Source organism: Mirounga angustirostris, unplaced genomic scaffold, assembly GCF_029215605.1.
Source record: "Mirounga angustirostris isolate CCGP_5_RB_7025 unplaced genomic scaffold, mMirAng1.0.hap1 SCAF_5, whole genome shotgun sequence".
Classification (NCBI taxonomy): Eukaryota; Metazoa; Chordata; class Mammalia; order Carnivora; family Phocidae; genus Mirounga; species Mirounga angustirostris.
This window is the reverse complement of record NW_026991713.1, coordinates 110,393,853-110,538,031: the sequence shown is the minus strand read 5'-3', so window position 1 is coordinate 110,538,031 and position 144,179 is coordinate 110,393,853. Positions and strand designations below refer to the sequence as shown.

Below are 144,179 nucleotides of genomic sequence, written 5' to 3'. Positions count from 1 at the left end.
TAAATATCTCATTTAGTATCTATGAATATGACCCATGAAGGGGAAAAGGTCTGTCATTAGGAAAAGACACAGGAGTAGGAATAGCCCATCTATTATGTGGCTAGCACTTGGGAACCCTGGACACCCAGTCCGCCAGCAGGGGGCAGGTGCACAGCGCCAGCGCCCCCCCTGAATGGGGGGGAGGGGTCTGTAAATTTACGTGAATTTACAGAAGAAACAAGAAAGAGGCAGGGCAGCGAACACAGAACACGGAAGTAGAGGCATTTTGCATTCATCTTCCAGGAAATGTCCGTGATTTCAGGGCCAGCCAAGACCCAGGCCTTTCCTGGAGGATGGGGTTTACTGGTTTCCAAGTGATTTAAAATATCGGACTTCAAATCCTTCATTGCCTTATTTAACGAATTGCTGAGTTCTTAGTTAACTGGTATTTGGAACAAATGGGGTGAATAAGAGTAACAGCAGGGCCAGCAGGGGTAAAAACTAACTACATGGAGCTGATAGAATCTTGAGGCATCACTGCGCTTGCTTGACGGGGCACGTGAAAGCAGGATGGATAGGGAGCAAGAAGTCTTTTAATCTTCCAAGCACTGTAATTTGATCTGGAGCTCAAAGTGGAGATGAGGGTCGAAACTCCCATCAGGTGGCAATTTCGGTGACTTTTCTTATCTAGCCGGTTTTGGATAGTTAGGTCACAATTCTCTGGCTCCCTCAAAAAGCAACACACCTAAAACTCAACACCCTTTATAAACTGTATGCCGTGCGTACGAGAACTGCCATTCTCAAAAAGCACAATACGAATGCCGTCATTTATTAAAATGTGTATTTATTCCAGAGCCTACTTTGTACGGGGCTGTGGCCTGATAATTATTAAATAATCTAGGTACTCGTTTTTAGACTAATCATTTCGACTCAGATTCTTCCATGACCTTGGCGACTGCATCTGTCTTAAGGGACCCAAATTATGCTTATCATAAAATAATTCCCCAAATATGCACACAATCCTTTAACACTCATAAAAGAAAACCCCATACTTAAATATGCAGACTAGAGGTTCATTTTTAAGCAGAAGTTTCAAATATACAAAAGAATCGGAAAAAAAAAGAAGAATCCTACATGGCAAATGCTTCTCACGTTTAGGATAACAAAGACCTATTTGGTGGGAAAAGGATGGGTTTAAATTCAGGCTGAGCAGTGTTGCCAGACAGAAGGTCCTGCAGGAGTGAAAACACTGTTACTTAGTTTATCAGTGACTGAAGTCAATGTGGGGAGCAGGGGGCCCTAGTGTTCTTTAAATCTCAGTTGATACAAATAATCTTCACTACTGAAACCCTTTCTAAACATTGAGAAGGAAAAAAAAAATGCGTGAAGGAAGGTTTGAAAACTAGGAGCATGATAAAATCAAGTTTGGCTAATCTGGGATCCAAAACATTTAATCTGGTCTGAGACAAAGCCAACTGATAAATTAATCAACAGTAAAAGTAGACAGTGACTAATTTTAACTACCAGAGGAAGTTGCGTTTAGCTGGTTTGGTTTGGTTTTTCTTTTTTGGTTGGAGGTAGACACATTTTAAAAAGCATTTCAGAGCAACTGGATCAAGTTGATGAATTATTACCTTTGCTTATAAGGTAGCTCTAGACACTGATCCATCATATCTGACCTAGTATAAAGAAGTTTAAGATTTCTCTTAGAATAATCCTGGTTTTTAGCTTTCACCTAACAAAAACATGTGCATAAGACACTGAACGATGGGCAGGACACACTTAGAAATTCTCCACATTGCAAGAAAACTAGAAATATGCCTGTAAGGATAAACAAGATCTTGGTCTTGTTTAAAAACAAAAAACAAAACAAAACAAAAACAAAAAAAATCAAGCCAAATCCTGCAGTTGAGACCTTACTATGAACGACAACAGATCTTCATTTATATAATTAACATGTAGTTTCTTATGCATCCCACTTAGTTTTTAATTTATGACAAGACACCGCTAAATTTCAGACAAAATATATATATATATATTTTTAAATCTTTACAATAAATCAAGATGTTGGAGCTTACACAGAGCACATTTTAGTTTATTTAGGTACTCGATTCCAGCTCGCTCAGATGCAAATAACCCTGGTAACAGTGTGTACGTAGTCTTCTCGTTGCTTTTTATCATTTTAAAGCAAATAATACATTTGACTGTATTTAAAGAGTCTGTGCAAATAATCCTTCAGAAGAAATATCCAAGATTCTGTTTGCAGAGGTCATTCTGTCTCTCGAAGGTGAGTCCGTGAGTTCGTTTTTCTTCAGATAAAGTGCTCCTGTCCAGCAGAACCCCAAGCTTTCCAGCGCCCATGAACTTCGGTTCGGGGTCAGCCCCCGTCATACGAACTCCAGCTTCCCGTGCCCACTGTACATGCCCCAGTGGACGAGCGAGAGGATCTTCTCGTTGCTGAGGTCCGCTTGTCTCATCTTGTCACAGGTCACACAGCAGTTCTCATGGCCGCTTACCGGCACCATGCACTCCAAGTCTAGCTTGGCTACCTGCCCCTTTTTGGAATGGTGTCCATGGAAGCTGTAGTGCAAACGGGACAGCATCTGCTGCCGCTGATCCTGCAGTCTCTTGTTCTCACTTCGGAGCATCCTCAAGGCCAACATGATCAGCAACACCAGAATCAGGCCGCCAGCGATGGGCACGGCGATCACGGCCGCCCGGAACCACAGCTCTTTGGAGGAAGTCAGCTCCTGCACTTTGGTGATGAGGTTCCTGCTGCCGTCGTGCTGATAGCGGTTTCCTTGTCCTAGAGCAACACAAACGCGTGAGCAGACTGCGGTAAGCCCTCCCCCCACAGGGGTTTATGATCATCTATCCATCTGCAACAAGGCCCCCCGTGAGAAAGCAGCTTGCGGTGAAATCAACAGTATTTACAAAATACATGTTGCCAAGCGATGCAAAAGATCAGCTTCCAAGAACAGTCCGTTTAGGGACTGTCGTTCCTGAATAGTAAGGGTCCTCTGGGTCTTCCGAATGTGGGAAAACCAGGCAAAACCTATTATGCAGACAGACATCTCATGCTCAGGCCGACATAAAAGCTACTCAATAGAGATGCATCTTTGCATCCAGCCATGCCTCTCCCTCTGGTGTCTCTAATTACATTAACAACAGAATCAATGGCAGACATACAAAGTCGTGGCTGCCAGCCGGCGTCCTGGTGAGAGGGGGCTTCTACCTACCTGAGGCCTCCCCCTTGGGAGGGGCGAGCACGTCATGCAGCCCTCGGTAATTGCACATATCTTCGTGACAGCATTCCAATGTGGGCATGGTGGTGCCGGAGTGGTTTCGGGCCTGTGTGGCTTGGCAGAGGTCTGCTGTGCTTGCGAGAGAATCCAGGCAGCCATGGGTGAGCGGGGAGTTTGTGTTCCGAGGATCGAGAAGCCTAGAGAAGCAGGCGCTCAGCTCTGACTTACACATATAGCCAGTTGCCACGCAGTGGGCACCATCACAGTAGCATCTGATTTCACCTGAAGACAATGGGAAATTGCGTCAAACGCCTTCCGAGACCAGATAAAGCCTCTACCTGGGCAACTGCTCAACCTCAGCATCAGAGGCTCTAACTTTTAGAATGGGCAGCTGAGTGCCGGCAACAGCAGCCCCGGGTCGACTTGGGAGAGCCCTCTGTGCAAGCTAGTGCTTAAATTTCAACCCAGTGAAATGTAATTTTAGACACGTATTAACCCCAACAGCAAAGAATCAAAGCTCAATGGCGATTTCTGAGAAGTTTAGCGAGTCATTCAAAATATTACTTCTGGATTTGAAGGAAAAGAATCATCACAAGAACTTCTCCTACCATCAGGTAAATTACACTGTTTATTCTAATCCTACGTGACCATACAACATAAAAATGCTAGGCTTTTTGATTTTGTCAGTATAAATATTTGATCGGAACTACTGAATTGTTTACTACCTTAAAGGGCTGTGCCAAGATTTAAGAGCTTTAGCTAACACCTTATAAAGTTATTAACTAGAAACACAACAATCTAGAAATTGCTCCGGTCAGGAGGTTTTAAAACTATGAAACTGGGCAGCTATTTGCAACCTCTCTAGAAAAGGCAAACTTTGCCTATAAAGATCTTTTCATGCAGAGGAGCTTTTAGTCAGTATATTGTAAAACAGGAACTAGGCAGTTTACAATTAGTGGTTTGCTTGCCAAAGTCAATTTCTTTCAGCCCAAATGGAAAGTCATAAAACTGGGGGTGGGAGGGGGGTGGGTGAGGAGGGGAGGCGGGTGTAAAACGGCAAAGCTAACTTCTCCTCCCCTTAACTCCCCAGTTTTACATGTAAATTCAACATGGGATCTAAAAGGGGAAACACTGAAACTGAAAATCCTCCGCTGGTTGAATGAAAAATCCTTAAGGAAACCTCAAATTTTTCTCCAGGAAGTGATTAAAAGTTTCCTTTATAAAACTTATTTGGGGAATTGCAAGTCGCTGGTAACATTTTGCTGCAATGCATGCTCTGAGGCTTTTAGCATCCATCTCTAATTGAAATGATCTGGGTCTCAGACCTATCACTAATACCATATCTGACCCCGTGGACTCTGGTCACTATCAGATACCACAACTAAAGCTACTGTAAACGGGACTGAGGCACACACCTCTTCCCAACTTCCCAATCAGAAGTTCTGCGTAGTTCCTGAAACCCCTGCTCTGAAATTAAACACCAGGGACTGTGGTTTTATAGACCTCTTCCTACCCTTTCCTTTCTTCTTCCTCCTCCTCTCAGTGAATGTGAACCCCTGAGTAAGGTGTCTCATTTAATTATCTGTCCCAATTCCAGGCCACTGTATGGTATGCTCGGTTTTCATCAGATGCTGCTAATGCTTTCATTCTAAAAAAACCTGCCAGCTAATCACAGATCTTTGGCAATCTGAGTTTAACCATCCAAAGCTGGAGGTCCCGCTCTAGCCTCAATCGGCGAGCTCCCTGTCCCTGTCGCGGTCTGGGCCGAAGTCCCTTCCCCAGAAAGACCTTCAAGTTGGAACCTACCTTTTTAGAGGTTCTCTCTCCTCTTTCCAAGCTTACTTGATTTTTTGCACAAAGCTCACCAGTCTAACGTGGTGATGAATACGTATCCCTAGCCTGACAAATCCCATAGACAGATTTAAAGTAGAAATAAAACAGATTCAAAGTCCATTTTGATCCTATTCGCCTCAGACTGAGCACAGAAAAAGAGCATTGAATGGAAAAGGAAAAAGAGTAAAATGTTTATGAGAGCCTATTTAAAATACTAGATTTTCAATGACCTAAAACAGTCTAATAAAATTTTGACAGGTAACTACGAAAGTTCTAACAACTTTTTTTTTTTAATTGGAGCCACATTTCAACAAGTTGAATGGACTTTTGTATTACTGTATTAAAACTATATTTCTGTCGTTTCATAAAGTTTCTTCCTGTGGCATGCAAAAGGCCCAGAAAGGGGACTGGTATTTGGAAACAGTGAACAATGCTCTTCTGTTTCCCCCCCTTTCTTGTTACTGTATGTAGTGATTAAACAAAAATGTCTGCTTTAGTCAAGATGGCTACAGGAGAGACTGCTGGCTTCTTTTAAAGCTTTTGAAGTCCGCAGCAGTCAGAAATCTCTGATCCCCTAATTATATCATTATCAGGCACATAGTTTCGGTATCTGTGACTTCATGTCAGCCTCAGTCCCTCCCTGTTCTGTCGGCCTTTGATAGGGCCAGGAGGCTCCCCTCTGCAGGCTACCAGGGCTGTTATTTAGGGTTAATTACACCCTTCCTTCCAAAATAAATAAATACTGTAGCACATCATCCTTGCTGGGCTAGCTTATCCTTTAACCTCATGCCTGCTACATGGCAATTAGAAAAAGGGAGGGGGAGTGCAAAAGCTAAATAACGCTTCCCACTTAAAAAAAAAAAAATTATCTGTTCACAGAACAGTAGGTAGAGTTCATCGCGGAGGAGGCGGGGGAATCCTTGAAATCTAGGAGTTTGGGTTATTCCGACCTAAAAGGCGAAAGCCTGCAGGAGGAAAAAAGAAACCGACCTTCTTCTTTTCTTTCTTTCTTTCTTTCTTTTTTTTTTTTTTGGTAGTAGTGTGTAAAGTCTGAGCTGAGTGGGAAATGGGACCGCTGACAGAGCCTATCCCTCCCAGCCTGAGAAGCCACGCAGCACATACTCCTGCACACGGAGACACACACTTGGGGCACCTACTCCCTCACAGGGAGGCACGCACACTCGCTGGCTCACAAACACACACGAAGGCACACGCGCGGACGGAGTCACACTTGGAGTCGCGCGGCGAAAGCCCGCACTCCAGCCCCGCGCAGCTGCGAGCAGGGTCCGCGGTTCGGCGCGGCCGCCTCCGCCCCGGCGCGCACGACGGCCCCGCTCCCCGGCTGCAAACGTTCAGAAGTTCGCCACGGACAGACTTACAAAAACATTTTGACAACCACTTGCCCCGAGGTCTGACTCCACCTCCACGCGCCGGCCCCGGGACACCCGAGGGGGCGGCCGCGAAGCCACCGCCGCGACTTCTAAGAACAGGCAACTTGTCGCGACCTGCGGGCTCCAGCGCGGGAGGAAACCTCGCCCGGCGCTAACAAAGCCTTGGCAGCCGCCTTCAAAGGCCCGCGGTGGCGCGGCCGCCCCGGGACCCCCGCGCGCCCCTCCCCGGAGAGCCCGGGGCCCGGCCGGCCGGCGGGAACCCACCTTTGGTGAGCAGCACGGCCATGGCGCAGAGTTCGAGCTGCAGCCAGATGAAGATGTAGCTGGAATGGCGATCCATTGACGCCCCCCACGGCCGCGGCGCCCCCGCCGGCTCCCGGAGCCGCGGCGCAACTGCAGCCTACGGCTCCCGGAGCGCGCAGTGCATGGGGGCTCCCCGGGGCGGCGGGCGCCGTCAGCGACCGGGCGAGGGGCCGGGCCGCGGCCGGAGCATGGAGCGCGGCTGGAGGGGCGCCGAGGAGCCCAGAGGACTTTCGCGGCCCGCCTCTGAGGCCACCGGGCTCCTTCGCCCCGTTCGGCGCCGCGGTCCCGGGTGGGCTACCGGCCTCGCTCCCCCTCAGCCGGGCCACTCCGCGAAGGCAGAAGATCCCCGAGCGCGCGCAGAGACCGCCGGCCGCGAGCTCCTGCCTGCGCCCGCCTCGGCCGACCCGGGTCCGCGCCGCCGTAAATAGCGCCCCGCGCCAGGAGCCGGCCGGACACCGCCCCGCCCCCGGCCCCGCCCCGGCAGCGCCAGCGCCGTCCGATTGGCCGTCAGGCTCCAGTCAATCATCTCCGCAGCCAGGAGGCGGGCCCAGAGGGGGGCCGGGAGGGACCTGCCCCGCGGCTCTTAGCGGCGCCGGCGTCTGGGGCCGCGGGCGGGGAGGCTGCTGTCTCCGGCGCTCCCCCTCGCGGAGGCCTGCGCGTCCGTGACCTGCGCGAGGCGCGGGTCGATCCCGGCCGCCGGGTCTCTGGCACTCGCCTCCGGGACCCTCACAACTCAGACTTGGGCCGGCGTTCCCAGCCCGTGGCTACTTTTTTGTTGCCCCCGAAACACGCGGCGGACCGAAGGGTCGCTTGCGGAAGCGTTCCCGGGCCACGCTGCGCGCTTTAGGAACCCCAGGGACAAGTGGCGGTCCCCCGGCGTGCGTCATCTGCCAAGGCGCCCCTGCCGAGCCCTTCCCGCTCGCGTGTGGCCTAGGAGGGGGTTCCGTCGGGAGCCCGGAAGGGGGGCGGCCGGGGGCTGGGGTCTGCTTTCAGCCTTCCCCCACCCCCGCCCGCCTCAGCGCATCCGCCTCCAGCCGCCCTCCCTGTGATCAATAAAGCCCAGACAGACAGACTGTTGATCAGTGGGAGCCGCTAAGTTCTCCTGGGTAGACAGGGGACGAGTAGCCGGCTAGAGACACTTAACGAAAATTAGCAAATCCAAAAGCACCCGGCGCCAGCGAGACGACACAGGCCGAGACTGACACTCAATTAACCACCCCCAAACAATCGCAGACAAACACACCGGCTGACCCTGATCAATATCAGACCCGCAGTGATCTCCTTTCTGAGATACTAATTCATTTATTAGAACTTGCAGGGCTGCCGACCCCCAACGTACCCAAAGGCAGTCCTGGAGGTTTTGCTGTTATTGTTTTTTGGGGTTTTTTTTGTTTTTTTTGGTTTTTTTTTGGAGGTAAAATTTAACTTAAAACTCTTACCTGAGGGACTGCTCTTGTATCCCTTCCTCCCATAACCTGAGACTAACAAAAGTCAGTTTGAGAAATTTCCTTTTAGGATCAGCCAACATTTCCCTACCTGATAAAATGTCAAGGGGTGGCAGGGAGAGAAAGAAAAGCATTTAATGCTAAGGTGGGAAATGTAAAGTCAAATGCTTTAGGACCATGGTACAGCAATGAGCTTTGAGGCTAAGAAAAAAACCCTATAAATTAAAGTTGAAAGTCCGCAGAGGACACAGGATATAGTTAATGAAATCGCCTTTAAAAAATGTTTATATGCAGAAAAAAGAAAATAATGTCATAAATTGATGCTCTGCCCATTACTTCACTAGATCAAAATTGCATCTAAAAGGATGGGAGAGCACACCCAGCAGACGTTTTAAGAGGAAGTTAAACTGGTTAGGGCACCAGGCAAAGAGCAGACTCTCTCAAGTGGTGGGCTGACCCTTGGTCCTGACGAGGACTTTGATTAGAACTTCCTGACATCTAATTCTTTGACAAGTTAACAGTTCTAAGGGGCTCCTGCAGACAATACTTCTCACGTAATGACACACTCTTTTTTAACTCTAGAGAGTCAATTATTAGCTAAAAGGAAACTTTTAGAGTATGTTCATTCACCTATCTCCAAGCGCCCACTATAGGCCAGACTCTGTCTGGGGCTGTAAAGATGTCAGGACCTAAACAGTAAATCACAAACAATGGAGTGGGACGATGATAGAGATTTATGTGCACAATGTTATGATGCATACAGAAAGAAGAGATAACTAGCCCAGGAAGGTATGGAAGTCTGGAAGATCTGCTGGAGGAAGCAGTGACATCCGGCATGACTCCTAAAGAACAAAGAGAATCGCCAAGAGACCATTACAAGCATAGAGGACCACAGGAAACTAGGTGGGACATTTATTGATTGTGTTGGGGGATGTGGGTGGTCAGTAGGGGATGGGGAGATGGAACTGCAAGCAATTCTTGGTTGCTGGAGCATAAAATGAGAAGCAAGGAGCAGGCAGAGATGCATCAGAAAATAATGATATTTACCTGTAATGCAGATAAATACTTGTTTAACGGAAGGCAGTCTAGGGGGGTGTATTGATGAAAGTTGTATTGCAGTAAACACTTTCTGAGTGCCCTCCCAGCCCACTTCAGAGGAACATCTGCTTTCTCTGGAGTGGGCACCAGCAGTCAGACTGGGGGCCTCAGCCTCTCTGCCCATAGGTAGTCACATGACCCTGGTTGGGCCAATGAAGTGCTCTCTTCTGGATGGTTGGCCAGAGATGCCGTCAATCTGTAAAGGTCAATTCACAGGTGCCGTTCAAATTCGGAGTCCACCTGTCTGCAAAGAGAGAGAAAAACGACAAAGGTATAAGTCCAAATGGATTTCCAGTCACTTGGTGTCACTTCGGGTCCTTCAGTTCCTTAAAATAAGGTTAACTCAGGCACCTTGATAAGTTCCCCTTTTTACTTAAGGTTCTTTTACTTTCAACCCAAAGGATCAGAACTATGATACTTGTATTTTATTGAATTAATTTTGATTTTTATCATTCCAGGGTGTAGTTTTTTGTTCCAAACACAATTCAGAATAAGAACTTACGATCCATTCTTCAGACAGTGATTTCAACTCTTTTGTTTTTATTATTAGTTTAATGGGCAGACTTTTTAAATGGCCAGAAATCAGTTTTAAGAGAAACAAGTCTGTACTTTGTCTAATGGTTTTGGAGCAGACATGGACTTTTTAACTAAGTGAATGAGAGTGTTTAAATCAATATGGAAAGTCAAAATTGGTTTATGGATAATATGTCAATTATGAGGCCATATTGATAGTTGAAAGAATAGGTAACAATTTTAATTTAAGACTCTAGGAAATTGATTCTGTACAGAATTTTACTTGCGTTTTGCACCTAATTCAGTTATTACTTTCCTACACATAGGTTGGTAAGTAGAAGAGAAAATAGTAAAAGCTAGTGTCTTTTGGAAATTTAAATTAAGAAAGGAAATCAATGACCAAAATTCTTTTTACTCTTATGAAGGAAATTCTGAATATATAAGCTAGAACCAGCTATGCGTACCTAAGAACAGAACGCTGATTCTAGGCCTAACAATCTGAAATAATTAAACATTATAATAGTTTAATATTATTACCTTCAAAGAGTATTCTAGATATGTTTTATCCTTGGACATATATGGATATATATTATATATATGTAACATATATAATCACAACACGCCACTATGACATATTTTTCTGGTTGCTCTACACCACAGAATAACTTTCTAAATTTTATTTTTTTTTATAAATAGCAAAAAAAAAGAGGTGGGTGGTTTATGTCCAACCCATTTTGTTAACAAAGATATAAATACCAATCTCTTCCTATTCAAATAATGCTGTTGTTTCCCAAAGTTATATGTGATCCCCATTTTCAGCAATGCCTCTCTCTTCACAATGCAGATGAAAAATAATTCTTGGTACATTTTGTTCAGAGAGAAACAGTTGTGTTCAAGTTCCTGGCTCGCATACAAGCAACTCTTACAGTCTAGGGATAGAATCTAACATTTCTGCCTGTTACACAAATCTTCTACCAACTAACAATCCACAGAGGTTAGGTAACACTTTGAATTCCCAGTAGCAGCTTTTTAAAAAAGTCATTTGTTCTCAGTAGAAGTTAGGAGTTCAGAACTGAAAATTTCTTTTCATTGGAATAAAGTCAAAGGTGAGAGATTAGTCCAGCCTAAAGGAATGGCTATCTAGTGAAGTGGGGTTTTTTTTTTGGGGGGGGGTTCTTTTTTTTCCAAAATGAACTGACTGCAGAGTCTGGGAGGTAGTGTGATAGGACCTAGAAAAAAGACTGAAGGTCACATTCCAAAATGCCCATCCTCCCACAGGTTAGCAAAAATGCTATGGGGTCTTACAAATAAACCCTGCAGTATCTGTTAGCTTGAGGTTTTCTTAAGAATTTTTAAAGCAGGAGCACCTGGGTGGCTCAGTCGTTAAGTGTCTGCCTTCGGCTCAGGTCATGATCCCAGGGTCCTGGGATCGAGCCCCACATCCTGCTCCGTGGGAAGCCTGTTTCTCCCTCTCCCATTCCCCCTGCTTGTGTTCCTTCTCTTGCTGTATCTCTCTCTGTCAAATAAATAAAATCTTGAAAGAAAAAAAAAAGAATTTTTAAAGCAACTTGGGGCACCTAGGTGGCTCAGTCGGGTTAAGCGTCCAACTCCTGATTTCAGCTCAGGTTGGGATCTCAGGGTTGTAGGATCAAGCCCCGGGACGGGCTCCACGCTCAGTGTGAAGTCTGCTTGGCATTCTCTCCCTCCTCTCCCTCTGCCCCTCCCACCCTCAAATAAATAAATACATCTTAAAAAAAAAAAGAATTTTTAAAGCAACTAAGTTTAGAATACAGAAAGAAATGTCCCTGGTTAAAGTACATTACTTTATGAATTTAACAACGAGTATTATTTATAATCCAATAGCATCAAATATATTCTGTATGATCCTTGACCATAAGCTATAGCCTTTGTTCTATTCAGTTATGTTGATGTAATTAAGCCAGTAGAACTTTTAGAAATTTTGCAATAACCTGCTAGTTTTGCCTACCTATGTCAAATAACCAGTTTGATTCCTTTTGTTCTTTTAACTAAAATGATAAATCAACCCTTTAAAGCAGAAAAATTAAACAAATCCCTACTTAAAGGAACGTCCTTGACCCAGAATGCTGTTCAGTAATGCAAGGAACAGTATTTTTGAGTTCTATCTCCTTAGCTGATGATACTTTGTTTGTGTTCTTTTGGATTAAAAAAAAATGTTCACATTCAAACCACTGAAATTCAGAAGCTTTGATATTTTCATTAGACAGCCAAACATTTAGACTCTAGCTTGAAATTGACTGAAACCATGCATCCTTTTCCACTGCCCAAAATCTGCCAGAGTTTTCTGCTGTTCTGCTTCTACCCACTCTTCTTCCTTGCTGGCCCCATAGTGACTTCTTATCCTAAAGCTTTTCTCGTCTAATACTGGATCTTCCAAACAAACCTGACAGAACAGAAGGAGGTCTTTCACGGTGGAACTTTGAAATTACTTATATTTGCCATTGCGTTTTTGTCAATGCCACTGTTTTTATTCTGTAATAATTTCTGAGGAAATAATTAGCTATACATTATTTGTCTTACCATTTACAAAATATCCAGATACACATTAAATCTGATGCATGGGTTCAACCCATAGAATGAAATGCCAGCCAAATGAACATATCTTCTAATATTGAGTGCATTACAGTGAAATGTATTCTATGGGCAGAGGTTTTGGAGAGAGCTACAGGGTTGCACTGAATGAGACCATCAGCGAACACAGTTCTTGTTCTTCTCCTTGATATTAAGGGAAGAACTTATAATGGGTTTGCCCCCACATTCAATAATCTTCCTTCGTTTCATTTGGCCACCTAACAAACAAGCTCCTATTCTGCTGTGAATTTGTTTAAAAACAAATCACTCTCCACTGTCCCATTCATAGTTTAATGTCATTTACCTATATTTTTAGCCTAGCATCTCAAAGACATCATTTAAAATATGCTCATTTGGGGCACCTGGCTGGCTCAGCTGGTGCAGCGTGCCACTCTTGGTCTCAGGGTTGTGAGTTCGAGCCCCACGTTGGGTGTAGAGATTACTTAAAAAATAAAATCTTTAAAAATAAATAAGATAAAATATACATATGTATAGTACACAGTTCAGTCAGGCTTGTTTAATTAAAAGAAAGAGAGATCCACTCAAGATTAGTTAATTTAGGAGGGGTTTCTTATACAGAGACAATAGGCTTATTGTAAGGATACAGCTAATCAGGACTCAATAAGCATTACTTATCTTGCTGGGAAGCCAGCCTCCTTGGAACTGGAAATGAGAAGATTGGGGTCTCTTGTCCTTAGGGTTGTCTCTTCTTCTCACCTCTCTCCCCGAGAGCTGGCATCCTGTCCTTAGCTCTGGATTTTGCTCTGACAGATCTTCTGCTTGCTTTTATCCAGTCATAAGCACCCTTTACATAGAGACCATGCTTAAGAGATGGTTTTGCCTTCCGTCCCTATGGCAGACCACCTCGGCCCTCTGGCTTCCCGATTGCCAATTCCTAAGCGAGTCTGACATGCAAGTTACACAGGCTGCTATTCAGCCTGTGGTCTGTTCAGCTAGGGTAGCGTTCCTGGCTGATCTAAACTGTGGCTGCTGGCCCTCATCACGGTTGCGGGCCAGGAAGGCCAGGAAGTGAGGGCAGGCCAGTAGCGTAAAGCATAATATAGATATGCTCTTACTATAGACATATAGGCTACACAGACCCAAAGTTTACCTCGCCTATGAAAAAGTATTACTGAGTTCCTTTAAATTATTAATTTAGTGTGAATTTCTCACTTGACTCTTTGCTGTCATCAAAAATAAACTTCAAGTGACCAGATGAAGACAGCCCATCTCTACAGACCAAAGAGTCAGAACCTTTCCAGAGCCAGGACAGCAGGCCCACTTGGCACTTTTGGATTATTTTTAATATACAACAATCTTGAATATCCTGTCTTTTTAGTTGACTACAGCAACGAAAAGAGCTTTTTTAAATGTTTTTTAAAAAGATTTTTTCTATTTATTTGAGAAAGAGGGCACAAGCCAGGGGAAGGGGCAGAGGAAGAGGGAGAAGCAGACTCCATGCTGAGTAAGGAGCCCGACGCGGGGCTCGATCCCAGGACCCCAAGATCATAACCTGAGCCAAAGGCAGACACTTAACCGACTGAGCAAAAAAAGCTTTTTTATCAATTTCCTGAGAAAGATGGGTATTTGGGATGAATAATTACCTAGCTTTCCCCAAACATGTAGTTTGGATGTTCAAGGCCAAGGTGCCTACATGTCTATGAGCAAATGACATTGCTTAGCAGTCTGTAATATGTGAACAAAATTCATCAACTTTCAACCAAAAAGCCAAAATAGTCACTTGCTTCCTTAGAGCTCCCCCACCCCCACTGCCCCGCGCCCTACCACTTAGCTATTCCTCATAAAATCACAGGAATATAAAAAGAGTTTTCTAAAGAAGCAGCATTGTTAACATCGTTATTCTACTTCCCTTTTCATTCTGGCTATTCAAAGAGATTATAAATAAAGACCAGAAAATACCTCTATTATGCTTTCTATTCCCTTTGATGCCTTTCACAGTGTCATCCAGAATCAATTTTCTTTTTTAAGGAATTAAGGTCAACAAAGGAATTCTGAATGGATACGCTTGAACTTTGTCGATGAGGAAACAACAATCCACGAGGGGATGAGTACTGAATTTGTATCCACGCTCCACCACTCGGCGTGTTGTCCCCAGCAAATCCATTGTCCCCTCGGTGCCCCTTTCCTCTCCCATAAAACAAGGACGATAGTGCTGGGTGGCCTGGCTGTCTCAGAGATTGCTAAGGGAGTAATACGAGATCAGCATGTTAATGGTGAACCCCTACAGAAACGTTAGATGATTTTCCTTAGAAACAGTGAGCTTATCCAAATCTGGTTTTGAATCATCCAAACAGATTTATGGTAGCTTCAGGACTCCTCAGCTGGGTTCAGGATTTTCTTCTCTCCAGAGCTGATCATTTGAAGCAGAAAGAAGGCCACTGCCAATCCAGTCTTGGCAGGGTGATGATATCTCTCTAAACACAGCATGAATCTTGCCAACACAGGTTAGCTCTCATGACGGGTGGGTAGTCCAAGAATCAGCAGAGACAAATTGGTTGGCTAACTTATCATTATGCAAGAAATGGAGCTGCTCACTAAAGGAAGAGCCAGAATTCCTGCCCCTAGTCTTCTGGGAAACCCCAGAAGTATCTCCTACCCTGTAAAGGACTCCTTTGAAAGGTCACCCATCTCCAATTCAATAGCATTTTTCAAAGAAGTGTCATGTTGCTTACTCACTATCAGAGAGAAGCATTTCCCAATAAAATCCTGATTGAACGTGGATGTATTTGCCATGAACTGTACTCATGAGCCATACTCTTTTTTATGGGTCATCAGTAGGATTACTGAAGAGGCTCCTTGCCCTCACAATGCTTATAATCCTGCCTTCCTTCTTTTAGGTGACTGCCTAATTTAACAAAGGTTTGTAGAAAGGGCAGGCAGGCAGGGGTGTGTGTGTGTGTGTGTGTGTGTGTGTGTGTGTGTGTGTGTGTGTGACATTCCTTTTCTCCTAATCCTTGAAGTCATCCTATGAAGACCTGCACAGTTTTTCTGGAAATAGGTGAGTTCTGGCCCCTGATTGATGCAGGTAATGCAGAGAAAAGAGCCTATGGTTTTATTTTTAATCTTTTTTTTTTGGTCAGGGGTAATGACCAAAGGGATAATATAGCCAAAGCTTCTTCCGGTCCCAAATCTTTTTGTTTCCAACTGCCAGCCGAAGTCCAGCAAGAGTCAGGAGATAAAGAGAGAAGGAGATGGGGGTGGGTGGTCGCCAAGAGGGAATCTTCCACTTTGACAGATCCAGGAAGCTTCGGTAAAGTTAACTCCAGGCTCCACACATTTTTACTGGATCCCGGCTTATGGGAATGGAAGCGGAGAGGTACCTGAACGTACTAGTTTAAGGATAAAATGAACGCAGAGGCAAGCCCCTTTAAGTTCCCGTTGAAAATAGAGCAGCAGCTCCACGTCAGGCCAATCAATGGGATATTAGTATAGATTCTAGGCAGCAACCGCCTACCCCCCAACTCCCAACCTCCGCCCCCACCCCCCACCCCCGGCAGGGAGAACGTCCGCAAAGAGAAGATGGAGAGAGGGAAGGGCGAGGCTGGGAGTGGCGGACAAAGGCGGACGGATGGGGCCCGAGAGCGAGAGAGCGAGGCGGAGAAACAATGAGACCGAGCGAGAGATCCCTCGGGGGAAAGCAAACGCTGCAGAGAGGCACCAATTATTATAATTGAAGGTAATGGTGCCGAGGCGCCAAGGAGCTCCGCTCTGTTTTACATCATTCGGCCCCGACCCAGACGCATCCGCACCCGCGCTCGGCTCCTCCCGCGCCGAGTCCACGCCCTCGGGGGGGCTTTCTGGGCCCCGCCCCGCCCGCGTGGCTCGGCCGCTCCCCCGCTGCGCCGCGCTCAAGTTCAGGTGCGCGCCGCCCGCCGCGCTCACCTGCCTGACTCACCTGCCCGGCTCGCCCCAGCGCTCCTCGGCCTCGCCCCGCCACCACCCTCACTTGTGACTAGTCCAGCGACACTGACTGGTCCCAGAGTAAAACAAGGGGGCAGACCCTTCTGGTGTGGACAGATCCATCCACAACACCCCCCCCCCCCCCCACGGCTAGAGTCGGTAGGAGCTAGAAACAACGCTGTCCTTGTGCCCTTGTGTGTCTGTTCAGGCTGCAGTTCTGTCTTACCCCTCCATCACAACTATCACCCCGTTCCCCTTCCCCCCTTAACTCGGGAACGTAAGTTGGGTCTTCAAAATAAGCCACGTGGGAAACAAAATAGATAAACGTAGGGGAAAGGACCAGTGTTTGATTTGGGCCAAATATCATTCCATCTCTCCAGACCTGTATTGTCACCGATCAGATGTGACCAGTAGAGTGATCTCTAAGATCATTTCCAGGTTCTGTGAAAGACAGTCTCAAAAATGAAATCCGGGTCGAAAAGAGCAAGTGACATTACCTTCTCTCTCAAGTCAAATAAAGTTACTACTTTTCAAGAAGGCCTTTTAAGAAGGCTTCAAAAAGCAGCCACATGACCAATCTATCCTTTAGGTTTGTTTCTTAAAAACAGATGTGAACAGTAACACAAGTATTTGACAGGGCGACTTGGTGCTCATACATGGAGTCCAGCTCAAAATGATGACCTGTTCTCCTGGGGACGGCACTGATTGGACCATCTGGGACTGGTGAGCTCAATGCAGAGTATAGCACCTGGAAAAGTCTTTGATGAAATAGAGCGATCAGGTAGGTAATGGCACTTAATACCACGTTTAACATTACAGGTGAAGGAAAGACTTTCAGTGATTAAAAAAAAAAAAAAAAAAAAGCCTTGCTTGTATAATTGCGGAGGGCACAACAAGGACCAGTGAGTACCAGCTACGCCAGCTAAAAGTTGTCAGGCAGAGTTAAAATAAGGAAGAACTTCCCGGCAATAATGCACCTGGAGGCCGAACAGGTGGCCCCGGGGGGAGAGGGGGTGCTGTGGCTCTCAAGCACTTAGGTGAAATCCAGGGATGGGTATGGGAAATAATTGTTGGAGCAGGTGACTCTTTCAAGTCCCTTTCAACACTGAGATGCTATAATTACAGCTACAGCTTCTAGTTATTATTTCCTTTAATATTCAAGACGACAGTGCTGTCATTTTCCAGTAGCAGGAAAAATGCCGGGCACTGGAACTCACCTAAGGAGTAAGGACCTACAAGTCAACGCAGGCCGCCCTGAGCTGTTCAAGACTGAAGGTGTCCAGCTGAGGGGATGCATGAGGGCTGAGGTCCAGCTGTAACTCTCAGAACCGGCCGTGTACCCTGGACCTGGCCATGATTGCCTGACAGGGGGGCCTCTTTCTAATTTACAAAATGACCCTATGATGGGCCAGCCACAGTCCTGTGACCCAGCCCTTCCAAACCTAGCAGGACTGGTTCACGGGCAGGAAATTCTAGCTGGTGCTGCAAAGGGCAGATGGCCCACCTGAAGACAGCTGATAAGAGGGGTCTTAATTCAAGTCTGGGAGCCATACAAGATCAAGGAGAAAATCTCAAAAGCATTTTAAACTGATACAGATTCTCCCAGCCGTCCTGCATATCACCAATAGGCATTCTATATCCCTTTCCTGACAAGTGTCTAAACAATGCCCCCTGCCCATCTTCTTTCAGTCAACAACTGGACAGATTTAACTTTCAATGGGAATAAAGCCGAATTCTTCTTGGCATGCCCTAACGACCTTCCTCCCGAGTTACTTCATCTCATATTATCATTCCTGAAGCCAAAAGGAGGTAGAAGAGGGAGAGAGAAAGAGGAAGAGAACCCACATAGGTCTCCTGTATTTTTCTTTAAGGTTTTATTTATTTATTCATTTAAGTACTCTTTACACCCAACATGGAGTTCGAACTCACGACTCGGAGATTAAGAGTTACACGCTCTTCCAGCTGAGCCAGCCAGGTGCCCCTCCTGTCTTTCCTCATGATGTAATTGTAGTTTATTTTGCCAGCTTTTGCTAACACATTGTTTTAAGTTCCTTGATAAGTACCCCTGGAGGTGTGCCTGGAACTGGACCCCAAAACCAGGAATAGAGTCACCATAACGCAGCCTAGTGTCTCTGTTGCTCTTCAAAGCCCTGTCCTCCCCCAAATCCTTCCTAAATGTCCTGCACCTCACAAGGTCCTGAAGCAAGAGTGGCAGCACTGGGAATAGGGCTTCTGCTCCAAATATCAGACTCCCTCTCTAAGCACACATTTGCATTCTTACACACATATCATTAAAGTTACTTAAAATAATGCATTCTTCTCTGGAGCAAAATTATGTTAAAAAAAAAAAAAAAGCCCCACCAGGCTAATCCTACTTCCCTAAGCCAACACTAGTGCATTCACATCTATTATCACTTTTATTTTTCAGAGAACATAATGCATTTGTCTTTGCAGCCTGGAGCTCCTCCTCTGCCGGGTGGACATCCTCGGCAGAAGGGAGCTGACCTGTGGCATGACTTTCTCGCCCTCATGTGGTGGGAGGGAACCAGCAGGGAAGCCGGCTGCCAGGATTTGCTGTTGGTACAAGTAGCAAGGTCATTACAGGGAAAATTTAAAGTCAATATTTTAATGACCGGGTCTCAAAGTCGGGCCGTGACATCAGGAAGAGGGCTGTGAGCCCTGTTGCCAGAATCTTCTTAGAACTTTGGACAATAAGGAACAAGCTTCTCTCTGTGCGTAAGGCCAGGAGAAGGTTCTGGTAGCAGGTCCAGGTATGCCGTGGAGTACAACAGTGACCATTGTTCTAAACAAAACACCCTTGCCTGAGAGTGTCTGTGTCACCCACCAGCAAGCCAGGACTCTTCCCAAGGAGGAGCTCATATTCTCAAAGGTTTATTTCTTGGTTTTTAGCATTTTTGAATGGAAATGTGTTAACTGAACAGAACCACCGCAGAGAATTACCCCTAATCCCTAAAGTCTAAATGTGTTCATTGTTTCTCCAAATCCACAGACTATTTGGGGCCAGTTTCAACTTTACAAAGCAAACAAACAGAAAACCTCCACACAGAGGAGTCAAACAAAGATCGCCTCCTTTCCTGATCCACATAACACCAAAAGATGGGCGACTGACATTCCCCCCAGAACCACGCACGGCAGTATTGTATGAAGCTCCTCTGGAACTCCGTTCCCCCCTCCTCCCGCCATGTGGCGTGAAAATCTGACTCTCATTCAGGTCAAGATCAAAGCCAAAATACTAACAGGATAATTCCGCCTCCAACTTCACATGAGTTGCCAGTCTAGACTGATCAAATTAATCAAACAGTTCCTCTGTGTGCTAAGAGCTAGGTGAGGCCATGTCAGCCACTTTTTAAATTAAATCATGGAAATAATCACTTCCGTCTCTGATTTTACAGCTGAGGAAACTGAGAGGAAGTGTGAGAGCTCTCCAGGGGTCACACCAGAGGCACTGACACTCTGCGCTCAGGGCGCTCACCTTCTGGCCCAGCGGGAAGGTGGGAAGGTGTGGTGGGCCATTGCATTCACTGGTAAACCACAGTTGGTCGGTTTCTCCTTGAACAAAGATATGGAAGGAAATTGTTAGTGTTCTGAGCTACGGGTTCCTTAGAAATAGGTTGGCAATATTATAAGGTAAAATTACCTCTTGACAAATGGAGTAATTTGAGGGAGAAAGAAAAAAGGAGGAGAGAGAGAGAGATTTTACTGCTGAGAACAAGGACAGTTGACGAGTGGATCGAATCCCTGCCACTCCCAAAGCTCTCCGGGTTCCGATGATCCCGAAGTCAGGATTGCTGGGAACGAGTTTTGGGGTCAGTCTTGGATGGCCGTCTTTGTTACAGGAAGCAACCTGCCCAGACAACTGTCAGTGAGTGTTTGCCCTGATGCCTGATTTTATCTGCGGGCTCCTTCTGCTCAGACTTTGGCCTTCCCCTGTGGAAATGAGCTATGGGAATTCCCTGCCCCTGACCCTCAGTGCTCATTAGGTGTAGAAGCAGAAACAACAAGGGATCACAGCCTTCACATCAACCAGAATGTTCACACCAATCAGGGAAGTGGCTTGCATGGAAGAGACACCTCAGGGCTCCTGAAATCCATACCCGACATCTGTTCTGAGGACAATGGATGGATGACCCACCAATCACAAAGAACCTGGAGAGAGAACGTCATCTTCCAGACCAAGACAAGGAAGGTAGCCTGACTTCCCCTGGAGTCCTGCTCTCTGGGCTAGAGGCGCCGGGGTCTAACCAAGCCCAGCTTCTTCACCTGATCTTTCTCCTCCATGCTGTACCCCCTTCTTCGAGTAGCAACTGCATGGTCTTTGTGATCTGGATGCAAGAGAGCAGTGGGACGGAGGACTGAGTCATCCTGACACCAATTCTTGGCCTGGTTTGTGGTCAGATCTCACTTGACCCCTTGGGGCTATAGAATCCTTGGCCACAGGATGAACCAACCTGAAAAATGTCTTCTCAAGTCCCTCCTGGCTCGAATTCTAAGCCTGCTTTGTACTGCCTGCTCATATTGTGGAGGATGAATAATAGGCTGTTAAAGGGGCCCTTGTTCTTGGTTTCTGCAGAGACTCCAAGCCCTCGTTCAGTGGTTCTCCAACTTGAGCAAGCGTCAGAATCATCTGGAAGGCTTGTTAAAACACATTAATGGGCTCCTCCCCCAGAGTGCCTGACTCAAGAGTTCTGAGGTGGGGCCTGAGAATTTGCATTTCTACTACGTTCCCAGGTGACGTTGATGCTGCTGATGGGAGACCACAGTTCGAGAACCCCTGACCTAGCGCCATCCGGGAGCATCGAGGACCCAGGCTCCAGAAGACACACTGACGTATGGCCCAGAGAGATAGACCTGCTCTGCCTGCACCAGGACAAGAGTTCACCCAAAGGTTTCGAGTCTTCTGTGTCCTTCATACTTTGCCAAGCTGGCCTTGAGTATACTCTTCCTGGTAATGGGAGCACTGTTTCTAACCAAGTAATTATTTCCTTGAAGTGCTAATTAGGTATCATCTTAATGCATGCAAAGGCATATTATTCAGAAAGCTGCTTTCTCGTGCTCCATTGTCATAATGCAATAGAACCCTTAGCTAGAAGCCCTTAGCTAGCTTCCCAACAGTCGAGTGCATCAGTGAGTGAATTTGCATTGCATTTCAGGCATCTGCGCTAGAAGTACCATGTAATTCTTCTGCCCAGCCCGATGTCCCAGAAAGGACTCCCTGGATAACATCAGCAGAAGGTGACTTCCAATGCTTAGCTCTCAGTTTTGATTTTTAAAGTCTCTGATTACGTTCTTGATTCCTTTCTGGCTTAAGTTAATGGAGTTAACAGCAAGTCCTTGGAGACTGTTGGCAGACCAGGAATATAAAGTGATGGCTGCAAGCAGTTAGAATGAGGCCACTCTCCTCTGTAGGCAGCCCGTCATCATCCACAATGATGAATTTCCCAAATAGCGTGATGGAAGTGGTATGTCGGGCTCGCCCTCCATCACCCCTTCTGGGAGCCCTGAGTGAGAAGAGTCTTTCCTCCTGAACACTCCAGTGCAGCTCTAGGGAATTTGGGCCTACTTTTTGGGATAAAGGAACAAAAAAAAATCACCGATCATGTTAAATGTTTCCACTGGAGGACAAATGGACTGTTACAGTGATTCAACTGCGCTTGTTTTATTGGGAAAGAGGAACTCTTGGAATTGAGCTTTTGTAAAAGAGATTAAAAACCTTGCTCATTTACCCTGAAAGCCTCAGCCCAGAGCAGAGTCCTGCACCCCTTGTCAGTGATGCTGAGAGGTGGGGCTGGGACACAGGGAGTAGATGCTGACCCATGGGGAGCCCCCAACCACCACAGCACTGAGTTGGGCTTTCTGGTCTTACAACCAAAACCTTGGCCAGAATCTACATATTGTCCAGGTTATATGATGTAAGAAATGATGCCAAAATATGCTCCCTGCCTAAATGCCTCGTCTACTCCCCTCCATTTCCTCACCTACCAAACAGAGGTCGTGATGGTAGTTCCTACCTCCTAGGAGTGTTGTGAGGATTAGCTAAAATGTCACCAAAGATACTGTTTTGTAAGCTGTGAAGATTAATGACTAGTATTCTAAGGGACCAATGTCTGAGTTTAGACCATGTACAGGAGAATGAGGATGAAGGAAGAACACCTGGGAAGACACTGTGTACAGACTTCTCCTCGTAATTATGCCCAAAGGCTGCCACAGCCACCTGAAGGGTCCAGCCGCCCGAACATGGTTCTATTGCTGGGACTCAGTTTGTTCCAGAGGCAACATTTTATTTTATCTTTTTTAAGGTTTATTTGAGAGAGAGAGAGAGAGAGAGAGCACAAGCAGGGGAGCACAGAGGGAGAGGGAGAAGGAGCCCGATGCGGGGCCTGATCCCAGGACCCTGGGATCATGACCTGAGCCGAAGGCAGCCCAACCAACTGAGCCACCCAGGCGCCCCTAGAGGCAACATTTTAATATTACTTGCTCTTGTTTTTGTTTGTTTGTTTTTTTTAAGTAATATCCATGCCAACCTGGGGCTTGAACTCATGACCCCAAGATGAAGAGTCACACGCTCTACCAAATGAGCAGCCAGGCACCCCTCGTTTTGCTTACTCTTTAAATTGAGATGCTCCAGACTCATTGCTCATGTTCCCTGGGTTGCTGACAAACAACATACAAATAATGCCAAATGTTGCCTGCAGGTGGGGTAGAAGGGTACTAGGCTGTAGGCCCCGCTCCTGCTGCAGGCCAATCTATCGGCACCTCAGTCCATCAGTACTGGAGAGCTGAGATGGGGGGCAGCAGGGTTGGAGAGTGATTTTCCCCAAGACATTTCTATCCCATCAGAGGAGGCCCACCAAACAAATGGTCTATTTGGCGAAACATATGGACACTTGCTGTCCTACCCAGAATCGACCTTTGAACACACGAGAAAATGAATAAACACAAAGGAGTTAGGTTATCACAAAGTTCATTTTCTTTTAAAGTAACAAAAGTCACAACGTGTGTGTTGAAGTCTGATACCCTCTCTGTTCCTCCCCCCTGCTACGGGCTCCTTGCTAATAACATTATGAGCTCAGGCTGGAATGTCAACTTGAACTTTAGCATTTGTGGCACAACCAACTATAACTCAGTTTAAGCACACTTGTTTTATCTGATTGAGTGTTCCCATTTACTATGCACTTCCTGAGGCCCTTAGGTTAAAACAACATGATCTAATGCAATGAAAACCAGCAAAAAAATATATTCTTTATTTCCAGTAGCACAAGGCCAACTGAATCTACCCAAGGCATACTTAAACAGTGTTAATCAGCCTAAAGACTAAATGGTTTTCTCTCCTTTCTTCATGGCCACGCGTTCAACTCACAAGCCCCTTTCTCCCCCCCCCCCCCCATCTTCTGATGGCATATAAACATATATAAATTTAGGAATAACCAAGTGCCTCTGGAAGCTAAAAGGTAGTGTTAATATTGAGTGCCGAAGGAGGGTCCGGAATCGTTTTGAGGCAGATTAGACCAAAGAGAAAGAAGTTCAGCCTTCAATAATTAATTCTAATTCTGTAACTCCTGCCAGGAGTGTGGGGTGTAAGAGCTTTATAAAATTCTTCAAGACATAAAACCAGAAAAGCGGCCAGGGAGAAGTTGGGACTTGATTTGAGGTTTAAAGCAAGGCTGGGACTTGATTGATACAAAGGAGAAAACAGGGCACGCCGGCAGACGGAGCCACCCAGGGAAGGCGGACGCACACAGCTGAGCACCGCATGTGCGCACTCAACAAACGTGAAGAGTTCACGTGCTGTGTGCCAGGAACCAGGCTGGATCTGGATGCCTCAGGGAGCACACGTATCTCCTGGAACTGAGATTCTCGAGAAGGGAGACAGACAACAAAAACCAGCCAAGTACCAGATGGTAGTAAGGGCTACGGAGAAGGACAGAGCAGGATGGGGAGACAGGGAGTCCTGAGTCGTACAGCTGGGCTTTAAAATCGAGTGACCAGGGATGCCTGAGTGGCTCAGTCAGTTAAGCGTCTGCCTTCGGCTCAGGTCATGATCCCAGGGTCCTGGGATCGAGTCCCACGTCGGGCTCCCTGCTCAGTGGGGAGCCTGCTTCTCCCTCTGCTTGCCGCTCCCCCTGCTTGTACTCTCTCTCTGACAAATAAATAAATAAAATCTTAAAAAATAATAAATAAATCTCAGGGTCATGAGATCAAGCCCCGTGTCAGGCTCCACGCTGAGTGGGAAGTCTGCTTGAGATTCTCTCTCTCCTTCTCCCTCTACCCCTCTCCACTCATGCTCTCTCTCTAAAAATAAAAAATCAAGTGACCAAGGGATGCCTCTCTGATAAAGTGATTGTCTTAGTAAGGCCTAGAGGAGTTTTCTGGGCAGAAGGTACAGTAAGTGGAAAGGCCCTGAGGTAGAATTACATGCAAATAGTGAAAGGGGAAACATCCTCCTAAGGGGATGAAAATTCATTCTTGGAGGCTGAAGAAAATCTTCATCTTTTAATGTGTAAAGCTCAGATACAGGGGCACCTGGCTGGTTCCGCTGGTAGAGCATGATACCCTTGATCTCAGGGTTATAAGTTTGAGTCCCATGCTGGGTGTAGAGATTACTTAAGAAAATAAAATCTTTAAAAGGAGTAAATAAATAAATAAATAAAAGGATAGATACAGAGACAGTAGGTAAACATACATATAGTGCAGGCACACTTCGGAGATATTGTGGGTTCAGTTCCAGACCAACCACAATAAAGCGAATATTTATCACAATAAAGTGAGTCAAATGAATTTTTTTGTTTCTCAGAGATTATAAAAGTTATGTTTATAGTATTCTGTGGTCTATGAAGTATACAATAGCATTGTGTCTAAAAAACAATGCACATGCCTTAATTTAAAAACAGTTTATTGCTGAAGAATGCTAACCATCATCTGAACTTTCAGGGAATCATTATCACAGATCATCATAACAAATATAATAACAATGCAACAGTTTACAATATTGGGAGAATTACCAAAATGTGACACAGAGACATGAAGTGAACAAATGCTGTTGGAAAAATGATACCATAGACTGGCTCAATGCAGGGTGGCCACAGACCTTCAATTTGTAAAAAAAAAAAAAAAAAAAAAAAAAAAAGCAATATCTGCAAAGCACAATAATACAAGGTATGCTGCTATATCCTTGGTATTAAAATTTCATGGGGTGAGGGTAGGGTCGATTAGGAAAAATGTCTCAAAAAGCATTTCCCTTTTGCCCCTGGTAGGGGCACTAATGAAAACAAGTTGAGATACACTGAGTTTGAAGAAGAGGAAAGGTGGCTAGAATGGAGGGAACAAGGGAAACAAGGGAGAGAAGGACAGAAAAATAATAGGAAGCAGTCTTCTAGGTGATTAGAAACCTGTTGGCTTTTACTCTAAGAAAATGAGAGTCATTGCAGACTTTTTACAGAGGAGTGAAGTGACTTACCTTGGCTTTAAAAAGAACCCTTCTGGGGCGCCTGGCTGGCTCAGTCGGCTAAGTGTCTGACTCTTGATTTTGGCTCAGGTCATGATCTCAGGGTCGTGGGATCCAGCCCCATGTCGGGGGGCTGAGAGTCTCTTTCTCCCTCTTCCTCTGCCCCTACCCAACCCTGCTCGCTCACTCTCTCTCTCTTTCTCTAAAAAACAATAAATAAATCTTGAAAAAAGGAAAGAAAAGAATCCTGGCCACTGTGTTGAAAACAGACCATAGCGAGACGAGTCGGAGGCTTATTGCTATGGCACACACAGGTAAGACACAGTGGCGCTTGGTCTAGGATGGTAGAGGTGGAGGTGTGAGGAGTAGTGGCTTCTGGATATATTCTGAGGAGAAGACTGACAGGATATGCATGTGTTGAATGTGGAGTGTGAAAGAAGAGCGAAGCAAGTGGAAGAACTGGAAGGAGAGAGTTGTCACTGTCTCAGAGGGGGGCCCGATAGGAGCTTGGGTTTGATATGTTAAGTCTGAGAGGTCTGATGTATATCCAGATACAGATGTTGAGTAGGGGATTGAATTTAGGAGTCTGGAGTTCTGCATTTATATCTCCAGGCTGGAGATATAAATATACGTGAGACATGGCAGTGATATTAAAAAGGGAGTGGGGAGGGGGGTGCCTGGCTGGCTCAGTCGGTCGGGTATGTGACACTTGGTCTCCAGGTTGTGATGTCGAGTCCCACACTGGGTATAGAGATTGCTTAAAAATAAAAAATCTTAAAAAAAAAAAAGGGAGGAGTGGGGAGGAACAAAGAGAACAATAGAGTAGGGGCGCCTGGGTGGCTCATTCGGTTAAGCTCTGCCTTCGGCTCAGGTCATGATCCTGGGATCCTGGGACCAAGCCCTGTGTCAGGCTCCCTGCTCAGCGGGGAGCCTGCTTCTCCCTCTCCCTTTGCCCGCCGCTCCCCCTGCTTGTGCTCTCTCTGTTAAATCAATCAATCAATCAAATCTTAAAAAAGAAAAAAGAACAATAGTGTAGACCAAGGAAAAAGTAATACCTTTATCCCCAGCTGCAGAGATAGTTTGGGGGGCCATTAGCCCCCCAGGTGTCAGGTGGAATCTCCAGAGCGATGGGCAGAAGCTAGAAGGGATGAAGCAAGATGGATGGCTTGTCCGGTTTCGTCCATGTCCCGTCCACCCTGGCCACTGTGCACGAGGAGAACGCACCTGCCCGGCACCCCCAGCCCCATGGCTGAGCTTTCACCCACCAACGTTTGCAGCAAGAGGGGCCCGTGCAGGGGAACTCATCACCCCCCAGAGCCAGGAAGAGCCAAGAGAGGCCCCCCTCCCTCATTCCACCACCCCAACTCCACCAGGGAGCACCCCGTGACCACTGAAGGGGTGCCTGTCCCAGAAGAAGCAGTATTCCTGCCAAATACCCAACTCCTCAGCAGAACAGCTAGAGGTAAGTTGCTGGAAAAGTCGGCTTTCTATAGAAAGGAACAAACACAAAGCGCTGAGTTCACAATAGTTCCCCAGAACATTCTATGCTTTTGGGTTATAAAAATGGCATTAGTTTTCACACTGACGTGCTAATTGCTTGAATGGTCACCTCACCAGTTGATGCAAACACATTAGTAGGAGAAGAAGGAGGGAGCTGAGTGGGCCGGAGAGCAGACAGGAGAGAGAGGGCTGTGGCAGGGGGCAGAGTACCCCCCAGCCTCCGCGTGCTCTGCCCCACAGCCTCCCTCTTACACTTCTGACCCTGTTCTGTGCATAGAGGGGTTCCATACGCAGAAGCCACACATGACTCACCCCATTGGCCCACAACCCCTCCAGAAGAGCCTTTCCCCCAGGAATCCCACCTTTTTTTTCCCTCTCAATGCCCCTCAGACCTTTCTGAAAAGGTTGTCTTGGTTCAACTTGAGAAACAATCAGCTAGTTTGACTCTAACTTAAGTCACTGGGGCAGAAGATGCAGAGAAAAAATTTACTCTATCTCATTATTAAACTAATGAACTCCACTGGAAGCAAGGACAAGATGAGTTTGATTCAGACCTTTTCCCAATCAGCCGAGAGGGTGTCTGCTCACACCAGCAGTCTGATGGGTTAGGAAATGTCTGTCTGGCCTGGTACCCAGGGTCCCACCAGGGCAGTAGCACCCGGTACCCCAATAGGGGCCGTATAAACTATCATCCAAACTGGAACACTCTTTTTTTGAAACATTTTTTTTTTTGAAGACTTTATTTATTTATTTGACAGAGAGAGACACAGTGAGAGAGGAAACACAGCAGGGGGAGTAGGGGAGGGAAAAGTAGGCTTCCCACCAAGCAGGGAGCCCGATGTGGGGCTCGATCCCAGGACCCTGGGACCATGACCTGAGCCGAAGGCAGACGCTTAACGACTGAGCCACCCAGGTGCCCCCAAACTGGAACACTCTTGAACATGGGAAGTTGGGGTTACTTGAGGTGCCAAGACAACAATTATGAACTGAGCTGCCCCAGACAGCCCTGAAGTGTGGTCACCCTCCCCAGGATGCGGATGACTTTCAAGCTGAAATGGGGGAAACACTGGGTCCATGGCACAGGGAAGGACTGTGGCTAGCGTCCGAAGAAGTACAATCCCACCTGTTCTGCCCTACTTGGGAATTCTGGAGAAAGAAAAGCAATCAACGCAGCTGGATTCAGTAGGGGTTTTAGGATCTAAGAGCAAGGGGCTGATTAAGGGCTCACAAGAACAAAGATAGGTTTTCATTTTATCTTCTTTAACAAACCTTGTTTTGAGGTTTGGCGGATACCCGGGAACCCCTGTCCAGAGCAGTCTTCGGCACACCAGGACTGAAAACCCCGGCTGCCCCCTTGCACGGCGAATGCCCTCAGTTCTCGGGGGCCTGGAGACACAGATGAAGCAGCTTCTAGGGTCATTCCTGGAACGGCCTTGCTGCCTGCCCTCACTTGCCCAAGGCAGGACCCCTGCCTGGACCCTCATCCCGTCGCTATCTAGAGGACAGACTCTCGCTTCTTCTCTGAGCCACTTGAGGGCCACTGGGACTAGGCGGTGGAAATGGGGTCCTTCTACTGGATCGATGGGCCCCTTCATGGATGTTGCCTCCCCGGGCTCCCAGTGCTGCAAGCTGCCCAGAGTGACACGGTTGTTCACGGCCTTCAGTGCACCGACCGTGCCGTGTCCTATGAAGAACCTCCCTCACTGGCACCTTGATTCTTCCAAAGCCCTTGGGGTCGTCCGGGACCCCTGTCCTCTCACACCACACATCCCGTTCACCAGGCAGTGCCATCGGGCTGCCTCCCCAGTCCTCCCAGACTCCTACCTCTTGTCACTACTGCCACTGCCACACTCGGCTCCGGGACCCCAGCATCTCACACCTGGATGGTGGCGCTAGCCTCCGAAAGGGTCCTCTTGCTTCCCCCCCACACCCCACCCTTGTGCCACCCCCGTGCAGTCTATTCTCAACACACAGCCCTTTAAAATGTAAGTCGAGTCACATCACTGCACTGACCCAAACCCTCCCATGGGCCCATTTCCCTCTGAGTAAAAGCCCCAGTTCTTTTTTTTTTTTTTTTTAAAGATTTTATTTATTTATTTGAGACAGAGAGAATGAGAGAGACAGAGAGCACATGAGAGGGGGGAGGGTCAGAGGGAGAAGCAGGCTCCCTGCCGAGCAGGGAGCCCGATGTGGGACTTGATCCCGGGACTCCAGGATCATGACCTGAGACGAAGGCAGTCGCTCAACCAACTGAGCCACCCAGGCACCCAAAAGCCCCAGTTCTTAAGTGGGTACCCGGATACAGGTACAAACTCATCTCCTGCCAGTCCCCACGCTGCTCACTCCACCCCCCCACACACTACACAGGCGCTGGCCTCAGGGCCTTTGCTCCTGCTGTTCCTCTTCTTGATGTCCCCTGATATGGCTATAGCTGGCCCATTTCCTTGCAATCTTGTCGTCCACGTCGCCTCTCGACCTTCGACCCTGCCCACTCTACTTAAAATGGCAGTCTGTTGGAGGGGGGAAAGATGGTGGAGGAGTAGGGGACCCTATTTCAACTGGTCCCCGGAATCGAGCTGGATATCTACCAGACCACTCTGAGCACCCACGAAACCAGCCTGAGATGTAAGAAGATCTGGATCTCTACAAACAGAATATCGCAGGCAGTTGGTTTTGAGGTACGAAGCGGGGAGCCATGATTCTGTGGGCAGATATCGGAGGATAAACGGCAACGGGAAGGTGCCTGGACGTGGGGATCCTACACCGCTGGTGAGTGACAGCCTCGCGCGCTGTGGACGGGGCACAGACTTGCAGACTGGTAGGGGGGGCGGCGGGGGTGGGGAAGGACTCTAGGGCAGCCCCCTGAGCGGAAACCGGAGCGGCGGGGTTTTAGAAGCACAAAGGGCAGAGAGGTGCCCCGACCTGGAAGCAGGACTGGGAGCGCTGTGGAGAGGTGCACACCCAAGAGGCTGCAGTTTATAGCAACACGGACAGAAACGGAGACAGTATGGCCTGGAGAGCTCACTGAAGAACAGACTGCGGTCTCTCTGCTCTGAGGCAGAGGGTTGGAAACGGTCTCTTCTGCTCTGACTCGCGGAAGAGACGTGGAAAGCCGCCAGGGAAAGCCACCAGAGAGCAAAAGCCCCCAAAACTGATTCCCACTGAGCCCATCCCCCACCACAGGGGTGCAGGATAACTCCGCCTGATCAGGGTTGCCTGGGTAACAGAGCAGCAGGCCCCTCCCGCAGAAGACAGGCTGGGGAAACAAGAGGCCAGCAACCCTAAGGTCCCAAGAAACAGGTGCATCTTGCTTGGGTTCTGGTCAATAATTTGGACTCTATACATTCCCTCAAACACCCATCAACAGAATGACTAGGAGGAGGAGCCTCCAAAATAGAAAAGACTCAGAGATTATGACTTATGCTGCAGATTTACAAAGGGATGCAGATATAACCAAGATGTCGGAGATGGAATTCAGGCTAGCAATTGTGAAGACAATGGCTAGAATGGAGAAATCAATTAATGGCAACATAGAGTCTCTAAGGGCAGAAATAAAAGGTGAATTGGCAGAACTTAAAAATGCTATCAATGAGATCCAATCCAATCTAGATAATCTAACAGCTAGGGTAACTGAGGCAGAAGAGCGAATAAGCTACCTGGAAGACAATATAATAGATAAAAAGGGAAAAGAGGAGGCCAGGGAAAAACAACTCAGAATCCATGAAAATAGAATCAGAGAAATAAGTGACACCATGAAGTGTTCCAATGTCAGAATAATTGGAATCCAGGAGGGATTGGAGAGAGAGAGAGGACTAGAAGATGTATTTGAGCAAATTGTAGCTGAGAACTTCCCTAATCCGGGGAATGAAACAAACATTTGAGTCCTAGAGGCAGAGAGGACCCCTTCTAAGATCAAGGAAAACAGGCCAACACCCCGGCATGTAATAGTAAAACTTGCAAATCTTAGAACCAAAGAAACCATCTTAAGGGCAGTTAGGGGGAAGAGATTCCTTACATACAGAGGGAGGAATATCAGAATAACATCAGATCTATCCACAGAGACCTGGCAAGTCAGAAGGGCCTGGCAAGACATATTCAGGGTACTAAATGAGAAGAACATGCAGCCAAGAATACCTTATCCGGGCAAGGCTTTCATTTAGAATGGTTGGAGAGATGCAGAGCTTCCACGACCTGCAGAAACTGAAAGAATATGTGACCACTAAGCCGGCCCTGCAAGAAATATTAAGGGGGCTTCTATAAAAGGAGAAAAACCCCAAGAGTGATCTACAATAGAAATTTACAGGGACAATCTATAAAAGCAACATCTTCACAGGCAACATGATGACAATTAATTCATATCTTTCAATAATCAGTCTCAACATCAATGGCCTATGTGCTCCCATAAAACAGCACAGAGTTGCAGATTGGATCAAAAGACAGGACCCATCCATATGCTGCCTACAAGAGACTCATTTTGAACCTAAAGATACATCCAGACTGAAAGTGATGGGATGGAGATCCATCTTCCATGCCAGCGGACCTCAAAGGAAAGCTGGGGTAGCAATTCTTATGTCAGACAAATTAGATTTTAAACTAAAGTCTGTAATAAGAGACACAGAAGGACACTATATCATTCCTAAGGGTCTATCCAACAAGAAGATCTAACAATTGTAAATATCTATGCCCCCAACATGCGAGCAGCCATCTACATAAGCCAACTGTTAACCAAAATAAAGAGTCATATTGGTAACAATACGTTAATTGTAGGAGACCTCAATACTCCACTCTCAGCAATGGACAGATCATCTAAGCAGAAAATCAACAAGGAAACAAGAGCTTTGAATGATACATTGGACCAGATGGACCTCATAGATATTTACAGAACATTCCACCCTAAAACAACAGAATACTCATTCTTCTCGAGCACACATGGAACTTTCTCCAGAATAGACCATATACTGGGTCACAAATCAGGTCTCAACTGATACCAAAAGATTGAGGTTATCCCCTGCATATTCTCAGACCACAATGCTCTAAAACTGGAACTCAATCACAAGAAAAAATTTGGCAGAAATTCAAACACTTGGAAGCTAAAGACCACTCTGCTCAAGAATGTTTGGGTCAACCAGGAAATCAAAGAAGAACTTAAACAATTCATGGAAATCAATGAGAACGAAAACACATCGGTCCAAAACCTATGGGATACTGCAAAGGCGGTCCTAACGGGGAAATACATAGCCATCCAAGCCTCACTCAAAAAAATAGAAAAATCCCGAATTCACCAACTAACTTTACACCTTAAAGAACTAGAGAAAAAACAACAAACGATGCCTAAGCCACATATTAGAAGAGAAATAATTAAAATTAGAGCAGAAATCAATGAATTAGAAACCAGAAACACAGTAGATCAGATCAACGAAACTAGAAGTTGGTTCTTTGAAAGAATTAATAAGATCGATAAACCACTGGCCAGACTTAGCCAAAAGAAAAGAGAAAGGACCCAAATTAATAAACTATGAATAAAAGGGGAGAGATCACGACTAACACCAAGGAAATAGAAACAATTATTAGAAATTATTATCAACAACTATATGCCAATAAACTGAGCAATCTGGATGAAATGGAGGCCTTCCTGGAAACCTATAAGCTGCCAAGACTGAAACAGGAAGAAATTGATAACTGAATAGGCCAATAACCAGTAACGAGATTGAAGCAGTGATCAAAAACCTCCCAAAAAACAAGAGTCCAGGGCCTGATGGATTCCCTGGGGAATTCTACCAAACATTCAAAGAAGAAATAATACCTATTCTACTGAAGCTGTTTCAAAAAAATAGAAACAGAAGGAAAACTTCCAAACTCATTCTATGAGGCCAGCATTACCTTAATCCCCAAACCAGGCAAAGACCCCATCAAAAAGGAGAATTTCAGACCGATATCCCTGATGAATATGGATTCCAAAATCCTCAACAAAATCCTAGCTAATAGGATCCAACAATACATTAAAAGGATCATCCACCACGACCAAGTGGGATTTATCCCTGGGATGCAAGGGTGGTTCAACATTCGCAAATCAATCAATGTGATAGAACACATTAATAAGAGGAGGGAGAAGAACCATATGGTCCTCTCAATTGATGCAGACAAAGCATTTGACAAAACACAACATCCTTTCCTGATTAAACCTCTTCAGAGTATAGGGATAGAGGGAACATTCCTCAAGTTCATAAAATCCATCTATGAAAAACCCACAGCGAATATCATCCTCAATGGGGAAAAGCTGAGAGCCTTTCCCTTAAGATCAGGAACACAAAAAGGATGCCCACTCTCACCACTATTGTTCAACATAGTACTAGAAGTCCTAGCAACAGCAATCAGACAACATAAAGAAATAAAATGTATTCAAATTGGCAAAGAAGAAGTCAAACTCTCTCTTTTTGCAGACGACATGATACTTTATGTGGAAAACCCAAATGACTCCATCCCCAAATTACTAGAACTCATACAGCAATTCAGTAATGTGGCAGGATACAAAATCAATGCACAGAAATCAGTTGCTTTCTTATACACTAACAATGTAACTGTAGAAAGAGAAATTAGAGAAACAATTCCATTTACAATAGCACCAAAAACCATAAGATACCTCGGAATAAACCTAACCAAAGAGGTAAAGGATCTATACTCTAGGAACTACAAAACACTCATGAAAGAAATTGAAGAAGACACAAAATGATGGAAAAATATTCCATGCTCATGGATCAGAAGAATAAACATTGTTAAAATGTCTATGCTACCCAGAGCAATCTATACCTTCAATGCCATCCCGATCAAAATTCCAAAGACATTTTTCAAAGTGCTGGAACAAATAATCCTAAAATTTGTATGGAATCAGAAAAGACCCCGAATCACCAAGGAAATGTTGAAAACGAAAAACAAAGCTGGGGGCATCACGTTGCCCGATATCAAGCTATATTACAAAGCTGTGATCACCAAGACAGCATGGTACTGGCACAAAAACAGACATATAGACCAATGGAACAGAATAGAGAACCCAGATATGGACCCTCAACTCTATGGTCAAATAATCTTCGACAAAGCAGGAAAAAACATGCAATGGAAGAAAGACAGTCTCTTCAATAAATGGTGCTGGGAAAATTGGACAGCCACATGCAGAAGAATGAAACTCGACCATTCTCTAACACAATTCACAAAGATAAACTCAAAGTGGATGAAAGACCTCAATGTGAGACAGGAATCCATCAAAATCCTAGAGGAGAACATAGGCAGTAACCTCTTTGACATCACCCACAGCAACTTCTTTCGAGATACATCTCCAAAAGCTAGTGAAACAAAAGCAAAAATGAACTTTTGGGACTTCATCAAGATAAAAAGCTTCTACACAGCAAAGGAAACAGTCAACAAAACAAAGAGGCAACCCACAGAATGGGAAAAGATATTTGCAAATGACACTACAGATAAAGGGCTGGTATCCAAGATCTATAAAGAACTTCTCAAACTCAACACCCAAAAAACAAATAATCAAGTCAAAAAGTGGGCAGAAGATATGAAAAGACACTTCTCTGAAGAAGACATACAAGTGGCTAACAGACACATGAAAAAATGTTCATCATCATTAGCCATCAGGGAAATCCAAATCAAAACCACATTGAGAGACCACCTTACACCAGTTAGAATGGCAAAAATGGACAGGGAGAGAAACAACAAATGTTGGAGAGGTTGTGGAGAAAGGGGAACCCTCTTACACTGTTGGTGGCAATGCAAGTTGGTACAGCCACTTTGGAAAACAGTGTGGAGGTGCCTCAAAAATTTAAAAATAGAGCTACCCTATGACCCAGCAATTGCACTACTGGGTATTTACCCCAAAGACACAGATGTAGTGAAAAGAAGAGCCATATGCACCCCAATGTTCATAGCAGCAATGTCCGCAATAGCCAAACTGTGGAAAGAGCCGAGATGCCCTCAACAGATGAATGGATAAAGAAGATGTGGTCCATATATACAATGGAATATTACTTAGCCATCAGAAAAGATGAATACCCAACTTTTACATCAACATGGATGGGACTGGAGGAGATTATGCTAGGTGAAATAAGTCAAGCAGAGAAAGTCAATTATCATATGGTTTCACTCATATGTGGAACATAAGGAATAGCATGGAGGACATTAGGAGAAGGAAGGGAAAAATGGGGGGGGCAATTGGAGGGAGCAATGAACCATGAGAGACTACGGACCTGAGAAACAAACAGGGTTTTAGAGGGGAGGGGGGAGGGGGGATTGATTAGCCCGGTGATGGGTATTACGGAGGGCACGTACTGCATGGAGCACTGGGTGTTATACGAAAACAATGGATCATGGATCACCACATCAAAAACTAATGATGTATTGTATGGTGACTAACATAATAAAAATTTAAAAAAAAAAAATGGCAGTCTGTTCAGCCACCACCAACGCCTCTGGATTTTCTTACCCTGTTCCTGCTTTCTCTTCATTCTTATCACCTATCACCTTCTAACTCACCCGAGAATTTACTTCTCTGTTTGCCATTTATTGTCTGTCTCCCCGGGGCAAGCATACCTGCTCCGTGGGGCAGGCGATGTTTTGTTCACCAACATACCCCAGGTACCTAGGCCATTTTCTGGCACATGAGTAGATGCTCAACTAATATGTGTTGCAAGCAAGGGCCAAAGAATGGTTCTCTTTACTAAGAGACGTCACAGCTTCTCACTGGGACACTGAAGCCACTCTGCTGCAGTGACTCGCAGGGTCCCTTCCTGCTGCTTCATAGGTCTGTCTGAATCCCCGAGATGCTATATAACCCGCTGAACTGGCATCACTGGTTTAAGTCAGAGGTGGACGCAAATAAGAGAAAAGGCCAGGAGAACGCCCTGGGGGCAGCCTCTTCACTGTGGCTCCACATCAGAGAAAGCCTAGTGCCGTGGGAGGGGCCAGTTCAAAGCCCTGGGTTAAACTTCCACCCTCGCCCCATTACTGCTTGGGCAAGCGAATGACATCCACCCACAGGGTTGTCCCGTTGGTTATACAGATGATTTTGTGCAATAGCCTAATATGGCAGGTACCTGATGAATGATTGAACCTCAGTATCTGCCTTTAAAAAAAAAAAGATTGATTTGTTTTTATTTGAGAGAGAGAGGAGGGGAGAGAGAATCTCAAGCAGACTCCGTGAGGAGTCCCATGCGGGGCTCGATCCCAGGACCCTGAGATCATGACCTGAGCCAAAATCAAGAGTCAGGCGCTTCACCAACTGAGCCACCCAGGTGCCCCTTCAGTATCTGCCTTTTTAGCCCCAGAAGCATGGCTGTGTTTGCCCTTATAAATTGGTTCGGCATTTCCAAGTCTCATTACTACTGTCTGTAGGTAGGTAAGGGCCCGTAGGTAGCAGCCCCGTGTGCATAAGGCCTCATAGTGTTCGTTGTGTCATCTGCACTGGCCCAGAATGGAGAGCTGAAAGGTCAGAGAAATGTTGTGCATGAAGCAGTCACTTATAAAAAGAACCGGCTGGCTAGTTATGCCAGTTCTCTCCATGCTTTCTCACTAGAGAAGTTAGAATGGCGTAAATGAAGATCCAACGCAGAGTAAAGCCCACAGACACACATTCCCGGTTCACGTCGAACATCCTCAAGGCTTAACTGCTAAATCTAACTCATATTCTTTTTCCTCTCGGGAAGAGTTTTCAATTTTCTTCCTCGTCCAGGTTAAAGAAAAAAAATCCCAAGCTTTATTTTTAGAGCAGCTTTGCAAAGAAAGAAGCTACTCACTAGTGTTCAATTCACTAGCCTCCCTCTTTAGAAGAGAGAGGAATGCTGTTTCTGTCAGATTTGGTTCCCCGCCGCCCCCTCCGAATTCTGTTTCCTTTTGTTCCCCTCTGTGATCTGAGTCAGAAGCCAAAGGTCAGAACTAAGCAGGCCCCTACCAAAACCATCAGTGTCCTTTTCCCCCTTTTAATTTCCAGCTCCAGAGAAACATAAACCTCACTATCTTAATAATGCCTGCTTCTCACCAAATTATGTAGATCATAAATGCCATCTATTTAATATCTTCTATGTGCCAAACACTGGACGAGGTGCTTTACTCCGAGAGGTGATTTGCCCCAAGTCTCGCAGCTAGAAATCAACAGAGTTGAGATTCGAACCCAGGTCCACCTGCTGTTGTTTTCACTGACTGTCCTGGCTGACAGTTCAGTGGAGACTAATGCCATCTTGCTCTGTACTAGAAACTAGCATGGAGAGAAAGCCCAGGCTCCCACGGTCCAGCTTGTCCCCAGTATCCTCTCATGTTTCTCTGCCTTCCCACCCAGACCCTATTGAAAAGAGAACCCTGCCCTAAACTACATTGGGAGCTTCTTGCAAGTCAGGCCCTAGTGTAGGCCAGGTTGTTGAACCAGACCTCAGTCTCCTTGCCCATGATCTAGTCATTTTTCCAGGTTTATCCAGGCCCCCACCGCACAGGACCAGTCCCGCTATTGGCTGCTAGTCGGTGTCTTCCCATAGATCTGGGTCACTGTCCACCTGGGCTATCATCCACCTGGACCCTTGGCCATGTCCAACCACTGGCCAACAGAACACTCATCAGATGGGCCACTTTTCCCCAGGTACCCTTCTCCTCCTCCCAACTAGCCAGTTTCTTTCTCTTCCAAACAAGTCTATGGAACATCAGTACCAGCACATTCTGCAGTCAAGCCTCTCTGGTTAGTTGGTCTATGCCGGCTATAAGCCTTTGGATTCTTCAGAGTGGCTGGAAGAGGGCAGGCACATTCTTTCTGTGGGTCCAACAATTTACTCTTTTTTTCCTATGTCCTAGGAACTGCCCTAGACTGCTCATCTCCAAGTGTACATCTGAGTGGTTTGTTCATAGGGTCATCAGAATAGAGACCTCGAGGATGTTTTCCAGCTCCCAAAACTCTACCTCTATGATCTAGATACCAAATGATAAACCTGCAGCCAAAGAAATAGCTACCAACAACCAAGGAACTGCTGTGCACAGGACGGGCACTCGGAAGGTTCACATTTGAGAGAGGTAGTGAGCACTAAACAGTAAACAAACAAGATAGACACCGTCTCTGCCCTTGCAGAGCTCATGACGCAAGTCATGACAGGGAAGCCACAAACACAGAGAAAATAAAATGAGATAACTTTTTCTGAGGCCTCCGGATGAATTATTGTAAACTTAGAGAGTGATAAACGCCATGAAGAAAGTATCCAGAGGGGTGGAGTAATGAGCGACTTGTAAGGGAACGCTCCTTGAGAAGGTGCCATTGAGGAGCTAGATGGTGAGAAGGACCAGCAGCATGAGAATCTGGAGGGACCAATTCCAGGCAGAGGAAACAACTAGAGAGAGCAGAGTGGATTTGGGGTAAGAAGTGGCAAACACATGGAGAGAGAGGAGGACACCCCCAGCCCCAGCCAAAAGCCAGAGGAAGGGTGGTGAGGTCTGGATAAATAGGCTGGAAAGCGGGGTTGAGGTGGACAGGCACGTGAGCTGGTATGGGGGGTAGGGGGTTGGGGGGGGCCTCTGGGACACCATGCAGGCTGGGATGAGCCACCCAGCGACCTTGGAGTCCTTTCCACTCCACCGTCTGGGTGAAGCTGACTTGCACACCTGGGGCAAAGCAGTTGGTGAGGGCGCTCAGAAGGGGGCTTGGTTAAGAAGGCAGAGGGCTCAAATGTCTCCTGCCACAGTTTGTTCCAGGTGGTTTTGTGCCACTGTTTTCTGAACCCCAATTCAGGACCTTTGTCCGTCAGGTCTCTTATATTTACAGGATAGGCTCTACGCGGCTTGGGGTGCACTGTCCTGCTTCTGAACACATGGGTGCTGCCCACCTACCTAACCCTGAAGAAGAATCCACCATCCACGGGTAGCTCTGGAAAACCGGTTGGCCAGAGCAGAGGCAGAAGTGGTTTTCAAGAGGATAAAGCTGACATCAATTCTGCCAACATGGCGTGTGTCCTTGCTTCATGTCCCACTCTGTGCTAAGGGCTTTCTGAACTTCATCACATTAACCCCTCCCCGCAGTCCTACGTAGGATAAAACCAAGCCTTCTCTGGGTCAAGTTGATTGTCCGCGGCAAGTCAACTCCGAAGCAACAGAACCTGGGTTTGAATTCAGTAGGTCAGACTCCTGAGACAATGCTCTATATAACCCCCCAAAGAAGTGTGTTCATTAAAATAAGTTCTCTGGTCATTTTGCCTCTTCCTGTCTCTTTGGGGTCTGCTTGCTGTTCTAACATTTACTTTGAAACCATAACCATTCTCTTGCTCCATCCCTAAGGTTTCTTGGGGAGCCAGTTCACCAGTTTGGATGATCCGGCTGAATGTAGCCCAACACCGCCACCTAGTGTCGGCGGCAGGATCATCCAGGCCCACCAAGAGCCAACTGGCCACACATCACCGAGACCTTCTGGTCCTGACTCAGCTTCCAACACCTCTTTGTTTTGTTTTGTTTTTCTGACTACAAAAGAACATGCTCATTGTAACACTTGCGACTCTGCTTGTGAAGAACGATTCTAAAAGTTTACTTACATAGTGGAAAGCTAAATCAGCCCTGCTTTGACCTCCAAATGGGTATTTCCCTAATTTTTCTTAACCCCAAATGCCATCAAATTGTACCTGTTCTTGTGATAACAGTGTTATGGTTATGTAGGATAATAGCCTCACTCTTAGGAGAGTCACTCTAAAGTATGTCGGGGCAAGAGCCACAATGTCTGCACCTGGCTTGTAAGTGGTTCACGGGGAAAAAAAGAGAGGCAGGTGGTGGGATTGAATCTAGATGTTCATTGTACAGTTCTTTCAACTTTATGTATGTTTGATTGTCCAAATAAAAAGTCACAAGCATCACTGGGTAGGCATGGCTCAAATGTTAATATCCAAGCTTAGGAATGTGGCCCATTTGTGTCCTTCCCCATGAGTAGAACTTCTAGGGGCTGGGTATTTCTTTTTTTTTTTTTTTTTAAGATTTTATTTATTTATTTGACAGAGAGAGTGAGAGAGCACAAGCAGGGGGAACAGTAGAGGGAGAGAGAGATGCAGGCTCCCCGCCAAGCAGGGAGCTCGATGCGGGGCTCGATCCCAGGACCCTGGGATCATGACCTGAGCCGAAGGCAGACGCTTAACCATCTGAGCCACCCAGGCGCCCCAAGGGGGCTGGGTATTTCTTATGGGTCAATTGAATCATGTAGGACTGGATTCCAGCCTACAACCTCAAGGGTAGCACCAAACCTTCTTGGACATAAGTAATTTTCCTCTACTTGATAAACTCAGTAGTTCCAACCAAACAAAATATAGTAAATCTGACACAGCATTAAATAGAAGAGCTGCATACTACAGTCAATGAAGAGGAGCAAAATTTGCTGCCCCAAAATATGTCTCTTTGGCCAGAGGATTATTTTGAGCTAAAAGTAATCAAAACCCAGCAGGTCCAGCTAGAGCTCTTTAGCTTCCCCGAGCTACCTAAATTTACATTGTAAAGGAGGCCTGTAACCAGGAAGAGAGCCATTACCAGAGGATATCTCTTTACTTAAGAAACTTGTCTGCATCACAGGGCAACCTTTGTTTTCCAAACATCTCCCTTTCCTGTGAATGGCCTTCCTTCCCTTTATATCCTTGGACCCCCACCCCTTTCCTTAGCTCAGAATGTTATATAAGCCTCCATGACCTGGCTGCCCTTTGGGGATCATATCTTTATGGGGCTTCCATACTTACAAAATTAAAATTTGTTTTTCTCCTGTTAATCTATCTCATATCAACTTAATAAATTGACTGGCCACGGAACTCAGAAAGGAAGAGGGAAAATGTTTTCTTCCCTACATTAACATATGTGATTCCACGGAAGCAGAGAGAATGCAGAGAAAAGGGTTCTTAAGATGGGGTGGCTGCTGAGACATTGCCACGGGCCCGCAGCAAGGGCTTGACGTGTGCTCTGGGGTTCAGGTTGGCCAGTCTATGAGCAGTTCCTCTCTTTCCCAGCTATTACACAGGGCAGCTCTATTTCCAGATGTTCCCATAGGCTTTCACTTCAGGTCCTCAATAACTGCTGATACTTATACTTGGCCACTTTTATGCTAAACCAGGAAATGCTGGATCCTAGCAAAAGGAATCAAAAACAAAATGGAAAAGAACAATAGATTGAGACTGAATTAAGGTCCCCAAAGTATAAGTTGATACCGCTTCCTGTGGGGGCTGGGGCAGAGGGGCATGGGTGCCCGTGCAAGGAGAATGGGAGGAGCCTGACCACGCTGATGGGGCCATGTGACCCAGAGATGGCCATCACTTCTGAAGGTAATCACTCCCATCACCTGACAAACTCTTGTTGTGAACATATATTTAGCTAAAGTAAACGTTTGCAGATTTTTTGCAATGTCTTCACATAATTGGATATACCACTGAGGGACACAAAGTCAGGGAAACACTATATTGTAAGCAAGCCTCTCTCTCCTGATTTATATACCCTTTTCGTCACAGGCATGCCGTGAGATTTCTCTAAGGGAATTTATATTGTGTCCAAAACTGGAAAAGGTTTTACATTTTAAAGGAGGGCCCCTAGGGAAAAATATTTGGAAGTCATATATTGCAGGGCATAGCCTCTTCACTTCCTCAGTGAGTCTGGTCCTGGTTGAAAAAGGATCTGGCAGAGTGCACCTGCCTATGCTCCTTCCTTTTGCTCATGTCTACCTCAAGTACATGGGACATTGTGACCTGAGGATTTGTCTACATTTTTATTAACTAAACATTTTAGTGTGATCATACTAGCAGGATATGCAGGGTTGTGTTGATAAATATTGAACAACAGTTTTTGGGAAATGAAGCCCTGATTTAAGGGTTAGCCCATTTCCATGGTGTAAATGTTACCACCATGGCCAATTTCAAGCTGCCAACATGAGGTCACTAAGCAGAGTCGGGGAATAAATGTGCACAAAGACACAATCTATACTCTTGAGCTTGACTCCAGGGCACCCCTGAAAACCAGAGTAGAAAATGCAGAGTATGTGGAATCATATTAAATGAAAATAAGTCTCTCTTCCTTTGTCCCCTAGTCATTCTCTTCAAAGTTAGCCGCTAATACTGGTTCCTCACATATATGCTCAAAATACATTTTATGCATATGCCTCTCTCTAGATACGTGCATACCTTTGCACATCTATTTTTTAAGTAATTGCCCAAACTCATACTCTACTTATTATTTTCTATCTTGAATCTTTCACTTAATAAAAATCCTAGAGATCTTCCTTGATGAGTGATGTTGAAAAACAAAATTCAGCTCAATACATTTGAATGAGCTTATTGGCTTTATTCAATGATTCATAAGTCAGTCAGCATCTAATCTAGCAAATAGAAAGGAGCTTTGAAGAGCTGTACAAAATGAAAGACTTTTATAGGCAGATGGGAGCGGGAGCAAGGAAATTATCCCAGCAAAAAGTAGACTTGGTTGTGCCAAGGTCACTTTCCTTTAGGGGATGGCACGGGCCTATCAGACAGGCTACTTCAGTACTGCTCATCAGGTGAATCCTGAATAGCTGGTTTAAGATTCCATTTCTGGGAGAGGCTGAAACTATAATCAATTCTTGATTCATACAGATCTACAACATCCTGTGGCTGCATAGCATTCCCTTGTGTGGAGGTACCAATCAATATTAAGTACAAGATCCCTGCTGATAGATGTTTATTTTCTTTTTTATTGTTGCTAATGTAAACAATGCTGCAATGATCATTCTTGCGCATATCTTGATCTATTTGTGTGAACATATCCATGCTGCGGTGAACTTGCTGGATCTTGTGGCATGTGCATTCAAAAATTTAAAGATACTACCAAATGAGTTCCTGTTTCTCATGTATTTATCAAAATAGTGGATTTTGTCAAATTTCATGATTTTTGTAAACCTAATAGCTGGAAGTTGATGTCTTACTGCTTTTTTTTTTTTTTTAAGATTTTATTTTTATTTATTTGACAGAGAGAGACACAGCGAGAGAGGGAACACAAGCAGGGGGAGCGGGAGAGGGAGAAGCAGGCTTCCCGCTGAGCAGGGAGCCCGATGCAGGGCTCGATCCCAGGACCCTGGGATCATGACCTGAGCCGAAGGCAGACGCTCAACGACTGAGCCACCCAGGTGCCCCGATGTCTTACTGCTTTAATCTGCATTTCATTCAGTCACCTGTTCCACAAGTACTTATTACACTCTGATGTATTGTAAAAGGCCCAACTGGTAGTGCAGTGAACCCTATTCTCATAGATTTTATGAGCTATTTATACTTCTTCTTTGGGGGAACTGCCTATTTTATATCCTGCTGCATTTTTCTTGGTTTGTTCCTAGTCCTTTTTCAGATTTGTAGATACTCTTTGTGAGGACCTCTCCAATTTTTCATGCATTGCCAGTTTTCGCTCAGTTGTTTGTTATGTAGGGTTTGTTTAGGATTTTTAAACTTTGTCTTTCCAAGAGCGAAGTTTTTGTTCCTATGTAATAAGAATAACTTTTTCAGCTCAGGTCATGACCCCAGGGTCCTGGGATCGAGCCCTGCATCAGGCTCCCTGCTCAACAGAGAGCCTGCTTCTCCCTCTCCCTCTGCTTCTTCCCCTGCTTGTGCGCTCTCCCTCTTGTTTGCTCTTTAACTCTCTGTCAAATAAATAAATAAAATCTTAAAAAAATAAAAAAATAAATAGAAATAAAAATAACCTTATGGCATCTGGGTTTTGTCTCTGGCTCAGAAATACCTTCCCCATCCAAGATTATCAATAAATCAACCCATGATTTCTTCTACAGTTTTTACCTTTAAATTAAATGTTTGATTCATCAACAAAAAGATTCAGATCCAGATTTATAGCGTTTAATATTCTTGGGCCAGTTCTTCCCAGTTTCAAATATTTACTATTTCCATACCAATTTGAAATGTTACTTTTTATCACATCCTAACTTCATATCTATATTTTTAATCTTTTCTGGGCTACCTATTCTTGTCTGCTAGATTTTACAAGTTGTGGATTTTATGTAGTGTTAATGTATATAGTATGTAAAACATTATAGTAATATGTTTTCATGTATGTTTAAGATACATCCCATTAGCTCCTTTTGTTGTTGTTCAAATGTCTTATTATTCCCTGTATCAGTTAGGATGTTTTTACCTGTAAGTCACAGAACACCAGACCAAAAATCAGGAAATCTTTCTGTCTCACATGACAAGGATAGAAGATGAGCTATTTCTAGGACTGGTTAACTCAGCTCAAGTGACATCAAGAATATAGGCAGGCACTTTCCATCTTGTTCTGCCATTCTCAGTGAGTGTCACAAAAAGGCTGCAGACTTCCTGCCATCACAGCAGACACACATTTAGCAAAGAAAGGATGTTTTATCCCATGCTTCTGAGGTTTTTCTCCCCTGGTTTTAAAAACATTTTATTTTGGAAAAAGTTTAACATTTACAAAAGTAGACAGAATTATATAATAAACCCCTGCTTCTGTTGCCCAGTTTCAACAATTTTCAACTCATGTTTATCTTTCTCATCTATAGCTACCCACTACCACCTCCTACCAGATTATTTATTATTTATAAATCCTTGCTATCATTTAATCCTATTCATAAATATTTTAGTATGCATAATCCAAAAGTAATAACTCTTCTTTATAAAAGAGCCCAAATGTCATAATCATACCTAAAAATATTAGCATTAATTGCTTAATATTATCAAATACAATTAGTATTCAAGTTTCCATGTCTTATAAGTATTGGTTTTTTTCTTTCTTTTTAATGTTTTAAATTTGATTTATTTAAGCAAACAAAAAAACAGTTCACCCATTTCTCCCACCCAGAACCCCCTGACTCTGGAATCTTCATATTTTTTCATTTTTTTTTTTCTTTTGATGGCTCCACTGCCTTGTCTTCACGTTGACTGATTCTTCTGCTCCATCTATCTGCTGTTGAACAACAGTGTTCCTTTTCATTGTAGTTACTGTATTCTTCAGCTCTGTGACTTCTATTTGGAACTTTCTTATATTTTCCATCTCTTTGCTGAAGTTCTCACTGGGCTCATCCATTCCTCTCCCCAGTTTTGTGAGCATCTTTAGGACCTTTACTTTGAACTTGTCATCAGGTAAATTACTTATCTCCATTTTATTAAGGTTCTTCCCCCCGCCCACCCCCCCGAGTTTTTATCTTGTTCTTTCACTTGTCGTACACTCCTCTGTTTTTTTCATTTTGCTTGTTGACTCTCTGTGTTGGTTTCCACACGGTAGGTGAAACGACCAATTCTCTTAATCCGGAAGCAGTGGTCTCACGTAGGAGATGAACCTTGTTGTTCGAATAATCCTGCCTCAGCTTCTGGCTGTCTTTTAAACCTCCATGTTTGTCCAGGCAGACTATAATATTCTAATAGCTCCAATAGTTGAGGATGTGCCAAAACCTGTCAGTGTCCCTAAAGGGAAAATCTCCACACCTAGATTCAGGGTGACTGGAAGCCAGACCCTCAGGCATCAGCTTTTAAAAATATGCCAATATATACAGTCGCGTGGAACTGCAAGCATCACCCCTGCTGGCCAACAGAGCCGGGAGATCTGGAGGTGTCCCCTGAATGTCACTCACAGAAATCAGGGTGCCAGACAAGCGTATATGCTTTCTTCTGGGTGAAACCTGCGAACTGGAGCAGGACAGAGAGAGAGCACCAAGACAGCTTCCACAGACTGTTTCTATAGAGGCCCCTACACATGTGCCAAACTATAGCTGCTTGTCAGGCAGAAGCTCCAGGACACGTGAAGAGCCCTCCTTCACAGGAAGTCCCGGGAATGTGCCTCTGTCCACGGTCTGCACAGCGTTCTGAGGGTGGCGGGCTGCCAAGAACTGTCTCTCTGATTGCACAGCTTCATGGGACCCAGGAGTCCAAGCCCCACTTCGGCCACTAGAGCCAAGCAATCAAGGGGTATCTCCTGGGCAGCAACCACAAAAAAATGGGAAACAGAAACAGAAACCAAGGCACCAGCCATCTTTAAAGGCTTCCTCCAGAAGACACTGGCACTCTGGAGAATGGCAGAGGGTGAGCATGAAGATAGAGCCTGCTCTCCAGAGTCCCTGGAAAGGATTGCAGTCAGTCCCCAGATTCATGCCTAATCAGAAGCCCACCCCAGCCACAGTCATGACCATCAGCTAATAGGCCTCCTTCACAGAAACAGTGAGTTCTTGGGCCTGTTGCCTCTGCTGCATCCTGGTAGCTGTTGAAGAACTCTTTCTCCATTGATTACAGTCCTGGGCGACCCACGAGCATAAGCCCCACCAACCACTAGAGCCGGTAGACATAGAGGTGTCCCTTGGCGGCAGTCGCAAAAATTGGGGCACCAGACATGTCAAAAGCCTACCTCCAAAAACACCAGAGCACAGCAAAGGGAGAGTTTAAAGATGGTATCAGTCTCCAGCCCCAAGTGTTCCAGCGGTTCCTGGATGTGTGTGTTAAATTAGACACCTGCCCCTCAGGCTGATTTTAATATAAGCAGGTGGGCCTCCTTTACTTTAAGTCTGGGTGAGATTGACTGCCTAGACTAGGCTGGGCTAGGCTGAGGGGCAGAGGAGTCCAAGAGCGCAAGCCTTTTAAGAGCAGCTTTCCAAATCACTAGACACGGGACTCAGGACACAAGCCCTGGTGGTTTTCAAAGTCAGATGCTTTGGGGGCTCATCTTTCAAATGTATGTCCCAAAAGTTGGGATGTCCAATGTGGGGTCCAAATGCCTTGCCCCTCAAGGAGAAGCTTTGGATTCTGAGTTCCATGCATTGTGGGATGCCACACCGAGGGTAGGATTTATGGTGAGATTGTGTCCTAGACTCTCTTACCCATTTTGAAGTGATTTTCTTCTTGTTGCCCAAGGTGTAGTTGTCACTAAGGCCAGTTTTTAGGTTTCTTTTAAATGTTTTTTTTTTAGAATTTTCTCTTGTTCCATTTATAGCTATAGATTCAATGTTGCCATGGGAGGAGGTGAGTTCAGGATCTTCCTATGTCACCATCTTGAACTGCCATCCCGAGAGGCCTTTAAGAATTTTTTCCCCAATAATTTGTACATATATTTTTCCAGGTGAACATAGGTATCATTCTAACAAAATCTCACCAAAAAAGGTGGTATTTTATTGGAATTACACTGAACATATTGAGGATTTTGACTTTTTTCAATATTGAGTTTTCCTATCAAGAACGTGCATGTTTGCTATTTAAGCTATATTCTGTATCCCACAGAACAGCTTTAAAGATTTTTTCACACAGACCTATACATATTTTCCTCTGCCCCCGTTTAATTGAGAAATAATTGACATAAAATATTGTGCAAGTTTAAGGTGTACAACATGATGATTTGATACATGTATATATTACAAAATGATTACCATAAGATTAGTTAACCTATCTATCACCTCACATGATTTTGGTTTTTTTATAGTTAGAACACTTAATCTCTTAGAAACTTTCAAGTACATATTACAATATTAACCATAGTCACCATATTATACATTAGATGCCTAGAACTTATCTTCTAATCCCAAGTTTGTACCCTTTGATCAACAACTCCCCATTTTCCTTACCACTCAACCCCTGGCAATCACCTATCTATATTTCTATAGGTTCAGCTTTTTTAGATTCCACATAAAAGTGGAACATTACAATATTTGTCTTTCTCTGACCTATTTCACTTAGCATAATGCCCTCAAGTTTCACCCACATTGTTGCAAATGGCAGATTTCCTTCTTTCTTATGGTTGAATAATACTCCATTTTATAAATATATTTTCTTTGTCCACTCATCCATTGATGGACACTTAGGTTGTTTCCATATTTTGGCTATTGTGAATAATGCTTCAATGAACATGAGAGTACAGACATCTCTTTTGAGATAGTGATAACATTTCCTTCAGATATATACTCAGAAGTAAGATCACTGGATCATACGGTGGTTCTAACAGCATCCATACTGTTTTCCATAGTGGCTGCACCAATTTAGACTCCTACCAACAGTATACAAGCATTCCCTTTTTTTTCCCACATCCTCACCAATACTTGTTATCTCTTGTCTTGTTGATAAATAGCCATTCAAACAGGTGTGAGGGGACATCTCACTGTGGATTTGATTAGCATTTTCCTGATGATTAGTGATGATGAGCACTTTTTCATGTATCTGTTGGCCATTTGTATGTCTTCCTTGGAAAAGTTTCTGTTCAGGTCCTTTGCCCATTTTTTAATTGAACTGCTTTTTTGCTATTAAGTTGTAGGAGTTTTGATATTAACTTCTTGTGAGATGTATAATTTGCAAACATTTTCTCCTGTTCCATAGGTTGCCTTTTTGTTTCTTTTGCTGTGCAGAAGCTTTTTAGCTTAGTGTTGTTCCACTTGATTTTTTTAAAAGATTTATTTTTTTGAGAGAGAGAGAGAGTTGGGGGAGGGACGGAGGGAGAAGGAGAGAGAAAATCTCACAGACTCCCTGCTGAGTGCAGAGCCCAGTGAAGGGCTCGATCTCACGACCCATGAGATCATGACCTGAGCTGAAATCACGAGTCAGACACTTACCCAACTGAGCCACCCAAGTGCCCCTAGTTCCACTTGATTTTTGTTTTTGTTGCTTGTGCTTTTGATGTCATATTCAAAAAACCAGCCAAGACCAATGTCAAGGGAATTTTTTTTTTTTATGTTTTCTTCTAGGATTTTTACAGTTGCAGGTCTTACATTTAACCTTTTAACCTATTTCAAGTTAATTTTTTATAAGTAGTATAAAATAGCCCAATTTCATTATTTTGCATGTGAATATAGTTTTCCCAATGCTATTTATTGGAGATGTTCCTAAAATTAGTCTTAATTTTATTGCTATAGTAAATTAAATCTATACTTCTATTTTCTATGTAACAAAGCTACTGAATTAGCCCTCCTACTAAATTCTTTAATAGCTTTCTTTTTATTTTCTGTATATATATCACTGAAAATAATCACTGTCTTCCTCCTTTCCATATTTATAGCTCATTTCTTTTTCCTGTCTAATTGCATTGGCTAGTATTTCCCAAAGACTATTAAAAGTAACAGAGGTAATAAAAGTCTTTTATTATGGAACTGCTTCTAGTGTTTTGTCATTAAGCATGATGTAAGTTCCACATGACTATCGTGCTCTCATTCCTCAGATCTCAGCTCAAAAGCCATGTCTTTTAAGGTTTTTCCTAAATACATGATCTAAAATCACTAATACTCCCTCGTGAGTCTCTACTTTATCACCTTGTTTTATATTCTTCACAATTATTTCTGTATTTATCATGCATTATGTATCGAATTCTGATTTTTTGTGTGTGCATTTGCTTTTTCCTTCACTTAAATGGAAGCTTCAACTAGAGTGAGAACCTGGTCTACTAGTACATAGTACCTTTTTATTTCTTGATCAGTCACCTTTGGACTTTCCCCCTAAGACAAAAATGAATGCACTTATATTTCCTCCCATCTTCTCACCATCTCCCATTTTATTATCTCACTTTGCCACATGTTACTACATTCATGTACCACATTTCCCATCATTCTGTAGTTGCATGTGTAAATTGCTTCCATGTCACCAACAATGCTTTTATCACCATTTTCCATTCACCTCTTGGTTAGCTTTTGTCAGTTATTGTTTTCTCCAAGGTCTCATGAGTGCAATAATAGTCTCTGATGCTTTAACATCTGGTAGTCACTGTTGCTTTTATATTTGAGCAATTTGCTAAATATTTGGGCCACAATACATTTTCTTACACATTTCCTAGAACTTCATAAAATGGTTCCATTACCTAATATCAAGAAATGTGGCTCAAATTGGCATACTTTCGCTCTTCCTTTTCTCTACTGGTAGGGTCAGAGGTTATGCTGGTTGTTTGCTCTCAGATTCCTTTTTCTCCCTTTTCTCTACCCTTCTCAGCATTGCAGAGGCTGTCCCAAACTCTCTTGCCCTCTTGCTTCTGAGTAAGTTCTGCCAATGTAGGCAGAACTAGAGGACAAGAGGGGGAAAGCCTGGGTTTCTGCCTCACCTTGCTTCAGAAGTCATCTTCAGCAGCAGCAGCTTTGTCTTTTCCTTGGATCCAGCTCCCTCCATACTGCCCGTCTATATTCGCAGCTCTCTGTTTCCTCCAAAAAGGCCTGCCTCGGTTTTATTCTCCACCAGTTTCAAATTCTCTCCTTTTGAAATACCTAAGGTGGTTTCTATTTTCTGACTGACCTCTAATTTGGGATGATTAAATGTGCTAAATTATACCAAAATTTTCTACCTACCTATCTTTCCATCACCTTTCAAAAATTATAGAAGTTTCATGTTTCTTTCATTGTTTTGATGTTCGTGGAGAAATATTTTGGCTCTTTAAGTACTTTTGTTAAGTATTGGGTGATATTCATCAGCTAGCTTATCCTGCAATTCCATTACCAATATTTTACACGGTATCTTTGGAACCCCTGGGCTTCTGAAACAGGTATATAGAGATGTAGACGGGGACTGAACTGGCATTTTAAAAATTAGAGCTCTTGCCAAGCATGGCAATATTTTATCATTTTAACAGTTTTAGTTCATAAAGATGACAAAATAAGCATCAAGGCATCAAAATGAAAAAAAAAAAAGTGATATTTAAGCAAGAGACTTGTTGAAATTTCAGTGACTCTCTGCTCGAGGTCCCTTTAATTCTTCTAAGACACCCAACATGGGGCTTGAATTTACAATCCTGAGATCAAGTCACATGCTCCACCGACTGAGCGAGCCAGGGGCCCCTATAATAAATTTTTAATTAAAAAAATATTTTTTAAAACATTACGCTTAAAGATTAAATACAAATTTCAGCAAACTTAACAGAGCAAATATTTAAAATATATATTTCATTCACTCATTCATGCAAACATCCTGAGCACCTACTGTGTGATTTTTCTAGGTCTGGGAGATACACAAGAGACAATTTTGTTCTTGCATTCTGCCTTTCTCATCCAAGGTAATAATCCTGTAACTACCCAAAAAAGATAAGAAAACTTTTGACCCTAATGCAGCCACATAAGCTGATCAAATTAAGCGATTAACACTAGGCACCTTAGAAAATGAAAACGATCCTGTTTATGAAGTACATACAATGGTATCAAGGGCCTGTTAAATCTTAAAACTTCCCACCCATCATAAAAGCAGGGAATTCCTACATCCCATTTTCCTGTAGGATTTTATATGTAGTGCAGATGTTCTATTAGTGACACATCTTAGAATGTTGACTTGAATGTTTCTTGCCTTACACCCGTCCTAAAAAGTAGAAAGGGCCTGATTTGGATGTGAAGGCATCATCTGAACCAAATGGGCCTATCAAAGCATCCTACCGTAAGAGCACTCTAATTATTACTGGTTCGGTTGATTAAATTACTTAGAGAAACCACATTTCATAATGGTAATGATAAAACAGGTTTGGACCTAGGCTTTGGTAACCATTAGTAAATTACAGTAATTTCTTAAAAAAAAAACAAAACAAAAACAAAAAACAAACCCCCAAACCAAGAAACTAGTTGCTGTTTCTTTTCTATCTCCCAAGAAAAGAACCAAAAGTCAAAACTTGAAAAAAAAATCGGTAACCTTTACAAATTTTGAATTGTTTCCATAGCCCCTTTTCTTGATTCATTCAACATGTATTTCTGGAGTACTATGTATCAGACACCGCTCTTTTGAAGAAAAGGAGTGAAGGAAGACTGATGGGTTCTTTTAGATGGGAGGTCAGAACAGGCTTGGTGTCCTTTGAAAAGAGACTGAACGTGCAGCTACCGGTGCAAGTCTCTAAAAACGGAATTTTCCAGACAGAAAATACAAAAGTCCTGAGGTGAGATTGCAGTGAGTGAGGGAGAATCCAGTGGACAAGACTGTGGTAGTATGAAGGGGCTTGAACACAAGCCACAGTAAGAGATTTCAATTTTGCTTTATGTGAAATCATTTTTATTTAAGATTATGAACAGAATGACGTGGGTTTTTTTTTTTTCCCCCCCACTCTGGTATGAGAACAATCTGAACAGACTGGTATGTGTGGTGGTGGTGACAAGCAAAGACAAAGGTTAGGAGGTTGTGGCACCAGTCTGGTTCATAAGATGATTGTGGATTGGAATAGAGTGGTAAACAGAGATAGTGAGCTCTCAGATCCAAAATACATCTTGGAGAGAGCTTGTGGGTCTTGATGATGGATTAAATACAGGGTGTTAGAGAAATAAAGGATGCCTCCGTTTGGGTCTCAAGCAATGGGGAATGATGGTGTCAGTTACTGGAAATGGGGACACTGGAGAATAAAGTCTTAAATACAAGAGTTCTTTTTAGAGAATTTGCCAAGTTAAGGCAAGTATCTAAATTGACTGCTGTTCAGAGCTCAAGAGTTTAGTACTTAAGACAATTTGGATGAAATTGACCTAAGAGTGAGGATTCTTATAGCCAAGGGCCTGGATGAGATCACCTAGGCAAACCACTTGAGGGTACTCCCAAAATTCAGAGATCAGGAAAACGGTACAGCAAATTAGAAGAGAATCTACAGATCTTAAGATCTTTAAGCCAAATTTTTCATTAAAATAGTGCAAAGGATTATGTTGAAACTTCTGAAACACTAAAATTTTAGCAGTAATCTGGCATTTTCTTACTCAAATGCAAATTTTGCATTCTAAGACTTTCAAAAGACTGTTCTGAAATAACTGCACAATATAGTCAAAACATATTTATTACTTTAAGTGTCATTTTGTACACTCCAGTACAAATACAAGAATATAGCCATATTTACAGGTATCGAAAAGAAATCCGTATATTCAAACCCCACATCTAAATACAGTAGCTTTAAGTCCTGAACTACAGTAGTTCCAGTTTGCAGAGTAAATTACTTCGACACGCCCCCCCCCCTTTGAAATAATCCCTTACAGCTAGTTGGGTTTCAACAATAGATTGTTTGAAATGGGGTTAACAATTCATCTTTGCAAAGTTTTAAGCACCTCCTTTCCAAGGTTTTATGAGTGTGAAACATATAAAACTTAGAAGATAAAACCATTCACATCTGGACTATTAAAAGCAGCATCATGTCTTTAAGAAGAGTTGAAGCATGGAGTTTTTCAGTGTGCTTAAAATCTGGAGTTATAGTCCAAGTTTTAAAATTAAAAGTTAGTCAAACTAGTTAAACAGAAAATAAAGGGAAAAAAGGTAGGAAAGCTGGTTCCTAAGAGGAAAGACTTTCTAATAGACCCACCTTCACAAAATACATTTTATTACAGTATCAGTTTTTAAGGTTTGAATATAAGACTACTAATGTCCTTTTAAAAATAAAAACCCTGAGGTTTCCTAAGGGCTCTTTGTATTTCTATTTCCAAATTATCTGAATCAAGGTGCAAATCAAAACGAGATACATGTTCGAAGCCATGGCAACAGGCCAACTATATAAAGAGTATTCTTGGATATTATGCCTATTTTAATAAATATTCCCTGGTTATCTCAAGGTTAGTAGCTGGACACAATGTATTAAAGTGCAATACTTAAAATAATTTACTACAGAATAATAAGTGAATCAAATATTGTAAAAATATTTCCACAAAAATTTTAATTTTGTTTAAAAATTCACCAAGAAATATCATATTAGGCATCTTCTCCTATATATATGTGAGCAATTCATTTAGGGATGTAAACAATTTTTAAAGCAAAGGAATAAGGTGACATAGATCAATAAACTATTAGCAAATAAAATTCAAATTTACCTTAAATCACAAGTCAAGTTGCCATCTGATCAGGAAACATTTGCCTACTACATCACAAATTGCTCACTTCTTTCCAGGAAAGATACAGGACTCCATCAGTGAGAGTTCTAGCTTAACATTGATCTTTGGAGTTTCATTTACATGCACTAATCAAGCCCAGCAAATGTTAACAATCTTACAGGTATGAACATTTCATGATATGATTTGACATTCGTCTTTTCTTACATTTTAAAAGTATGCTCAAGTTACAATAAAAAAAAAAAAAAAAAACCAGTTTCCAGTATAAGATTTTAATTCCTCTTAATTACACTGGAACATTTTTTTGTATTTTAGAAAGTATCATTCATACTATCACTTACATTTTACTTTTTAAAGTTTATTGAAAGGTCTGAGCATTATCATCTATACTTTAAATATGCTTCAAGCACAAGAGCAATTTTGGAATTTTCATATCCAAAAATGCAGTAACATTAACGTCTAACATCACAAAATAAGCCCTTGGTGCTGGCAGTTCTGAAAGCACATAAACACATCTGCTTCAACAGGGAAAAAAAAAGTCTAGATTGGGTAAGATTTTGAAATTAAAATTAAATTTTCTGCATAAAGAAACCCTTGTGATTTAATACTGGCAGTGTCATGCTAAGGCCATGTGACCAATATTTTAGAAAAGAAAAAAAAAGCCAAGGTAATTTTATAGTAGCAATAGTTTCTTTTTTTATTTTAATATACTTTAGGAAACAATATACAAAGCTGAGCTTTCCCACCATTTCCAGATAACAGAAGGAAGCTCCAATTACACAAATTTAGCGTTTTGTGATGGCTAAGAACAGCAGTCAGCACCAGACTTGAACAGTTAGCTACAACACAAACATCCTTCAAAATGAAATGTCATAATAGCAAGACAGGTTAAACCAGGGTTTATAACAAATGACAACCACTTGGGAAGTGACTTAATCATTCTTGTTGAATTTCATATTTCATTAAATATCTTATACACAATTTCCTGTTAATATGCTTTAAACAAAACCTCCCTTAAGGAATTATTTCAATTAAGTATAAATATTCAACAAGAATAGTTCTGATAAAGAAGTCCCAGGTAGTTCAAATTCTAATATGCATTGACCGAAGGAAAAGAAAAATTAACAATTTTTTGTTTGTTTTAACATGTTTATTACAACAGATACAATTCACATCTGACTAGCTTTGTTTCCTCTTTCCCCTCCCACAACCATGTTCATTGGGCCATTTCCTTATATTTGAGCAATCAATGTACTTTCAGCACACATGCCCAGCAGTACTTTAAGTCCATTCTTACAGGGTGCAAATGGATTTCAATAATTTATACAAACAAGTGGGTTATGCTCAATCACTGCAATTTTAAGCTACTGTACACAGGAATGAAAAGGTTATAGAAAAGTGCCATAGCAACAGTGCCTTAAGAAAGGAGAAAAAGAGGAGCCTTAAAAAAATGGATAAAATCAGATCAAGGATTTCAGAGGGAAATGGAACACACGGGAAATGAAAAACATTTCTCTGCAAAACAAATGGAGAAGCACTGCTCTTGATCAGGTGCAAGTGTGGAAACAGTTTCATGATATTTTGTACACTGCCCATATGGTTCAAAATCGCATCCTTAGACACAGATCGCCTGGCGCTTGCACTGAATTTTTGAAAATGCAAGATTTCTGAATGATAAATTAACCCCCCCAATTTTTTTTTTTTTAAAAAAAGCTAATTTTGCAGACAGGTGTACATGTAAAAGGCTAGGTATTTAGCCACCTCAGCATTGATTAGTTTTGGATGTCTAAGCTCTGTTACACATGGCTTCCCATGGCTTCACTCTACAAAACATATTTACAACGTGAAGAATACATCTACAAGAAATCTACATTTCAAGGGTTTTACAAATCAATCTTGTATCTTTCCCCTGAATTGACTCTCACAGACCCCGTCCCCTTGTCATTTCCTTTGCCCAGCTTAACGGTCCAAAGTCTACTTAAATGCAGCTCAAAAATGTTAAGATTGGGCAATAAGATTTACAGTTTCTGTACGCAAAACCATGTGCAATTATTCACATCTTCACACCATGAAGGAATTCTGATTTTTTAGCTTTTCGAGTTCCTTAATTTGTTGTCTCAAAAATAGTATCCTGAAAAATAAAAGAAGGCATTAGAACTTGTGTGGTTCATATAAATGTTACAGAAAAACCAAACAGAACTTTAACTACAGAAATATCTTAAGATAAAATGAGTAAACTACAATTAAAACTAAGTAATTAAAAATGGATTAATCTAGGGGCACCTGGGTGGCTCAGTCAGTTAGGTGTCCTGACTCTTGGTTTCGGCTCAGGTCCTGATCTCAGGGTCGTGAGATCAAGCCCCAGAGGGGGCTCTTGTGCTCAGCAGGGAGTCTGCTTGAAATTCTCCCCCTCTCTTGCCCCCCCAAATAAATAATTAAATCTTTAAAAATGAATAAATATGGATTAGCCTAGAGTTAAAATGACCAGTGAATGTATGACGTATTAAAGATTAGGACAACAAAAGTTAGAATGTTTCCTAGTTTTCTAACAATTTCTCAATAATTTGACTATAAAGATTGATTTAAAATGTGGTTTGTTTGCTGTATCAAAGACAGACACACACACACAGCAGCAGATATTAAATACAAGACAAACTTATACTGCATATGTTTTCTAGGCCACAACAGAGTAAGCCTAGAATTAACTAGGTGCAAGAGGCTTAATCATATTAAAGAACAATTCTCAATATAAACACAGGCTCAGAAAAACAGAGCTGAGTCCAAGTCCAACTGACATGCATATTTAAAACAAACTAGATTTCCATGAACTTCATAAAACTGTTCCCCTTCTGACCTCTCTCTTCCGTAAAGTATATTTACTGCCTGTACCAGTGAATTAGGCATAATCATAAAGTGGCTTGGTATTTACCAGTGTACACCATGTCAACAGCTGAGGCTGCAAATAATTTCCTAAAAGTCAAATCATCTCTTATTAAGCCAAAATGCGGTCAAATTTTATGTATGTCTGAAGTACTTTCAGAGCAATCCTAGAGTAAACAAATCCCAGTTGATATTCACAATGTAACTCCAGACAGTTGAGTAATTGAAAGATTAGGTAAAAACTTACTTTTCCGAGTTTACTATAAATTCCAACTTGGTATCTATTAAATATTTGTGGTTTCATGTTAAGACTAACTCTACTTGTGACCCAGTGACTTAAATAGACAGGATGTGAGAGGCCATTAAAAGTTTGTCCTTGATTTTGTAAGATGCATTTAAAAAGTATCTATACTATTTACTGGGATGTAGATAGCCTTACTTGAGCAGGATACTAGAGACTAAGAAATGTGAGAGAGTAAGAGTTTAGGTGAAAACAATTCAGAAAATAGATACACTTGATAGACAACTAAATTTCCAAGGGATCTATAGGTGATCCAAAGACAATGTAAATAGTGATTTGAAATTTCAACTGAAACAAGTACACTCAGCAATAGAGGACTATCCTTAATTGAAGAGGAGACCAATTAGTTGCTGTCGTCAATTTTTTTAAAGGTTACAGTATACTTAACATACAGTGTTCTAACATTTCACTTTTTAAATATTACTGTACCTTACAGAGTTTTAAGAATAAAGTCTAATGAAGCATTTACCATGCGTTAGAGAACTAAAATCTAGATGCCATTACCATTTACCAGGAATATTAGTTAAATTATAAAAATGCAGTCACAGTGTGGAGTGCCTGGGTGGCTTAGTCGGTTGAGCATCCGACTCGTGGTTTCGGCTCAGGTCATGATCCTCATGGGTCTTGAGACAGAGCCCCGTGTCAGGCTCCACACTCAGTGGGGAGTCTGCTTGAAGATTCTCTCCCCCTGCCCCCCACCTCTAAAATAAATACATCTTTTTTGTAATGCAGTTAGTGTTATGGAATATGACATATCAAAGAGAACTTGAAATTCAGAAATGAAATTTGATTTATATTCTTCAGTCTGATTTAAGATCTATAATGCTAAGACAAAAATTCTGTCCATGAAAAACTTACCTTTGCTCTCGCAAAGTTGCTTGAATTTCACATACTCGGACTAAAGATCTTAAATTTTTTAATTCAGTACAAATTTCTGACATGTGAACACTTCCCATATTATGGGCTTCTTCTCGCAATCTCGATGCCTAGAGTTAGATAAATAAAGATCACATAAGTCACAATCACATACAAAAAAACAAACATTAAATTTCTGAGTACAACTTTATACCAAGATTACAGAGTAATTCTTCTCCTTTAAATCCACAAAAATGATAGTGAATCTAAGGGGGAAAATGATTTAAAAAAAAGCAAAAACAAAAAAAAACGGTCTCTAATGGTGGAAGGTACTTTTCAAAATTTCCCCCTTCAACTTCTGGAGAAAATAGTATTTCCAATTTCAGTACTGCATAGCACTAGGATAGAAGAACTCATGATTTGTGGTTAATAAAAGGTGCTGAGTCAGCCAGAGTAAAGTTCAGGAGTAACACTGATAAAAGGGCCTTCACTGTATTCTTGGGTCATAAGATACACAACATTATCTCTGTGAACTTGAGAGAAAATTTCAGACAGTAAACCACTAAAAGACAGAAGCAGCCAATGGCAGTAATTAGAATGTCCAAAGGTCCCTCATTCCAGAGCAAAACTGTTTCTTAACTTCTAGTTGCTAGTCTAGTGGAGAGATATAAGAGTAGTCATATGAAGAAGTTCTATAACTATGAGAGCGGCTGGCTGAGTGGAAAAAGCACACTGGCTTTGAGCCCCATCACTGTTTTAACTGGGTGACCTTGATATGTAATTTATTTGGTCCTAAGGGCCTCATCGGTAAAATGGGAGAACTCATTATCTGTCCTGGTTAACAGTTTTGAGAAGTGGAAAAAATTAAGCACTCAGCACCGTGCTAAATGCTGAGTATTTGATAATGGTAGCTATAACAATAATTATATTAAAATATTTTATGTGAAACCATAAAATATTATCTCAAATACCTTAAAGTATTTACCAAATATTTTTTTTTTAAAGATTTTATTTATCTTATTTATTTATTTGAGACAGAGAGAATGAGAGAGAGAGAACACATGAGAGGGGGGAGGGTCAGAGGGAGAAGCAGGCTCCCTGCCGAGCAGGGAGCCCGATGCAGGACTCGATCCAGGGACTCCAGGATCATGACCTGAGCCGAAGGCAGTTGCTTAACCAACTGAGCCACCCAGGCGCCCCTTTACCAAATATTTTATAGAGTGACTATAAGCAATCTAATTAGAAATTAGTTATTTCAAATGTAGCTTAAATTCAGTGACCTAGATTAGATTTTCTAGCAGTAGAAGTTGTATTTTGTCACTCATCCACAGGTGAAACATCTGCTGTGAATCATGTAACATACCTGCTTCTCTGCATGATCTGCAGGCCATCCTTGAACATGTTTTATGAGATTTTCATTAAAGTGTGCTGCTAGCGTAGGTGTTAATGAACATGTAGGTCGGGCAGATGAATTCTGTGGTACAACGGTTGCATTTGATGCATTACTACTAGAAGTATGATTTGGACCAGGCGATGGACTTCTCTGGCTGCTGGAAGAGAAAACAGAATTGAATGTGCACTATGTTTTAAAAAGTAGGTATCCTAGAAATTGTCAATACCTTCTATTAAATTAAAGATATCCAAATTCCTAAGAAAAATTTGTTATATTAACATCAAATAAACAGAATTTAAAATCCAAAGTGTATTTATATCATGTATTCCTCTAACACACTTTTGGGGGGAAAAGAGCCCTTTTAGTAACACTAATGTCAGTTAAATTTAAACTAACAGTGCTCTCCAAATTCCATAGCAGGACCTGTTGATTTTGTATACCAGAAACACTAGTAAGAATGTAACTAAGAAATGGTCACATTTTAACAGTTGTAGATATAAGGCACAACTGAACAATCTATCTTAAATACATGTAGATGAGGGGGAAAATCTATTGCCTTTGTTTAACATCAGAATGAAGTATTCAATCAGAGGGTAGATAATGTGAAGCAAAATACAGGCATTTTATTGGACAGCAATGAATGAGTTTAGTGGCAAAATAAGACCAAAAACGTAACACTCTGAGATTGGTTGTCTTCTTCTAAAACTGAATGGTTTGGGCTAGGGTTTGGGGATATGGTGGTGAGAACCAAAAATTTAATCACCCAAGTTGATTTCCTACCTGCTTCACCAGACTTGGCTCTGAATGAATTTCAGTTATTTCCAAAAACTAAATCTCCCAAAGGATGAAGAGTTTTCAACACTGAGGATATTTAAAATAATACTGCAGCCTCTAAAGACAATTTAAAAGAAGAATTTCCCAAAAATGTTCTTAGCAATGGCAACATTGCTGGAGTAAGTAGACAGCTTCCCAAGGTGATTATTTTGAAGGGAACAACTCTCATTTGGATGTATAAGTTCTGAAATGCTTGTTTAGAAAACAACAATAAAAACAACAGTTGAATTATTTTGCCACCTCATAGCAAGAAATAAAAATAGGAAAATCAATCAAATGAAAATCATTTTAAAGTTGTATTTGTTAATTAACAAAGAAACGTGACAACACAATACAGCCCTATCTGACAAGCAATCCACACAGGGGTCAGGGCTGAAGCTATTAGGAAAACCTGACACATACCAGTTGGGAAATATCGGCCTATGTTTTAAATTTAACATTTTTGGCTTCATCAATACACTCAAATCTAAAGCTGCTATGAGGAGGTTAAAAATGAGGTCATTTCCAACAAGTATTACAGAATCAGGTGCCCTCTTTGTACAAGTATCACATATCCTATCATATTCTACTAAGTAAAATTCTAAAGAATCACTTTCTTCAAAAATAACCTGGCTTCCCTACTAGAGACAACAAACTACTTATAGTTAAGATTTGCCTTTGTAAGTCTTTTAATACATAAAACTTAGGCTATCCATGGATTCTTCCAAGATCACGTTCTATTTTACATATATTTTTATAATATTCAAACAATGCAGCATGCAATATTAAGGAAAAAAATAATGTTTCAACACATATCAACTTACTTTGAGCGCTGAAGACTTCGAGGAGAGACAGGTTCATGACCTTGCTGCTTGTCAGCAGTTACAGGCTGTTGTGTGGCCGATTGTGAAACCGGTCCTTGCTTAACTACTGGAGTACTAACCTGAAATGTCAAAATCTGGTGAGATAGGCTTCTATCACACAGATAAATACCATGGAAACTAGATAAAAGCACAAGTACTACCAATGAAAAGTCCCTATTATTTCTATTCTTTAATTTATTTTTGCTTTTAATACTTTTTTTTAATTAACATATATTATTTGTTTCAGGGTACAGGTCTGTGATTCATCAGTCTTAGACAATTCACAGCGCTCACCATAGCACTTTTTTTTTATTCTTTAGTAATTTTTTTTTTTTTTTTAAAGATTTTATTTATTTGACAGAGAGACACAGCGAGAGAGGGAACACAAGCAGAGGGAGTGGGAGAGGGAGAAGCAGGCTTCCCCCTGAGCAGGGAGCCCGATGAGGGGCTCGATCCCAGGACCCTGGGATCATGACCTGAGCCGAAGGCAGACGCTTAACGACTGAGCCACCCAGGCGCCCCTATTCTTTAGTAATTTTTAAGATAACATGAGCTGTCCTAATTGTTTCATAATAAAATTAATATTAGTGATACAGACATACTTAATTATGTAAATCATGGTCATTTAAGTTCCCAAATCCACACACACCTCCAAATCTAGCTGGATAATCTTAAACTCTGAAAAATCTAGAGATTTAAAACATTAGAATCAAATGAAGTTCACGTAGTTAGAAGAGAGTCTAGTTTTGAGACTAAGATCTAATTTCCTCATAAAATGGCCCAAGGCCATAAAGATTATTTTCTTAGCAGCAGAACAGCACAAGAAACTACTACTAATGTTGAGCCCAGTTTTCTTTCCAATACACTAAAATAGCTCTTCTGATTTATTGTTACTTTTATATCAATAAAGACTAATGTTACCACCTCCTAAAAATACAGCTGCTCAAATTTCAACCACATATGCAGAGAATGTATAGACTGGTTATTAGAGAATGAGCTATGGCCCATATAAAATTCAACTGGAGTGGTCTTCAAAGAGATGGTACCCTACAGAGGTGGAACAAGAGGTCCATGATTATCCAGTGGGGATATGTATACTATACATATTTAGATGCCACAGAGAGAGAAAACAAGTAGTTTTAAATATAAGCCCCAAATTAAGGCAGAGAGCCATAAGTCATATCATCCTCCAATAGCAGTTAAAAAAAAAATTTATTTTTTAAAGATTTGAGAGAGAGAGAACACGGGGGGGGGGGGAACAGAGAGAAGCAGACTCCCTGCTGAGCTCAATCCCAAGACCCTGAGGTCATGACCTGAGCTGAAGGCAGATGCTTGATCGACTGAGCCACCCAGGCGCCCTTTCGTTTTTTTGTTTTTCATTTTTTTAAATTAATATTCTCCCAAAAAAATCTGGATAGATATTTTTCTTTTTTTACTTCTGAACATAAAAGAACATGTTCTTTTTTTTTTTAATTTTTTTTTTTTTTTAAGATTTTATTTATTTGAGAGAGAGAGAATGAGAGACAGAGAGCATGAGAGAAAGGAGGGTCAGAGGGAGAAGGAGACTCCTTGCTGAGCAGGGAGCCCGATGTGGGACTCGATCCCGGGACTCCAGGATCATGACCTGAGCCGAAGGCAGTCGCTTAACCAACTGAGCCACCCAGGTGCCCAAGAACATGTTCTTTTATAAAGAACATTTTTATAAGGTCTACATCATATTACTGAATGCCCACTTTAAAAAAAAAAAAACTTGGAAAAATTTTCATGTTAAAAATTGTTAGCCATATGCTTAAGGGATTTGAAATGCTAATTTTATAAATGACTGTAAAACTAACATTGCCACTTCACTTTTAATCATCATTTATTGTACTCTTAAGATACCACCCTGAGGATGAGTCTTAAGCTCTAGTAATAGGTTTCTATTGCTGAAACTCACAATTTTATTCTTCTTCCATCAAAATGCAAACAATAAGAAACTGTGTAATAAACTAATACGTTTAACACAGAATTAAAAACAAAAAAACCAAAAAACCCAATCCAGACTGACCCTAAAACATGCTTAGGTAAATGACTTAAATAGGGAAGGGATGAGCCAAAAGGAAGACCTAAAAGCTGGCCTACCAATTTCAAGTTATGTTTCAATGCATTTTTATTTTAAGGCTTCTGTTTATGATTTTATTTCAATATAAAATTTTTGGCAGGACGCCTGGCTGGCTGAGTAGGTAGAGCATTCATTCGACTCTTGATCTCAGGGTTGTGAGTTCGAGCCCCACATTGAGTAGAGATTGCTTAAAAATAAAATCTTAAAAAAAAAAATTCTTTGGCATAAAAGATTGAAATAGCCCACTTTTTAATTAAAAAGAATTTCCTAAATTTACAATTAAGAAAAAAAAAAAACAATTGCAACTTGCATATACTAACTTCCAAATCTTTTTTAATGTTTTTGCTGGTAGTATACAAAGCAAAGAATAAGTGTAACTGGGATTTGCTTACGAATTTGTGGGCAAGACTCAAATGATGTAGTACAAAATCTGAGTGCAGCATTGTTAAGATCCTGTTTATAGTCCAATAAGAACAGACCAACAATTTTTAACTGTGCTCTGGGGAGCCATCCATGCAAGATTTTGCTTGGATAAACACAGGTAGCACAGCTTAGTAAAATGGGTTGTGTTCAGGAAGACGGAGGCCTCAAATCCTGAGTCCACCACAAAAACTAGATTTAACTGCAGGCTTCATTTTCTTATCTATCAAATGAAGCAAACAGCAGTTGGTTCTCATGATGTGAAGTTAAATACATATATAAAGCTCGTAGCACGGAAACGGACTCATTTCTAAAATAAAAGTATGGGAAGAAGAAAAGCCACTGGAAAACCTGTTCTCTCATATCTTTTAGAGCTAAAAAAATTCTACAAATACTAAGACAATTAGTATACCCCTCTTTATCCCACTCTCCATGTCACAAATCCCAAAGCCAGTAAGAGAAAACAATCAGCGTGTAAAAGTAGCACAGATGGTAGGACACCTGGGTGGCTCAGTCGGTTAAGCATCTGACTTTGGCTCAAGTCATGATCTCAGGGTCCTGGGATCAAGCCCCACATCTGGCTCCTGGCTCAGTGGGGAGTCTGCTTGTCCCTCTACCACCCCCCCACCCTGCTCATGCTTTCTCTCCCTCTCGCTCTCAAATAAATATAATCTTTAATAATAATAATAAAAAAAAAGTGGCAGATGCAATTCCCTCCTCAATTTACTAAGAATCTAACCTGCATCTATTCTCACCCATCATTCATTCCACCACTACTACATTCTCGAAAAGGGCTTTTTCTACAATACAGATTCTAAAACATTAAGCTTGTTTTTCCAAAAGTGAGTGCTTTCTTTTCCAAATTTCCCTCAAAGGCAACATACCTTTGGCTGTGATGAAACAGGAGGAGTACTAATCAAAGGTTTGATAGGGACTGTGTTAGTTTGAGGTGTGCTTATTCTTGGAGACACATACGATCTTGGGGATGACGCATCAGAAGTTAAAGACATTGGAGACTGATTAGATGGCTGGGCTGTGAAAAAGTGAAGCAATTAATTTCAAATAACCCAAAACTTCTGTAATATATGTGCAAAAGTCTTTCCATCTCTCCACATGCCGCCTGAACCCCAAAGAGAACACTTATCTGAGCAAGTCAGAATCTGGAATACTCACTGGGGCCACACAGACTAAATGAGCTGTGGATGAGAACCAAGCACACCCAATGTGTGCCTCCCCTAACCCCTTTCTTAGGCTGAAGCAAAAAGGTAAGCCTGAACCTATTCTCATATGAAGGCATCCTCACCACTCTCATTTCTTTTTTATTCTACATTTAGGCCTTTATCTCCTGTCTCATGAGGCTCACCAGAGAGTTGTTGAGTCTTTTTCACTATTATATTTCAATTTTAGAACAAGTGTTCCTGGCTAAGTTTATCAGTTTTCTGAACTGGGGCTGGGGGACAAGTCCAAGTGACCCTTTCATTTCTCCTTTGTTCCCATGTAGGTCTCTTTCCATTGGATGCTTTCACAGAAAAAGAGGAATAGCTAATTTAAGAAAGGACTTGGGCATTTCTGTATCCTCTGGTCAAAAACCACCAAACATCAAGCCTGAACCAAACTTCAACTCAAAATATATTCAATGTTTCACAAAGATTGAGGACATTATCAGTTTATGGAGTAAACTATTTCACTGACAAATTCTGAAGTAAATATATATTACAGATTTAATGGCAATACTGCAAGATAAATGTCAATGCTTGTCTCATCTCAAAAAAAATACTGTATCGCTTCTCGGCCTTTTGGCTAAGATCAAGTGTAGTATCTGTTCTTATCAGTTCAAAAAAAATACTGTAAATACTGGTGTTAAAAAAAAAATCAAACATCAAATCATTATAGCTAATCTCTTCAAAGACTAAAAAAAAATTTGCTATGAATCCCCCTCCAAATCAATATATAATTCTAGCGATACCTAAGAAAATCAATACCTTGTGTAGAGAGCTGAGCAGCTTGAGAAATCAAAGAAGTTATGTTGAAAGCAGATGGTCCAGCAGTAAGAAACTTATGAATTATAGACTGCAATGAGGCTTGTGTCACAGCTGCTGTAAGAACTAAAAACATATCTTAAATTAAAATAAAAACACAAGAGGCATATCACGGCATTAGTAACAACTTGAAAACTCAAAAAACCCCCAGGGGAAACTGCAGTGCTTCAAACTAGAACTCTCAAAACAGAAATCTAGAAGATAAGAGTAATAAAATGGCTGAGCAGGGAACCCAATGCGGGGCTCGATCGCAGCACTCTGGGATCATGACCTGAGCCAAAGGCAGATGCCCAATGACTGAGCCACCCAGGCATCCCCTGGAACTTCTGATTATACCTGAAACCTATTCACTGATACCTAAAGGGCTTAGTAGGTTACATGGAACTAACTGGATAAATGGTAGCTATTTCATGCAAATGCTTTATTAGACAAGCTGACCACTCAAACCCTGCAACAACCACCTTTTAAAAACAGACATTAAAAAGCTAGGTAATTTAAGAACATCATGTATTTTCAGAGCACAAGATCTTTTATTATTGACATTTCTTATGCTATCATCTCTTTATAAACTGTTTAAAAGCCCCACTTTCCCTAGGAAAACATGTACCTATCATGTAGGAGAATGGCATAGTTACCTTAAAAGAATAAAATCAAAATGCAGAAAAGTACAAAAAAAACCCCAGAATTATTGACCAACTAGCCTGAAATAGCTCCATTCTTAAGATAAAGGAAGAACTTAACCACTTAACACTACTGTTAAATATATTATGTAACAATGTACACAAGTCAAAATCGACTATTCTAAACAAAATTTTGCAATGCTCTTAGGACTATTTGAATGGCCTGTGAATTAAAACTATATGCACTTTTATTCAGACTTCTTTGAGGTGGTTCCCGTAAGTAATTTAGTAGCATACTGAAAAGCAAAGTTGGAATTAACAATGCAATTAACTAGGAAAAACAGAAAAATGTTAACCATTATCTCCCATCTCAAATTTTTTTTCAAGTATTCTAAGAAGGAACTACCTGAATTCCTACTTTGAGTAATTAGCCTATTTTTAATACTCCAAATAATGATTTACCCATATACAAGAGGTTTTTTGAAATATGCTAGAATTCAAGTGTTTTTATATCAGTTTTGGAAAATGCTGTTTTTTAACTTAAAAAAAAATTTACCATACATATTACGCAAACAGAACAGCTTATTTCCAGTAACTACCAGGTACAAAGCCAAGTCTTAAAAAAATACAGAAAAATCCCAAGTATTGCTAACTCAATTTACAATACCAAAGGCCTTAAACAATGGGGGATACAAATGTAAAAGAATGAAGCTCAAATGTGAATTTCAAAATGAAACAAAGATCATTCCTAAACTGGGGATTTTACTAATCACATAATTCTGCACAATACAAATGAGTTAAAAAAAACTGTTAACTACGAAAATTTACCTTCATTTATTTTGGATATGTCCACATTAGAATTATTAAGTTGCAGCGTGGCTTGCAAAGCAGGAAGCAGCTGTCTAAGAAGGTTTGGGTCCTGAAGTAATGGAGGTATTGGTGACTGTGGAACAGGAGAAACAGGGACTGCTGAAGCAGATGTTGGAGGTGCAGATGTGGGATTCAGTCCAGAGGCAGAAGATGTGGAAGGAGTTGTGCAAGAATGTGATACAGATTTGTCTCCTGGTGTTGACTCTAAGTAAAAAGGAGGTAACAAGGCTGAAAAAAATTACTCGAATAGAGGAAACTCGAACCAACATCAAAAAGTCAACTTTCATGTGCCAAACACCTAATTCAAGTGACCTCATTTAATTTTACCAAGGTAGCACAGAGGGGGCTCAGTAAATATTTGCCTGATTAGAATAATGAGGTAGGCATTTTTATATCCCAATTTCATAGATGAGAAAAGTTCTCTGAACAAGAATATGTAACTTGCTTGAAATCACAAAACCTGGTAAAGCAGTGATTCAACCATATTCATGTCTGGTTCTAAAAGTACCATGTTCTGTTTACTAGTAATATTGTTTCAAACACAGTTACGTATTAACTACATGTTCAAATAAGCTTCTATTAGGATAAAGGGACAATACAATTCTCTTGGGACTTAATTTAAGGTGAAAATGTTTATGACCACAGTAATAACCATCCCAAACATGACAATGGCCTGAAAAGAAATCAGGATTGGCACCATGGTGAGCACCTCCAGAATGGGCTAAGGGGAGTAGATAAATGAGACTATGAATTTTTATACTTAACTGAGTTTCCAGATTATATATTTAATTACAAAAGGAAAGTACATAATCTGAAGCACCTAGCTCTGTTTGTAGCATTTAAAAATTATGAGCACTAAAAAGGATCCTTTTAAAATAGCAACCTCACCCATAATACCCTATATTAAAAAAAAAAGTATAAAACTTGCATGGAAAATTATCATTATTTGAAAGCTGTCATCGCAAATTACGTATATAGTAGAGTCAATGCAATTGTGATGAAAACCCCAACAGCATTTTTGGCATCATTTGACAAGTTGATTCTATTAACTTATTTGAAAAAGGTTAAGGGCCAGTACAGCCATAAAATTCATGAAGAAAAAGAACACAGCTAGTGAAATGTATCTTGCCAGTATGAAAACTTGTATTTAAAACAAAACCAATTTAAGGTAGATTAAATGTCTGTATGTATGTTTAAAATCTTTACAACTAGTAGACAAAAACAGGAAGGTATCTTTGACATCTAGATGCAGAAAATTACAAAAAGCAAACCAATTACATTCAAAGCATTGATAACCAAAGTACTTTTAAGGAACTTCTATAAATCAGAAAAGACAACCCACACGATAGAAAAATGAACAAAAGACATGAAGTAAAGACATTTCACAGAAGTAAACTGAATGGTTTTAGAAAAAACTAATGATCAACCTCACTGATAATCAGAAAAATGTGAATTTAAATCAACAGGATATCCTTTTACACTCACCAGAATGACAAAAACTTTAAAAATCTGACAATATCAAAAATTGAGAAGGTGTAGCAGGAACTTAACATTTCTGGTGAGACTAAATTGATATAACCACATGGCAGAATAATCTGGCATTATCTAAGAAATCTGGAGATGCACACACTTGATGACCCAGTAATTCTCCTTATGTATAATACCCTTAGAGAAACTATGATGTATGTAAATTGGGAGAAACATTCAACAATTTTTATAATACTATGCTTGTTTTTATTTTAGCACAAAACTAAAAAACTTAAATGTCCACCAACAGAAAGATGAACACGAACTGTATTTTCGTACCATGGAATTTTACTAATACAGTAACTTTAATGGAAGAAAAAAGAAACAGAACCTCTGGGTAAAAACATTAAGACTCAACTATTCAAGATGTTCATACATATTCTTACAATATTGGCCTAAAGACTAAATATGATGAAGATTTGCTAAAGTATCTTTAATTTCTCATATACACCCATTTCTTGAAGATTTTCAAATTCATATATACATTATATAACCCAAATTAAGACTGCTATTATGATGTATAAAAGTTCCAGGCACACTGCATTTGAGTATTACAACACTGCTACCTAATAACTGTAAATCCTCAATTCCAATTCTAAGAACTAAACATTCATTAGTCTTCACGTCCCCACAGAAGCTGAGAATTACAAGCAAACTTACTAAAAAAGGACTCCTCTATCAGCCTTTTTATACCACCACTGTAATAGTCAAAACAACTAGGGGCAATAGGCCTCTGAAGTAAGGACCTCGCGGTTCTGGATTCATAGACAAGTATACAGAAACTTGAATGAAATAAAGATTTTCCCTGCGTAAACCTGTCAGTTACTGCATTTTATGGGGTAACTAGAGACGACAGTAGCAGTATTCTCCAGGATCATATTCCCTAAGGGTCAGCTTAGGGGATATATAGCTTAGGGGCCTTCTTGATTAATGTATAAAATGAAACAAGTTCTGTATTTTTACTTTCTGCATGAACAATCAAATTAGTACTTACATACCTCTGAAATGATCCCTACTCTTTTTGTTACTTTTATTGTTGCTTTCTTCTGTTTTTAACGATAGGAGATGGAGAAGGTGTTAACTGTTTTCAAATGTATTTTGATGCTGCTAAATCTACCCACAGATTTGAAAAATTAGCACAGCTTAAAAACTCTTCAGTGCTGCTTCAATCCAAGAAAAGGAAACACCCCAAAATAGGAAACTAATACTTACCACTATAAAGAAATAAAGTAACAAAAACTAAATATCCTTAACTCCTAGTTCTAATAAGTTTACCTTAAGTTTCTTCTGAAGTTTTGTGAGAGATCACTGAAGAGTAGTATGGAAACCAGTTGGTACTACTTACTATCTATGAGACCCCTGAACAGGTAACCTCTTTATCTAAAGGCCAGAATTTTTCTATTAAAAGGTTTGATTTTGAGTATTAGTTTTCAACAGAATATGTATCAGAATCATCTATAAACAAAACAAAACAGATACTGGCCTCCACTCCTAATGAGCTTGGGAGGTCCAAGCATATGTTGAACTTCTAAGAATTCTATGGGTGATTCTGACATCCCTTGCTGATTTTTGAAAAAATAGAGAGCTTCCAAGGTTGCTTTTAACATTAAAAACCAAAGGAAACAAAACCAAAACAAAATAAAGCAGCACAGCACAAACATACAGGAGTGAGTGGAATTAAGGATAAGATGCAAGACAGGAAAGTGCTAAATCTTTTTTCCAAGGCAGGTCCTCAGCATAGTATTTTCTTACTGAGGTATAACTGACAACATTATTAGTTTCAGGTGTTCAGCACTGTTATCTGTATATACTGTGAAATAATCACCAAACATAGTTACACAATTCTTTTTCTTGTGATGAGAACTTTCAAGATTTTAGTCTCTTAGCAACTTTCAAATATGCAACAGTATTATTAACCACATAGTTGCCACACTGCACATCACATCCCCATGCTTTATTTTATAACTGGAAGTTTGCACCTTCTAACTTCCTTCACTCATTTCCCCCCAGGCAACCACCAATCTGTGCTCTGTTATCTGTAAGCCTGGTTTTGTTTTTTAGATTCTTCATGTAAGTATTTCCACACTATTTTAAATAATGACTCCACTCACCTCATCTCCCTAAAAGACACATCCATACAAATGCCCTTCCAAAGCATATTACATGTTAAACATTTTACTTATTACTTACCTCAATCTACATGTATAACTGAGAACAACATATTGAGTTTAATAATATAAATATAAAATGCTAAAAGGCAGTCTTAGTTTTACCATTAAAATATTACAAAAGCAAGGTACTGGTTGGGTACCTCTCCTCTGTGTTCTGAGTGCCCTAACACAGATCTATTATATTGCCCAACATCTTCTATTATATAGTTTATTATCTTTCCCTTCTATTAGAACTTGAATTTCTTCAGGAGAGGGATTTTCTTGTATTTACCTCTGTAGCTCTGGTAACAAAATAGGACTTGGCACCAAGATGGCATCAACATGTACTTGCTGAATGGGTGCCTGATTCTGCAATAAAGGCCCAGGTTCATGTACATGTGCTCTCCCTCTTAACCTCTAGGTTTAGAACTTAGGATAATGGGGAGGAAAGCCTAAGGTTTCTATCCATAAATAACTGACAAAACAGACAATTAACAGCTTACTTTATGCTATTTTCATAAAGGTAACTATATATAGTCTTAGAGATAAATTTAACTTATGTAGGCTTATTTTAAATAATCTTATAAAATACTAAACCTCTCTTCCTTTTTTTTAAAAAACACAGAAAGGAAACAGTCATCAAATATACTTTTTTTCTATATAGATATTTAATTTTAATTAACAATTCTATTTACCTGAAACCTTTTGATCTGGAATCTGTTAGGAAGTAAGGCTAATATACCTAACAACGTGCTTATACAAATTTGTATCAAACTAAACATAAACAAAAACTTGGACCTTTGAAAATAGTTAAAGACAGAATTAAATGTACATAAGGGAATAAATGTAGTATTTTGTATTACAAAGCCATTTCTTTTTTTTTTTTTTTTAAGATTTTATTTATTTATTTGACAGAGAGAGACACAGCCAGAGAGGGAACACCAGCAGGGGGAGGGGGAGAAGGAGAAGCAGGCTCCCCGCAGAGCAGGGAGCCAGATGTGGGACTTGATCCCAGGACCCTGGGATCATGACCTGAGCCGAAGGCAGTCGCTTAACCGACTGAGCCACCCAGGCGCCCTACAAAGCCATTTCTATAGGCTCTTCCACTTTTAAAGAATATCACCCTCCAGTCTCAGTCTTTAAATGCAAACTTTCCCAAGCATTAAAAAACCTAGCTTCCTTTGAGCATTTTTCAGTTTCTTACCTAACCTATTTTAAACTTAACTAAGTCACTTTCCCATTTGACATTTCTAAGACTTACAGACTTCTAACCAACTCTTTAATATGAGCTTTAAAATAGGCTATCCTCTGATTTTTTTGTGTATACTCTTTGACAAAACTTCTTTCCCTTTATGCTTGTGAATATGAATTATTCATTTACATTTCCAATGCTTACCAGCAGGGGGCGTAACCTACCAGAGACTAAACGTCACATAGAAATCTGTTACTATACCCTGACTCTTTAAGACTTAAAGTAATATTCACCTCTTCTAATTCTAGGCACCCATTCAAAGTATCCAAGAGTATAAACCGAAGTAAAAATCCATTTCTGACCTACATTTTTTTGGTATGCCAAATAATTCCTTTTAGATCTACAATAAGATCTAAAAAGACACTGCACTTAAAAAGTAAAAAGTACTATATTGCATTTCTAATCAATTTCCTCTGATGCTTAGACAGTTGCTGTAATAATATTCAAAGGGACATGTGAACAAAGCTCAAACCACTGATGCAACAAGGGCAGCCTGTTTTGTTCTATTTTGTAGTAGTGGTATTATACTGAAGATGAGGACATGGAGAAGTTACAAAGGAAACAAAGTATTCAAATGTAGTAGGAAAAAAAACTGTAATAAGGTAGCTAGGTGACAGCACCTGGTATATAATCTGCGACTTTCATTTATTTTTGACAATTCATGAATATGTTAAATCATATATACACCCAGAACCTTTACTATGCATTTACAAAGGTACATTAAGTATGGTGCTGATGTAAAATATATTAAGATATATTTTTGCAACTTGCTTTTTGTTCAACCGAGGAAATCTTTATGATAACACATATAAAGGATAAACATATTTTGCAACTCTTAACAGATTTTATTAAAAAGTGATTCCTGCAATAACCAACTTACTCCCACCAATTGTGCTTCCCCATATTCAACTGGTAATGGTCACTAAGCTCAAGGGTGAAAAATCTTATTTTAATCTTAATTTCCAATATATACTGATAATCTTTCTCTTGAAAATTTTTACCCTGTTAAAATACACGTAACATAAAACCTACCATTTTAACCATTTCTAGGTTTACAACTCAGGGGCATTAAGTATTTACACATTACTGTGCAAACATCACCCCTATCTCTCTCCAAAATTTTTTCGTCTCTCCAAAGAAATTCTGTAACCAATTAAACAAGGGCGCTCCTTATCATTCCACTCCCTAGTAGCCACTATTCTACCTTCTGTCTCTATGAATCTGCCCATTCTAAGTACTGCATATTAAGTGGAATAACATTTGTCCTTTTGTGTCTGGCTTACTTCACTTATACTAAGGTCTTCAAGGTTCACTATGTTGCAGCAACATGTGTCAGAATCTCATTCCTTTTTAAGGCTGAGTAATAACACATTTTATTTATTTATTGTCCATCAGCTGATGGGACACTTGGACTGTTTCCAACTTTGGGCTATTGTAAATAAAACTGGTACAAACATCAGTGTATTAACACCTGTTTGATTCCCTTTCATTCTTTTGGTTATATACCTAGGCAAAAATTGGTCGATCCTATGGTAATTCTATGTTTCATTTTTTGAGGAACTGCTAAACGGTATTCCATAGGAGCTGCATCATTTTGCACTCTTACAAGCACTGTACAAGGGGTCTAACATCCTCAAAAACCCTTATTTTCATTGCTGTTTTTGTAATAGTCATCCTAAGGATGTGAAATGTTATTTTATTGTAGTTTTGATATGCTTTCCCCGATGTTAAACCCCTTTTCATGTGCTTACTGCCTGGCCTTGGAGAACATGTCTATTCAAGTCCTTTGCAGATTTTTGAACTAGGCTGTTTCATTTAATTGTTTAGTTACAGGATTTCATATATTTGGATATTAATCCCTTATTAGATACATGATTTACAATTTACTTCCTCCCATTCTGTGGGTTGTCTTTTCACTCTAGGGTGCCCTCTGATGCACAAAAGTTTTAATTTTGATGAAGTCCAGTTCACCTATTTTTCCCTTTGTTGCCTGTGGTTTTTGTGTCACTTCTAAGAAATCACAACCAAATCCAATGTCATAAAAATTTTCACCTGTTTTTGTCGAGAGTTTTATAGTTTTAGCTCCTAAGTTTAGGTCTTTGATTCATTCTAACTTTTGTAACTGTAAACCAAGGCTGGCAATCTTAAATTCCTCTTCTATAAACTGCTTATTCCTATCTGTTCCTCATTTTTCTACTGGATTGTCTTTTTCCTATTGTTTTGATGTATTCTTAATGTATCTATAACATACTGTTACATAGGTTACAAGTATGTTCTCCCAATTTGAGATGTGTCTTTCAAACCTTATCTCTGTCAGAGAGTTTTAAATGTCTTACATGTTTAAATCTATCAAAATTTTTTTTAAAGGCAAATGCATTTTGGGTCTTGATTTAAAAAGCCCTCCCCTGGGTGCCTGGGTGGCTCAGTTGGTTAAGAGGCTGCCTTCGGCTCAGATCGTGATCCCAGGGTCCTGGGATCGAGTCCCACATCGGGCTCCCTGGAGCCTGCTTCTCCCTTTGCTTCTGCCCCTCCTCCCTGCTCCTGCTTTCTCTCTCTCTCCATCAAATAAATAAATAAATAAGATCTTTAAAAAAAAAAAAAAATGCCCTCCCTACCCCTCAAATTATAAACAGTATTTTTCTAATATTCTTTCATCACAGCTATTTCCCGTCTCACTGTTCAAAGTGCCATCTTAGGTTGACTAACATAATTTTAAACTTATTGACTAAAACAGACTAAATTCTTCCACTAATGTATTCGGTTATTCAACAAAATTTGAGTCACTAACTCTGTGGCCAGTTTTCCTAATTTCCACGAATACTTAGTAATCTTAAAAATTATTATAAAGCAAAGCAATAGAGGGAGAGCTGAACATGGCCTATTAAAGCTAGTTAATGACCTTCTACATTGGCTTTAAGAGGCTACTGCCTTAATGCATATGAAGTCTTCAGGTTCATTCAAATCTATAGATACCATCAAAATATAAAAGGGAAGTTTATTCCAAGTGATTAACTCACACCTCATGTTAATGAATGACTAATCCCCCCTCCCATTAGATTGAGTGTGGAACTATGTAACCACTAAAATATTTAGATACATGCTAGCCCTCAGAAGATTAGCAAACGTCTGCTGCTTTGGTTATTTTGTTTTACTTTTCAAGTTTATCTATGCTAATAAATCATAACTCTAATAAATTACTAAGTAAACTTGCATTAATAACTAAGGTCATTAAACTCTTCTGACTCTGGCAGTCATTTGGCCAAAGTAATGGTCTCCTGCCTATTTTGTCATGAATCTGGAAGGGAGGGTAGAATAGTAACAATTTAGAATGGTCAATGGGGGGATATGGGAAGGCAGAGGCACCTGGATGGCTCAGTCCGTTGAGCTTCCTGACTCTTGGTTTCGGCTCACGTCATGAGATCAAGTCCCTCGTCGGGCTCTGAGACATGCGAAAAGTCTTCTAGAGATTCTCTCTCCCTCCCTCTCCCCCCCACTCATACTCCCTCTCTTGCTCTCGAAAGAAAGAGAAAGAAAGAAAGGAAAGGAAGGAAAGAAAGAGAAAGAAAGAGACAGAAAGAGAGAAAGGAAGGAAGACTGGTTGGCTAATAGTATGCCAACTGATAAAAATCAAGTTTTAGGTTTTTAAGCACACCACTGTCTTTATTACTTTGTTTTATCGTTGTCCAATAGAGTAATCTTGCCAAAAGATGTTCAAATGTTACCCTAACAACAAATACAGGATACCTAACCTTGTTTCACCCTACCTAACACCAGGATTATTCCCTACAAAAACAAGAGCTTCAGATTCTCCACACTCTCTTCAAGCAAGCACAGACTGAATTTATCTTAGGTTCTTTTTCTTTAAAGGCACGCTGGCATTAAACAGATCTAAATCTATTGCTGGTATCCTTTAATTAGATTCACAACAAATGTAATCCTCTTCTTTTTCTCCAAATACATTTTTAAAACCACGACCACTGCAGGTGCTTCCCCAACCTTTAACACATTCATTACCATTCTTTCAGTTATTTATCCATCTACAGTAAATACTTACTGACTGCCTATTATTTTGTCAAGAACTAGGAATAGAGCAACGGTTCACAATGACAAAGACCTTGCTCTCGTATTTATTACAGCATCCTACCACTGACACCCCCAGATAGAGCTTAGCTATACTATTAGCACTTACAACCAAAAGTCTGAAGAGTCTGAGCTTACCCAACCATCAACCTTTTAATATAAATTATCTGTTAAGGAAAAATCAAACAAGGAAATCACTATACTGATAAGAAGAGTCAACAGGAAGCTTAACTTGAATAACATGAATGTCTCCATTGAGGAAAAAACGTATTTCAAATTAATGGACACGTCACAAATTTAGACTAACTGGTAAACAATCTGAAAAGATTCAAATTGTTATACAATTTAAAAAAACAATATTGCCTTCATTCATCTGTAAGGAGTACTTTGAAAGATTATACAATTTTCCCTATTTCAATAGTCAATCACAAGGTAATCAAGTCTTTTCCTGTTTAAGTTTAAAATTATTATATACAGAAATTCTAGGTAAAGTTTGTGATTAGCAAACATACTTTGTAGAATTAAAATTGACTCATCTATCATTTGTTAGGAATTTTGAATTATTGGAGTCCAAATTAATACAGATTTGACTGTGTCTTTCATTACCTACAGTTTTATGGAGATAACATGAATTTTAGAGAAACTGCCTCTAACATCATGTACTTAAACAGTGGCAATGTTCAGGTTCTTATCTAAGAGATACACCACCTTCCCTTACAATGTTGTTTTAAGAAATAAACTAAAATATATATTAAATACTTAGCACCATGCCTGGTACACAGTTAATTTTTAATATTTAAAAAGTTTGTCAGGACTGGTGCTTGAAGCATGGAGGGAGAACAAGTTCAACATGTAATTAACACCTAACCCTAAACAGTTTAATTAAATGAACTAAAATTTTAATGTGGTAAGTGCTATAATAAACAAATATAAGCACCAGTGTTTGGGACAAGACTGGGAGAGGTTAACTGACACTGAGAACCCAAGGACATAAGAGCTGGCCTTAAAGAAAGATACTGAGTTCAACAGAATGGAAGAAAGAACATGTCCTTCTTTTCAGCAAAGGCTCAAAACAAGAAAGAATATAACATGCGCTAAGAAATGTGTAAGTTTGCAAAAGATGAATTATAAGGAATATAAGAGTGAAATGATGGAGATCAAGCTAGTCAGACAGGCTGCAACCAGACTCTCAAGTACTTGGTATAATCTTACTAAGAAGTATGGATTTTATCCTGTAGATAATGGAAAACTATTAGAAGGAAAAAGCACAATCCAATCTGTATTTTATAATGATGCCACTGTAAGTGAATAGTCTGGGTAGAAGGAATCAGAGCAGTTATTTATAAACAGGTTTATTTCAAGAGAGATGTCCCGAGTTTCAATAATGGTAGTGGCAATAACCACAGAAAGGATATATATATACACATAAGATACAGAAGGCAGAATCCAAGATTTGTTGATAGGTAGGTAGGGACAAATGCTGAAGAACAAGAAAGAGTTGGGAGGACAGTGTAGTTACTTACTGAGAACCTGCGAATAAGTTGTGTGGAAAGGGAGGAATTTGGGACATACCAAGTGCTTATAGAAAGGAAGCAGATATATGTAAGAGTTATAAATAAAGACTTGGGAGTCACTTTTGTAGACAAGACTGCCCAGCAAAAGAGAACATGCTGAGCAAGAAAAAAAGAACAAAACACAATAAAAAGCTGAACAATACTGGTATTTAAGGGGTGAGAAGAGAACTAGGAAAAGGCTAGCAGTATCCCAGAAGCCAGGGAAAAGAATTTCAAAAAGGAAGAGTTAAATGAACAAGAGATAAAATGAGATAAAGACTTTTTAAAGGCCATCAGATTTTTTTTTTTAACTGACCAGGATTTTAAAATAAAATCTGTGACCAAATAATCAAAATTTAAGAACTGAAGAACCGTTAACATCCTTTAGAAAGTACTACTACATTAACAATTACTGTATTAATTTAGATTTCATCTCTCAAGAATTCTCTTTACAATACTAACTTAATTCTGCATCAGGGTAAATATGACTTATACATATGAATTCTGGTACAAACAATCTTAGGGGAATCTGACAACATTTGGAACAACCTGTTTATAACGTATTAAGCGCTATACGATAAAAGCGTGTGGCTTAATATGTAATGAAGACTACAGAAGAAATTCAAACATGCATAATAGGAAACGAGAAGCAAAAGAAATCTAATTATGAGAATTCTTTGTCAGCAAATTAAATCAATGTGAAATAATGAATCAGACAATAGATTAAAAGCTTAAAGACTCATCAGATCCCTGTAGCATCTCCTAAACCCAAAGGACATTTAAAAGTTTCTCAATATTTACTTATGCTAATCTGCTAATTAGTCTGCTATCGGGTCTGCCCATAATTTATTTACTTATTGCCTTTTAATTTCCTTAATTTCTTAAAACACATTATGTGTTAAGCTTAGAATTGTGAGTGGTCTGTGCAAATATACTTATCTCCTCACTCTGCTTGTTATGTGTTACCTCCTAAAGTAATTGTTGCCACAATTTTTCTTCTCTCTTTTAACAAGCTATGGTTATCAGCACTGGGCTGGATAAACACAATTTGAGTCACGAAGTTAACTTCTCTTCAGATTTAAGTTCTAATTCAGACATTAAGACTCTATCTTGTGGCCCAGAACAGTTTTCTAATTCACAAACTGAAACCAATAGTTGCATGTTAAGCAGAAGTAACAAGTTTTAAAATGTCTCTATTCGTATCAAATTTTAATTAACAGAAAATTGAGACAATATCTAAACTAAACCATCATGACATTTATCACAAAAACTAAAAATTACTTTATACAAATATGAAGGGACAGTCCTTTGACTCTGCTAAAAGTTAGTTAAGCCATTACTAACTTATAAATTAAGCACTTGACTTCAAAGTGTCAAAGGCAAAAAACAGTTCTAAGGCTTCATAATTAAAAATTAAAAGAAAAAAATCTAAATATGGCTAACTCTAGACCTAAATCTATGCAGTAACATTCTAAAAAACTTTAAAAAGAATTTATAATTAAGAGTCTTATTCAAGCTAATGGAGATAATGTAATATAATCAAAAACTCAGAAACTATAGTTCAACGTGCAGCATCTAGTAATAATGGCATACCTTTTCTTTCTGTTTTCTGTGCAGGGACAGAAGATGTGGGTGTAGGCAGTTTTGATAAAGTGGATGCTCCATTAGCATCAAATGATTTCTTTGGCTGGTGATCAGACTGTAGCGTAAATGGACTAGAAGGAAGAGTGCTTGGGGTAGCAGTTGGATGAACCACTGGTTTGATGGGGTGCTGTACTGGCGTAGAACTACTGTGAGTCTCTGCTCTTGGCAGTCTGTAGTCTCTGTCATTGTGTCTGCTTGTTTGAGACAAAATATTCTGTGGGAGCAAACTACTGGCATCACTGGAATGCTTGTCTTCCACTTTAGTTCACAGTTCGAAAAAAGAGATGTAGGAATGACGGAAGGGGGAAGAAAAAAGATTACGTTAGAATCCTGTCTTTAACATCAGCTAAGTTAGCAACATACTTGTACCTTGTTACAGAACTGCAAGCCCAGTTAATGTCTGCAGTTTTAGCTCAGGTCATGTTCCCAGGGTCCTGGGATCGAGCCCCACGTTGGGCTCCCTGCTCTGTGGGGAGTCTGCTTCTCCCTCTTCCTCTCCCCCTCCCCCTGCTCATGCGCGCTCTCTCAAATACATAAAATCTTTAAACAAACAAAAAAAAAATCCAAATACTGAAAGAGGATTTTTAGCTCAACTCTAAGTAATCTATACTCGTATTTCAAGTGGGCTACTAGTTTTGGGGGATTCTTTAGAACCACACCACTTGAGTTCAAACAAAACATTAAAAAAAACAATATATGCGGAGTTCTAACATTTTACTCAAATGAAAACTTTTAAGTATTTTAAAAATATGAAAAGCAAATGGTCCATTCTTTTAAAATATTGGCCATGGGTTCTAATAACTGAATTATCCACAGTGGTTCAAGAGCAAAAGAATATTAGCTTTATTAGCCTGATTTTTCTGAATACTAAAGTAGCTCATTAGTGGTCTCTAAAGTAGTCTGTCCTAGGGCTTACATGACCTCATTTTGGGGTGGCTGAATTTATGATCAACTGTGCATTCAATAAGTAAATCAGTTCATATTTTTGATAATGCTAACAATACCAGTTAGTTATAAACTCAAGTTATAGATAATGCTATCTGAAAATAGAAGGCCTACATCCGGCAGCATAGTCAGAAAAATCTACTTGCTATTACCAGTTATACTAAAAACATCCTCTTCCAATTTAAAGTCACAGAAATATTTAAACCTCAGAAGTACTGCTGCTTCCAAAAAGATTATAAGGAAAATTTCAATAATCATAATAAAATTTATATTTATCAAAAAATCTCTATCCAAAATTGTAATAGTCTAATCAGTAACTAAAAATTAAACAACTTTCAAAGTAGAGAAACATCTTAAGATTCAAAAGCACATATATAGTAATATTACCAAAGGATGCCCTCCCTGTTGAGTATTTTAGTTTTTTCCAAATCAAGGTTCCTCCCAGAGACCAAGACAGCACAGAGGGAAGTATGCTTAAACTACAAGTCAGTTTCCAAACCTTCAGTGCGTAACTCCTACATGTTACACTAAACAAAACGTACTGGACACTGCCAAAAAGTTTCAGTTGTATCAATAAAAAAAGTCTTTTGACTTAAAAATGAAATTCAGTGTTATAAATTACACATATATTAACCTTAAAAGAAAAAATGAACAAATAGATTGAGCTACCACAGTAGAATACAAACATCTGTTGTATATTAACTCATCAGTGAGCTATCAATTTGCATGCACAAAAGACTTAAGAAATTTTATTCTACAAGTTCTTCCTGAAAAGAATACTGCTACAATAGAAACTTTTAGGGACAGATAAAACAGAAATAATACCATGCCCAATTCCCACCAATCCTGTCACCTGACTACCAAAAACTGGACACCAAGAAAAATCCCTCTCAGTTCTGTATGAGTAGTCAAAGAATATCAAGCAAATGTACTACTCAGATGAAAATTAAAGCTGGTATTTCTTCAAACACTTGTAAGCTTTGGGGGAGAAAAATGGCAGCAGCATTACAGGAACTAAGGAAGCTGTAGCTGCAACAGCTTTCTAGGATTCACAACTCTAGACAAAACACACTTAATGCAATGACTCTACTCGCACCCCCACAACAAAGACATCTGGCAAATGTATGGAGACATTTTGGGTTGTCACGACTAGGAGAGAGGAGGTCTGCTACTGGCCTCTAACATATAGAGGCCAGGTACGATACTCTACATCCTATCACACAGGACGTCATCCCACAACAAAGAATCACCTAATCCAAAATGTCATTAGTGCTACTGCTGAGGTACCCCAAATTAAGGTTTCTCTAAGCACAGAACAATCATTCTATGAGGCACAAATTAAAGACAATGAAAATAATCTAGTAGCAGCAGTAATACCAAATTAAAAATTTTATCCATAAAGTTTTCAATGTCAAGTTCCGGATAACATTATTTGCTACAGTGCAAAAAATAAATCTATTTTCTACCTTTATCTCTTTAACATATAAAATCTTCAGTCCCCCCTCCCCCCTTTTATTGGCAGTTACGAACTACAAAGCTTTAGGTCTTACCCAGCATGAACATCAATGGACACATGGGAAAACTCTGCCAACACTTTTTGGATAGAAAAAGTTAAGCACTTAAATGGCTTAATGACTTCATTACTACCACACTTAAGTATTTAAATCAGTTGACCAATTAAGGAAAAATAAAAGGAAATATAGCTAAGGTTTTTCTCAAATATTACTTAAAACTGAAAAAGTGAGACACATGACTATAGTTCAACACACACATCGACCTACTGACTCATCATTTGCACGTCTAGGAATTTGGCTAAGGAAGTAATAAGTGGGCAAAGATAGAAATCACAGCACTGCTGACAATAGGAAAAGGCTAAAAATCACCTAAGTATCCATGGATAGAGGGTTATTTATAAATGAGGGCACATCAAAATAATAAAAAATAAAAAAGGAAAACCATGCAATTTAACACATATTGATTTCTAAACTGACACAGAAACATTTCCTTGAAATACTACTGAAAAGAAAAGGTTAGAAACAGTAACATAATCCCATTTTTGATGTAAAACATATACATGTGTAGTTTTTATACAAATTTATATACACACAGAAAAAAAGAGTATATGTCCCCAAATGTTCCTGGCTCATAGAATTAAAAAACGTTCCCTATTATATTTTAATAACAAACATGCCCCACTTTTGAAATTATGGAGGGAAAAGAAAAGGAACCCCTTCATTTTTTAAAGAAAAAGATGCACACAATTTAAAAACACAACTCTAGGGGCGCCTGGGTGGCTCAGTTGTTAAGTGTCTGCCTTCTGCTCTGGTCATGATCCCAGGATCCTGGGATCAAGCCACACATCCCCGCTCCCTGCTCAGCAGGAAGCCCCCCGGCTTGTGTTCCCTCTCTTGCTATCTGTCATATAAATAAATAAAATCTTTAAAAAAAAAAAAATAAGTAAAAATAAAAACACAACTCTGATTTTATTTCCTTAAAGATGGTTTACTAAAAAGACAAAAAATTACTACTTTCACTTCCAACAATATTTCCATCAGATCTTTAATTACTTCCTTCATTTACTCTACACCTCCAAGGGAGAAGGAATGATAGCGTATTTTAGAGAGAATAAAGCAGACACACTAGGCTCTTATGTTTTTTCTCTCTGGGAACCTTCACCCACTAAGTGAGAGGCTTGGCCCAATATCTAAGAAAAAGTGATTATTTTTATACCCATTTGCCACTCCTCCTCCATACCCCCTAGTATTCCTCTGCAGTTTTGTTCAGGAGGACCACAAGCTGGATGCTATTTTTTTTTTTTTTTTTAACCTGGAGAGGAAAACCTTTACCTCATTTCTAATTGCTTGCCAGAAGTCACAGTTACAGATATTAAGTAAAATGGAACTAGAACCCAAGTCTTCTGTCTCAAAATATAATAGTTTTAATTTCCTCACTTCAGTACTTTACATCATTGTTTTCTAAGAATTAAGTACAATTTCACTAATATAAAAAATTAAATGTTCCAAGGAACATAACGTAAACATTCAGTGCTGAAGAACTATGTTACTTTACTATCTGTTTCATCTTAAAATTTCTCCTGTCAAAAAATCAGTATCCCCTGCTGAGACCAAATACATCCCCTACTTAAGTTACAGGAGGAAGATTCAAATATGCTTAAGTCCAAGAATTCCCTGAACACATCTTTTAAAATTTTTTCTGAAAATTTCAAACTGTGATAAAGAGCCTAAGAATTCTACAGTGGCATTTAAATTCTATTCTAGGCAAGGGAAGCCACTGGGAATAGAATACCTTTAGTAAAAGCTCCAAATACAAATTTAATTTGAATTAAGAAATAAATGTATGTTACTCATATTGTCCCACTTAGACAAAATCTGACCTCAAAAGACATTAAGGTATGCCCAGAGTATGGAGATGTTATCTAGATCTATGATCATGATAAAATCAGTTTCCAGATATAAGGATAAAAAAGTTTCTCACTCGGGCGCCTGGGTGGCTCAGTTGGTTAAGCGACTGCCTTCAGCTCAGGTCATGATCCTGGAGTCCTGGGATCGAGTCCCACATCGGGCTCCCTATTCGGCAGGGAGTCTGCTTCTCCCTCTGACCCTCCCCCCTCTCATGCTCTATCTCAGTCTCTCTCTCAAATAGATAAATAAAATTTAAAAAAAAAAAAAAAGTTTCTCACTGATAAACATAAAACACCACAGCACTTTGATGTCACTATCCGTGTGTGACTATTATCCAATTATTAGATTGAAAGACTCAATGAGTTTTGGAAGGGATATCACTGTCCAGTTTAATAGGACACAATTCGGGGGGGGTGGGGAACCAAACAATTCCTGTTTTAAAAAAGTCAATCCACAATATGAAATTTTGTTTTCCACCAATTCAACTGCATTATAGCCATTATGAGTAGTGATGAATATATATGTGCACTATTCTTTGTGCACCCTTTTTCTTTTCAGGAAACAAAACGGTGAAGGTTAGGAAGACGTATCTAACATAAAAGAAACCTATGTTTCTACTATTTTAGTTTACATATGTAAACAGCTATGCATACAGATATAAATATATGAACTACAGGAGTGAATCAAACATCATGTTGTTTCAAAGAAAAAAATTAATACTTACTCCCACTGGCAAACCCACTAGTGGCTGTTGCTTGCATCACCTCCCTTCTGTAATCCCTATCTTTTGGGAAGCTATTAACTGCCATCTTGTTTGCTTCTTTTTGTCTCTGTTCTCTAAAAATAAAACATAGATTAAGCCCATAAAAATTACATCAAGTAAAATGAGTTTACATGTAACACTTCTGGCCAAATGCTCAACAAAATGGTGTATGGAAAATAAAAGAACTGAACACAGCCATAATATCAACTGGTGTCGGAGATGAGATAAGGCTAACAGAACAGTAATGTTTCTCAATGATGGCAGTATTACAGCAACTATTTATAATGTCATTAACGCTACAGCCAAACTCTCCAATATTAATTCTACATATATGAAGGAAACATATTATTGTACTTTAAGAATTATGAAGATTTCTATTACAAATTATATGTGGATGCATTAAGTATAGGTTGATATAAAATCTTAAATATACTGATGATTTACAAGGTCCTTGTGTTGTGGGTTTCCGTAGTGTAGTGGTTATCACGTTCGCCTCACATACAAGGTCCTTGTGGACAGCTGCTTCTCTGTCCAAGTTTTTTTTTTTTTTTTTAAGTTTCTTTTTTGTTTTTTAAAGAGAAATTACAGAAAACACAACGGGCCAACTACAATTAAAGAAGGGAATGATGAGTTTCACTCTAAGAAACCTCCACTCAGAATGTTCTAAAGATGTAAAGCTGTAAAATCAAGAGTAAGAAATATTTTTCAATGAGTAAGAGCAAATACCTTTCAAGCCACTCTTTTGGTTTTTCCCACTGTGAAACTTCTGTTCGACAATTGTAGTAGTATTTTTTCCCAGAAGAGCTAATATGCTCAGACCAGTCATCTGCAGAATCATAAGGCTTAAAAATACATTTTTAAAAATTAGAAAATATTTTAATACTATTTAATCACTTGATATGAAACATCAAGAACGTCAATGGTTTTCAAAGCATATATAAGGGAAAAGGGAAAAGACCATGAAATAAAAGCATCCAGATCTAGAATGTAATTATCTGTGTATATATATCTTAAAAGACACCTTAGTCTATGAACACCTTAAAAAATAACAATGGAAAATCGTGCAAAATATGAAATTAAAGAGATTAATAGACAGTTTATTAGGCACAAAATGAGAAATGCAAAATTAACATCTTGACTTTAGAAAAGCATTACCAAAGTTCCCCATTATTATAATTTTATTTGCTGAAATCCAGTCACATGGGGGGGGCAGTTTAAAAAACCCACAGTCAACTGACTGATTTGATGATATGACAGCACATCAGTTCTAAACTCATTATGCACAATAGTACTCACATATACTATTAACAGAGAATAATCTGCCTGTATTTACTGTTAGTGAAAAAAAAAACCACATTTAATAAAACATAAACACAAAGCTAATTATGATCTGTTTCACTGTCAAAATCCATGAGATGTGGTGTTAGCCAAACCTTGTCTCACATAATATATGGGTCAGCAGCATCACTCATTTCCCTGTAACAAAAACCAGCCTTTCAAAAACTCTCAGATACATTCTCTTTAAAGGGTATTTTATAAGTACTGTAAAATTATAAAGAAATTAGAAAAATCTGAAAGGAGGCCCAATTTCCGTGGTACTGATATAAAAAGTGTAACGTTTAAGTGCACTGGGCCCAGGAAATCTGGTAGAATCCCAAGGACACTTGAGATGAATTTCTTGACTCTTTTGTCAAAGGAGCTTGAAACGATGTTATACTTTGGTAGTCTACACTTCTTCTGGGTTCACCAGTGTACAGTGACACAATTTTAAAGCCTGAGGAAAGAAACGAATTCTCATGCCCTGCTGACTCAGCGTTAATTTTACCAACTAGGAAACAAGCCTAGGGAACGTACAAGTTGTCTATAGATCACAAAACTAACTGGTGATAGAAGAAAGGATCAAAACCTAGGTTTCAGGATGCCCATTATTTCCAACAAATCAACACCCAATTCTCAAAATGCTGCAATAATTTTGAAGGTACATGAAAAAATACTGCAGATTCTGCCACATTTATGCTCTTGGGATTATGCCTCAAAATAATGAAGCGATTGGCAATCAGCCCTGTGCCTCCAAAAAACTCTCATACCGGGGGGGGGAAGTTAATTCTCAACCCTCACTTTCAGAAGTAGGCTACAACCACAACCAAGCTGCAGAAACCCAATCACAGAAGGCCAAATTCAAAAAGTTCTCTTTCACCATTCATCACTCCTCGTACCTAAATTATTATACAAACTGAACACTTCTATGGATATCTGGAAGATTTGGTTTCCTTGGGAAGTGGTTATATGGGATTGATTACTAGTTTGACCTGAAGAAGTAGATTAAGATTTGAGGCAGGTGGACAGAGGACATCAGAGTATGGCAGAGTGGTCTATACACCAGTGCTCTTCAAAGTGATGGTTTTGTGAATTGGTCTGAAGAAGGAGCAGGCATCAAAATATATATTGACATACTCTTTCCCTCGTCAAGAGTCTCACTTTAAGAAAAAAAAAAAATCCAGCTCAAGTAAACAGTATACTATTTAATGACAGTTAATTTACATCCTGGCATAACCTCCATGACAGTTAAAAGTTCACAGACCAGAACCTTGAAGAGTCTGAGTCTATTAACACTGCTCTGATTGTGCCCACCCAATCTTAGATTAGTACAAGTTAATGTCTTTCTTAACAAAATGTGTTTCAGGGTACAGCATTACAATAACACAGCAGTAACTTTAGCTTATTCTCTCACCCCACTTCCATACTCAAAAAAAGGTTAAGGGGGCGGGGAACCCTTTTAGTAATGAGGAATTTTTAAAACGCTGACGTGCAACAGGTGTTACTGCTTTTCTTCATTATATATTTTCAACTTTATTGGAGTATAACTGACAAAACTGGAAGATACTTAGTGTATGCTGTGATGATTTGACACTGTAAAGGATTAGGCCTATCTGGTTCATTCACACATCCACCACCTCACAGATTTTGTGAAAACATTTAAGTCTTCACTCTCAGCCAGTTTCAATTACACAATATAGTGTTATCAACTATGATCACCATATTAAACATTAGATCTTAAGTTATTAAATTTGATTTAAAAAAAAAAGAGTATCTACAGCTAAGAACTAAACCCCAAAAAGGCCTGCAAACACTTCAAATATTCTGAATTAGGCTTGATGTACTTGCCAACACAAGCACTAAGGCAGCAGTTTTCCCAGTGCTGTCCAGGAACCCTTGAAGGACCCCAAAAATCATTTCAAAAGATCAAAACTATTTTCATAATAATACTAAAATGATTTTCTTTTTTTTCCTCATTCTATCACAAGAACAGAGTGGAATTTCCCCAGATGCTGTGGAAGGAGATTTGTTATAACGAAAGACTGAATGCAGAGCACATGTGAAGTTCTAGGTATCTCCTATTAAGACAGGCATTAAAGAGATACTATTCGTTTTACAAATAGTTATTTTTCATAAAAACATTATATATGCTAACGTGTAAAGGGTTTACAATCAACTGAGTTTAAAATTATCTTTCAGGTTTTTTTAATAAAGATTCTGAGTAAGCGAGACAGTGAGAGCACGAGCACCCACACACACACAAGCAAGGGGGAGGGACAGAGGGAGAAGCAGGCTTCCCACTTAGCAGTGAGCACGACGTGGGGCTCCAACCCAGGATCCTGGGATCCCAACCTGAGCCGAAGGCAGACACTTAACCAACTGAGCCACCTATGCGGCCCTCATATTTACGAAGTTTTAATTTTTAAATATGGTAAATATTGATAAAAAAATAAACAAAAGCTATCAATTTTCATGAATGTAGACAGAGGTCTTGAGATCAAAAAGTATGAAAATGACTGCTCTGAAAGAACAGTACTAAACAGTTATGGAGGCACCCATCTGCTTTCCCTCAATTCAAAATGTCTTTTAAGTGTGCTTTTCTTTTTCTTTTTTTTTTTTTTTAAAGATTTTATTTATTTGAGAGAGAGAGACTGAGAGAGAGAGCACATGAGAGGGGGGAGGGCTGGGAGGGTCAGAGGGAGAAGCAGACTCCCTGCCGAGCAGGGAGCCCGATGCGGGACTCGATCCCGGGACTCCAGGATCATGACCTGAGCCGAAGGCAGTCGCTTAACCAACTGAGCCACCCAGGCGCCCAAGTGTGCTTTTCTTAAAAAGCATAACCCTTTCTGCTCTCTCTCTTAAAATACAGAATCCTACTACTTCTTCCCCAAATGAAACGATGGAAAAGAAATGGTTAATTCTGGAATTAACTTACGAATTTTTAGTAAGGAGCCATTCACTGAGTAACATCAACATCAAAGACGGCATTTACTATAATAAAGAATTTCATGGAGTCCTAAGAGTTCTCTGATAAATTTCTAATTTTTTAAAATTAGGTAGAGTATCTTCAGGCAGACTGGTTATAGAAAATAAACTTGAGAGCCTCAAGCTGAAAAGCTCCAAAAAATGCAGAAGATAATTTACATGATAACAAGTGGAGCTGGAATATAAATGCAAAGTCACCTGTGACTGAATGTAAAGTATTTCCCAGCAAATCAAGATTGGTGGATACGTAAAAGATATCAATTATGTGTTTAAATGGGAATACTTTTTTTTCTAAATGAAGCAATTCAGAGGCCTCTTAAAAATCACAAATAAGCATAACTAATCTAAAACAAGCTACATGAGGTCTGTAAGCTCCTATTATGATTTAGATTAGGAAGGAGGAGGCATTCAAAAAGCTTTTCCTAAATAGTTATCATGGGCTAGGCTCTGTGTTAAACCACAATAGTGTTCATCACAGGACTCAGGGAACTACATGTGAATATCTTAATCTAATACTGAAAAAATAAGGCAACTTCAACTCGACTATCAACAGTTGATAAATATAAATCACCCATACAACCAATGTCTGTGTAGATAACTAGGTAATATTGTTACTGATTTTCAAAGACAGATTTAAAGCCTGAAAACTTCAGAGAAAAAAAAGAACTACTTTTCAAATTTTGTTTTACTTACTACTCAAAAAGTTCCATTAGAAGTGATTTACAGACAAAAAGTAAGTTTATAAGTAACCTGCAGAAAGGTTCAAAAGCTAACTTCTCAGGTAAGATTAAATTTGTAGTTTATAAATAATATATGTGTCATGCCCACTGGGCATATTATAATAAAAAAGACTACTTGGAGATTAATTATATACCTATAGTTGAAATTTACAGAAAGGGAAATCCTGATTCTTAAAACATGTAACACTTAATCCATTCAGGTAACAGTCTTCAGCTTCCACCCACAAAATGAAATCCTCTGACCCCATTTATGATTTGGGTCGATCAAGCTTATCTGCCCATTATTTCTTTCTGATTTCACGTTTAATCCACATCTTAGGAATCAAAACAACCAGACTTAGTTTGCCCTGAATTAAGATTTTTTTTAAAGCCAAAACAATGTCCACGTGGCCTGCCACTGTAGCTATCAGCAGACAAATACCAAATTGGAATTGTCAGTGATAAATGGAACTTTATTATTTGTTACTTTGTAAATTAATGGGGCCACCTACCACAAAAAGATTCATTCTAAAATCCTGACAATACACGTTATTGGAAATAACTCATCACAAGTAGTTTGATGGTAACACCTGTTAAGGTTTACCAAGCTGTTGTCTCAGCCTCAACACCACCACCACCCCCTTCTATACTGTTCTGTGATGCTAGGGCAAATTACATTGTTTAGTCAGCAGGCTACCTGTTAAGATTCTGCCAACAGTAGGCACCGAAGTTAAGACTGAAAGGCACGAGAAGCCTAACAGCCACAGCTGTCTCCAATTTCCAGCTCTCTGCCATATGCCCCAAACCAGAACTAGCTTCATCATACCACTCACAGGCACTATCACCAGTTCTTTAGAGCTCCTCCTCTAAGCTATTAGGTTCTAATAACCACAACCTCTTCTTACTGTACTCCAGCCCTAAGGGTGAATACTATATACTCTATGTGTATTACCTTGGTGTTCCTTTTTGTTTTTTTCAGTCCTCAATAACATGCAGTATCTGCTTAGCCAATCCTGTACGTAAAATTCTCTGTGCTATCCAATTTTCTGAGCTAAAATAACTAGCATGTTTTGTTTTCCTACCTAGACCCTGACTGATACAATATTTAAAGCTATTCTAAATTCATTTTTATGAAAATGCTATCATTTATGTCTTGATTTTCTTTGGAAATGTACTATCCACACGGCTTCAATAAGGGCTAAGAAATAATCAATCCCAAGAACCTTTCAATGTTGATTAAGGTATATCATCACCCAAATATCCAAGGCAAAATGTGTTGGATTCAACCTACACTTCTATAGCCTTCTAGCTGTTCTTTCCTCCTTGTATTTTCTACACTACTACCTGATGAATTTTTTAAATTCCAACTATGAGGTTCCTTCACCAATTATACCCTTCAATAGTTCTGCACTCCCTTTATATAAAATTCATATTCCTTCGTAAGATACACAATTTTTGTGATCTAGCTCCCACTTATCTGTGTAACCTGAGCTCTTGCCATTCTTTCACACTTTCAAAATCCTTGCAGTTCTCCAAATATACTGTTATTTCACACTTCTATGTCTTTATAGATGCTATTCCCTTTGCATACCACACAAATTCCAGACCTCTTCAACTAGCTGTTATATTCAATCCACTGGGGAGTGTTACTTGTACTTTAATACTTTCCTCTCATCCAAGCTTGGAGTTCCCCTTTTGAATGTTCCCAAAGCAACTTTAACATGCACTGTTTTATTAACTGTTTATTCTGCAGTCTTCACCCCAAGTCCAAAAGTTCCTTTAAGATGGGCCACATTGTCTTAGTACTATGTATCTACTACCTAGCATATGCTTGGCAAACTGAAAACTTATGAAACTTTTGTTGAATGAATGTATTAAAACTTCCATCTGAACCCTGACTTAAAAAAAATCCAAGCTGAGTTACTTCAGTTTAGAAATACCTAAATTCCTGACTTTTATTGCCTTGAGGACAAGAATCTTTACATCATGAGTGTTTAGTAGGGTGTGTAATACACAGCAGATGTCTGAATATATGTTTTAAGAAGTGTATATATTACAGAGTAAGAAAAAGCTCAAGGTAAACCACTTTAAGTAACTACAGAAGTTTCATCATCTATAGTTCTTTGTATCTCAGACATTGCAATGGTAAAATTTTGCTCTGTATAGGAAAAGTGATGAAATAATACCAAATTGTATTTCCTGACTATTCTCAGTTCTACTAAGAAGGTTGGCTCATTACTTCAAATACATGTAAAAAAGGTCAACTTTTGATTTAACAAGACTTGGTGGAGGAGTTTTTGGGGGTTTTTGAGGGGGGGTAATAAACACACACACACACACACACACACACACACGAACCCCCCAAACCAAAATTGGGCATGTTTATATACTTACTGTATCTGAAGTTTTGCTTGGATTATTGCTTGGATTAGAAGAATGTGAATTTGAACTATGAAGAGCACTGTGGTTGTGTGAATTTTCTTGTGGAGAGTAACTGGTCCCTTAAAAGAATAAAGACCAAAGTGAATTATAAGTTGTATTTCATGTTTAATTTCAACTGGTTTCTATCATACTATAGATCATTGTACATCCCTAAAATCATCATTTTACATAAGCATCTAGAATATGTACATATTCATACTTCTTACACATAAAGTATTTGTAAGCCTACTAAAGATGTGGCTTAAAGAGCATATAGCTTACATGGCTGATAGCCTATGGAAAAATGTTATGTATAATTAGATGAGCAAAACCTCATTAATATCATTTCTAGCAACTTTCTAAAATTTTTTTTTAGATTTTATTTATTTATTTGAGAGAGAGAGATAGAGAGCACAAGTGGGGAGAAGAGGGAGAAGCAGGCTCCCCGCAGAGCAAGGAGCCAGATGCAGGACTCGATACCAAGACCCTGGGATCAACACCTGAGCCAAAGGCAGACGCTTAACTGACTGAGCCACCCAGGCGCCCCCCTTTTTTTTTAAAAGAGGTTTATTAGGGAAAGACAGAAATACAACATAAAGAAAAAAGGCACAAAAATTCAATGATATAGAACTAAAAGTTATAAATACCCAGTATGTTTTTGCAATTATTTTTCAATTTCTTAAATAGCCTCTGCAACTTCATTTTTAATAGTTTTGCCAATTTTTCAACTAAAACAATATTAAGAAGGTTAAACCTTAGGGAAGGTACTCTCTTTCAAGATGATGATGATATCAAGTCTCCTAATAACAGGACCAACTCTAAGAATTGCTTAAAAGTAATTCATGAGTTCTATAAATAATCCACACATCTCAAAGACCATCAGGGATGATAGTATTTACTGTCTTAACAAAAGCCAAGGTATAAAAACACAGACTTGCAAAAACACTGATTAAAGATACAAAAAGGTTCACCATAAAAGTCTAATTGCTATTACAATTTCTAATTGTATTTCAATTTCATTACTTTTTTTCCCAGCAACAACATACCATAATTCAACTTAAAACAAACTACACTGGCAATGGTATGAAGGCTACACTATAATGAACAGAAAGTGGTATGAGTAATATATATGGTTGAGTGGTCTAGCAATTAGTCACCAGTTAGAACCAGAGTTGTTTCAAGTAGAAATCATTAAGAATTAACTATTTCAATCAGCAAGGGAAACTAAGTAGATAAGAAATGTGAACTGGGACAGACAGAAGATGACTATAAAGTTTCAGACATCCAAGTGGAAACGTCAGCAGACCTACGGAGCACTAGGAATTTATAAGTGATCTGGAAGTCTCCTCCATTAAAACTGAAAGGCAGGGGACTTTGCCTTGCATAGTATCAAAAAGCACTACGAGCTTGGAATGAAGTTAAGACTATGGCAAGAGAAAAGGCAATGGCCAATACCTAACCTTGGATTAAGGGCCAGTTTATAAGGGAAGCTAGAAGCAGATTCAAAGACCCAAAAACACTAGTGATGTGACAAAAGACAACAGAGGGTTACTGAAGAACGTGGCACCATGTAGGTGGTATAACAGAGGAAATTTCTCAACCAGGCTACTGCTTGATGACTTCTTCATCTACTTGTTTTTAATTTTATCTTGCTGTATGGCATGTGTTTATATAAAACACCCTGAACTTTAATACAGCAGGCAAAATATTCTTCAGTAAACATTGTAAGAATAAACGCAATCAAAAAGAAATGAGTCAAGATAAACTCAGTGGGCAGAAAAGTTAACACAGCTGGCCTAAGACCTCTATCCTTAGAAAGGCCCGCTTACACAGTTGGCCCTTGGCTGACATGTGGGAACCTAGATTTCTGGAGCGTTCCCTTAAGAGCTAACAGTTGCTCACTGTGCCTAAGATGTTTGTGCATACAATATGGTTTATGCTTAATATATGCTTTCCTATTGGGAATCCAGATTTTTGGTACATGCTAGGTAGAGGTGCCTATGTAACAAACTAAATCCAATAAAAATTTTGGGAACTAAATCTTTAATAAGCCTCCTTGATATGGTCAACATTTCACAAATATGATCACAATTCATTGCTGAAGGAATGAAGTATGTCTTCTGTGACTCTACTGGGAGAAGACTCTTGGAAGCCTGCATCTGGTTTCCTCCAGGCTTTGATCTGCATACCTTTTCCCTTAGCTGACTCCGCTTTGTATCTTTTCACAGTAATAAGCCATATAGCCATGATAATGACTATACACTGGGTCCTGTGACCCTCTTAGAGAATCACCAAACCCCAACAAACTCATTTACAAAGAAAAATTAATACTCCCAAGTTTTTAAGAAAATCTTAAACCTATGCCAAAATTTGCACTTTTCAGATGTAACTCATTTAAAAAAAAATCAGTTTACAGGACAATACAGATAAGAAACTGAGTAATATAAACAAAGAATGTCATATTTATCCATCCCAGGGAGAGTTGAGATTCCCACTGAAATTTCCATAAATATGTCGGCAATAATGAAGAAAAGGCCAATTCTATAGACTGAAATGAATCCTAGAATAATCCTTTAAGAAGCCTGGGTTAGATGCCCTGACATTTATTTGCATATATTCTTAAGCAAGATAACCTACACTTAGACTATGAAATAAAAGTGCCACATTGAAGATTTGTTAAAAGACACGAGAAGTGAAGTACTCTATAAACATAAGGTATATTAGGAATGAGGTCTACTGATCTCTTATGAGGTTAAGATCCAGGAATCTACTCTACTCTACTCTAGTGTTATTCTTACTATCAATGAAAATTCAAAAAGTGACAAGCACCCAATTAGTTAAGCTCTTACCCCTGAAGAAACAGTGAATATTCCATCAGTCTGACAGATGGTATCAGATAGCTTTTAGGCCTAGGATATGTTTTTTCAGAGGGCATAACATACTGAAAAAAATGTAAGTACTGAGGCACCCTAGCCTAAGACTTTAGAGACAAGAGAAAACTCAATCAGCTGTTAAGAGGGAAGACATTTTCAGAGACAGAAGCTTTTTGAATAGGGATTATAGAGTCTACATCCTGTGAAATAGATTTATCTATAGACCACTTAACAAAACTAACAACTGAAACTTAAAAAAGAAGTGAGAAGCAAGATTAAGATACAGATTATTTTAGTAAGGGACTAAGAATAAACTGACGTTCTTAAATGGGATCCAAAACTAAGTAAAAGAGGTTTTAAAGAAAGCATGGTATGGTATGGTAGCCAATAAATCTTTAGATTCCAGCCAGAAGGATGTGCTTGAGAACTGAACACAGGGCAGATTAGCCCCTAAATAACATGATCATACTAAGTTATAGCTAACTCTCCTTAATAAAAGCTACAGTTTCTATTATCTTCTAAAGTATTCTTGGGAGGTATCTCATTTGAACCTTTTAATTCCTCCATGTAGTTCTTTCCTAACTGAAGTTCACAAACAAGTTGAAAAGCAAAGTGATTATACACACCCTACCCAGCACCAGATTAATGATGATGGTGGTTAGGATTTTCCAGAGCTACATTTTCCATACTTAATATACAAAGTGCTACAACACAAAATTTCTTTGAAATCTCCTTTTTATCTCAAAAATTCACATGAGTTTTTATTTCCTACCCTAAAATGAGTTTGTATGTTTCAGGATAAGAACACAAGTTTTTTTATTTTTTGTTTTTATTAACAGTATGATGTAGAGTCTAAGACTCAGAGAAAGAACAACTGATCTGTGGATGCCAATATATCCAAAGAAGAGTAGAGCCATGCATAAAACTTGAACTCAGAATTTTAATACTAAATCAGTGATTATTCAAGTGCACAAAGGAAGATAACATATATGCTGTAAGAGAGAGTCTCATGGATGCTATCTGGCCCAAGAAAGTAATGGGAGCAAAAGCTGTTTATATGGTCTGGTGCCCTTTATGCTCTCTGCATATTACCAAAATAGGGGCTCATACTTAAAAAAAAAAAAAATCTCTTTGAAGAAAGTAGTATTTATGGATTAAGTGGGAGACAACTGACTTTAAATGACAGGACTAACGAAGCAAGTCTTAAAGATTTCTAAGGAAAGGATACTTTTGAGAATTACTTGGGTTTGGGGCGGGGGAGGTGGAATAAAGGGGTTATATGTTTATGCTTGGGCAAAGTTCTCTCATCCAGTGCTTAACCAAAGGCAGATATAAAACGGAGATGCTTTAACTTGATTGGATGCTAATGTCAGACTAGAATCCAAGGATCAGCAAATTACAATCTGCTGGATGCATGTTTTCATTAATAAAGTTTTATCAAAACATAGCAACAGCCAATCATGTAAGTATTACCTATGGCTACTTTTTTCTTTCTTTCTTTTTTTTTTTTAAAGATTTTATTTATTTATTTGACAGAGAGAGACACAGCGAGACAGGGAACACAAGCAGAGGGAGTGGGAGAGGGAGAAGCAGGCTCCCCACTGAGCAGGGAGCCCGATGTGGGACTCGATCCCAGGACCCTGGGATCATGACCTGAGCCGAAGGCAGTCGCCTAACCGAATGAGCCACCCAGGCGCCCTACTTTTTTCTTTTAATTGTGACAGTGACTGTGGGACCCATGAGACTAAAATATTATCCAGCCTTTTAAGAAAAGCTTTGCTGATGCCTGGATTAGACATTAATCTAAAATAAGCAATTAATTTAACGTAATGCAATATATGGACCTCCCTGACAGAATCTTCAATATTTAAAAAGCAAAATAATCCCTATTTGGCATCCTCTGTAACTTCAGAAGCTAGATCTTAAAGGGTGAGAAGGCTAGAACCTCCAGACTGAGAAAGATGGAGCCCTAGGAGAGTACTCTGTGAAATGGGTCAAAAAATGTAGCAAAATGCACCTGATTCAGCTAGAAATTAAGCAGTAACACTGCACTTCCATTTAGAAAAAGGAACTTGGATATTAGAGGGAAAACAAAAAGAATATACCCTTCTATATGAGCAAACAAAGCTGGGAAACACAACCAGCTTTTCAAAAAGTAAAACAACAGTTTTCATTCTATTCAGGGATAAATATTATGGCATTTGTGTCCTTATTCAGAACATAACAACCACTAGAATTCACTACCAGATCCTCAGACTTAGAAATTAAGTCTTAATGCCATCTACAAATCACTGAAAAGAATGGGCAAGGCATACCTAGAATACTAAATGAAAGATTTCAAGGACATCTACCACTCTAAATGCTATTCAAACTAATAAAAGCTGACAGTAGGTATGACTGAATAAAGGTCCACAGTGGATCTCAAACTTCAGTTTATTAAAAAAAAAAATGTAGATTTCAAGGCTGAATCTCACAGAGATTCTGATTCACAGTATACGGGATGGGACCCCCCAGGATGTAAATTTTTAATAACATGGTTTTGATGTGGTCAGTATCTGGGCCACACTTTATTTTAAATGCTCTACTCCTTCCACTGTCTTTGGTCTCCCTCTCATCAGTCCAAAACAAGAGACCACAAAGAGTTAAAAACAAGGAGATTTTACAAAGAAAGCCACATCTACAGTGAGTATTTTTACCATAACATGATAAATGTTTTCCTGACAAACCTTGAATTCTGCAAAATCAGACTAAAAGTAAGTCTTATGGGAAAAATAGAGTAGGAGCAAACCACTCAAAATTACGCAACTTTATTATAACCAACAGCACAAGGCAAGCAGCTCAGCATGGTTATAGATTGTTTCAGGGGATATTAAAAATGCAAAAAAACCCACATTTGGGTAGAAATGAGGCTTGCTGGGGCTGAGAACATAGAAGTGAAGTTCTGAGCATTGAGGCTACAGTTAAAATGGACAGAGAAGAAAGCGCAACTTGCCACAGACATAGAGCCATGCAAGGCTGGGGGAGCAGACTTGAATTTTCTTTAGGGGTCTTGTCTTGCCTGTGCAGTAGCTTTTTCCTTTCTATTGGAAGGTTATAACCCTAACTCCTGCTATTCTGATTCTCCTTGCCTAGGAAAAAAAATTTCACATATGAAGCAATACAGCTTCAGTTTATTAATGTCATTCTCCAATTTACTAATTGTTTATGAGCTAAATGGTGGTGGAAAAGCAAAATGTAGCTAACCAGACTATGTCTCCTGGTAAGGGTAGAAATGATTCAGATATGTCAACCACAGGCTTGCATTTGACAGTGCCCTATAGTTGAGTTACTCCCTCTACATCAGTGTTATCCAAGTGATAGCCCACTCTAAATTGAAATTTGCTGCATGTGTAAAACACACACTAGATTCAAAGATTGAATACAAAAAGAATGTAAAATAGCACATTAATATTTTTATATTGATTACATGATGAACTATTTTCAATATATTAAGTATTATTAAAACTAAAATTAACTCCAGATGTTAGCTAGTAGAAAATTTAAAATTGGATCACTGGACAGCACTACTCTAGATGAAGGTATCCATTGACAATTAGTGGAAGGGGGCCAGAGATGCCTATAATGCAGAGGACATTTCTCAAAGACCTATCCCATCTAAAAAATCAGCTTCTAATTAGCTGAGCCCAGAACCTGCTTAACACAATATGCTACATTTTCTAGGGAACATTAACTGCTGTGCAAATTGTACTGCAGAGTACTTAGTTTTGTTTCAAACTTTTACCAAGATATTCACTACTTGGAAAAATTTCATCATCAACAATTATGCTATATACACCTGCACTTCTATCTATCATGAACAAATAATACCAAGGATATTCCCTTAAGGACCAAAAACTATTAAACTAGGAGAGATAAAGGAAAGATGCAGCTTTCACTGAATTTCATTAATAAAGTTTGTTTTAAAAACAGTACTGCTGGGGCGCCTGGATGGCTCATTTGGTTGTGTCTGACTGTGATTTCAGCTCAGGTCATATCTCAAGCCCCACGTCTGGCTCAGTGCTCAGCAAGGTGTGTGCTTGAGATTCTCCCCCTCTGCCCCCCAAACCCCTCCCCCCAGCTCACATAAGCACACCTTCTCTCAAATAAATCTTTAAAAAACTAAAAAATAACAATACTGCTATCCTTTACATTTACCCCAAATGAATATGCTACGTATCTTTTTGCAGTGATACAAACTACTTTGTGCAAAGTATGTGTTACATATTTACATCCAAAGGAACTACTCACATCTTTCCTACTCTTCCACGTGTAGGTAACATATATTATTTGTTCATCTAAAGCCTAGAAATGGAATTTTACAAAATACTTTTTTTTTTTTTAAAAAAAGATTTTTATTTATTTGACAGAGAGAGACACAGCGAGAGAGGGAACACAAGCAGGGCGAGTGGAGAGGGAGAAGCAGGCCTCCTGCCGAGCAGGGAGCCCGATGCGGGGCTCGATCTCAGGACCCTGAGATCATGACCCGAGCCGAAGGCAGACGCTTAACAACTGAGCCACCCAGGCGCCCCTACAAAATACTTTTAAGGGATGATGCGCATGCAAAAGAATAAAGTTGAGTTGGACCTTTCCTCACACTATACACAAAAACTACTATAAAATGAATCACACCCAAATGTAAGAGCTGAAACTAAAACTCTTATAAAGAAAACATAGGCTTATTTCATCACCAAATTTCAAGTGAAAAAAGAAAAAATATAAATTAAGACTTTGTCAAAATTTAAAGCTTTTGTGCTTCAAAGGATACCATCAAGAAAGTGAGAAGTCAATCCACGGAATAGGAAAACATATTTGCAAATCCTATGCAAAAGACCTTTATCTAGTTCTAGTAGGAACGCTTACAACTCAATAAAGAATAATACACTTTTAAAATGACTGAAATATAACAAACATCTCTTCAAAGAAGACATACAAATGACCAAATGACAAATGACCAAAAAGCACATGCAATGATGCTCATCAACGTTAGTCATTAGGGAAATGCCAATCAAAGCTGCAATGAGAAACCACTCACATCCATTAGGATAGCTATAGTCAAAAAGACAAGCGTTGCGGAGGATGCAGAGAAACTGAAACCCTCATACACGCTGCTGTTGCGAATATAAAATACTCAGCTGCTTTGGGAAATAGTATGGCATTTCCTTAAAAGGTTAAACACAGATTTATCATATGACCCAGTAATTCTAGGTATATATCCAACATGTGTCCACACATGTTCATAGCACATTATTCTTAACAGCCAGAAGTTGGAAACAAACCAAATGTCTAACTGGTTAACAAATAAATATGGACTATTCAAAAATAAAAATGAACAAATACTGCCACAAGATATAACATGGATGAATCCTGAAAATGTTATGCTAAGTCCTATAACTCAGTCACAAAAGACTACATATTGTAGGATTCCACTTATATGAAACAACCACAGTACATAAATCTATAGACAGGAGTTTTTCTAAGTCTGGGGGCGAAGTGATAGCCATAGGGTTTCTTTTTGGGTGATGAAATTGTTCTAAAATTAATTGTGGTGATGGTTGCACAACTGGGAATACATTAAAAAACCACTGAATTGCACACTTCAAATTGGTGAACTGTAGGAGGTGAATTACACATCAACAAAACTGTTACCAAAAAAAATTATCTATCATAGCTTACGTGTGACTTTGACTTGTATAGCTTAGACAGAGATCCCTAATTCATCATTTCTCAAAACTCTAATCCTATGAGATGCTTTGAACAAAAAAATGTCACACGGCCATCTAAGTCTAGAAAAAGTTATGTATGATATTCTCTTATAGAAAATTTTAAATGTACTTTAACCTGGAAAAAAGAAAGAGAATTAAGTACTGATACATGATACAAAATATATGAACCACAAAAAACACTATATTAAGTCAAAGAGATCAGTCACAAAGAACATATGTAATCCATTTATATGAAATATCCAAAACAGCAAACTCTATCAAGATAGAAAGCAGATCAATGGTTGGGGACCAGGCAGGAAGAAGAAATGGGGAGTGACTACTAACAGGCTTTCGGTGGGGTGGTGGTGGTGGTAATTGTGTGGTATGTGAATTATACCTCTATTTTTAAAAATAGATATGTGAAATGAGAACCATTCAGTTAATGAAAAGAGCACTCAGTCAGGTGATTTGGGCTTCAGTCCAGATTTTACCTCTGCCTTACTAAATAAAAGTGAGGAGGTCACCTAACTTCTATGGTTATCTTCACTGTCAAATAAGATACTGGTTGGACAGTGTGTAGAATTACTTCCATTTGTTTAGAAAAATTATCAACACGGGACTCTTGACTCTTAGTGATCTCAAGCATTTGATTCAGTACCACAAAGAACAAATAGTTGGCATTATAGGGCTATGGAGAATTAATCTTGGATTAAGGATCTCCTCATTCTTACTGACTCCAGTTGAAATTCACTGGGTTCACCATAATATTCTCAATGCTCTCCCACTTTCATTCTTGTCTTTGTTTCAAAACAGTCTTCACAGAGCAAAGTAATCTTTCAAGCCTGCATCTCTGAGCACAACGTGTGTCTTGAATTTTAGTGGGTACAGAGGGAAGACATTCAACTTCATGGTCCTACTTACCCTCCCAGCCTCATTCTGCAGCACCCACCACACCTTGCTCACTACACCTTAGCTATCCTGGCCACTTTCAGTTCTTTGAATACATGCCCAGTTCTTTCCTATCCTAGATCCTTCACACATCCTTTATCTTCACCTCTATCTCCCATTCTTCCTCTGCTTATTTCTTGGTCATCCTTTGGTCTCAGCTTAAATGCCACATCCTTAGAAATGCCCTTCCTGATCTTCCAATCTATAACAAGTGCCCTACCATAATACACATCTCTCCTTAACAGCTATTTTTATGCAGTGTAATTAGATTACATCTCACATTATTCTGTTTCCTTGTTTTTGTATTAACTTTGGGGCTAGTCAAAGTAAGGAAAGCACTCCTTTGAAAGAAAAAGTTAACATGAAAAAAATAACAGTTTTAAGAAAATGTATCAAATTATAATAAGATTCTGAAAGGGTGGATAGGCCATGATGAAGTTGCAAACTGAGTAATACACCCTTTCCCAAGCTGATGCCTTTAGAGAGCCGTACAGCAAACAAGGAGAAAGAGAGGCAGGTCCTGTCATGCCTATATGTCTCTCCAAGTAATTTTACTTCTGGACTGTAATCAACTGAGCAAGACAATTTCAACTTTGGAAGCCTCATGGTACCCCTCAAACTAAAAACGGGTGAAAAATGAAGACAAAGGCATCTTCAAGTATGTGCTATGCTCTCATATGTTTCACACACTTACAATTCTCAGTTATATTAAGATAATAAAGGAAATTACAAAGATCATCTAAAGAAAAGAGATTTAACTGGGTACAATGAAGTGAAGAATAAACTTCAATCAAGAAAAACGACAGGAGAAATGGTTTAAGAATAGGAAGGCACAGAGTGATAAGGGTTCAGAGGGCAAGGAGTAAAATAAGTCTGACAGGAACACAAAGTTCCTATAGATGAGATAAAAGGGGTGTAAAGCTAAACATAAGCCAAAGACTACTAAACGGGCTTGGAAGCCAAGCTAAGGAAAAAAAAGATTTTATCTTTTGGACAAAAAACTCTCTAAATAAACAATTAAGAACTGATTGTTTGCTTTTGAGTATTTTGGGTTTTTTCGATGCTTCTGAACAGTACTGGGTGCATCATGAAAAAAGGAGACTTTAAAGTGTGTATCTTTACCCCGCAACAGCTCCCTGCTCGGCGGGGAGTCTGCTTCTCCCTCTCCCACTCCCCCTGCTTATGTTTCCTCTCTCGCCGTGTCTCTGTCAAATAAATAAATAAAATCTTTAAAAATAAATAAAGTGTACATCTTTAAGGGGGACAAAAGTACGCATCTTTAAGGATGACACGAAGACTAAAGAAAATTTTTTCAAGGAAATGGCTGTCTAGTATTTTCCACCAATTCCGCCACAGAATTCTTTCCTTACATGGCTGGCTGCTCATTCTGCAGGTGTCAATTCACAAGTTACCCTCTAAAACAGCTTTTCACTGACCACCTCCTACCACGTGCCATTACCATTTCAAAACACTATTTCCTTTATGGCACAAATTACAATTATAAAATAATCATGTCTGCCTATTCCATATTGTCCCCATCTCCTCTACTAGGAGAGAAAAACTCCCTGAACACAGGGACTTTGCCTGTCATGTCCTGGCTATAATCCCTGTAATTACAACAGTGCTTGGGTCTGTCAGGAGACTAAAATAAAACAAATGCATGAATGGAAGCCCAACACTTAAAACAGGAGCCACTCTTACTGCAATAAGGGTAATGTGGGATTGAGGATCAACATGCTCAGTTCCATTCTTGGAACCTCTAGCCTCCATATAGCATCATTTAAAAAGGAATGATATCATCTCTACCAATTAGCTGTCAAAAAGCTGGGTAGTAGTAACAAACCCTATGTTAAATGCAGGTATATAAACTTCACCTGTTAAATGTAACTAATATTAACACAGCAAAAAAGTGTTAAGAAGACATTACCTGTTAACACCCACTGACTGTATTACTAACACATATTAGTAAAAAAAAAAAAATTACTCTCCTCCCTTCTTTTACCTGTACCCATTAATATAAATTAGAAAAATGCTTTTCCCAAAATCATGAGGTATTAGAAGGAAAAGGGCAGCATATTACAGCAGTTACCTCAAAGAAAACATGGGGTTTTCCCTTATTTTTTCCAATATTTTTAATAGTTTTTAAATTTTTAGTATTTTAAATACTGCTCCTGTGTGTGTCTTATTAGAGACGCATGCATACAACAGCATTTATCCAAAAACTCCCATCTGTTTCTGCTGCTTAGTCATCCTGCTTTTGTGGTGAGACAGGGCTGCAGTTTTGGATACAGCTACTGGTAATCTAACATTGGACACTCTGTGTCTAGGTGTTCTAACTGTGAAATGATTGTCTATTAAAGGGAAAAGTAAACATTGCCACATTGTCTAAGTCAATTTTATACACATCAAGCAGCAGATGCAAATGTTGCTTACTATGAGGTATTTTAAAAATTAGAAACAGAAGCTCAGTAATTAGAGAAGCTCGACAGATCACATTTGCTGATAATGTTTAACCGACGTATCAATTTTATGGCAACATTCTTTGGACAAATACTACATACATATCTCTTCACTCCCTTTCAATCCCATCTTTCCATTTCTCACCACTTTCCCTGTCCAATCACAGCCCTAGCCAGACTTAGATTATATAGGTTTATTTAAGAATTGTTTCAAACTTTCAAGGAAAAAGTAATTCCTGTAATGTATCTGTTCCAGAAACAGACTCAATCCTAAAAGAAACAACTACAAAATTCTGACAAAGATAACAAGAACCACAGGTCAATACAGAATTAAGAGAATTCACAACTATATATACAATTCAGGAGAGGAATGCGCTAAAGTTGAATACTGAAGACTAGCATGAATATAAATCTTGAATGTTATTATTATTATTTTTTTAAGATTTATTTTAGAAATAAAGAGGGGTGTGTCTGCCTTCGGCTCAGGTCATGATCTCAGGGTCCTGGGATAGAGCCCCATGTTCAGCTCTCTGCTCAGTGAAGAGCCTTCTCTTCCCTCTCCTTCTGCCTCTCCCTGTGCTTGTGGTCACTCTCTCAAATAAATCTTTAAAAAATGAGAGAGAGAGAGAAGAGAAAGAGCATGCACATGAGTAGAGAGAGGGAGCCCAATGTGGGGCTCCCTCATACAACCCTGAGATCTTGACCAGAGCCAAAATCAAGAGTTGGAAGCTTAACTGACTGAGCCACCCAGGCACCCCTTGAATGCTAATTTTAAAAAAGATACTGAGAAAGCATTTGATAAAATTTAAGCAGACTTTTAACAAATTACCAACTAACTAACTGCAGGAATGAAGTGTTTCCTTAATACGAAAAAGAGAAATTTCAAAAAGGGATGATCTTTACATAGTGATATTTATCACCAAGTAATATCAAGAACATCCCCAATCAAGTCTTTTTTTTTTTTTAAATACCACTTTTTTGGAAATTGCCATTGGAAATTGCAGTAACTTATCTGACTTTCTAAAATAAAGAAAAGGTATTAATATTATACTCAGAATCTAGAAAAATATCAGGAAAACTCTATGCTCAGGCTTTTTTCCTACATGTACCTTTGATATCCAAAATAGAACCATACTACTTTAATGTGTAGATTTTCCTACTTAATATCCCTGAACATTTTCACTCATCAATAAAAGTCGTTCTACATCATCATTTTTTTTTTTTAAAGATTTTATTTATTTATTTGAGACAGAGAATGAGAGACAGAGAGCATGAGAGGGAGGAGGGTCAGAGGGAGAAGCAGACTCCCTGCCGAGCAGGGAGCCCGATGCGGGACTCGATCCCGGGACTCCAGGATCATGACCTGAGCCGAAGGCAGTTGCTTAACCAACTGAGCCACCCGGGCGCCCTACATCATCATTTTTAATGGCAACATTATACTCCACATTGCATGCATATACCACAATATGTAAATCTGAGAAACATTTATGTTCTCAATTTATCTAGGTGCTGGAATTCCCAACCCATACAAAAATGGAGTCAGCAGTATAACAATGAAAAGAACCGTGGAAGAGTCATGTTAAGAGACTACTTCCGAACTAATTTTAAAAGCCTGTAATTCAATGATTCAAATGATATACTCCAACAATTAAACGATTCACACAGCACAATTTAGTAATAAAAATTACATTAAAAGCAGACTTCCAGAAAGATGACAGCATGAGCATGTTTCTGTCTTTGCCCTCTATAAAACCTATCAAAATTAGGGGGGAAAAAAGAATATTTAATCAAATCCAACTATGGAATAGTTACAACCCAACAAACTCGTACTGACAAATGGTTTCAAGAGAAAATTAAAATTCATATTCAGTACAGGAAAATTACTAAAGACCAACACCCAATTCCTCTAAAGTCTGTCAGGATACATATTTTAAAAACTATGGCAGGGGTGCCTGGATGGCTCAGTTGTTAAGCGTTTCCCTTTGGCTCAGGTCATGATCCCAGGGTCCTGGGATGGAGCCCCACATCAGGCTCCCTACTCAGCAGGAAAGCCTGCTTCTCCCTCTACCACTCCTCCTGCTTGTGTCCCTGTTCTCACTATCTCTCTCTGTCAAATAAATAAGATCTTAAAAAGGGGGGGGGGCACCTGCGTGGCTCAGTTGGTTAAGCACTGCCTTCGGCTCAGGTCGTGATCCTAGGGTCCTGGGATCAAGCCCCACGTTGGGCTCCTTGCTCAGCAGGGAGCTTATTTCTCCCCTGCTTGCCATTCCCCCTGCTTGTGCTTGCTCTCTCTTCTCTGGTTCTCTCTGTGTCAAATAAGTAAATAAAATCTTAAAAAAAATTTAAAACTATGGCAGGCAGAAGAGCTGGGAGAGAAAGGTCGCTTGGCCCATTAAGTTGACTTTTTGGCTCAATTAAGCAGAGAACTACCTGAAACAGGGGAGGGAGGGCCCTGCCATTCTAAACCTTTGCCTGGACCGCGAGAGTGAGCTCTGAGAAGAGAGTTAATCACGTAAGGTGTGAGTTCAGGAAAAAACAGAATGAATGAACTGCTCTTTCCCATATTATCACTCCTCCCAAGAGACACCTCCCATACCTTTCTCTGATCTCTAGGCAGATAATAAGCAACCATCTTTTAAGGACACAATTAATGTAGTGTCAGGAGAATAAGAAACAGAATCAAAGAGAACTGAATCACTTTACACATATACATACACACATGCACATGTATATATTCAAATTCACTCAACACAAGTACATAAACAGAAACCACCCTACACAGCCTGTGCAGAGACCAAAGTGATAGTATATTAACAGTAATATGGCGAAGAAAATACTTTGAAATAAATATCAGGAAACCAGTAACTTTCAAATTCTGTTGTAGCTCAGAGTCCAGAGAACAGGAATTCTATGAAACAAAACAAATAAATAAAGGGGTGGGGAATATATAAAGGGGTGGGGGAGCTGGAAGAAATAAAAGGAAGAAGTTAAAAATGAAATCATCAAAGAAACAAATACTACATTTGAAGTAATAAAAGAACCAACACTGCTGAAAGCAATGTCAACCATAAGGGGGAACACCGACCTGAAAAATATCATAAAAGACAGAAGGACAGAGATGATAAGCAGTTATAGATAAAATGCCACAAATGAAAATTGAAGTCAACATATGTAAAACTGGAGGTACTGAAGAAGAGAATAGAAAACAGGACACTCAAGAGTATTAAAAAAAAAAAAAAAAAAAAAGCTTTCCTGAAATATAGGAAGAGCTCAATCTGGAGACTGAAGGGGGTTACCATGTACCAGGAAAAATTTAAGAACCAATAAAAACTGAAACATATCTTCATAGCCTGATGAAGCTGAATTTTAAGCATAAAAAATTCTTAAAACATCCAGGCAGCAGAAGCATGTCACTTACACAACAAACAAAAAAGGGCTAACCTCAAACTTCTCCCAAGAAATCCTAAATGCTACAATACAAAGTAGTAATGTCTTAGCTAAGAGAAAAAAATGGATATGACCCAGAAAATTATTTTTCCAACCAGGCAACAATAGGAGGACATTATCAAATATTTAAGAAATCAAAAATCAAAGCACTCATAACTTGGGGGCGGGATTAGTAGATTAACACAGAAAAACAAAGACAATCATAAGAAAAAGCAAAATAAGAAATCTGCAAATGGAGAGAAGCTATAACTTCTAAGACAACAGAATGACCTAAATGCACCTAAACTCACCTGCTTAGTATCTGGAATCAACAGCCACTTATGTTTATTTCAAAAACTTTTATGCCAAATGACTGACGCTATAGAGCAAATATTAATTTCCTCAAAATATACTCTTGAAATTTTTCCTTTAGTAATTTTATTTCATAAAAGCACTCAGTAACAGTGACTTACCCCACCCCCCCAAACACACAGAGTACTCACTTGACAAATACTGAACAGCAAATGCCCAAGATGGTACAAGACTCTAACAGAATCAAACAAATCATTCTTCCCTGGAGTTTTAGTTTCCCAAACTTAACTATGTATATCAACAGAAACTGAGGTGCTTTTTAAACTGTTAAGATTCCTGGTTCCATACCGCCACTTTTTTTTTTATTTGACAGAGAGACACAGCGAGATAGGGAACACAAGCAGGGGGTGTGGGAGAGCGAGAAGCAGGCTTCCTGCTGAGCAGGGAGCCCGATGTGGGGCTCGATCCCAGGACCCTGGGATCGTGACCCGAGCAGAAGGCAGACGTTTAACGACTGAGCCACCCAGGTACCCCCCCCCCCGCCACTTTTAATAAGGAAAATTTTCAGGTTGGTTGGTTTGTTTGAACTTCCAGGTGACTGACAGATACCTGCCAAAGCTACAATATACACTGCAACCTCCAAGTCTCCTAAATCTTCAAAGGCAGATTAAATAACATCCAGTAATTTTACTGTTGACTGTATTTTATCCTATTTCAAGTTTTTTGACAATTGCAGTTTAGTAGGTATTGGCACTCTGCTACAAATGTCAGATTCTAGATTGTGACACTGCTTTTTGAACACAATCTTTAAATCTCTTAAAAATACAGTATCAAGATATACTTCTGTGAAAATACAACAGCGCAAGAGTTTGATAGGTTAAACGAACAGTATATTTGTTCCAACGAATATATTGACCAAATATGAAAATACAGGTTATTCAGAAGAGTTGCTCATACTATTTTCTGAGCAAAGTAGAAAGCAAACCAGATACATTTACCATCACTCTACATTAGATACAAATAATGAAATATTAAATTGGCATCCAGTAATCAAGCCTTTCCTTAAAAAAAATTCAGGTATTTGTGTAATGACTTAAAGAAAAATGTGATTAAGAGAGAGGACCATTGGGCACCTGGGTGGCTCAGTTGGTTAAGCGACTGCCTTCGGCTCAGGTCATGATCCTGGAGTCCCAGGATCGAGTCCCGCATCGGGCTCCCTGCTCGGCGGGGAGTCTGCTTCTCCCTCTCACCCTCCCCCCTCCCTCTCATGCTCTCTTTCTCTATCTCATTCTCTCTCAAATAAATAAATAAAATCTTAAAAAAAAAAAAAAAAGAGAGAGGACCATTGATGAGGATTAAATTCTGGCAACAGTAATAATTTGTAATAATAGTTTGATGACTGAGTACAGCAAGTGAAGATTTCCCTACAAATAACTGGCATTAAAAAGTTAAGCAGCTAACAAAGAAAAGCTATTTCACACAAAAATTTGTATATGAATGCATGGCTATGTTGGTTAAGAGTCCAAAACTGCAAACCACCCAAATGTCCTTCAACAGGTAGAATGGTTAAACAAACTGAGGTGTATCATACCACAGAACACTACTCAGCAATACAGCAGAAATGCATCACTGATACACACCCCCTTGGTTCTCTAGGGAATTACGCTGAGTGAAAAAAATCTCAAAAGGTTACACACTGTGCTTCCATTTACGTAACATTCTTGAAGTGACAAAACTGTAATGACTGAAAGCAGCTTGCTTGTTAGAAGAGGTGAGGGAAGACTGGAAGGAGAGAGATGGCTATGGCTATGAAGAGTAGCATGAGAAATTACCGTGATGAGTTGTTCTGTATCTTGACTGTGACAATAGTCATGTTAATCTATTCATGTGATAAAACTGCATGAAACACACACACACACACTGCATGTAAAATTGGTAAAAATCTGAATAGGGCCAGTGGATTGTGGAGGAGAACAGGATGTCACCCCAAAATATGCCACTCTGGCATGCGGATCATTTTGAGCTGAAGGCAATCAAGACCCAACAGACTCAGGAAAAACTTTTCCCTCTCCCGTAACTACCTAAAAGAATTTAGATAGGAAGCTTGAACCAGAAAAAGACTACCTGAGGTAACTTTTTAAACTAAAAGACGTATTTGGGGCACCTGGGTGGCTCAGCTGGTTAAGCGACTGCTTTCAGCTCAGGTCATGATCCTGGAGTCCCAGGATCGAGTCCCACATCGGGCTCCCTGCTCGGCAGGGAGCCTGCTTCTCCCTCTGACCCTCCCCGCTCTTGTGCTCTCTCTCTTTCTCTCTCAAATAAATAAAAGCTTTAAAAAAAATAAAAATAAAAAAAATAAAAGACGTATTTGTATGGCAGGACAAACATAATTACAAACATCCGTTTTTGTTTTTTTTTTTTAAGATTTTTATTTATTTATTTGACAGAGAGACACAGCGAGAGAGGGAACACAAGCAGGGGGAGTGGGAGAGGGAGAAGCAGGCTTCCCGCAGAGCAGGGAGCCCGACGCGGGGCTCGATCCCAGGACCCTGGGATCATGACCTGAGCCGAAGGCAGATGCTTAACGACTGAGCCACCCAGGCGCCCCAAACATCCGCTCTTCTTCTCATGCTGTGAGTTGCCCTCCTCCCCTATGAAGCCCCCAGGCCCCATCCCATTCCTTAGCTCAGGATGTTGTCACAAGTGCCTCAACTGCCTGACTCGCCCTTGAGTCTCATGTTTGGGGCACTTATTTTTCTCCTATTAATTTATGTCAAAGAACCTCAGAAAGGAAACAAAAATTTTTCCACACCTACAACTGTAAATGTCACATTCCTGGTTTTGATAGTATACTATAGTTATGCCAACATGTTGTTTACATACAGGCAATGGATAAAAAGTATACAGAATCTCTCTGTAGTATTTTTGCTGGAAGGGCACTTTCATCATTGCTCCTCACTATCCCCGCTGAAGTTCCTCATCTCCACGAAGTATGTTTTATGTTTAATCACCCTGCTCACTCATCTAAACTCCACATTCTCTCATTCTATCTCCTTCACATAAGTCATTTTGCCTTGTAGAGACAACACCAGTATCAGCCAACCCCACCAATGAACTCCACACTATTCGTTCCACATTGTTCTTGCTCCTTGATTTTTCCTTTTTTTTTTTTACACTTCTAGATTTGATGACATTTCAGAAAGACTTTATTCATATGTTTTACTGTAATTCTTAAAAACAGAGTAATCTCTTGTGTTACTATCATTAAATTGCCATAAATTTTTGAAAGTTCGAAGTATTCATAAAGACTTAAGACAGTTCAGGTCAAGTACACTGTAGAATTCCCAAATCTAACTGATCAGGGCTACAAAATACAGCATTTTAAGAGTTAAAATCTAAGAAATATTTTCAATAAAAGAAAAAACAGTGCCACATTTAACGTTCCCCTTTTTGTGTTATTTTTAAATCCAAAATCTCATGTGTTCTACCTTCTAAAACACAATCGCTAAGCTTGGCTCTAAGACAAAATAAAGACTGAAATATTAGGTATTACTAAACATCCCAAGTATGGAGAAAAAGAGTTTACTTGAAAAGAGTAATGCTAAAAGAATAATACCGCTCTTTGTGCCTAAATCAAATAGATTTTTACTCAAAACAGAAAGTATCATAAAACAGAAACAACAAAATAAAATTTTGATTACCTTGAACACGTTAGGGATTGATACAGATTTCAGATAATTATTTCATTTAATCATCAAGCAAATCTTTGAGGGAGGAGTAGTAAAAATAAGTATTTTAGGGGCACCTGGATGGCTCAGCCAGTTAAGCATCTGAGTCAGTTTCAGCTCAGGTCATGATCTCAGGGTGGGGAGACTGAGCCCTGCATCCAAAGGCTCCAGTCTGCTTGAGATTCTCTCCCCTCTCCCTCTCTGCACACACACATACGTTCTCACTCTCACGCTCTCTCTCTAAATAAACAAATCATTTTTTTAAACCCTATTTTACAGTTCAAAGTTTAGAGAAAATTTTTAAATAATGAGCCCAAGGCTACAGAGTTAATAAATGCAAGACAAACATGGGTAGTAGTGTCCTTTGCCCTACTGTTAATTTTGTTATCTTCACTGTACCACAATGCCACTTATGCATCACACTATTTACATAACTGACATATGGTATAGGAAAACCAATATTCAATTCATTTGACCCCTTCAAATAAGAACTAGAAAATGCCTAAATACTGTCAATTTTATTAATTTGTTACCTTTCTCATCTCCTAAAAGTATATTAAAAGATATTCAAATTCAGAAACTATTAACCATAACATTTTCTCATTAAATCACCGTACTATTCAGCATCTATTATGTATGTATGCTTCCAGAAAGCATGCTGTAAATGGTGCAATCACTCTATTTGAATCAGATTTTCAATTAATGTCACTGCCCTAAAGGAGCTTGGGGGGAAAATACTTAGAGAGATTATCTATTAGGAAACAACTCATCTCAGAGGTCTGGGACATATCATGTATCACGATTAGTTCCTGGTTCTCTGTTCCCCAATCCTCTCATGTTAACCCTTCCCCAACCACCGCACCCCAGAAAAGATTCTGATACAACAGAAGAGAAAGCCATAATATTTCACTCACCATCCCACTTACCCCTTAGGGTCAAACCCCATTAAAACACACATCCACACACCCTAATGTAAATTGTTTTAAACTGTTGTTTTTAAAAACACCATTTAAAAGTAAACTTTTCATTTCTGGTTGAATTTCTGTCAAAAGAAAATCTATAAAAGTACATTTTAGAAATGTAAAATCTAATGTAAAACACAAAATCTAAACAAGAAAGTCAGATTCATGGGAACAACACACACCAAAATCAGGGTAATTCTAGGAAAGGGGCGGGGCTGAGGGTGGGGTGTCCAGAGGATAACATGACTGAGGAAGGGTAGTACGCAAGAGGCTTCCTTGATTTGTAATGATGTATTTCTTCAATTAAGTGGGGAGCATCCAGTTCTAAAGAGCTACAGATCATCATCTTGCATTACTGTTCTTTTAAGTTTGACATCTATCACTTCATATTAAGAGTATATTTTGACAAATAGTTTTCAAAGCCTAAAGAATCTCTTTCCAAAACAAAATCTTACCCAGAACAGCTATCTAAAACAAATAAAAAGTAGAATTGGCTCCTAACAGTGACCTGCAAGGTAGTTTTGCAGAACACCAACAGCACCAAAGGTTGCAGTCTGAAGGCACGAAGGACGCCAATTCATCCACTATAGCTTCAAATAAATCTTCCTTTATTTTTTTTTTTTAAAGATTTTATTTATTTATTTGAGACCGAGAGAATGAGAGACAGAGAGCATAAGAGGGAGAAGGGTCAGAGGGAGAAGCAGACTCCCCGCCGAGCAGGGAGCCCGATGTGGGACTCGATCCCAGGACTCCAGGATCATGACCTGAGCCGAAGGCAGTCGCTTAACCAACTGAGCCACCCAGGCGCCCTAAATCTTCCTTTAAAAAACGGTGTTATAGTGATCTCTCCAGCTATAATTGACAAAGAATAATCAGTATATACACTGTAATAGTAATAAGGTGCCCTCTTACTTATTATCCCTGAACTGTTAATACTCCGATCTAAGGCCAACCTTTTATTTTGTATACTGAATCTCAACACTGCTCCAGCAATTAGCCCTTTGCAATTTCTCCCTCTACTGGAGCAGTTCCATCAGTATATGGCTCTCATCAAGGGAAAGGGAAAGGAAAAGGAAAAGGAAAGGAAAGGAGAAGAAAAAAAAAAAAGAAAAGGAAAGAGAAAGAAGAAAGAAAAAGAACCCTTTCCTTTAACCCACATCCTACTCCAGCCATACTTTTGTTCTCTATTCCTTTTAGAGCAAAACTCCTCTGTTTGTCAATGTCTTCACCTCTTCTCCCCACCCCAATCAGGTCTTCATTCCCTCGAGTCCAATGAAACTGCTCGTCAAAGTCAAAACCCTCAAGGGTGCCAGTTCTCACATTACCCAACCTACTGGCAGACCTAGACGTAAGTCATCACACACATCTTGGAACACTTTCTTCACTTGGCTTCCAGGAGATAACTCAGGTTCTTTTCTACTCTACTGGCTGCTCCTTCCCAATCTCCTTTGTTAGTCAGCCCTCAAGTTCCTGACTTCCAAACATCTGGTACCACAAAATAAATCTGCAGTAATCTCTTGACAGCAGAGGTGTGCACATGCCTTGCTGGTCGAATCTGACCACACCCATTCCTTTACAAAATGCCATGGTTCCACCGCACTACATTGGTTGAGCTGATTATTTGCAGGAGACCTTTTGGCTGCAAAGACGAAAATATTTACTTATCTAGGTCCTTTACAGAGAAGAAAGGCTGCAGACCCCTAGCCTTTATTCATTTCCTTCATTCACAGTCTGGGTGAAATCTAGTCTCATGGTTTTAAATTTACTCTATATGCCGATGTCTTCAGCCCAATCTCCTCCTTAAATTCCAGACCCAGTCATCTGCCTATTCCACATCTCCCTTTGATGTCTGAACAGGATTCTCTAATGGAAAACAACCCTACCCACACCCCAAACCTTTTGTTGTATAGTCTTCTTCATCTCAATAAATGACAGTTCCAGCTTAGAAATGCTTGGGTCTTGGGAGTCTTTCTTCACTTCTAGTTTATCTGCTGATTCTTTCAAAATACATCCAGAATCATACCACTTTTATCATCCTAATTCAAGCCAGTACTGTCTCTTTCCACTAATGCATAGTGTCCTAAGTGACCTCGCTGCTTCTCTTACTCATATAAAGTCATTCAATATCCTCCAATGGTTTTTTACCTTATTCAAAATAAAGCCCAAATCCTTTCAAAAGCCTACATGGCCCCTGCTTGCCTCTCTTGAGCTCCCTTGCCTCACCTCTCTTGAGCTCATCACCTTCTATTACTTCCTCACCTTAAAAACATCCATGGCTATCTTGTTCAAACACATCAAACACAATCTCACGTGAAGCCCTTGCCATTTACTGTTCTCCGCCTGGAACAAACTTTCTTCACCCCATAGTCATATGTGGCTACCTTCCTCATTTCTTTATAGCAACCCTTACTTCCAACATTTCTTTGTAACAACCCCTACTTCCCTAGATTGTTTTATTTCCTCTTATTCAGCTTTATTTTTCTATGAGGCAGCACTTTTCTCTAACTCACACATTTTTAAGTTTATTACCTCTCTCCCGTGAATGACAGTCTCTTAAGAGTAGATTTAACTATCTTGTTCTCTGCAGTATCCAGAATGCCCGGCACATGGTAGATGCCCAATCTATCTTTATGTCCTACATCAACATCTTATGAAAAATATCATGCTTTGGGGTGCCTTGGTGGCTCAGTCGTTAAGTGTCTGCCGTTGGTTCAGGTCATGATCCCAAGGTCCTGGGATCGAGCCCCACATCGGACTCCCTGCTCCACGGGAAGCCTGCTTCTCCCTCTCCCACTCCCCTGCTTGTGTTCCCTCTCTCGCTGTGTCTGTCAAATAAATAAATCTTAAAAAAAAAGTCACGCTTTTCCTTATGTTTTCTTACCTTACATATTCCATTTGTTACAGTAACAAATGCGTGTTGGTTGATCTGTACCAATGCACTACAGATTCATTTTACAATTCCTTGATATCTTTTAACTTTTGTTTCTAGTCAACCTTTGGCTTCTAGGTGCCTGCCAACTGCATCAACTAAAAAGCCTACAGTGGATAAAAAATTTTGCTCCACTCTTTGCAGTGTGTTTAAGCCCTAGGACCATCCTACCTTGGAATTCCTTGAACTTCTTGAATGTACCAGATTTTACTGATTCTGAAGCAAATACAGTTTTTTTTTTTTACTTGCTTTCATTAAAATAACTGTAGTCTTTGACACAACAGAGTGCAATAATGAGGATCAAGGAGAAGAATTACTAAATTTACACAGGTCGGTCTGCTCACATAAAACTTTGTAATTTATTTTTATAAAAGTGGATTGCTGGGGTGCCAGGTGGCTCAGTCAGTTAAGCGCTGGACTCCTGATCTCAGCTTAGGTCTTGATCTCTGGGTCGTGAGAATTCAAGCCTCACAGAGGATTAAAAAAAAGAAAAGAAAAAAGTAGACTGGTGCATATAACGTTGGAGAACAAAGTGAAGTGACACCAGGGAAAAAAATGAAGAAGAATAATTTCACAGAGGTAAAGTTTTCTCTCTCAAGACTGAGCCTGCTAAATCTCATACCTTATATAGCTAATATTAATACTGTATGACATTAATACAGTCTCATAATGCTGTTGTTATACTGACTCAATATGATTTATACTGGCACTGCAAATGCATTAAATTATGCCCAGCAGTTTATAAGGCAATTACACAGGTACTCAAAGCTAATTCCTAAACACCTCAGGGCATAACCACCTCTTTTTACTAAAACAAGACTGTTTCAAGTTAAATAATTTTGACTTTAAGCAGCCTTTTCAGAAACATAACCAAAGTATCCAAGTGCCAGTCCCAAATGTTTAGGACAATCTCCAACTTAAAACTGTTATACAATAAATGGATTTTAAAAGCAGCAAAGTTTTTACTTAACAAAGCTGTGAGAAGGTAGGAAAAAAATAGCTGTCCTCAACCCAAAATAACCCATTCACATTCAAGCTAAAAACTGAGTGCTAATGTAAAACAGTTCACAAATACTCTAACATACACCTAAAATTTGTTGATGCAACCAAAGCACTAAGATAAAAAAGGCATTTCCCTAGAAAGAAGGGGTTGTAGACTCTTTACAATACTCTACGTTATGTTTCTATGGTTTAAATCACAGAGTACTCCCAAGGTTCTCTAGTGTAATCCCCAAGTAACAAAATGTCATTAAGAATTAGAAGGCATGAGTATCAACAACTCCTCCTGGATCCTGGATCAATCCAAAATGTTTCATACTTGCCTCCAGAAAAAAAAGGAGGGTACTTCTGCACTCTTAAAGAACCCATGTTCTCTTAGCTCTTAGCTTAGTTCTAATTAATCAAAATGATAAACTTAAAATTTTTTCAAAGTTTTAAATATATTTAAATTAAATGTTAAGTTTTAAAGTCTATCCCAAACTTTCTGCCACTAATCAATCACGCCATGAATCCTTAGTTCCTCTATTCCATTATTAATTCTAGTTCTATCATTCATGTAGCACAAAGCAATGGTTGTCAAACTTTATGTGCACCAACATGACTTTCGGGAGCATGTTAAATATGAGACATCCAGGTTTCATCACCCAGAGGTTCTGATTCAGCTGGCTGTTCTGAGTGGCATTTTTAAACACCCCAAGGATTTGGAACAAGTGGTCCATGAACCATACTTGCACATACTTGACCATAGGGGGGAAAAAAAGAATGTTTCTCTAAAACTGTAATAAATACAGATTTCTCTGAAATAAAGTATGCTCTGAAGAACACTGAAAAAAACTGGTAGACTAAAGTTACTGGTAGTATGTTTTACAGTGTATGTTCAACTTCTGTTAAAAAGAAAAAAATACAGACTCTAAATTACTGCATTGGATTTACTCTTTAAGATTTAGTCCTCTGGTAGGAGAAAAAAGATTCATGAGAAACCAAGCATTTGAACAATCTGTTGCTGTCCTGGGTAAGAACCAGAGAACCACAGATGTCGCTGTAATCCTTTTGATTATTCCATTCAATTCATTCAGTTCATTATTACTCTCTAATAATTACTCTTAATCACACATTTTATATATCATTTTCAAACTACCTAAGCGATAGAAGATATCGGAGATATTCAATAAGAAGGAAAAGCAAAGACAGACTGTGAGGGAGGAATGTGCGTGAAATGCTCAAGGAATTACAAGGATGTCAGTATGGTTAAAGTTCAGCAAAAGAGAAGTAAAATGAAACAAAGTCAGAGAGGTAACAACGGGGAAAGGAATGGATCACACAGGGCCTGGGGACCACTGTAAGGACGTCTGAGAAGGTTTTGAGTAGAGAAGCAACTTGATATGATTGCTGCATGGAGAATAAACTGAAGAGTTAGAAGGTAGGAAAGCAGAAGGACCGGTTTAGGAGGCTCAAGATTATTGGCCTGAGCAACTGAGAGGCTACATTTTCTATTTAACAAAATACAGAAAACTGGGAAAAGCAGGTTTGAGAGGGGAAGATGAGAAGCTAAGTTTTGGGCACTACTATATAATCACCATAAATTAAGTGTTAAATGTGGTAACAGATGTGCTAACCAACCTAGACTGGCGACTGGGAGGTTAGAGGAAGTTAACTTCTAAATCGAAGCCTAAAAAACAAGAAGGTATTAACGAGGCAAAAGGGGCTGGAGGAGAGATCATTTTCTAAAAGGAACCAGCATGTGTGAAGTACCCATGTGTGAAAGAAGTCATTATCTTCAAAGAATTGAAGCATACAGGACAGCTAGAAAATTAGAGATGTGGGAAGCTGTTCAGTGAAACATTTGTACTTTATCTTAAGGGCAGTGGGAAGACACTGAAAGATTTTTACATAAAGAATGAGCAAATGTACTTTCCTTAAAAGGTGATTCTGGCTGTGGTGTGGAGAATGAACTGTGGGGGAGGGAAGGGGCAGTATGCCACTGCTTTAATTCAAGCAAAAGAGGATCAGGGTTTGAGTTAGAAAAAACGAATAGATTCAAAAGCTATTTCAGAGGCAAGATCTAAGAGACTCAATAAGCGGATACTGTGGATAAGGAAGGATAATGGCATTAAGAGTGTCAAGTGCTAAGGAAAGGAAACCAAGATGCAAAGAGAACTGAAGCTCATACAACTGATAAATGCACAACCAGGATGTTTCCTCAGTGCTCATTCTATTCCGCAGCTACATAAATCTATACAATATTACAAGTATTTACTCATGCCAGATATTTGCATTTTGAAAAATCAATTTTCACCAAAAATAAATTGTCAAATTTAGGTATTAACATTTACGCTTCACTTACACACTTTAAACATAAAACCTGTAAGGACTCTTCCCAGTTTTAAATGGCACTACATAACTGCATAATGCCTGTTTTATAATTCCCCGGTCTCATCTATCAAGTAAAACCAGAAAAGGCTCTACATTTAAAATACAAAGAATACAAAAGAATTTCTAGAATATGAAATTAGTATCTTTCATTTTTTTAAAAGTAAACCCACAAGAAACTGGTGTTTGACCAGTAGATTAAGTTTAAAATGTTTAACACTCTCTATTTGGAGAGTCAAAATGAGTATATCCTGACTTAAAGCAAAAAATGAATTCTGTATTTGGTGGGCAACTTAAGACTTAATAAACTGAAAACTTGTGTTGATAAGGTTAAAAAACTAAACCACTTTTTATATAAACAAAATCTCATTTCTACATTATATACAGTAAAAACTTCTAACAGGGTTTCTGTTTATAATAGTCTTCAAAAATATAAACCTTGTTTCTCAGTTTAAACTTAAAAAATGCAAAGAAAACTATCATGCTGTTCTACCTTTCTCTATAGAGTGATGAGAATACTAAATAAACACTGGTGGAAAATATTCCAAAGGTCCCCACACAAACAAAAACAGTTACACAAACTGTATTATACTTCTGGCAGGAAGAATGTTTTCGTTACCATGGAATGGCAGGACACACAGCAAATATCAGAAATCATAAATTAAATCACAAAAATCAGAAGGTTCTCATGTACACATCTCAAGCTATTTATTTGGAAAGGACCTTGGACATTATCAATCCAACTTGTTGAAAAAAGGGAAGGGAAAACAAAAGCAGTAGCCAAGAAGTAACATGAATATGATTTGCCCATGGTTAAAAAGCTAATAACCAGCAAAGCAAAAACTACAATATCCACATCTCAAGATTGGTACTCTTTCCACTTTACATGTTTTCACCTTAATTCTTATCAAGTTAACTGATCTATCTCTAGCAGCAGAGCATCCTGAAAGACACATTATATCCAAACTCCAAAAGAACTTTCCTACAGACAATAAGAATCCAATCAATATTCAGAGTTCTGGCTCTATGACTCAGTATTTTCTTTGTTGATGTTTTAAGTTTTACTTGGTAATAGTTCCTTAACATGATGCTTTGACATGTATATTAATAACTCAAAGGCCAACCAATAAGGTTCTTCTGAAATAACACCACACATAATGAAAGCTCTCTGTATGGTTCCCTGCCTTCCTCCACTGATACTAATCTTAAAGATGTTGAAAGGATTACAATGTTTAAAAAAAAAAAAAAAAGACAGGGCTAACAAACCAAAACTTAAGTACCACTCTGCCCAACAAAATGACTTTCTCCACTTAATTTGATCAATTCCGAGCCTAGAGGAAAAATCTTATGATACACCATTCCAACAGCTATAAAAATAAATTAGTGCTTTTCAAAGCCAGAAGATAGCTTTTAAAAACCACACATATCCTTCAAAATAAACACAAAGAAAAAATTGGAAATATGACAATGTGATTTAAAAACAAAACAAAACAAAACAAAACATCAGAATACTCACATACCAAAAAAGTAATTAGGAACCTTCAAAGTATTCACTCTAAGACTCTCCGATGGCAATTCTCAATTATTACTCCTCCTTGAGAAACCATTTCTGAACCTATAATACATTCACTCAATTATCTTCTTTTTCTTTTTAAGATTTTACTTATTTGACAGAGGAAAAGAGAACACAAACAGGGCAACAGGGAGAGGGAGAAGCAGGCTCCCACTGAGCAAGGCGCCTGTGGGGTTCGATCCCAGGACCATGACGGGAGCCAAAGGTAGACGTTTAACCAATTGAGCCACCCAGGTGCCCCTCACTCAAATATCTTAAGCTAATTCTTTAATCACTGAAGATGGGTTTGGGTCAATGAAAATACTGGTAAATAGAGTAGAAGGAACGTTGGCTAATGTTTCATATCAAAAACAAAATGAGATTAAAGAGAAATTAAGAATGATCTGCTACTTGTGGCTCTTGGATTTTCAACAAAATGTGAATTCAATCCCAAAAGACTTCCAACTTAGCCATTGCTGGGTAGGAGTAGCTTACACACCTTCAAAGAGTTAACCTTTTTTTTTTTTTTTTAAATCGGTTCCACACTGGGCTTGGTGTGGAGCCCAACATAGGGCTTGAACGCACAACCCTTGCGATATCAAGACCTGAGCTGAGATCAAGCGTAGGATGCATAATGGACTGAGCCACCCAGGTGCCCCTCAAAGAGTTTACTTTTTAAAAATCATAGTTTTACTGTCAAAATGCACAAGTTCAAGAGCTAAAGTATGCCACATTATAGTTGCATTCCTTTTTTTCCCTAATTCAAAATGATCTTCAGTTAACATTTTAGTCACTTTTAGGAATAAAACACAACACAATGAATCACTAATTAAAAATAATTAGAGCATCAATTCTCAAGGGCTTACCCTTGAGAAATGGAGCACTACATATGAGAATTTCTAGGGAAATTCTTAATTTCAATAAGCTTGATAAACTTACTGAATATTCAAATATAGGGTTATAGTTGGAAAACAGACTAACAACAATTAAAAAACAAAAAAATCCAACCCATTTTTCTGCTTAATATACTACAGAAAGTAAAACTCGATAGTGGGGCATGAACTTAAGAGGGTTTGAGAAACAATAATTTAGGAAAGGAACAGTTAAAACTAGTAAGAAGTCTGTAGAATTTAAAATATCATATATATCTATAAGATTATAATGAAGCTACTGATATTAGTCTAAAAATCAAAGCCACTTAAGGGATTAGTAATAATGTGGTGGAATTAACTTACCGATTATATACACAATTTTAAGTTTATAACTAAAACTTTATGTTTTCCTAAAGGTCTGAATAAACTATTTACTTCCTTCATAAATAGTACAAAAACCAAGTTCAATCACTTTAGGAATTCCGAAATGGTAAATTCTTACTATTTTACTCTTAACTGCACCTGAAAAATTAACTTTAACTTGAAACCAATTAATTCCCTGAAGGTTACTACCACGCACTTATTTCTGACATGCACTAGACATGTCAAATGACATATAAGACATTTAACATTATTGAACACCTACATTTATATGCCAGGTCCTGATACAGTAAAAATTAAAATAGTCTCTGCCTTCTCGGAGCTTACAGTACACAAGACAAACCACATACACAAAAAATTACAACTCCCTATAAAAGAACTGTGATACAAAAAAGGTTCAAGGAAGTCTTCATACAATAAAGAACTGGGATCTTGAAGGATTCATAGACTTGCCAAGACAAAAAAAAATGTGGTAGGATTGGAGAGGACAGTTTTAGCTGTGAAAACATACAGAAGGACAACAGCAATTTGATGTTCTAGGACTGGGTAGGTAGAGTTACATGACTGTAGTACAGAGAGAGGGAGGGTGGGTTGAGAAAGGAGAAGTTTGGACTCCTGGCAAGGATGACTCAGAAGATTTTAAATTCTTCAAATTTTCAAGCAAAAAATCTTATTCTGAGATGTCAGATTTCTGGCGTGAACATAAAGGTGTTCCCTTTTCATTTGTGTCCTCTATGTGCACCAGACAGGAATATTTCCCAGATAAGTACATGAGGAAGGAGGAAAAGTCATATATTTAGACAATTATGTTGTCAATACATTATCAATGAAGACTTTAAGGGTTAATCAAGAGAATAGTATGTTTAAATTTAGTCTAAAATTTTTATTCAGACAGCAATGCATGAGGAATGAAACAAAAGATCTGTTAAAATGACGCTACAATAGTTAGGACAATGAGGTCTAGAATTCCCCTCTAAAGACAGAAGAAAAGAATGCATTAACCAGGGAATAATCAATTTAGGAATAGATTTTAGGAAAGTTATCTATGGGGAAACCATATGAAACATGCTTAATAATCAAAAAGACAAGGTGGCCCTGGAAACCAAAGGGTAGGATTTATAGAACAAGCAGCAGCCAGGACAGAACACTTCAGGAAATATTAACTGTTCAGTGCAGGTATTGAGATGAAAACAGCACAGAAAAGAAAACCGGCATCATAAAATATACATATATATCAATAAAAGAAAGAAAATCACTTCGAACAACTTATGGAAAGTTTTTCAGTGGACTTGTTAACCAAGAGATCATTAGCAGTTGCAAAAAAAGAAGCTCAACAAAATAAGTCAATCAGAGAAAGACATGTATCATATGACCTCACTGATACGAGGAATTCTTAATCTCAGGAAACAAACTGAGGGTTGCTGGAGTGGTGGGGGGTGGGAGGGATGGGGTGGCTGGGTGATAGACATTGGGGAGGGTATGTGCTATGGTGAGCGCTGTGAATTGTGTAAGACTGTTGAATCACAGACCTGTACCTCTGAAACAAATAATACATTATATGTTGCGTTGGTGGTATAGTGGTGAGCATAGCTGCCTTCCAAATAATACATTATATGTTTAAAAAAAAAAAAAAAGAAGAAGAAGATAGCAGGAGGGGAAGAATGAAGGGGGAAATCGGAGGAGGAGACGAACCATGAGAGACTGTGGACTCTGAAAAACAAACTGAGGGTTCTAGAGGGGAGGGGTGTGGGGGGATGGGTTAGCCTGGTGATGGGTATTGAGGAGGGCACATTCTGCATGGAGCACTGGGTGTTATACGCAAACAATGAATCATGGAACACTACATCAAAAACTAATGATGTAATGTATGGTGATTAACATAACATAATAAAAAAAGGCAGCTCAAGTGAGGAGAGAAGCAGTATAATGGCAATGGGCTAAATTTAAATTAAGTAACATTAAAACCTGAATTTCACCGTTCTACTAGCCACATTTCAAATGTTCAATGAGCACATGTGGCTAGTGGCTACCATATGGAAAGCTCAGACCTTGAACATTTTCAACCACAAAAAAGTTCTATTGGACAGTGGCTAACCTAAACTCTCATCCCCAAATGTGAACAGTCAACTACAAGGAGCAAACATCCGTGGAACCCAATACTGTGGAAGACAAGCACCAAACTCAAACAGAAAACCTTCTGAGGAAACATATTTGACATGGAAAAAACTAAAAATCATGTAAATTCCCAGAGTATTTCTACTGAATCAGATTCATAAAATTATAGGCCATAAAAAAATTAAAAGTAGACTGTCCAAAATAAAACTTTCAATAGGTCAATGAAATGAACACATCTTTAAATCTAATCAGAATGCTGGAAGAAATATGCCAACGGATTCTCTCCAGAGTACAACGTACTCTCACTCTCAAAAAGTATCCAAGTATCTACTATTTACCAGGAAAGAGGTAAGTAGAATATAATCAAAAGACACCTAACAAAGTTCCAAAAGGTGAAGAGTCAAAAACAATTTTAAGGGGCACCTGGGTGTCTCAGTCAGTTAAGTGTCTGCCTTCATCTCAGGTCATGATCTCAGGGGTCCTGGGATAGAGCCCAGCATGGGGCTCCCTGCTCAGCAGGGAGCCTGCTTCTCCCTCTGCCTCTTCCTCTTCCTCTGCTCCTCCTCCCCACTCGTGCTCTCATGCTCCCACACTAGCTCTCTCTCAAATAATAAAATCTTTAAAAAAAAAATTGTTTTTAAAGACGGGGAAGGTAGCAGGAGGAGGAGGGAACAACTCTAAGGGCTCTCTTTTGATGAAAACAGCGATAAGGAGAAGCATGAGAAAAGATCCCAGTTACAAAGAGATACTGGTGAAATTTTACATCTTAGGATAAAGAAAAATAAAAATCCTAAAAGCTCTCCAGCTAGGGGGTGGGAGAATTAAAGTAAAAGACATACATCATAATGGAGAGCTATATATAAAAAGACCAGGTTTGAGATCCGACTTCTCACCTGCAACAACGAACTGTAATCACCAATTTAGAAGTATCTTCAGAAAGGGGGGGGGAGCGAGGGGAGGATTCATATTTTTTAATCTAGCCAGAAGATCATTCTTCTTGTATAAGGACAAAATGAAGACATGCTGGGGCATGCAAAACTTCAGATTACCACTCATAAAAAATATTAGTTATAAATCTTCATGCAAAGAGAACACGTGAGGCAAAAAATGTTTTAAAGAATGAGAAGTGAAATCCACTATCACAATGGAAAACTTTCTCACCTGTCAGAAAACGGATCAAGTAAAAATTAAGATTACTAAAGATTTATTTATAGTTATGCTACATAAAGAACTTGATCTGACAGAATCCTCTGTATCATAAAGAAATGCATTATTTTCAAATATCCACAAAATACTTAAAATAATTATTCTGTTAGGAAAAAAAATCTTAATTCCAACAGGCCAATAAAACTAGAATTTAAAAGAAAGTCTAGTAGTAGTAATTATTAAAATACTAGCTTATAAAATTCATTAAAAATTTTTAAGGGGCGCCTGGGTGGCTCAGTTGGTTAAGCCTCCGACTCTTGATTTCAGCTTAGGTCATGATCTCGGGGTCATGAGATGGAGCCACACATTGGGCTCCCTGCTCAGAGGGGAGTCTGATTAGGATGCTCTCTCTTCTTCTCCCTCTGCCCCCCACCTCCATGCGCCTGTGTGCGCATGCTCCCATTCTAAACTAAATACATAAAATCTTCAAAAATTTTTTTTAAAAACATACTTCCAAATACCCCTGGGCTAAAATAGAGAAAAAACAAAACTGGAATCACATCTACATTTGAATAGAAATGCAATCACTCTATTAACCGCATCAAAATCTATGCAGTATGAACAAAGTGAAGTTTAGAAAATTTACTTTTAAATGTTTTCAATAAACAAAAAAAATCAAAATAAACTATCCAACTGAAGAAATTATGGCCAAAAAAGAATCCAAGAAGAAATTAAATAACACGTAGAAAACAGAGTTGTTTCTCTGCAGTTGTTTTTTTTTTTTTTTTTTTAAAGATTTTGACACAGAGAGCGAGACAAGAGAGACAGAGAGCAAGCACAGGCAGGGGGAACGGCAGGCAGGGGGAACGGCAGGCAGGGGAGAAGCAGGCTCCCCGCTGAGCAAGGAGAACCCCAGCCAAAGGCAGCTGCTTAATCGACTGAGACACCCAGGCGCCCCTCTGTAGCCTGTTTAAAAATACCAATACAAGAAATGAGTCTTTGGTTAAGTCTGATTCTTAAGAAGTATAGGAGAGTAACAATACAAGAAAAGAGTCAAACTATTGATAGACATAAATTTTAAACTTTATATCAATACATTTTCTAATAAAATACTAAAGCTGTAGGGAAAGAGTCAATAACCATACAAAAAATGTGAAAAGAGCTAAAGTTCTACCACTCACTAAGGCAGTAACAGCAGAGTTTTATAGCAGAATTCAACCACAGCTTTCAGAAAGTTAATTCTGGTATTATTTAAGCTGCTTCAGGGCACAGAAAAAGACAAATGTTTCTCATCCATTTTCAACAGTGCTTCTCATTTGTGGACATAAAGGCAAAAAATTAAAAAATAAAATAAAAATTAGCACATCAAAACCATGAATCCCATGAACAAGAAAAGGTGCTTCAAGAAACCTACTGTAATTTATTACATTAATAACCTGAAAAAGTTTATGATCATATGATCTTTCTTAACAGTTGCAGAAAAAGCATGAGATTCAAGATCCATTTCTGATAAATACTCTTGGCAAACTAGGAAGAGGAAAATGTCTTACTTGGTAAAATACCTACCAAGAAAACTAAAAGAAACATTCTTAAAGGTGAAACCATAGAAGTATGCCCATTAAAGTCAGGAACAAGGATGTTCATTACCAACAAAATGAACATTATATGGATGCCCATTTTTGGCAATAAACATTTTTAAAAATTATTGAGGCAGAAAATATACTTAAGTACAACCTAGATGTTTTTGAAAAACAAGGGGACTGCCCTAACAAGAAGCGAATATGCTACAAATCTGTTATAATTTAGGTGGAACCACATGAAACTAAGGATCATTTTTTCTACTTACAGAAATAGCAGTATTGTATGATTTAACCTCATATAAAACTACAGTGAGGGGCTGCAGCAGAATTGTATATTCTACCTTCCATCAACATTGCTGTTCTAATTTTTTTTTTATCTGAGATAGAGAGTGTGAGCATAAGCTGGGCTGGGAGGGGGCGGGGGGGGTGGGGCAGATGCAGAGGGAGAAGCATACTCCCTGACCCCAGAACCCCAGGATGAAGACTTGAGCCAAAGGCAGACGCTCAACCAACTGAGCCATCCAGACGACCAGCTGTTCTAATTTTAACGAAGAAATAGAACATGCAATTAGCAGGAACTACATATAATGAGTACCTTGAACGTGCTTTCATTGTTGTAACTGCTCTTTGGATACTGTCCTACTGATTTTATAAAAATTAAATAAACCTTTTTGTTTCAAAATAGATAACGTAAGATGTTTTTAACACAACCCATTCTACATTATCAAAGTAGAAATGAGAAGCATCCACATTAGTGGCTGGTTAGTGATATGTTCCCATTAGTGATATGGTTCCCATATAGCAAAATTCTAAACAAGATCATATCTAACTTTTTAGGCCCCCACACCCCATTATCTCCTGGATTCTCCCAGTGTTAGGCCCCCACACCCCATTATCTCCTGGATTCTCCCAGTGTATCAGGTTCAAGCTTTAGCTCTTCCTTAACATTTCTATCATTCTGATGCCAAAGTATTCCTATCAACTGTAATTCTCTTTAAATTCTACTTCTAGTGGCGCCCGGGTGACTCAGTCGTTAAGCGTCTGCCTTCGGGGCTCAGGTCATGGTCCCAGGGTCCTGGGATCAAGCCCCGCATCAGGCTCCCTGCTCCGCGGGAAGCCTGCTCCTCCCTCTCCCACTTCCCGCTGCTTATGTTCCCTCTCTCGCTGTGTCTCTGTCATATAAATAAATAAAGTCCTTAAAAAAATAAATAAAAAATAAATTCTACTTCTATCTTAATCCAAATCCTAATTACAAGCAATGCTAGTAACATATGGCTTTATATAACCAAAAGTTAGCTAATGTACCCAAAATCAGCACACAAAAGGACAATTTCAAATCCTAAATGTATAATGTGCCAACGTGCAAGGACATAACGGGGGAAAAAGTAGTCAATAGTGTATAATTCCCTAACTATGCTAATAACATGTGCTGACAAAGTCAATTAAACAGCGTAACAGCTCCCAGTAGCTCTCCTGCTCAAGACTGACCATACTTAAAGTCTTTTCCATGAACTATTTTTATGGTTACGATGAAAATGAGAATCAACTATAAATTAAACAAACAGTAAGGTAAGATTTCCACTTCCTAATGTCTGTACTGAAAGTAATAGTTTAAACATCAAAATACTAAAATGAGAGCTGCATTTTGAAACCTGTTCTTCCCAAGAAATCAAGAACATCCCTATATGAGTCAGTGTCTGGAACTCACCCACTCCTTGTCAAGGTAATAAAAAACTGGCCCAAATCAAAGGGGAGATTTTAAAGGCTAAGCACTTTGTCCTGTTTTCCAAAATAATCAACACTGACATTCAACAGTTATATAAAAAAGGAACTATCATAATTACACAAAAGTATAAAATTAAGGTTAGTCTACAGTTTTACTAAGTACAGCTTTGTGACTTAACCCTTGCTATTTTTTATAATTTAAATGTCCCATGATAGAGATATCTACGCATACAGTATTGAATACAAATGCTTTAAAACCCTAGTAAGGAGCCAAGGAACAGCAGGAACAGAAACTGGACCAAACCACCACAGAGAAGGCCACAGGCAGGAGAGAACACTACTACTTTTTTTTTTTTTTTTTTTTGGAGATTTTATTTATTTCAGAGAAGAGGGAGCATGCACAAGTAGTGGCGGGGGAGGGATAGAAGGAGAGGCAGACTCCCCACGAAGCAGGGAGCCCGATGCAGGACTCGATCCCAAGGACCCTGGGATCATGACCCAAGCTGAAGGCAGACACTCAACCGAATGAGCCACCCAAGTGCCGGAGAACACTACTTCTTACAGCCTATCATACTGTGTTCCAACTTGCTAGCTTTTTCCTATTATAATCAACGTTTTCATGATCAACCAGCACACATTTTTATGAAGTTGGAAGTCTGCAAAATTATTCTTCACAAATCAATTACTTAAATGAAGTTTACCACTCAACAGTCTCAAGACAACAGGAAGGCACAAGGATTGGGGGGTAGCGGGAGGAGGAGGATACCCCAAGTGCCAAAGACAGTTTTATCTAAAAAGCAATAGCAGTAGCTCCTGTTACTACCCAAATATATCTCACTTGCTTGCCAGTTGCTGATACTGGTTAGAAACTTCCCTACTGTCCAGCATTAGTTCTACTGTGGGGCATTAGATGTCCATGCCACATGAAACTAAGCTAGGTATTTAATGTATAACTACATACAAACTGCATAATCTATAAATCAGGAAAGAAGGTCGAAGAGAAAAAAACTCTTTAAAACCAAGATAACACATTAACATATGATCTGGCAAATAACCACTCCAGACTTCCAGATTCCTAATGATAAAATTCTTTACTATCCCACTCAGAGTTCCTCCTCCTCCTCTTCCATGTACTCTCCCTAGACCTGCAGTTTATAAAGATCTAAAATAAATCCTTATTTAAAAATTCAGTTTTCTAGGCTACATCCCCTACTGCTTTGACTCATGGTTAATTCAGAGGGAGTCAAGGAACTTGTTGCTTTAAAAGCTTCTCAGGTGACTCTAATAAGGCAGCCAAATCTGGAGGAAATTATCCTTACATCTATCTAAAAATCTCTGAACTGCAATGTCCTGGGCATGAGCAGGCACCAAGTTAGTCAGAACTGCCCTGGAGCCCCCTTCATTTAGCTCTCACTTGTCAGGCTCTTCAGTTTGGCAACTGAAATACCCATTGTTTTCCTTCTTAACTCTAAAGAAGAGAATAGTCTGAGACCTACAGCTGCTGATCTGACACTAACTTAGTCATAGGAATAAGAGCAAACCTCATCATTTAGGGTGTCACAGTTCATGCACTTAGCCATGTGCTTGAAAAGCATTTTAGATACATAATTTCCACAACAATCCTAAGGGAGTGGGCACAAAAACTCGGATTTTGTACTGTGCCTAACATCACCTAGCTACAAGTATCAGACACTAGACTTAAACACTAACTGAAAGAAGACTTCAATACATTAGTTAAGGATAAAAAGAAATATTAATATTCTCTCTAAGAACCAACTAAAAAGTATTCCTAGTCAGTCTTGAGACTGATACTGTCAATACCAAGTGTCCACTGAACCCACTACACAAATATTAAATACAAGCCAAAATAAAGGGCATAACAGAATATGAAACCATTTTAATAAAAATTCTGGAAAAGCTACTTATAAAATCCTTCTAATATTTTAGGACAAGAACGTGTCCTATGAAAAACTGATTAACTCCAAATGACAGGATTTAAGGCCATTTTATTTTCCTCCTTTCTCTAATTTTTCTGATAAATGTGTCCTAACAGAAAAATTTTAGTACAAGAGCACTATATAGTTCAAGAATTCATTAACTCTAACCATACCTTGCATTTACATGGTATTTCAGAAATCAGGCATATGAAAATTTTCTTTAGAGAAATAGAGAAGTATGTGTGAAGCTAGATAGACCAACAGAGTGATCATGTTCTCCAGAACTCTGCTGCCCAATAGCCACTTCATGTGGCAAGTAAGCACATGAAATGTGACTAGTCCAAACTGAAAGGTGTTATAAAGTAAGTGTAAAATACTGGATTTCAAAGACTTCACACAAAAACAGGAATGTAAAGAATCTTATTAATAGCTTTAAAAATATCAAGTACATGTTGAAATGATAATACTCTGGACAGACTAGGTTAGAAAATATACTAAAATTAATTTCACTTTACTTTTACTTCAACAGAACTACTAGAAAACCACACATGTAATTTGCGTTTGTGGCTCACATTAACCAGAATATGCATTTTAGCCAAGATCCCCAGGTGATTACTATCGCATTCAAGTTTCAGAAGCACTGTTCCAGAAAACTGCAATTTCATTTACCTTACATCATAATAACAATTCCATTATTATTCTAGCCACCCATTTACTGAAATGCTATAAGGTGTCAGACACTGTTCTACGCGAGAGGAATACAAGTTAACAAAACAAATTCACTCCCTGTTCTGGTGGAATATATTCCACAGAAGACAAGCAAAGAAAAGCTCTAATATAGTTAGTTCTGCTATTAACACTTGTATTTGAAAATGCACGTTTGTTCCAGCACTATTGGCAAATCAAGAAATTATTTGAGCATAACACAAATTTCCCACTTATGAGCAGTTTCACCTGTGAAAAACAGTAGCCGTACCCAGATGAACCAAGCTACATAGGAATTCACAAAGCACACACCCCAAACATCTTCAAGCTACCTCAATTCAACCCATGAGTTATGAATCCTATCCATCCACAATTAAGTGTTACAACTTTCAGAGGGTTATTTCAGATAACCCTCCTTCCATCACTTCACAGTAACTCACAAGCTGCAACCCTTTCAAAAGATGCCCACCTCCCACAAGCTAATTTCAGGTCTTCATGAAGGTAAAGTACCGTATTTATTGTACTGTTAATGTACTCCTTAACCATTTAATATGTCATGCTATGATTTTTGTTGGGTTCCTATCTCTTTAACGTGCCCCTAACTTCACTTTTCCCATAAATCCGGTGGTGGGATTTTGCATAGCATGATGACTTTCAGGGACACACAAGTCATGTTGCAGCAGCAGGACTCTAAGTAAATAACATCAAGTTATGTGAAGTACAAGGAAGAACACTCAGTGAAAAGGATAGACAATGACAGGGATGGCAGTTTCAGAGTGATCAGGAAGGGTAGGGAAGGCCTTTGGGAGATGGTGACATTTAAGCACATTACTGAAGTGGAGAGTGCACCAGGAGGACACACAAAAAGATGAACATCCTAGAAAGGAGGAGCATAAAATGCAGTACTCTTGAGACAAGAACAAACTTCTTCCTGTAAGGCCAGAATGGACAGGGCAGCACAAACAAGGGCAAGAGTGGTAGGTGAGGAAGCTGAAGAAACACCCAGACACCAGATTACACAGGGTCTTTTATAGGCCTTGTAAGTAACAGGGAGTCACTAGGTTTTCAGAAAGAGAGTGATGTGAGCTGAGTGGCATTTTAACTGGACCACTTGTGTGGGAAATAATTGTGTGATGCAAAAAGAACACCATTCAGAGGCTTTTGCAGAGTCCTGGTAAGAGAAGGTGGTAGCCAGGAGCAAAATGGTTGTATTTTAAGACCTGGGAAGTGGTTGTAACTACAATCCAAGTGAAGTATTTAAGCTACTATTAATTGTTAAAACTGGAAAGCCAGTCTCTTAGCTATATATAATACCCTAGCTCTACCTTCAAATTATATTCCCAAGTATTCCCACTTAAACAGGAATAATCTTCATCAAAGGGTTGTTGTGGGATCAGATGAGAAACAGTGTAAAAGGGCTTTCAAAATTATAAAGTATCAGATAAATAAGTAGAAGAGAGACTCTTAGGAGACATCTGCAAGACCTAAATAACTGCTTTTGAAATGATTAACAAATAGTATCTCCGATACTTAGTACACTGAGTCCCAGAAGCAGAGTAGTTACAGATGTGGTCCCACTTACAGAATCCCGGTAAAGATGCCCCAGCTCATTGCTACCTTCACTCTTTCCAGCATCGTAACAAAATGATAAACTATACAGACCACAACCATTCTGCACAAAAGACAATAAGCAGACACTTAACAGAGACAATCTAGTTTTCTGTGAATTATGGACCAAAAATCCTGTTATACCAAAAACTTTACATCTTGCACAACTAAAAAACAGCTCAATTAAGACTGCCTTAAAAAGATCAAAATCAACCATTCCAAAATATTTTTGATTGTGAAATAGAAATAACATTATATCATTAACAATATATAACCATCCCTTTAAAAACAAAATGTTAAAAGGTGATGATTAAGACAAATGACATGGATGTGTTCAAATACATGCACACATGTCTAGGGTATATATATTTCCTAAAATTAAAAAAAAAAAAAAAAAAACACTGAAGAACTGAAATATTAGGACTGCTAACCTGCCAAGCTTATTCGGTTTCTCTTGAAATGGAATGAATACCTATTTCCCGTGGTTTTTAACTGACCTATGGAGATCCAATGCAAACCTATCTGCCTACTTTACTATCTTATTATAAAACATGAATCAATAAAAATAGGTAATATTTATCTATTTCACTGGAATGAAATCCAAGTTATTAGTAAACTTCAGATTCTGTATGAAATTTCTAAGTTGCGTTGAAAACAAGTATCTGAATATAAGGCCGTGAGAAAACTGCTGCTTCCAAACGAAAATTTTGGCAAACTTTCACGTTAAAACTCTTTTAAAAAGTCAAACACTGACGTGCTATCTTGGTCTAGAACTACACACATATATTGTGCCATTGTCAATGCCGTGGCTTTGATAAGGACTAAATTAGGTGTAACCACCGAGGACGCTGGGTGAAAGCTTTAAGATACAAGAGGATATGACTTTAAATTTAAATTTGTGCTATAGTAAACACCCACCAAATAAGCTATCAATATGCCTAAATGTTTCCTCTCTGACAGTGTAAACAATTTACCAGAACAGAGAGGACCAATTTCTAGAGTCAGCTCTGCCACTATTTGTTCAATTTTATACAAGTAAATTTTCTCTCATTTGTAAAACTGTAAAACGGACGCTATCTGTTCTACCTTCCAAAAGCAATAGGAAGATCAAAGGAGACTGTTCACTTTTATAATAGTTTCTAGCATTACAAATGCAAAGCACATTTCATTTTATTCAAAACAGTTACCTGAATAACCATAAGGCCGTGCGTGTTACCCAAGTATCAATCTATCACCCAATGTGAAAAGATTCAAACATTACTAAATTATATTTTAAAAACTATAAAAGCACCAATTATCCCCAAATAGTCCCTACAGAACAATTTCTTCAAATGTTATCTAGTACCCTTTGTTTGAAAATTAGATGAATATACATTTCCAAGTATCTCCAAACATGGCTACATGACAAAACAAAATAAAAACTTTCACTATGCAGCTAAAATTTTTTCAAATCTTTAGAAACAATGGTTACCAAAACCACTAAAGGCAACTTTACTTTGTACTCAAAGATACCTAAATGCTCAGGAAACCAATGAAAAATATTTTTCAATTAGTCAACTGAGTTAAGCTATCCCCAAAAAAGAGGTTTCTAACAAGTATTCCAAATATATCTTCTAATAAGTTTCTTACAAATAATTCTGAGAGGGATATGAAAAATAGGACAACCCCCAAGAGGTTGAAGTTTTGTGGAACATCTTTCCAGAATCCTTGTTAAGATACCTTTCATCCTAAACTCATCTGCACTATCATTCTTGAAGTTACTTGGTAAAATAATCATTTAAAACAAGTCTCAAGAAAAACACACTTTAATAACTAAAGAGAAGTGTTCTTAAAATTCCACGAAAATACAAATTCAACATGAACTGTAGGTTCATACTTCGGCGGTTTGGATGTCAGCCGCACTTTTAAAAACATGTTTAAGTTATAAAAACAAATCTAATGATTGTACCTTAAGATTCTTGCTTTTGGTTAAGACTGTTTTGCAAATAAATCACAGAATATATAAAAATAACCTGATTCACCAAGTTAAAGAATATTTAATTATACTCTCAACGGCCCCTAATTTACCATAATCTACATTCCCTTTAATAAATCTGAAAAGGACAAAATCTAACTCTCTTAACTGTACGTATTATGCTATAGTAAGTCTTTTTTTAAACTAAACATTTCTACAACTGACAATCCTTCTCCTTGCTTTTACTTTCCCTAGTAAATTACTTAAAGTCCTTTTATACGTTACTTCCGAACTGGCACTTTCCAAGGAAATCCAAGGTGCCATAAAAGAAATCTAGTAATCACTGTAAAAAATACATTGTGATGTAGATAGATGCCAGTAAAGCCCAACCTTGATTTTATAAGTTCCACATTTGTTTAACCTGCTTTCTAAAATGCAAATTACAAATCATAGTACATAGGCTCTTAAGTTAGTAGATATTTACTGAAGTCTAGGTTTCTTTTAAAAACCTAAAATGAAAATGAAAATAACATACTGATATTAGATCAACAAACAATATACTAACCTGTTCTTAAAAGTGGTTTGTTTGTTTTTTTTTAAGGGGGGTGGGGAAGGGAGAGAATCTTAAGCAGGCTCCACACCCAGTGTGTAGCCAGATGTGGGGCTGACTCCCACAACCCTGAGATCATGACCTGAGCTGAAATCAAGAGTGAGATGCTTAAACCAACTTAGCCACCCAGGCGCCCCCCTAACCTATTCTTAAATTAAGTTACTTACACAGGTGCACAGATCACTGCAGTTAACACTGGAAAATGGTTTTAACTTTATATATATGAATACTTATATGTATATAACTTACATTTATTTAAAAATAAAAATCCAAAAGATACAAATGCCTGTAAAAAAAAAAAAATCAAACTTACGCACTAAATACCTAAGTATTAATGAGAAAAGAACGACCACTTCACATCTTTAAGAGAATTAACATCAAAGAGACATTCCAAACTTCAGAATGGAGATCTCATATTTTATGATACTTATTATTCATACATAGTATAAAGGAATATGGCAGCCAGGCATATTAGAAATGGTAGATAGAAATGGAGCTATTAATTAAAAGGCTCCAGAAGAAGACAAACAGCTAAAAAGCAAATCAGAAAGTGGGGCTTAACTTAGCAAATGACTAGATGAGAAAAATTACAAGTTTCTTACAAAAGAAGCATCAGCAACCAGATGCAAATACAAAGAAAACTAAAACCCTAGAAGTAATCGCTTCTCGGCCTTTTGGCTAAGATCAAGTGTAAAACCCTAGAAGTATCTGAAATTCACATAGGAAGCAAAATTAAAATCGAAATGAAGAAAAAAGGAGTACAGATAAAGTTAGCAGCTACAACCACCACTAGCTGCCAAAAGTCAAAGCCTTTCGAACTAGTTTTTATGGCAAGGATCACATTTTATCTTTACTTCCAGGAATACTACACAACTGTTGCCCCATGTTTGTTGAATAAATAAGCAACAGAATGATCTTGGGATTAACTCACCTATAAAGGAATTATCAGGTATGGTTAACTGTGAATGTTCAAAAGCATTTACAGAACTTTCCCAGAGTGCCTAAACTGACTTATTCCTGGATTTGGAAATATAGGATCCATTAACCAGATCACAATTACTAAAAGAAAATCTAAGATACTCATCTGTAAAGAGATAAAGTACCACATCCTATTTTGTCACAATCACCAAAATTTTAAAAATAAAACACAGTACAACACAAAACAATACCTGCCTTCCAAGAGCTAACATTTAAAATGAAATCCACTATAGAAGAATAACCAAAAATAGTATCATCTCAAACCATATCTAACACTGGAAAATTTACCCACAAAATTAAAAACATTAATAAAGTAGTTTTGCCATCAAAGGACTTCTAACACTTTAATAACCAAACCCACCTCCTACTGGTTACATACAAATAAAATAAAGTTTATCTGCATCAGTAGCACAATGCTATAGCTATATTCAACAGAACTGTATTCTCCTTCCATCCAGTGTCTAAATTCTTCCATTTCAATGCAATCTAACCATTAATTTCCTCAACCCAGTAACTATGGACAGAGAACACTCATGTTTCTGATTATCTGATCACACTGAATAAAGCTGATCTCCATCCTAAGAGGCGGAAAGAGGACCAGAAGATGAAGGATATTTTTTAAAAGTAAGCAAAGTATTGAGAAGTTCATGGACAGAAAGCCACATGGCACTCATTTGAGTTTCCTTAGAAGCTTCTGAAAGTACAATCACTGTTGTATATATGTATCTCAAACATGTTATCTATTAAACAAGAGAAGATCTTACAGTGGGGAAAAACCAGATGTTTTAATTACTCTAGTGAAAATGGTTTGTGCCTCAATACATGCTTTAAATATGAAATCTGATTTTTTGGTAAATTCTGGGCAAATTAAATCTGAAAATAGTTACTGATTTACTTTTTCTTAGCCTCCTATCACAAAGAGCTTGAGGTAGGGTTATAACTGAAGGGTATCAGCACCGTACAAAAGAAATGAGGCTAGCTTTAAAAAAGTTGAATATTTGTATGAAAACGGTATAAAAATTACCTTAATAAAATCCTGGAGAATCTGGAAAATAACATTTTAAATGCTAACAAAAACCCAAAAGAATTTTATAATCACAGGTGGGTTTTTTTTTAACTTGTAAACAATCTCAAAAACTGTACTAAGCTTTTAAATTCATAATTTATCAGTAGGAAACACATTTGAACTCCTTATAAAAAATAAATTTAAGCAGCAACAAGAATCTTAAACTGAGTCAAATAAACTGAAGACTTTACTTGAAAAGGTGAAAGTTCTTTTCTTAGAAAAACGTCCTGCATTTCTCTCAGTAATAAAGCATTTGGCAGGTCATACTCATAAACGCATTCTCTTATTATAAGCCACTGGTATCCATTTTAAGATGCTCAGCTCAATAGCTTACTTCTACAGTGACTTGTTTAGGAATTAAGTAAATTAATAGAAATAAAATATTTTGATGACATAACCATATGGTAATGTCCCCACGCTGGAAATATCACTGCCACCTATTGTTTTACAGAGAGCTATTGTTAAGTATATGTGGAAGTTTCATCAAAAAAGCTACTCACCACCATCCCTCTCTCTAACTCTGTGAATATGCACATTTTTGGCCTTACTGTGACCTGTGCTGTCACTATATTTGTTTTCAGGACTATCAGATCTCCGCAACATTTTATTTGGTGGTGAAGGATCTGCGGCGTCTCGCATTTTTTCATGTCTGTGATCACCGCTACTGGGGTGACTCTTCGATGAATACTTAAGTGCCTGTAAAACATCACCCCCCAAAAAAGAGAGAAAGAATTGAAACTTTAAACTTAACTTCCTAAATGATTTTATCATAAAATTTGGCATATTAACTTGTTTATGAACTTATATCAATAAAATTAAAATTTCTATTTTCAATTCTGCCTTTAAGTTATTCAGACAACACCTAAATACCTAAGACTCTTGTACAAATGTTTAAAAAAAAAAACTTTTTTTCATTAAATATCTCGTAACTACAAAAAAATCAAACACCTTGGTACATTAATTCCTTAATAAATTTTTTTGGGAATTACAAAATTTAATCCAAAGTAGAAACTCGTGTACTAGTTTCATCTTGAGTACTAATGTAATAATCTTGTGTTCTAACAACTGATATGCACAGACACAAGTATACATAAGCATGTCTCTACAAACCTACAAAAAAAGCATCAGTTTCTCGAATTTTTTGATCCAAAAAAAACCATTTCATACCTAACTTACCTACTCTTGCAGGTATGGAAAATAATTTCAAGATATAAAAACGTTGGTGGGTATTTCTAAAACTCCCTCACAATGGTTTAGTTTTATTTTAACACACATTTAAGACAACCATAATAAACCAGTCTTTTACTGTGTGTAATTAGTATGTTTCAAAAGGGCAGATTCAACAGCGTTTAATCTTTTGACTATCCAAAGATAATGAACAGTATTATACACACCAAGGGACCTAGGGTTTTTAACTTGAGCTTTAACAACTCATGCTAGCCAGTAACAGAACTATAATCGTAGAAACTCCTTTAAGTGATTAAGTATAGGAAGTGGGAAGTATTTATTTCTGGTGTCATCTGATAGTTACCAACCACTTAGGAGATTTCCCCCTCAAAACAGGGCCCACTTCTATCACAATTTTAAAAAACTTTACATGCAGAAACCGCAGTAACAAAAAGGAACATATCCACCTAGAACCATCTATATTAGAATTATCCATAAAAAGACTTCTGGCCATAGAACGAATTATCCAAGTATCCAAAGATCTCAATTCTTACAATGAGAAAAAGCACTATCTTTCACTAGTAACTCAACTATTTGCACCAAAAACAATTAAAATGGGGAAGGGATAGTTTAGGACACACATAAAAGTTCCAAATCAATTAGTTGTTTCTTCCCAAGCTTTCCATCTAATTCAAGTATCCTTACGTTAACTTTTAGTTCCCAAATACAATAAATATGGCTCAGAAGTCACCTATCGTCTCATCCCATCGATTCCTTCACACCGAAATAATCGAGTTAGGTTCTTCCTGGCTAGGAATGATTTTTTTTTTCCTAAAAAAAAAACAAAACAAAAACAAAACCCTGAACTTCCTCCAGTCACCTGTCAAAATAAGTCACCAAACGTTGCTGGAGAGCGCTAACAGAACCAAACACAAAATGTTCAGGGGACCGGCGGTGCTAGTTTCAGATTTGTTGCACCGAAGGGCCTGTAGCGACTTCTGAAGCCTGCGCTCGAGTAGCAGTTCCTCCCTTCCCCCCTCCGTCCCCCCACCCACCCCTCCACCCCGGCCTCGGCTGGTACCTGGTAAGGCTGCGAGTCCCCCCTCCGGTCGTGACAGCTGAAAAACAGGAAGAGAGACGGCGATATGAGACACCTCGGCGGGGGAGGAAGAAAACGGGTTCCCCCCCCCCACCAGCGCCTCTCCCCGCGGGAGACCTACCAAACGTACCGGCAATGAGCCCACACACACACACACACATACACACACACACACACACCCGGCTGAAAGGCGGTAACCAGGGCGAAACGCCGAGAACCCGGCCCTCCACTGCCTCCACACTCACTCCGTCCTCGCCTGCTCGCGCGGCGGCTCCTCCTCCCAGCCCGATCCGGATCAGGGTTAACAACAAAAATGGCGGCTCGGCCAGCACCAGATAAGGAGGAACAGCCCCCCCTCCTCGCGCCGCCGCCGCCGCCGCCGCCGCCACCGCCCCCCGCCCGCGCTGCGGCCCGGCCCGAAACGAAAAGACAATTTACCCATCACTGAGTCTCTGCTGTTTCCTCGCATACATTACCATCAATGCCGGGCCTGTGAGTGTGTGTCGGGGGAGGGGGAGAGCGGCCGCGAGAGGCGGGCGGGCGGGCGGGCGCGCAGGCGGCGGGCGGGCGGCAGGACCGGCACCAGGGCCCGGCGCGCCCTCGGCGACTCTCAGCACCTCCCCGTTACTGGCGCCGGCGTTCCCGGGCCATCTCCCTCCGCCGACACCACGCTCACTCTCAGCCCGGGCAGCCGCGCCAACTACACGGCGGCAGCGGCGAACCGGGGGGAGGGGGGCAAGAAGACGCGTCCGGCTCAGCCCCGCGGAGAGCTACTGCCTCCTCCGCCTTCTCTTCGCCCTGCTCCGCCGCCTCCTCCCCTCCTCCCCCCGTAGCCGCCGCTGCCTGGTCCTTCTCCTCCGCCTCCTGCCGCCGCCGCCGCCGCCGCTGGTGCCGCCGCTGCCGCTCCACCAACTACATCCGGGCAACTCGGACGCCGCGGCCTTCGGAAAACCTCGGCAGTTTCCGCCGCGCCCCTCCTCTCCCACCCTCGGCCTTCCTCCCCGCCCCGCGCGGCTCCGGAACGCCGCCTTCGGCAAACCTCGGCTCGCCCCGGCCTTCCTCTTCCTCTGAGGCCTGGCTCGCCTCCTTGCGACCCGTCAGGTCTTTCCGGTTGCCGCTTCTTTTCTTCACGCGCAAGTCCGGCCGCTGCCGTTCCAGTTTAGGGATAGTCCCGCTCGGGGACCTGCTCGAGGCTGGTCCTAGGGGCTCCGGGGTGCGCGGGGCGGGAGCCGCCTTCGGGAGGAGGACGGTGGGACGCAAGAGGAGCCATCGCGGACTAAATAAAGGAGGCTGCGGCTGCTGCGCGTGCGCCCAGAGGCGCGGGGGTGGGAGGGTGCCCTTGGGTGAGCTCTCCGGCCGCCGGCCCCCGCCCCTTCGGGCCCCGGCGGGGTGGTCGGAACCCCCCCCCCCCCGTTAGGCGGCTGGCGGGCGGTTACCAAGGAGCTTCCTCGGTCGGCAGCGACGGCAGCTGCCCTCGGGGAGGTGGGGAGCGTGCCGCTGCTCCCTGCGGCCCGCTCCCGGGAGCCGGAACTTGGGCCTGGGCACCTGTCTCAGACCTGGCGCCGAGCGCGCGCCCGGCCTTGGGTGGGCCGGGGCTGCCTGGAGCTTGCCCGTCGGCACGTTAGAAGTAAGTCTCACCCCCAGAAGCATGCAGGAAAGCGAGCTTGCCGAGCGAGGAAAGACTCAGGAGTTAAGGGGTGCCGTACCGAATGCGGGAAGGCCGTGCGCGGGTGCGGCCGTAAGGTGGACGTGCCCCGTTGGAGGAGGGAGCGCCGCTCTGGGCGGTGAATGGAAACCGAGGCTGACAGGGAGCGGGAATGCGTTACTGGGGGAAAGTGTTGAACCGCCTCTTACTTATTTCCTGTTTTCCGCCCCCCCCCCCCCCCGCTGTGTCCTCCCCACCCTATCCTTTTTTTAATTTCCTATTTTTCTCTTCTAGTTTCTCTTCCTCGCTGAAGTTCTTTGGCGTAAGAACATTCATTCATTCGGAGGTTCTGCATGTGAATAAAGGCATAGGGTGTGCTCAATGAAGCTGCGACGAATTGGATTTTATAGACCGCTGCAGGCGCAGTACCAGCATTGGCATGTTGGGAGGGGGGAAAGTCAAGTGTACCCCCCAAAATTAAGTTTTACTTGAGGGTAGTGATTGATAGATATTCAGGTGGGGTTTTTTCCCTTGCTCTAAACTCCTTATAAGGCAGAATTATTTTAACGGAAAGATTGTAATAAACAAAGTAAATATATATTTGCACAGAAGAAAAGGGTAAAAGAGGAAACCAGAAGAAATAAGACCCCACCAAAAACCAGTATCAAAAAGTAACTGACTGACTTGGTATCTAACAAGTTAACGTTACTGCTGGGCCTAATGAAGAGAAGGAATGATGTGGGGAAGAGGCCCTGAAATCAAAACTGATTGAAAGAAATGATTACATGTCACATATGCCTGCCAGGTGTCAGGGTTATTGCTGTTTTCCAGAACCAGTGAAAGCCTACTTAATGCCCCATAAACTATCAGTAATTAAAAAGACTGCCAATGACTGAAATGGGGAAAAAATTTTTAAAAAACCTAGAGTCTTATGTGCAATTTCTTTTTTTAAAGATTTTATTTAGAGAGATCATGGGGCAAGGGGAGGAAGAGGGAAAGGGAAAGAATCTTAAGCATACTCCTGAGCTCGGAGCTGCACTAAGGGCTGGATACCATGACCCTGAGATCACTACCAGAGCTGAAACCAAGAGTTGAACTTTTTTTTTTTTTTAAGATTTTATTTATTTATTTGACAGAGAAGAGACAGTGAGAGAGGGAACACAAGCAGAGGGAGTGATAGAGGGAGAAGCAAGCTTCCCCTGAGCAGGAAGCCCGATGCGGGGCTCAATCCCAGGACCCTAGGATCATGACTTGAGCTGAAGGCAGACGCATTGAAGACCGAAGATAGATTTGCAGAGTACACAAAGTAGTATATCTTACGTAGAAACTTCTTGAAAACCGGCAGCAAAATTTATTACTAGTTTCTTGATGGTAATGGTGTGCTGAAATTTTGATAAATACCATTTGATCAAAAGCAGCAAACTGGAGGAAACTGTACAAGGCATTGTAGTCTTCATTATTCATAGATCCTATATTTGCAAATTTGCTTACTCAATTCATAGATTCTATATTTGCAAATTTGCCCACTTACTAAAATTTGTGATCGCCAGATCAGTATGCATAGCAGTCATGGACATGCACAGAGTGGCAAAAAGTTTAACATTCCCAGCTGAATTTAACAAGACAGCACTGGTTAATTCTCTCATACTGTAAATTAATGTGCTTTTCACAATATATATACTTTCAGGGTTTTTGCGCTTTTCATGCTTATCGGTGGTTTTGCTTTTTTTAAATGCCCCTCCAAGCATAGGACTGAAGTGCCGTCTAGTAATCCTAAGCACAAGATGGCGATGTGCTTGGTGAAGAAAACACAGGTCCTAGATAAACTTTCAGGCTTATTACTGTCCTTGGCTATGATGAGTTCAGTGTTAAGGAATCAACAATAAGCTGTCTAAATAGAAACACATTGATGAAAATGTCTTTCAGGAACCTAACCCTGTTTTCCCTAGGAGTGGGTCAGTGTTCACAGTGACTTAATAGACCTACCTTAGGGGCGCCTGGGTGGCTCAGTCGTTAAGCATCTGCCTTCAGCTCAGGTCATGATCCCAGGGTCCTGTTCCATGGGAAGCCTGCTTCTGCCACTCCCACTCCCCCTGCCTGTGTTCCCTCTCTTGCTGTGTCTCTTTCTGTCAAATAAATAAAAGCTTTAAAAGAACTACCTCAAATAAGAATCAACTACTTACTAAAGGACCCATCTAAACGTTATACCCAATTTTAAAAAACTCATCCCTTTTTTTTTTTTATTTAAGATTTTATTTACTTATTTGACAGACACAGCGAGAGAGGGAACACAAGCGGGGGCAGAGGGAGAGGGAGAAGCAGGCTTCCCGCCCCGGAGCGGGGAGCCTGATGCGGAGCTCGATCGCAGGACCCTGGGATCATGACCTGAGCTGAAGGCAGACGCTTAACGCCTGAGCCACCCAGGTGCCCCTCATCGCCTATTTTAGATTCCATTATCACATTGTTATAAATCCTTTATAAATACCTTCAATCCTTTCCTTCTCTTTTCCTCCATTTTACCTGTCTAAACCACAATCCTGGTTAATTCACTGTGTGCTTGCAGTTGAATTTGGCTGGAGAAAAACAGCAATGCTAACTCTGGATTGAGCTTGTATTCATCACCCTTCCCCCCAGGCTGATTTCCCTAATCCATTTACCCAGCTCTCTTAAAAAGCTGTTTAACAAATCTTTTAAACTAAGAAGACATCCCCCACTCCTCATTCTGAATAAGGCATTATCTTGCTTATCTCTCTAGGGAAATAGAAAAAAATTAGAAATCAATAACAGCTCCCTCCTACTCACCACTGCACCTACCAATCTTCCTACATCTGAATACACTGCTACACTCCTGTAACGATGGATAAACTGTCAAAATTCTAAGATCAAAGTTGCCACCTTTTCCTTGAGTTCCATTTTACTCTTGGAATTGTATGCTTTCCTTACAATTTTTTTTCCTCTCAACTTGATCACTTCTGTCAACTTAAAAACATGTCTTAATAGCTACTACCATTTAAAAAACAAAAAAAACTTGACCTGTATCTCCCTCCAAATATGCCCCCACCACTTTGATTTGCTCTTCTGTACAAACTTGTCCACTTCTGCTGCTGTCTCTTAAATCCACAAATCAGACTTGATCTCCACACTCCACTGTGAAACTGCTAAATATCAGTAACTTCCGTGTTCTCAAATCCAATTTTTATTTTTTTATCTTCATCTCATTTCACCTGTCAGCATTTGACACAGCTGATGAATTACTCTCTTCCTGAAGATCTTTATCTGGCCTGCCAGGATTCCATTCTTTCTTCTCTTCCTTCCTAAATG

The 144,179-nt window shown here is 39.7% G+C and overlaps 2 protein-coding genes and 1 pseudogene across 17 annotated transcripts; 1 reads left to right on the top strand and 2 right to left on the bottom strand.

Moving 5' to 3' along the window:
- Positions 1 to 806: 806 nt before the first annotated feature.
- On the bottom strand, positions 807 to 9,538 carry BAMBI (BMP and activin membrane bound inhibitor). 3 transcript variants are annotated; one of them, XM_064591882.1, is made up of 3 exons: positions 9,244 to 9,538; positions 3,219 to 3,506; positions 807 to 2,785 (listed from the first exon to the last, which is right to left on the bottom strand). In XM_064591882.1, the coding sequence occupies exons 1-3, from the start codon at positions 9,416 to 9,418 to the stop codon at positions 2,367 to 2,369; spliced, it is 882 nt and encodes a 293-aa protein (XP_064447952.1). In that variant the 5' UTR covers positions 9,419 to 9,538; the 3' UTR covers positions 807 to 2,366. The 3 variants fall into 3 exon arrangements, with proteins under 3 accessions (XP_064447952.1, XP_064447953.1, XP_045730191.2); XM_064591883.1 differs by lacking the exon at positions 9,244 to 9,538 and adding an exon at positions 6,437 to 6,697; XM_045874235.3 differs by lacking the exon at positions 9,244 to 9,538 and adding an exon at positions 6,713 to 7,188 and having other exon boundaries at positions 808 to 2,785.
- Positions 9,539 to 52,986: 43,448 nt separating this feature from the next.
- WAC (WW domain containing adaptor with coiled-coil) lies at positions 52,987 to 141,029 on the bottom strand. Of its 14 annotated transcripts, none has more exons than XM_045874231.3 (14): positions 140,920 to 141,029; positions 139,196 to 139,232; positions 137,448 to 137,643; positions 91,945 to 92,051; positions 85,256 to 85,371; positions 84,491 to 84,603; positions 79,349 to 79,657; positions 67,152 to 67,397; positions 65,647 to 65,769; positions 64,549 to 64,697; positions 61,105 to 61,223; positions 59,438 to 59,624; positions 58,078 to 58,205; positions 52,987 to 56,169 (listed from the first exon to the last, which is right to left on the bottom strand). In XM_045874231.3, the coding sequence occupies exons 3-14, from the start codon at positions 137,584 to 137,586 to the stop codon at positions 56,100 to 56,102; spliced, it is 1,806 nt and encodes a 601-aa protein (XP_045730187.1). In that variant the 5' UTR covers positions 137,587 to 137,643; positions 139,196 to 139,232; positions 140,920 to 141,029; the 3' UTR covers positions 52,987 to 56,099. The 14 variants fall into 14 exon arrangements, 12 of the variants coding, with proteins under 12 accessions (XP_045730187.1, XP_045730185.1, XP_064447949.1 ...); XM_045874229.2 differs by lacking the exon at positions 140,920 to 141,029 and adding an exon at positions 140,253 to 140,386; XM_064591879.1 differs by lacking the exon at positions 140,920 to 141,029 and adding an exon at positions 140,253 to 140,386 and having other exon boundaries at positions 137,448 to 137,662; positions 139,197 to 139,232.
- LOC123845181 (U2 spliceosomal RNA) lies at positions 65,445 to 65,566 on the top strand (annotated as a pseudogene).
- Positions 141,030 to 144,179: the final 3,150 nt, after the last annotated feature.

Coding starts and splice junctions, on each gene's coding strand:
- BAMBI (XM_064591882.1), bottom strand. CDS start 9,418: ATGGGCAGAGAGGCTGAGGCCCCCAGTCTGACTGCTGGTGCCCACTCC. Junction 3,507..9,243: donor AGTATTTATCTGCATTACAG/GTAAATATCATT, acceptor CATTGTCTTCAG/GTGAAATCAGATGCTACTGT. Junction 2,786..3,218: donor TCCCAAGGGGGAGGCCTCAG/GTAGGTAGAAGC, acceptor GTGTTGCTCTAG/GACAAGGAAACCGCTATCAG.
- WAC (XM_064591875.1), bottom strand. CDS start 139,692: ATGGTAATGTATGCGAGGAAACAGCAGAGACTCAGTGATGG. Junction 85,372..91,944: donor CAAGCAAAACTTCAGATACA/GTAAGTATATAA, acceptor TGTATTTTTAAG/CCTTATGATTCTGCAGATGA. Junction 61,224..64,548: donor CTGTTTCATCACAGCCAAAG/GTATGTTGCCTT, acceptor TTGACATTTCAG/GTTAGTACTCCAGTAGTTAA.